This window comes from Lepeophtheirus salmonis, chromosome 11 (assembly GCF_016086655.4).
Source record: "Lepeophtheirus salmonis chromosome 11, UVic_Lsal_1.4, whole genome shotgun sequence".
Classification (NCBI taxonomy): Eukaryota; Metazoa; Arthropoda; class Copepoda; order Siphonostomatoida; family Caligidae; genus Lepeophtheirus; species Lepeophtheirus salmonis.
Genome location: NC_052141.2, coordinates 16,008,654 through 16,130,549, shown reverse-complemented (window position 1 = coordinate 16,130,549; position 121,896 = coordinate 16,008,654). Strand labels below are relative to the sequence as shown.

The 121,896-nt window shown below is 33.0% G+C and overlaps 9 protein-coding genes and 10 long non-coding RNA genes across 19 annotated transcripts; 15 read left to right on the top strand and 4 right to left on the bottom strand.

The window, feature by feature from the left end:
• Positions 1-12,932: 12,932 nt before the first annotated feature.
• LOC121126209 (glycoprotein endo-alpha-1,2-mannosidase) lies at positions 12,933-15,272 on the bottom strand. The gene is made up of 3 exons (XM_040721521.2): positions 14,784-15,272; positions 14,135-14,724; positions 12,933-14,065 (listed from the first exon to the last, which is right to left on the bottom strand). The coding sequence occupies exons 1-3, from the start codon at positions 15,135-15,137 to the stop codon at positions 13,522-13,524; spliced, it is 1,488 nt and encodes a 495-aa protein (XP_040577455.1). The 5' UTR covers positions 15,138-15,272; the 3' UTR covers positions 12,933-13,521.
• A 153-nt stretch (positions 15,273-15,425) lies between these two features.
• Positions 15,426-19,335, bottom strand: LOC121126210 (tyrosine-protein kinase JAK2). Its single transcript, XM_040721522.2, has 2 exons — positions 18,906-19,335; positions 15,426-18,823 (listed from the first exon to the last, which is right to left on the bottom strand). The coding sequence occupies exons 1-2, from the start codon at positions 19,187-19,189 to the stop codon at positions 15,556-15,558; spliced, it is 3,552 nt and encodes a 1,183-aa protein (XP_040577456.1). The 5' UTR covers positions 19,190-19,335; the 3' UTR covers positions 15,426-15,555.
• A 403-nt stretch (positions 19,336-19,738) lies between these two features.
• On the bottom strand, positions 19,739-20,803 carry Polr1C (RNA polymerase I and III subunit C). Its single transcript, XM_040721524.1, has one exon. It carries the CDS (start codon positions 20,801-20,803, stop codon positions 19,802-19,804), a length of 1,002 nt encoding a protein of 333 aa, XP_040577458.1. The 3' UTR covers positions 19,739-19,801.
• Positions 20,803-23,574, bottom strand: Tsr1 (Tsr1 ribosome assembly factor). The gene is made up of 2 exons (XM_040721523.2): positions 23,289-23,574; positions 20,803-23,231 (listed from the first exon to the last, which is right to left on the bottom strand). Exons 1-2 carry the CDS (start codon positions 23,440-23,442, stop codon positions 20,923-20,925), a joined length of 2,463 nt encoding a protein of 820 aa, XP_040577457.1. The 5' UTR covers positions 23,443-23,574; the 3' UTR covers positions 20,803-20,922.
• A 978-nt stretch (positions 23,575-24,552) lies between these two features.
• Positions 24,553-25,787, top strand: LOC121126064 (required for meiotic nuclear division protein 1 homolog). The gene has a single exon (XM_040721350.2). The coding sequence runs from the start codon at positions 24,699-24,701 to the stop codon at positions 25,707-25,709; it is 1,011 nt and encodes a 336-aa protein (XP_040577284.1). The 5' UTR covers positions 24,553-24,698; the 3' UTR covers positions 25,710-25,787.
• Positions 25,788-26,035: 248 nt separating this feature from the next.
• Taf12 (TATA-box binding protein associated factor 12) lies at positions 26,036-27,111 on the top strand. The gene is made up of 3 exons (XM_040721351.2): positions 26,036-26,279; positions 26,393-26,741; positions 26,815-27,111. The coding sequence occupies exons 1-3, from the start codon at positions 26,190-26,192 to the stop codon at positions 26,940-26,942; spliced, it is 567 nt and encodes a 188-aa protein (XP_040577285.1). The 5' UTR covers positions 26,036-26,189; the 3' UTR covers positions 26,943-27,111.
• Positions 27,112-28,203: 1,092 nt separating this feature from the next.
• On the top strand, positions 28,204-31,203 carry LOC121125845 (ectonucleoside triphosphate diphosphohydrolase 5). Its single transcript, XM_040721085.2, has 2 exons — positions 28,204-28,813; positions 29,045-31,203. Exons 1-2 carry the CDS (start codon positions 28,322-28,324, stop codon positions 29,927-29,929), a joined length of 1,377 nt encoding a protein of 458 aa, XP_040577019.1. The 5' UTR covers positions 28,204-28,321; the 3' UTR covers positions 29,930-31,203.
• Positions 30,158-31,203, top strand: LOC121125846 (nucleoside diphosphate-linked moiety X motif 17). The gene has a single exon (XM_040721086.2). The coding sequence runs from the start codon at positions 30,158-30,160 to the stop codon at positions 31,040-31,042; it is 885 nt and encodes a 294-aa protein (XP_040577020.1). The 3' UTR covers positions 31,043-31,203.
• Positions 31,204-46,742: 15,539 nt separating this feature from the next.
• Positions 46,743-62,891, top strand: LOC139906619 (uncharacterized). Its single transcript, XM_071891787.1, has 8 exons — positions 46,743-46,824; positions 46,880-47,142; positions 51,729-51,873; positions 54,313-54,767; positions 58,280-58,466; positions 59,015-59,231; positions 59,298-59,466; positions 62,423-62,891. The coding sequence occupies exons 1-8, from the start codon at positions 46,743-46,745 to the stop codon at positions 62,756-62,758; spliced, it is 1,854 nt and encodes a 617-aa protein (XP_071747888.1). The 3' UTR covers positions 62,759-62,891.
• A 7,902-nt stretch (positions 62,892-70,793) lies between these two features.
• Positions 70,794-71,606, top strand: LOC121126492 (uncharacterized). The gene is made up of 3 exons (XR_011782263.1): positions 70,794-70,915; positions 70,985-71,260; positions 71,490-71,606. It is a non-coding gene; the product is annotated as an uncharacterized lncRNA (long non-coding RNA).
• Positions 71,607-73,829: 2,223 nt separating this feature from the next.
• On the top strand, positions 73,830-76,121 carry LOC121126484 (uncharacterized). Its single transcript, XR_011782258.1, has 3 exons — positions 73,830-74,285; positions 74,336-74,800; positions 75,030-76,121. It is a non-coding gene; the product is annotated as an uncharacterized lncRNA (long non-coding RNA).
• Positions 76,122-77,690: 1,569 nt separating this feature from the next.
• On the top strand, positions 77,691-78,844 carry LOC121126493 (uncharacterized). Its single transcript, XR_005866946.2, has 3 exons — positions 77,691-77,829; positions 77,880-78,344; positions 78,574-78,844. It is a non-coding gene; the product is annotated as an uncharacterized lncRNA (long non-coding RNA).
• Positions 78,845-80,806: 1,962 nt separating this feature from the next.
• Positions 80,807-83,202, top strand: LOC121126486 (uncharacterized). Its single transcript, XR_011782256.1, has 3 exons — positions 80,807-81,368; positions 81,419-81,883; positions 82,112-83,202. It is a non-coding gene; the product is annotated as an uncharacterized lncRNA (long non-coding RNA).
• A 1,145-nt stretch (positions 83,203-84,347) lies between these two features.
• On the top strand, positions 84,348-86,741 carry LOC121126485 (uncharacterized). Its single transcript, XR_011782255.1, has 3 exons — positions 84,348-84,909; positions 84,960-85,424; positions 85,653-86,741. It is a non-coding gene; the product is annotated as an uncharacterized lncRNA (long non-coding RNA).
• A 1,258-nt stretch (positions 86,742-87,999) lies between these two features.
• Positions 88,000-89,588, top strand: LOC121126504 (uncharacterized). The gene is made up of 3 exons (XR_005866954.2): positions 88,000-88,454; positions 88,505-88,969; positions 89,199-89,588. It is a non-coding gene; the product is annotated as an uncharacterized lncRNA (long non-coding RNA).
• Positions 89,589-98,936: 9,348 nt separating this feature from the next.
• Positions 98,937-100,089, top strand: LOC139906584 (uncharacterized). Its single transcript, XR_011782218.1, has 3 exons — positions 98,937-99,075; positions 99,126-99,590; positions 99,819-100,089. It is a non-coding gene; the product is annotated as an uncharacterized lncRNA (long non-coding RNA).
• A 1,968-nt stretch (positions 100,090-102,057) lies between these two features.
• LOC139906615 (uncharacterized) lies at positions 102,058-104,455 on the top strand. The gene is made up of 3 exons (XR_011782251.1): positions 102,058-102,619; positions 102,670-103,134; positions 103,364-104,455. It is a non-coding gene; the product is annotated as an uncharacterized lncRNA (long non-coding RNA).
• Positions 104,456-105,376: 921 nt separating this feature from the next.
• LOC121126482 (uncharacterized) lies at positions 105,377-107,182 on the top strand. Its single transcript, XR_011782206.1, has 3 exons — positions 105,377-106,167; positions 106,218-106,682; positions 106,912-107,182. It is a non-coding gene; the product is annotated as an uncharacterized lncRNA (long non-coding RNA).
• An 8,873-nt stretch (positions 107,183-116,055) lies between these two features.
• On the top strand, positions 116,056-118,737 carry LOC121126372 (uncharacterized). The gene is made up of 3 exons (XR_011782253.1): positions 116,056-116,792; positions 116,843-117,307; positions 117,537-118,737. It is a non-coding gene; the product is annotated as an uncharacterized lncRNA (long non-coding RNA).
• The last annotated feature ends 3,159 nt before the right edge of the window (positions 118,738-121,896 follow it).

Below are 121,896 nucleotides of genomic sequence, written 5' to 3'. Positions count from 1 at the left end.
TTGCAATATCAAGTCAAAGGCATGCTTCCACAAACCCAAAATAATGGATTTGGTACAATGTGTAACCATTTCAATGGTCAAGTAAAGGATCGATACATTGCATGTCTTGGTTACTTAGAGCGATGGATGACGCCCATGAGAAGTTCTCCACTTTCATGTAGATGGATCTGAGTGAGATACATGACTGGTAGGATGTTGATAACTCTTAGGCACCTATCTAAAAAGGGAGTGGCAATTGATGATGCAAAGTGCCTCGATCAGGTCACCAATCTTAAGAGATTCATTGAGATAAGTAACAGAGATGAAGAATTCAGGGAACTTCAAGCACACCAGAGGTGGAGCAAATTCTTGGAAAATCCAAAAGATTAGATTTTTATTCAGAGCTGCTCAAGATTGCACAGGTTTTTTTTTGTTTATGTATTTTGCAATGCCTGCTCAGAATACAAATGTCGAGCTAATTTTTTCACTGATACAAGCCCAATGGACCAAGAAGAGGAGTCGGTTGTTTGTTGAATCAATGAAGGGGATTCTGTGGACGCAGCACAATTTGAAAAACATGACTAGCAAGGACTTTCATACGCAAATATTGCCAATTCTACATTAAAATAATTCAGTCTTCAGAGAAATATGGGCAACCACATGAGGAAGACTGAAAAGAATTTACATGATCCTGGTACGGGATGCAATATAATAAACCCCCTCACACCTGCCCCCCCCACGACGAAGTGTCCTCTTTATTATACAACTCAAATCATCTAGTCACCCTAAGTTAGCCAAATAAGTCAATCACATCAACTTTTATTTGTCGTCTCTGAAGAACTCCCAGACTTTCAATGTCATACTATTTCTCAGCGCTTTACAATAAAATTAAAATCTTACATAGTACTTTCTTCGATACTGTATTACACTATTACTAGGTAATATTTTATTTAATGAATAGCTATACATTTGTATTTCTAAAAATGTATTCATAGAATTAATAAGATGACCAGTTTATCTAAGTGATAGTGCGATTTCAAAGAAATCCTGATACCAATTCTTTAATATTTGAAATAATAGTAGTTTTAAAAAAAAAAAAAAAAAAAACCGTTAGGGGCCTCCCCAGGATTATATTTTAGGGGGGCTTGGTATTAAAAATTCAAATCGGAATTGCAAATTAAACATTATTTTCCATAAGCCGATCTTGATTCCGATTCCAGGAAAAACATCTGATTCTCCGATTCCGATCAATGGTCTCATCAATATATTAGGATGTACCTGAATTATATCTTTTCATGCTCATACAAAGGATTTGAAACTTGTTAATCTTTGGGCAAACACCTTCTATAGTAGTATATTATAGTTATAGTTGATAATATTGTAGAGAAAAACGCGTGCGAGGAGGAGGGGGGAAAAAAGACATATGGTATCATTGTTTAAAATACTGATGTGATTATCACCTGCTTTATTATGATTTTTGAGGGTATAACGAATGTATTTATTAGCAAAATGTTTAATGAAGATATACTACGTATAATTGACTTCGACGTTTTTTATCCGTTACAGTAGATTTGAAAACGTCACACTCCATGAAATTGTAATTCATTATGAACCTTATTCTCAGAATAATAGCTAATGAAACGACAAAGTAGAGTATTTGAAATATATTTGAAGCTCAAAGTTTAAAAAAAAAAAAAAGGCTTTAATTAAATATAATCTAGATACTAAAAATAAACCATTAAACATTTAAGTTAAATATACAAAATTAAACAATTAAAATCATATAACTATTAATAATAATAAATTATAAATACAGAAGATTGAAATAATAGATTGATCCAGATAATTTTTTCTTGTTCTAACATCGGAATTCAGTTTAATATGTCATAACTTTAGGTTGCAAAACATAAGCCAGACGTGGAGTTTAATCAAAAAGATAATCACCCTTTTTCCTCATGTGCAAGTTGCATATAAAATTGTGCACAGGATAGATATATCTCTACCGATGAGATCTAAATAATTATTAATAATGAAGTAAATGTCAAAATCATAAAATAATCTTAGATTTAAATACATATCTTCTTCCAATCTTAGTACGAACAGCTATTAGAATCCCACTTTCATTTATTTCATGTGTATCTAAAAAAAGAAAAGTTGATCCATTCAGTCAAATTTTAAACCTTAATTACTTATCTTAGATACAAAAATAAGACTCCTTTATAACTGATAAGACAATTCAGGCAACCATTCTTGACTTAATGTAGTTTTCTAACATGACATTGTAAAGATATAGAGCAAAAGCTAGTTATGTAGTAATGTCCGGCCATATTACTCCTTATTAAGAGCATCAAAAAAAGATTTCCCCCGGTTATTTATGCTTGTATAACAACATACTATTATCATGAAGGATACATACACACAATTGCTAATTATAATGGTACACCCAATGCAACTACCCCCGTTGTTGTGACCATTTAAGCCGGGTTTTTTTTTTGCCTTTTAGGAGTTTTCTGAACACCATTTCTTAGAGCTTTTGAACCTAGCTAACCCTTAAGTGACAAAAAAGGAATATTTATTTACTATGTAATATTGGAAAACCTAATGATCCTACCCAAGCCTTTAAGTTAAGAAAATTAGTGTCAGACAAACTAGTTGCGAACCATTCAAGGCTACTACTCCCGTTGTTGGGACCATTTAAGCAGTTTTGTTTTTTTGCCTTTTATGAGTTGTGTATCACAATTCTTTATATTTTTAGCTAAAATAAAATCATATTTTATGATTAGATTTAAAAAAAATGAATACTTACTGTTAGATAGTACAAAATTCAGAGTTCTATTTCGAAATCAGTAAATATTTTATACTTTTTACTTAACTTTGATCGTAATTTGGTGTGGATGACTCTAAACATGCTGAAAATTCGCTCAACTTCCCAATTTACAATGGGGTTATTTCTATAAATTGAATCTTCAACACAGGCTAGGTCTCGTAATTCATTGTAAGCTGGATTTTCTGATAGGAAACTGGTCAATTTAGATCGGAAGGGCTCTAGCTTAATATCATTTCATAGCAGTTCAACGATGTTAATGCTGACAAGTATGGGTAATCATCCTTGTAAAGCTGTAATGGCCCCAGAAATTTGATTGAGATTATTATGAATACAGGGTGTCCACGATAAATTGGAACTATCTTAAAATTCAACCTGCTTGATAAAAATGGAATTTGGAGTGTATTTGTTAATATGAAAAAGTTAGACACGATATTAAACAATAACTTTATTCAACATGTCCTCCCTCAGCACCCACCATCTTCTCCATCCTATCCCTAAAGGATTTGTATGCCCTGATGACTTCCGTGGAATCGACAGCATTCCACTCCCTCGTAATGGAGCTTTTCAGAACCGCGATGCTCTTGTGGCTGACCTTGCACATCTCCCTCTCCAACTTCCCCTACCATTAGTAATCACACAGATTGAGGTCGGATGAGTTGGAGGGCCAGGTGTTGCGATCCTAGAAAGTGATGTTGTGGGAGTTGAAGAGGTTAGTGGTCCTCATGGCGATGTGTGCGGGCGCTGAGTCTGGTTGGGATATGAACTCCCTCCCAGCGTCCGTATCCTCCATCCAGGGGATGACGAGCTCCTCCATGACTTCGCAGTACCTTATCATGTTAACTCTTTCCTTGGGAATGAAGAAGAAAGGAGGCATCACCTCACCGGTGCTGCAGATGACACCCAGGGTGATCACAGAGGCCGGGAACTTTGTAGTGAAGACCACAGGGACCTCTTCTCTCTCCTTGGCAAGCCACCTGTCATCCTGGACGCTGTAGCTCTGTCGACAGTCCAGTTCTTCTCGTAGGAGAAGAAGATGATTCTTCCTCCATGGCTCTTCAGGTCATTGAGGAGACGCTTACCGTTGGTGACCCTGGTGGCCTTCATGGATGCCGTGAGGATGTGTTGTTTGGCCATCCGGTATGACCTGTAACCGAGGTCCTCATTCACAGCCTTGAAGAACAGCTGCTTGCTCACTCCACGGTTCTTTGCCAACCTGGACAAGCAAGTCCCCGGTGAAGCCTTGATGGACTTCCGGAGGCCTTCAAGGAAGCGGGGAGTGCGGATTCGGTCACTTCTCATATTGTGGGCCTTGCGGCAGACCTTCCCCTCAACCTCCCAGGCATTGAAGATCCGGTACACCGTGGTCTTGGGGTAGTTAAGAAGCTTGTAGAAAGCAGAGGGCTTGTATCCCGCGCGAGGCAATTCGAGGATGGCGTCTCTCCTTGCTTGTTCCATGATGACTATTGTTTGTTGTCAAAACAATTGTGGTGGAAGTTATAGTGTATTGCTCACGCAACCTTTTATATTTGTATGATTTAACCCCGAATATCCACATTATGGATCTGGATTAAGTTTAAAGTAGTTCCAATTTATCGTGGACACCCTGTAGTGGTCAACTTTTCAAATATATATTCGTCAGTAATAATCTCCTTTGCTTTAATTATACAAGGCATTTTTTCATGGACGCTACTTAAATATTCCCTGAAATCTATGAAGTGCTTGAAATATTAAGCTGTTGCTTTTAACCAAGTTCCCTAACATGTAATGACTGGAACTGGGGGTAAGGGAATTTGGTAAGAAGCCACGAATCTATGTTTTCTTAGTCCATTTTTTTTATTTGGGATATTAATTCATTTGTTCTAGGGAACTCTTTACGAGCAAGTTCAGCAACGTTATAGAGCCCATGAGCCACGCAGATAATATGTTTCAACTGAGGGTAGTATCTTTTTAGGTCTTCTACAGCTTTTTTGCAATAAGAAGCTCCATCCGTAATAAACACCTTCAGGCGAGTAGCATTAAAGTCGGTTCCAAGAGTAAATTGAATACTCTCGACAACAAAATTTATTATGTTCTTGGCATTGGCACGTTTAATGTCTATCACGTTGATGAGATATGGACGACCCAAGAAATAGCCGTCCAAAGGACCAATCAATAAAGCAGTGATTGATCGCTCCTGATTATTTTTTGTCTCATCGACAGCAACAAAAATATCCTTCTCTTCGACTTTTTCTTTGATTTTGGAGATGACATCGTTACCAACATCCTCCATTAATTTAATGATGGTTCCTCGGGAAGGGACAGGTTTACCCGTATATTTCTCCATAAATATTTTGAACGTCGGATGATTAGCAATGGATAAGGGTATATTACATGCAATAAACATCTTTGTGAGATCAAAGTTAAAGTCTGACTTGATGTATTCATCATTAACTTGATTTTTTAGATGAATATCCATGCTCTTGATATGAGATGATGATAATGAGTGGCGTGTAATTCTAGATAGGAGACCAAAGGCACATTTATTTCGACAAATCCGACAAACCATCTGTTTCTCATCCGGTAAATATTTTCCAAATTCCTGGGCCTCAATTTCCAGAAATCCAGACAGAAGGCGACGTTATTTTAGGCATTTTATTCAGTTCTCTATCGACTATCAGCATCTAATATTATATTAATATTGAATAATAAAGGCGGGAATGATAACGTTGTTGATAGAAGAAGACGTATACTATTTAAACAATGATGATATTTATTCCTTCCTCCTCGCAGGCTTTTCTATTCTTACCAAAATTATCACCCTTACTTATAAGATATCTCAATTATGATTTTTTAAAGATTACAACTTATCTGAGAATTTACTGCATATAGAAGCTTTCCTTTACCAAAATATAGCTTTACTTAGTACTATTTAACCAAAATAATATTATCAAGCAAATGTCTTAATTTCAGTTATAATTTATTGAATGATACAAAATAGTATTAAATATTAATTGTCATAATATAAAACTATGGTTACGAATATCAATATACAAGGTGGATATAACAAATTGTAAATAGCATGTGTGTAAATTAAATGCAAACTATAATAATTTTTGGATGACGTTGTAGATGTTTATTCCTTACATGGGGACGTAAAACCATTTAGATAAAGAAAAATCTGTCACGACAATCTAAGTATAAAGGATAAATAATCTTAAATTGGGTCGGAATACGCATACTTAGCGAAGAAGAAGTTGAGTATCATACTATGCAATGACACAATGGTAATGTGTGAGCCCCTAGAATAGATATTATCCTAAGGGACGTCTTGTACCTATATTATTAACATATAATTTCCGTATAAATAACTATATATAAATCCATATTATATTCTGTAAAATTATGTAAGACAAAATATATTGTACGAAAAATATATTATCCACCCAAAAGCGTTCATTGAAACTCTTCGTGTTCAATCCCCCTAAAGTCAACTCCTACTTTAAGTAAACCCTTTCCTTGTTAAGAGTCCTTTAGCGCCCTTAATGTCTATAACGCACGGATTACTACTATGAATAGTTACTATCTTAAATATCAATTACATTCATAAGATTGAATTCGTGCTGTACTGCAAATATGGACAATGATACATCTTGAATACTTCAAGCCTCACTCCCAAATTCCTTATTACTCATATGACCAAATATAATTAGGGAACATCAAACCCGTCATTACATCGTGCATTTGGTAGGGCTTAAAAAGTATATTTAATCATCTTTAGACCTGATATACAAGTATATAACTTCTAATTGAAAGAACATTCGAGAATGACGTCTAACAAATTGACCAGAGTCCGTAAGTATAGACAAGGACAATTAAGATGTTTTGATGGTGAAAATAAAATATGTGGAGGATATATTAATGGAGAATAGTAGAAACGGCAAAGAACAAGGATAAGTACAATACTGAGGAAAAATTGTTTAGAAGATGCAAGGGTACCAACGTGTTTCAAATTCCTTCTTTTTCAACAATTCCAACAACCCTACATATAGAATAAACAAAGACCCATATTGGACACGCGTGAGCGATGTGTCTTGTCCTGCTTACAGGAGTCCTTGGAAATATATATTATATATGACGAGGGATCAACAGGAAATTGTATTCCTGTCCTTTTCGAAACGGAGCATATGTATATAATAAATTATTATTTCGTTTATTTATCAAAAAGAATAAATTATGAAATAGCCATGATGTATATAGTGGAACGAGGGAATCGACAGCTGACAACAGAATAAATTGTATACTTTTGTGTAGATATGTAACGCCATCAGAAATTCATTACTTAATAGTTTTATTTATTTACTTGGCATTTAGTTAATAAGATCACTAGAAGGGGGAGATTTAATTATATTTATAAGTTTTCCCATGTTTATCATTTGACAATCAATAAAAACCTCTCAAGGATTAATTAATTAATCTTAAATTGCAATGCACGATTTATTGAGTTATTAATTAGAACACTTGTAAATAAATGGAGTCACGGGTCAAGGTTTTTTGTTTGATTTATTGAAACCAAAGAGTATTCAAAAATATTCATATTTTTTTTTTTAATTTTATCCTTTTCCTTTAGTCTTTTGAGGTTATGAGAGGATAAAAAATCTAGTCATGCAATTGATCTGGCGTATAGACATAAAATACATAGTGAGGATATGACACGGCGATACTTCTTCTCCTTTGGTACGTCATGGCTATTTCATGATTTATTCTTTTGGATTTTTTGAATACACAAAGTAATAAATCATTCTATAATTATGCTCCATTTCAAAAAGAACAGGAATACAATTTCTTGTTGATCCCTCGTCATTTATATAATATATATATCGGCCATTTGATTAAATTTTGGCTATTTCTTTATAGAAATAATATAATAACTAATCATAGCTACTCTTTTAAAAAAATATTGATATGCAATTATATGATATACAGGATGTCCACGATAAATTGGAACTACTTTAAACTTCATCCAGATCCATAATGTGGATATTCGGGGTTAAATCATACTAATATAAAAGGTTGCGTGAACAATACACTATAATTTCCACCACAATTGTTTTGACAACAAACAATAGTCATCATGGAATAAGCAAGGAGAGACGCCATCCACGAATTGGCTCTCGCGGGACACAAGCCCTCTGCTATCTACAAGCTTCTTAACTACTCCAAGAACACGGTGTACCGGGTCTTCAATGCCTGGGAGGTTGAGGGGAAGGACTGCTGCAAGGCCCATACCATGAGAAGTGACCGAATCCGCACTCCCCGCTTCCTTGAAGGCCTCCGGAAGCTCATCAAGGGGTTGCCGGGGACTTCCTTGTCCAAGAACCGTGGAGTGAGCAAGCAGCTGGTCTCCAAGGCTGTGAATGAGGCCCTCAGGTACAGTTCATACCAAATGGCCAAACAACACATCCTCACTGCATCCATGAAAGCAATCAGGCTCACCAACGGTAAGCGTCTTCTCAATGACCTGAAGAGCCATGGAGGAAGAATCATCTTCTTCTCCGATAGAAGAACTGGACTGTCAACAGAAGCTACAACGTCCAGAATGACAGGTGGCTTGCCAAGGAGAGAGAAGAGGTCCCTGCGGTCTTCACCACAAAGTTCACAGGCTCCATTACGAGGGAGTGGAATGCTATCGATTCCGCGGAAGTCATCAGGGCATGCAAATCCTTTAGGAGCAGGATGGAGAAGATGGTGGCTGCTGAGGGAGGACATGTCGAATAAATTTATTGTTTAATATCATGTCTAACTTTTTTCATATTAACAAATACACTTCAAATTCCATTATCAAGCAGGTTGAATTTTTTGATAGTTCCAATTTATCGTGGACACCCTGTAGTATCGAATAATACTTACTAAAATGGGAAACGATCTATTTTTTTTTTCATCTCATGTCAGCTGATCTCATAAGCTGAACGCCTTCCAATTTAGGAACATAGATATCATTCACTCCATATTTCCGAGCTCCAGTAATCCATTGGCTGACTTCATTCACGGTGGAAGTCAGGTATGATGTCTGGACCTAGCAAAATTTTCAGAGATTTTTCAAGGGTTTTGTAAATTATAGTTTGAGATTGTTTTTGTTTTTTGTAAGAGCGCGAGGAGTAGGTGGAAGCGATAGATATGATACACCTGAATTAATACCTTTGTGAATATCCCCTGCTTGTGAGATGATTTTGGATGAAAAAAATGCATTATCGCTATAAAGAGGAGAACCTCTACATTGAAAATAGCATTAGTTCTTGGAAAATATTATAATTCTATTTAAATTAATTTATATTTATTTGATTATTCATCTGTAAATCAATTTACACTAAATCAGTGATGAATATTCTGTGTACCGCCGGTATGTTAAAAAAAAAAAAGAAAGACGAAAATTAAAGAGGTAACCCTCACAATTTGAAGAATGCTTGAGAGAAGAGCAGGTTAGCTGTCATGAAGATTTATTGGATTAGCTGCGAGCAGTTCTGAGAGAGACGGAAAGAAAGAAAGAAAACACAAATCATACTCCGGATATACATAGGAAGAAGTAAGGACATAAACAAGGAAGGCGATATAACTGGAATCGTCATTATTTTCCCTTTTTTCCTCTACTCTTCCTGTGTAGTATGAGTAAAGGAAATATTTCTTCTACTCTTCAACAGTTGACTATAACGCGAATTTTATTTAAATTTAAGCGGCAACCATTTGTATTCTTTGAAAGATACATTAGTTAATCATTAAGGTGATTAATTAACCATGCCAAACGCCTGTGTTGTACCTTGTGGTGTTGTGGGTTAACCGAGGAAGAAAATCCCGCCTCACGTTTCAACCCACCGCCTCCCGGCCATCCCATTCGAAGACAGAAAATTAGATTCCTACCATCAAAAAATTTGGAAACAATTAATATTATCAATAAGATTTACAAAAAGTTTTAGTTGTATACTTGCTTCATTTTCAGCCCGATGATTTCACTTATGAGTCAAAGGATAGGAATCCTAGTAGAAAGAAAAAGAAAATCCCTGATGGGAAAGTGAAGAAGTTCCGCCCAAAAGAAGAAGCTGTTTCTTGCATTTAGCCCAACTTACTCAGTTATCTATCCACTCCTTCAACATCAAGAAGATCATCTGCGGCCACTTCAGCTTCTCGCTTTGAGAAAGAAAGGATATATTCAGCGTCTAAAGCTTTTTTCGAAGGTGAAAAATCCCTCCATTTGAAACTGTGAGCTCCTTATTGAGAGGTAATTCATGAATCTGGTTACCATCTATGTTTTTTGTTATTGCACATACTTCGGAGGAAGATGGTATCTAATAAGTAAGGGTGATAATTTTGGTAAGAATAGAAAAGCGTGCGAGGAGAAGAGAAGAAATACTTACGGCATCATTGATTAAATAATATACATCTTCTTGTATAAATCAAGAACGTTATCATTCCCGCCTTTATTATTCAATATTAATATAATATTAGATGCTGATAGTCGATACAGAACTGAATAAAATGCCTAAAATAACGTCGCCTTCTATCTGGATTTCTGAAAATGGAGGCCCAGGAATTTGGAAAATACTTACCGGATGAGAAACATATGGCTTGTCGGATTTGTCGATATAAATGTGCCTTTAGTCCCTGTCTAGAATTACACGCCACTCATTATCCTCATCTCATATCAAGAGCATGGATATTCATCTAAAAAATCAAGTTAATGATGAATACATCAAGTCAGACCTTAACTTTGATCTCACAAAGCTGCTTATTGCATGTAATATACCCTTATCCATTGCTAATTATCTACGTTCGTAAAATTGATGGAGAAATACACGGGTAAACCTACCCCTTCCCGAGGAATTATTATTAAAGGATGTCATTTATAGAAATACATATAAAAAGGTTTTGAGTCATCCACACCCAATGAAGATCAAGTTATCAGTAAAAAGTATAAAATATTTACTAATTTCAAAATGGAACTCTGAATTTTGTACTATGTAACAGTAAATATTAATTTTTTTTTAAATCTAACCCTAAAATTCGATTCTATTTTAGCTAAATATATCAAGAATTATGATACACAACACATTCAATGGCAAAAACAACTGCTTAAATGGTCACAACAACGGGGGTAGTAGCTTTCGATTGTGTATATCCTTCATGATAATAGTATGTTGTTATATAAGCATAAATAAAGGGGAAAATATATTTTTTGATGCTCTTAATACGGAGTAATATCGCCGGACATTACTACATAATTAGCTTTGCTCTAAATCTTTAAGATGGATTTATTTATAACATTTTTTTATTAGTATATTTATTGTCTAATTTTATGATTTTGATATTTACTTTATTATTAATAATTAGTTAGATCTCATCGGTAGAGATATATCTATCCTGTGCACAATTGTATATAGCAACTTCCACATGAAGAAGAGGGGTCTTTTTGATTAAACTCCACGTCTCGCTTGTGTATTGCAACCTAAAGTTATGACATATTTAACTGGATTCCGGTGTCAGAACAAGAAAATATTATTTGGATCAATCTATTATTTCAATATTCTGTATGTATATATAATTTATTGTTATTAGTTATATGATTCCAATTGTTTAATTTTGTATATTTAACATAAATGTATGATGGTATATTTTTTATTATGTAGATTATATTTAATTAAAGCCTTCTTTTTTAAACTTGGAACTTCAAATATATAGCGAAATACTCTACTTTGTCGTTTCATTTGTTATTATTCTGAGAATATAGTTCTAATCTATGTCTAATCTAGCAGTCAGTACGGGAAATCAAATTGAAAATTGTAACAACCCCGATTACATGATGGTCTAACATTGTCTTTTTATTAACCTTGAATGCATATAAAAATTAATAAATATTCTCTTATTAATAATTAACAGTTGGCAACATGAAAAATGCCTATTTAAAGTATACGTTTTTTAAAGTTTTTTCTTTTGACGAGTAACAATTTGGGAAAAAATAAAATAGTATTTCCTAGGTTGCGGGAGTAAAATAAGAATTTTTTCCGTTTTTATTCTTATGAAAATATTTTATCCTTGATTTTTTAAAACAAAAATATGTAAAATATATTTTTGAAGCAAAAAAAACATTCATTGAATATACTAATCAAGGTATTCAATGAAGTGTCTCATCATAGCACCCCCCCTCCAAATTATCTTTATTATTGGATCTTGTAACATAGTTCTATTATTATGATTTTTTTTAAATATTGTGTGTTATTAACATCAAATAACATACCAACAAAAATACCAAAAAAAATTTATCTAGATGAGAATTCAATTTTTTATTTATGTCAAAAAATTTCCAAATCGAAATTCGCAAAGAAAATTGCAAAAAACTTTTTGTACTAATCTTGCAAAAAAAAGTTGTAAATAGCATTTATTGGAATTTGTAAAGAGAAACACAAACCTACCAAAAAAAAAATCTTACTAACAAAACAAAAAAGTTATGAGGGATATTGTTGTCGAAAAAATAACCCTCTATAACTTTTGCAAATATTGCAAAAATTATGAAAATAATTAAATTTCTTAGATTATAATGGTAGAGTCTAACAATTCATGTCCAAATTGTATCGTTTAGTGGCATTTCTTTTTAAAAAATGGAATATTGTCCTTTGATGAAAAAAAAAAAGAGAAAAAATGAAAAAATGATTCAGAAAATCATATATATTTTAGCTCATTTTCATCAATTTTTATGTGTTGGATTTATATGCAACCGAATTTATAGAGAAATACCTCAAAACTTTATTTTACTTATTAATCTAATAGTCCATTGTCAGCTCATTTTTGTTAACCTGAAAAATACGAAATTGCAAAATCCAAAGATTTATTTTTTTGCCCATAACTTTTTGATTTTTGATAAATTTGGAAAAGGTCCTTATTCGTAAAGTTGTTTTTTGAAACGCCCATCACTTTTCGAATTATAACACAACCCCCTATCTATTCTCCTTGAGCTTCTAAAAAAAATGTAAATAAAAAACTGTAAATAGTAGACATTAACGTAGTGTACTGTATTAATCTCATATTTTATTAAAAGCGAAGCTATACACATTTTTAATTCTGTCCAGCCCTAGCTATTTTAGAATTAATATTAAAACACGTATCAACTTTTAAAATATATTTTATCATAACACCAACAAATTAATTTAAATATTTCCATGATTTTAACTATAATGTATTACAAGAACTCAAGACGAAAAAAAGCGTCATATATTAAATCTTTGGTCCAATCCTAAAAAGGATAATCATATAAGATACATATTTGGTACATAATTATAATATAATAATTAATAATACACTCAGGGGAGGGATCAACATCAAATCACAAATAGTCAATTTTTCTTTAAGTATATTAATATTATGTACTTATTTGTATGCTTATTGGCTTATTTCTGACAAATGACAAATACTGAGAAATCTGAAGACAAAAAAAATAATATATATATATATATAATATAACAACGTCAACAACTGTGGACTCTCACTAAAAAGATTGTTTCTAATAATGTATTTAAAAGATAAACAACAAGAAAACAAAAAAACTTTATACGAACGAATTTATAGCGTTATTTAGGGAGAAATTAGTATTTCGCCGGGAGACGGCGCCACTATAATGCGTTTTGTTTACAAACTAATATTATTAAACAACGCTCATGCCCCACTAAGGACTTTATAATTACTCCACCTCTAGGCTATTTCTCCTCCTCGATATATTTTGAAAGGCAGGAAGACTCTCTTCCACTTTCTTTACATACCTTTTTCACCCAAATAGATGTGAGGTCTAAATAATAATCTGGCTCATTAGGTTCATAATTATCATATGAGTAATTCCCCAGAGTCTTTGGTACTGCAGGCTCAATTTGAGTCCCCTCATGCCACTCATTGAAACTAGTTATTGAAAACATTTTTGCTCCTGAATTAAGAGCAAACTTCCAGGCGGCTCCATAATATCGTCCCTTTCTTCTATATCGTGTATTGACTGCATTCCATGGCCGAATCCGTGTATCTTTATAGCCTGGACCAATGGAGGGAGAAAATATGAGGGAGTTTTTGTTAGCAAATGTTGAAAGAGTCTTCCAATTCTTCCAAGATGAGCCATGTGTGAATCCATTGGAGGCAAAATACGTATAAAATCCATCAAACTTACTTCTTTTGATTTCAGTTCTATGTTTAAACTCTACGAGTAAACCCAGGAAAATACCATCCAGCTCAGTGTCTCGAATACTTTTATCCCCTCTATAAAATAAACGGAAAATGCTGGATAAAGAACAAAGTTACTCACTCGCCACTACTTCATTTATTTACCGTGTCGAAAAGAGACTTTGCCATTCCACAGAAGGAAGATTATAGGAATCATATATGTAGTATACAGGGAGCTCTTTGATAGAAAATGGACTCTTTTTCCTCTTGTAAAAGGCAGAATGATTACCAAAACGACGAACAACATACTCTAGAGCCAAACGAAATGTACTTGCATTCCTCCCTATAAAGGGCTCAACATGGAGTGCGACCTTAATATTCACTTCCTCTGCAATATCCAAAAGTGACGGAAGCAATTCGTCCGATGAGGAGAAAGACTGATCATCATTAGAGCTAGGAGGATACCACGAATACACGAGAACACCACATCCTGATCTACGAATCATTTCAACATGATAGCGGATTACTTCATGATTCCTTGAGGAATATGGCCCCAATTGTGGGTAAAAATTAGCACCAATATCATCAGGGGGACTATGTTTATTCCGATTTTGATTATATTTTTTAATATCTTTTTTGTTCCACGGAGGGAGAACACGATGATTCCAGTGGATCCATTTCCCGTCATCATAACTTGGATTACCGTACCATCCATAGTAAAAAATGTGAACATCCGTAGAGATGGATATATTTTGCTGCAAGGATATTTTTCATTATGAGTTCAGAAAAAAAAATTAGGACATAATGTACTCACGGAGTCCGTTTGATCGTCTCGGATAACTTTCGTCTCCTTTAAAAGTGTTGGTTTTGAGTCCCCTTGAATATACCTTATATTTTCTCTCTCTGTGACCGTTTCAAAATTAGCCTCATTGGCTATTTGAATTTTTTGAAGGATGTTGTCCGGATAGTACTGGGCACGTGATCCTTTTCTATTAAGTCTTGTGGGTTGTTGAAAGATCATACGGAAGTAGTAATGGTTAAAAAATAGAAAAAAACCAATAACCACTATAAACACGACTGTGGTAAATGAAAGGAATAACAAGGATCTTTTGAAACGAATCCAACATCTTCGTCGGCGTGTTCGAAGTGATGGAAACCCTCCAAACATACTTTTTTTGCCTTCACTTAATCATTGTTTCCATAACATTTCGTCTATGTTTTTATTTTTATATATTTTTCTCTCTAAAGAAACACAGAAGCATACACAACTTTCTCTCCTTAAGCCCAACGTAAGGGCTCTACTGTTGATTCTGTCAGAGAGTATTTTATCAAAGAACCTGTATAATAATGTATATATCATATATAACTTATACGTATATTATATACCTCTCAATGGGTGGTTGTTATAGACTTCAAACCTTTTTTCTTTTTTTTAGATTTTGAGAATAAGTATGAATTCAGAAGAATTTAAAAATATATTTATAATTATATGTATGCATATATTATTATTCATTATATATTTAGACGGACTAGAACATTATTATAATTAATTTGACAAGAAATGGTAACTCTTAGTATATAGTCATTTAAGCAACTCTCAGCTCAATATTTGAGATCAATCTTTTCAACGCTGTAAAATTAGGTCTATTTTTAGAATCTTTTTCCCAACAGGGCAAAATCAGTTCATTATAAACAATATGGGAACAATCTTCTGTTCTTGGAAATCGTCTTCCTTCTAGGAGTGCCTCCACAAATTTTTGCATCTCAGCAGAATGTTGCTCCTGTGTTCCGCTTTCATTGAAGAAATCCTCACAACCAATCAAATTAGGAATTTTTCCATAGGAAAACATTTCCCAAAGAGTAACACCAAATGCCCATATATCTGAAGCAGTTGAATAGACCTTGTTGGTTAGACACTCTGGTGCTAACCATTTAACAGGTATGCTTGAGCTTGATGACATTACATAGTAATCCGATGATACTCTTGCTAATCCAAAATCAGCAATTTTAACCGTGGTCTCATCCGCAACAAGAATGTTACGAGCTGCTAGATCACGATGAATTATATTTTTTGAAGCTAAATATTCCATTCCATCCGCTATACCCAGGGCATATTTAAATAACCGTTTTCCGCGATCCTCCTTCAAATTGCATTCATGTACGATTAAGTATTTATCCAGAGAACCTTCTCTCAAATATTCCATAATAATAATTATACGATCCGACTCTTCCAAAGTCCCTTTAATTTTGACTACATTCTCATGTCTCAACTCTTTCATCAAATCAAATTCAGTCTTCATGCTAGCGTTAGCATCTAAATTAAAATCCGATTCTTTCAACATTTTGACTGCTACTTCATCCCAATCCCCATCACTTCGGGATATTGTACCTCGGTAAACAATTCCAAAATGGCCTTCTCCAATAGGACAGTCCTTGTTCAATTCAAGTTGATGCTCTCCCAGTGAATAAATACTTGTGCATTGGGAATAAGTAAAATAGGCAGTGTAGACGGAGGTTGATTGAGAATTAAGATAGCTTCCATAGTCGCTAGACATTCTACGAACATCCGCTTCCTTTCGTATTAATGGGTCTTGAGAAAGAGAGTTTGATGATGCAGAAGGAGGAAACATTGGCAATATAGATGAAGAATTTAATTTATTTGAAGCAAATTGACAAGGAGTTGAATGTATTTCACTCAAAGTAGTTGTAACGCTATCCTCCACTTCATTTAAAGAATCTTCTCTTGGTTCTTTGATCGTGACATAGCTATGAGTCATCCGCGAATTATACACTCGATAAAATAGTTGATTCACATCCTTAAGGATTTGTTGTGGCGAGTTTCTCAGTGTTGGATCAAGGCACCAACATTTATTCATCAGTTTATACATGGGCAATAATTTCGACTCTTTAAGGATGCTAATAGGTTTAGGAAGTCTTTCTCCACCAATGATTAGGTTTGCAATTTTATTTCCCGTAAATTCTGGAAATTGGGTGTGTGGTGATTGGCCGTATGCAAAAATTTCCCAAAGTGTTGTTGAATAAGCCCATGTATCAATTTCTGGATACTCTGGTAAGATAGTTAATGATGTATTAATAAAAGATGAAAAAACCTCTGGTGGAAGCCAAAATGCATCTTTTTCTAAGGAATGGTCAGATATTCCAGGATCCCCGAGTTTAACTTTGAAGGAATCTTCTTCTCTCATTCGGACAAACACAGACTTACAACGTATATTTCCATGAACAATTCTTTGCTCCGTTAAGTACCACAAAGCTCGAGCTAAGCCAGCAGCTGCTTCAATCAATTCAATTTCTTTAATTGATTCGGAATTATTTCTAAGGAATTCATCCAATGGACCAAGGTTAAAGTATTCTAAAATAATGGCAGAGGGTTGATTACAGTATGAAGGACAAAAACCGAGTACAGTGGCAATAGTACTATCAGAGCATGACATAATCTTATTGGACATATTAGAAAATGCTTGCAAATGCAATTTTTCACACTCTGGTTTTAGTTGCTTGATTGCTACAACTTCTTTCTTACTTCTAGATTTAAGCCACTGTCCCTTCCATACATTGGTAAAGCGGCCCTCTTTTTTAACATTTTCATAGCGACCTAATGCTCGAAAAGGAATAAAGACCGCTCCTGTGTTGAAAAAAGGACCACTAGCTGAAGATTGCGAAACATCAGTTTGAAGACGCCTGATGGATCTACATAGCAAAAGTCCAGAATCTTTGTCAAACTCTGAGGGATGAAGGCAGCGACCTAGTTCTAATCTTGAATTTAAATTTGAAATAAGGTCTTGTAGGTTTAAAAAAAATCCTATTCCTGGTATAGATGGTGATACTCCATAACCTAAGTTATCAGATTTTTTTATTTTATAAGTTGATTTTCTTTTCCCCTTAATGTCGGAAATATGAAGAAAAATAGTATCATAGGACTCTGTATCTTGATGCAAGATATAAAAACAGTTGTTTGAGAGACTTCCAAAGTTTCCACTTCTCTCAGCAAATTTTTTATCAACAAAATCAGTGTGGACTGGTCCGTGTATGTTATGTTTAAGTAGAAAATTTAATGAAGGATAAACAACGTTGTTGGACAAAGAAAAAATCCACTTTTCACACAGACGATAATATCCACAAAGCAAGGTTAAAAGATTACTCTTTTCATGAGACGATTTGAATCGGAAATATTCTGGCATTCCATTTTTACGCAAAATTTGAATTTCTTCAGATGATCCAGCACTTATGTTACATATATCTTCAACAGTACATACCAGGAAATCATCTTTAGTTTTTTTATGCCCTTCCTCATGTAGTCGAAGTTCAGGATCCTTTTCGACCGTAGTATCTAGAGCACTTAAAAAAGGAGCTGTTACAAAAAGAGTCACTTGTGATAACTCAGAGCCTCTATCAATACGAGTCACATTGGAGAAAGTCTCTGTAAAATAACCAGGGTATTGTTCTTGTATCAGAGATAAAAATTCCTTTTTAAGTGAGAGAATGGATTTTTTATTTTTTTGCCAAGTAATAATTAGATTTTTTGCATTGTTTTTGAATCTTTCACGGCCAAAAAGCCGATCAACAGAGTCAAGCCAAAGACCCTTGGGCGTATATGAACTCAAATTCTTAAGAGTTTCTTTGAGGGTGAGAGACTTTGAGAGCATGTGTATGAGTATAGTGAGTGAGGTCAACTTGGTGGCTGAGGCATAGTGATCAGATAAATAATCCGAATTTTTACCGCTCTTGATTTCAATGACAGGAAACCAGAGAGAGGTTGATGAACTCTGTGGATCAGGGCCATTCCATGTACGCTCATTGATTACGAGTCCTTTTTTAAAGTCCTCCCGTACTTGTCTAAAAATAAAATATAAGAATGTACTCTATAATTACTAAATATACTTCAACTTGCATTAGATAATAATAATATAGTATTTACAGATAAAAATATTGAAATGCTCTTGGATCAATAGAAAGGAGTCGATCTGGTCCAGGAACTTTAAATCGGAGACGTAGTTCTAAGATTTGTCGTTCTTGAATGAGTTTATCAGGTGTGAGCCAGGTTCCAGATGAGATGTTTCGAAGATTGAATAAATATTTAGCTTGAGGATGCATGGAAAGAACATATTGGCAGATGTCGGAAATGACAAACTCTGCGGCCTTGGATGTTGTCGGCTGATAGAGGCCCATATCATCCTCCTCGTTGTAATAACGTACTTCCATTTTTCTAAGCCATACTACTTGCTAGTCTCGTTTAACTATGTTAAATCTGTTTCCAAGCGGGTGTCTTTCTATATACGATTGTTTACATAGTAGTTTTATCAGCAGTCTCTTTCAAGAAGTTATCCTTTCTTCCTTAACAATAACAAACAAAAATTACACATCATATCTGCGTCGATATAAAATAAGCTCTAAGCAGTAGACTTGTAGCAGTTAGTTTCTCCCTCGTTTTCTTTAAGTTAAAACAAAAATACCGTTTTGGCGGCTTATTGATATCTAATCCAATTATTACTTTGGTAATGAAATATAAACAAAATAAAGTTCGCAAAGAAATCGATAATATACCTCGTTTTTAGACAAATGCTTTTAAATACAATGCGCGTACATTGACGTTTAAAGATAACTGTATATAATAATCAGATATAAATAGATAATATAGCAAGAAACTACTCAACAATTTAGTCCTCTATTTTCAATCTAAAATTAAAACTAATTCCTTCGGAGCTTGATGTTAAAAGATTATATAAAAATAATGATAACATTTAATATTTATTTTTTTTCTCTTCTGCAGGGTTTTAACTTTTTATTTGAATAACAATCTTTTGAACAATATAATTAATTATTTTCGGAGTTCAATTCCATAAGAAAATATTTACACTTTTCTGCGAGGATGTCAACACTCTGTAAGAATATATCCTCTGGCTCAAGTGCACCTGTACTCTCAATACTAAAAATAAAATGGTCCTTAATTTTAGAAAGAGTCACTTTATCTTTGAGATCTTCATGTCTCATTATATTTCTAGAGCACATATCATATCGAGGGTTAGCTATATAGGCAACTCCGGTCTTCTTGTTGATTTCAATGACACCTGGAGAGAAGGATTCTTGGAGACGAATGGCTGCTTCATCCCTTATTTCCGATTTGAGTGATATTTCAGGATGCAATCGGTAAAATGCCGTACAAACTGGGGAAAACTTGGCATGGTCACGTCCTATGCCTTTCACAGCATACATTTTAAGGTCTAATTCTTGTCCAGGACGAAGCTTAGCGATAAGAATGTCGTTTTCTACAGCCTCAACATTGCTCATTTTTTTAGTTTGAAACCCATTCGGGATCCATTTGATATAACTCGAATATACATTATGATTTTCAAACATGGCATCTGGATCTGTTTCACTTGAGTTTGAATTATAATCCTTTTTCTTGGAGCAGCGTACTTTGAGCTCGAACTCTAATGTCGTAGTATCTCTACCTTGATCCCCATCTTCATCTTTTTTCCAATCAAACAACTTTGGATTTGCATTAATAGGAACAAGACCCAGACGATGAGCTAGGACCTCATCTTGAACAATAGAAGTATTGTTATAGATAAATACTTTTTCAATTGCCATACTCGGAACATCCGAGAGCATAATTCTCCGGTATGCATTAGCTAAAGATGGATCAATACCTATGATATCAAATTCTAGTTCCTTATCCTTCTTCTGAACTACTTCTATTTTGAACTTCTTTTTGAAGTCTCTTCGTATGTCCTGCTGATTTTTTTTGAGGTCTGGAGCAGTGGATGTATTGATTAATTCAAATTCTTTGAGGATGATTTTATTGTCTTCATTCATTTCTGAAGGAATAAAAAAAAGAGAAAATAATGTGACTGTGATTCAGAAATTAACTATATAATCATATGTAGAGTAACAAAAATAGTGTAATTATTGTATATCATTAATTTATCATAATATTATTCCACCATGTTAACATCAATGTCAATAGCACTTGGTGTCTTCTTTTTGGATAGCTGTAATGTTTCACTCCCCGTATAGAATTCATCTTTGTCAATACTCATCGACGACTCTTCAATATTTGATAAATCGGGATTATAAGTCCACTTCGGAAACACTCTTTTATATAAAGTCATTAGCACCGTGTCTTGTTGAGAAAGCTGAGCATCAAAGAAACATTTCATATGCCCGTGAGTTCCCAATGCCTCCTTAATATGTCCTCTTCTCCCAGTTTTTGTTTTAAGTTCGATGGGTTTAAACCATTCAATGTCAGAACGATTAAAGAACATGAATCGAACTACGCAGGAGCGCTTATTCACCTTGAAGGGATGTCCAGAGAGAACGGCTCGTTTAATAACTAATCGATTAGGATCCGCAGACAAAAGTGATCCAGTCCCTAAAAGCTCTTCCTGACCAGGCTTAAAAACAAGTACAGGGGAGGGAGGGAAAGTGATAGGAGCAAACATGGTCATAACCACAGCTCCATCCGTATTCCAAAATCTTTCATACTTGTGTTTTGATCCGTTTGTATGTTGACTGAAAATGGGATTGACGCAGAAACGACGGGTTCCAACATGAACAATAATAGGTTCCTTTGACTTGACGACCACGCCACGGGATGCAGGTGTCTTTTTGACAACTATGTTGATAATTGACATTTTATTCTCATGGGGTAAAAGACTAAAGACATAAAGAGGCCTTCCCTCTATCTTTGATTTCCATGTATCCTCGGAGACTCCTCTAATGTACATACTCACATACCAACCCATCTCAATGCCTTCAATTTCATCATCCCCAGAAGGAGAGAGTACTTTTTTCTTGGTTCGATCAAAGTTCTCAAATTGGAAAATGCGAGCATAGTCGTAAGGTAGATTTTCCTTTGGATCCCACGGAGATGTGCGAAATGACTTAAGTCCACGATAACGCTGGAACCGAACTTTAGCCAATTTGTCAACAGGTGTATCTATTTCGTCCGGAAACATGGCATCCATGCGAGCATCCTGGATCTTTTTAAATGTATCACGCTCTTCATTAACATCCACATTTTTTTCGTCATAGGCAACACCCTGTTGAGATTCTGGATTTATTTCTAATGTTTCATATTCCTCATCGTTCTCTTCGCAATCATCTTGATCTGCTTCTTCACCTTCATGCTCAAAGGGCACACTCAGATCATTATTATCCTTATCTGAGTCCATCATATCTTCCTCCTCATCATTCTCACTTTCTTCGACCTCTTCATCAATGATCCAGGAGGCCTGATAGTCTGAAGTACCTTTAGGGACAGTCTTTTTTATCATTTTCTTTTGATTTTTTTCTGCCTCTTCCAATTCTTCTTCTGTGGGCCATGTCTGTTCAGCATCCATGGGGTCAGGCTCATTTTCACTTAATAAAGACTGTTGAATTGAAGGATCCGCGGTAGCAAGTGTTACTATTTCGTGCTCTTCATCATCCATAACATCTCTCCGCTTTTCCTTAGCTAGAGGGTATGGATCAACTGCAGAATCTATCTTTTCTAGCTGAAAATCTCCAACACCTGGTATATGAACGAGTCTATTCACACTCCAACGACGATTCAAATCCGCACAGCGTACATATCCAGTTACTTTTACCATGCCTTCAGTATAATCAACTTCTTCACCAACCATGTGAGGTCGACGCTCACGCAAATGATTCTTTTTACGCTTAGACGAACCAAGATGACGAAGAAGAAGTGTAGCCTCGCTCTCATTTGTCGAGATGAATAAATTTTGTCGGAATTGAGTGAGAAATGGATAGGTCTTTTCTACCGTTTTTATCAGATTCTTCTTACATTCATTGAGGCTCTTCAAATCAGGTTTACCAAAGGGAAAATGGAGCAAAAACACGGGTTCATATGGAAGTCCTTGAGAAATAAGGGAGAGAAGTTTGTTTTCAAGGGATGCCAAGGGATCGTGAACTGTGGCGTCCAAAACGAACATGAATTGATCCACAACTTTCCCTGCATCAATGACAGAATAAAGAGAGTCTTCCACTTGAAAAAAGACAAATCGTTGCTTAAAGCGTGGAAAGGAAACATGTGTAAGACCCGCAGGACTCGGTTTGACGACTGAGTCGTCAATGTTCTTAATAAGAGTGATTAATTCTGAGAGGATTCCAGGAGATGTTGATAAAATACCCGTTAAAACAGGAGGAAATCCGTCACAACCCAGAGAACGTTTCTGAGAGAGTGCAGCTTCCCGCTTGGTTGCACGTACTTGTTGAAGTCGATGTTTACGATCCAGGCGACCTAAAATAACCCAAGATTAAATCAAAACGCTATAGAACAAAACAAAAAAGAACAAACCCTCAATTTTATCCGCCTTTTTACGATTTAAAGGGCATTTAAGACCGATCCGTCCACGATTTGCAGTATCAACAGCACCCTTGGAACGATGTTTTCCAGTTTTATGAGACTTGTTAGATTGTTTTAACAATCCGGCTCGATGAACCTCCTGCATTTTGAATCCGTTCACAACTCAAATTTCAATGCACGTGGTTCTCACTTCAATGTGTGTATTAAACTCCACTACATGTAAATATAATGGATTTTGTTTTTGTAAACAAACAAAATGACGTCAGTAATCTTTTATATTATGGACCACGAAACCTCCGTTAAAAAACTATGCTATAAAAAAAAGAATGAATGAAGTTTTTTACCCGTCCTAACAAATACTTAGCTAGCTACCCAAAATAATGAGCTTGGCCCACCCCAACCCCATTATTTTATTGCTACAATTTAATTAAATTGCGAATAATAAATAAATTACAGGTAGATTTATAATGATAAAATTAAAATAGACTGGTTCTGTCAATAGAAAGAGATATGATCAATTTTGTATAAATTTTTAAATTCTTTCTAGTAATTATAGAATTAAGTATTAATAATAAACATGTGGTTCTCAATTTGCAATCTCTGTACAAGTTCCAATTTGTTAGTCTTAAATTTTGTTATTTAATTACAACGCTAGTCATTCATATTACCCACTATTAATTGAATCTATCATTTCATTTTGATGTGTTAAAATTACATGGTTATTATGTATTTTATGAAAAATATAACTATGGATATTTGCACTTCATTGAATATATTTATATTGTAGTAATTTGTATTAAAAATAGTCAAAAATGACATCACGGAATATTCAAATATTGCATAATCCTCATACCAAGAAATTTGAAATTATTCACCTCATTTTTTTAGTTTCACCAGGTACAAAATCGTAACTTGAGTAGTAAAACATACAACTCAATAACTTAATTTCATATCGAAAGCCTCATAATTAATCCAAAATTATGGTTTTACATTTAAACCTTGAGGAAATTTCTTTCAGTCTCTTTTTTTATGCTATTTAAATCCAAACTATAAAACATGATTGATGATAATATTCCAGTAAAATCATCCGAACAAATTATTATAATATAATATACATTATAATTAACTATAATATATTATTTACTATGCATAAGATGATAGGTAAATGATCTATAATAATATGTTCATTCAAAATAAAAAGCTCAAGCCGCTTGACGATCTATCCCTAGGACCTCTTTATTTATTCAATGTGTTGATTAGTACAAAAGTCAAGTGAGGTTCGTCACATGGACTGTAGTTCTTGGAATAATTATTCCATCCTTCTCTATGAATTAATGATAATTAAATCATATATTAATATAGAATTATAATAATAATATAATTTTTTGTGTGGGAAACGAGATGAATTCAATCTGGAGGAATTTATTGCGACTGTCCCAGCATTCTCAATGCATCATGCCTTTTCGCTCAAATACTCATTCTTCCAGCTCACTTCGGTTACCTCCTTTGGCTAGAAGACCTCACAAGACTCGTCCTGCCACTTCATCCTTGAAAGTGGACACTCCTTCTGTGATTGCCTACTCCACTGCAGGATCGTACAATCTGTATGATTTATGTAATGCAATTCGGGTTCAAGGTTTATATGAAGTTGTTGATCTTTCAGATGATTTAATGGACTCTGTTCTTTCTGTCAAGTCCACGTATCTCAACACGCAAAAAGACATATTTTTCTTTGCAGAAAAAGGCTCTGTTGTCTTTTGGAATGTCCCTGAATTTGAACGAGAAAACGTGTTGCAATTCCTCAAACTTGTAGAGTATGACAAATACGAAGAGGACGTCATTCGGAGTGAAGCGGAAATGCTTAAAGTCATTCCTGAGGAACCCAATACTAAAATAAAGGGAGGTGTTGTCTCCCTATCAAAAGAAACCGATTCACTAAATGCTCACCTCGAAAAGTATAGTTTTTCCGATGCCATATCGGCCAGTGTTAAGCTAGGGGTCTTGGAGTCCTCACTCCATAAACTTATTGGTTCCATTGAGCACATTAGTGATGACTTGAAGGCGGGTCGATCTCTTAATTTGTCGAGGTCTGAAGTCCTCAAAAAGACGGGCGAAGTCTTTGCTTTGAGACATATGATAAATTTATCTTGTGACTTGTTGGATACACCGGATTTTTATTGGGATCGTGAGAAGCTGGAGGGCCTTTACCTAAATACTTGCTCACATCTTGCAGTAAATAAAAGGACAAAGATATATAACGAAAAGTTGAATCATTGTGCTGAATTGCTAGAACTCATTACTGCTCATTTAAATGATGTTCATCATGTTCGACTCGAGTGGTTTATCATTATTCTGATCATGATTGAAGTTGGTTTTGAATGCCTCCATTTCATCCATCAATTTATCATGTAACCCTCAATTTCGTAATTTAATAATCATGGACTTCATATTCTTCCTGTATTTAGGCTTAATAAAATTTTATTACATGAATATTTCTTATAATTACTTGATTGACATTAGTTTTAATATTTATATTATTAAATAGAGTGTACAGATTAGTATGTTCACGTTCTCATTAATTAACAAAATTAATAATGCCCTCCAGATTTCATTACAAAATTATATAAGTAATAACTAAATAGGCTATAAATAAGTTAAAGAATTTATTGGCTCTTTCGCAACTGGTAACCCTACCTCTTCTTTACTTATGATTTGACATAAGAATGAAGTTGAACTAAGAGTATATGTGGTGGACTCTGTTGAGAACTTTTAACTTAGAAATTCGTTAGTAAACATAGATGGTGCCCTCACTTGTTTTTCTTTTGAGTTTCTGACGCTTGAATAATTATAATAATACCAAGAATAATCAGAACATTCGTATAAACAGAAAAAATGGATAATATCGGGACTCCCACGAATGCAGCGGAGGATATTTTACAAGAATCTGTCTCGCATTCCCTGCAACTCAATCGCCCAGAAATCGTAATGCTCTAAGTCATGTCTAGACTTCACATGACATTTAATATTTATTAATTCCTATTTTATTGTTTTCTCAAATTTCTTATTAATTAATATAAGTACGTTCCGCATTGCAGCCCATGAACGTCATGTCTGTCGCTTCCTCTACCTCCTCGCTCCTTAACTCCAATCCTTCACTACCAGCATCACCCGGAGATCCTACAACTCCAGTGGCTGCTCAAAATTCAGTAGAACCCCTCCCTACAGAATTTTCGAAGCCCTCAGAGACGCAAGTCCTTGACCGTAAACGGCTTCAACAACTCGTCAAAGAAGTAGATCCAAATGAACAACTCGATGAAGACGTAGAGGAACTTTTGCTTCATATTGCGGATGATTTCATAGAACAAACTGTCTCAGCAACTTGTGCACTTGCCAAACATCGAAAGGCTCCCACGATCGAAGTGAGGGACGTGCAATTTATATTAGGTACATATATAGATACGAAGTTATACCTTTGTATAATTATATGTAATATTTTTTATAATAATTTATTTTATAGAACGCAATTGGAATATGTGGGTACCTGGATATGGTACGGAGGAAGTTAGGCCATACAAAAAGTCTGCCATGACTGAAGCACATCGCTCAAGGATGGCACTTATTAAGAAAACCCTAAAGAAATACTAGTAATTAAAGACTTTACTTTACTCGTCATTATTTTGTAATTATACTTATATCAAGAGAATATTTTTATACGGAAATATTTAAATAAATGTAAAAAAAACAAATGAATAAATTATGAACTAGAATGGGCTCTCGGTACAGTACAAACCTTGGCCTATGTTTTCCGAAATTAGATGAACATGATTATTATTTTTACTGTATGAAGCATCTTTATCAAATCTACTCCACCTCAATATGTTCCAAAGTTTGGTCAATTATGCATTATCAACGTTTTGAATTCTCAAAATTGAATGGTATCTCACTAAGACCATATAATATATGGTCGCAGTAGTATTATACTATACTCTTTGTACCAAGTTACAGATCAAAATTGATCTGTAACTTTTGTTTTAATTCCGGTAACCAAAAGACAAACAAAACCTCCGTTCAACTTCGTTGACGGAAGTAATTATCTATGTTGTTTTAAAAAATATTATTTTTGTACAATTGAAAAAATGATCAAATTCCTGATTAATAGAAGAGCCTCATTTTCCAATTGCTATTTTGTCTTGCAATATATGAAAAAAACCAATTTATCGGACTCGTATAGTATACAAAAAATGTGTGTGGGGGGAGGGGGGAGAAGTAGGAGTAGATATGGTAATAATATGATGAGAGAACTTTCTCCACAAAATTAAACATACTAGTGAGTTTCTTATTCATCAAAATGAAGTTAAGAGAAGGAGTTGTTGAAGGCTTTGAAACATCATGGCAAAATATGCGATTAGACTTCATGGCATAGGTGAGTTAAAATCTATGTAGGAAGGGAATTCTTGTTACTTTATTTCCCAATATTTTTAGTCTATTTATTTTATTAAACATAAAGCAACTGCTTCTAACGCCCAACACCTACAATATTAACCGATAGCCAGGACATTAGAGCTAAAAAAACATATGTATATATTGTTTTATATGAGGAATACGTTGCTATTTGTTCTACCTTCTATTCTATTCTACTCTACTCAGATAACTTTCTTCATGAACCCTCTTAATGTCGTCAAGTGATCCTAACGAGTCATCACATTCCAAAGACAATTCATTCAGGGAACAGATTGAATCTACGAAAATATTGGAAATGTAGATGTCGTTAGATTCGGTTGGTGTTTTGCCAACACTGAATTGATTATGTGAACGCAATAGCTGTAAAGTGTAACTAGCTACTAGTGGAAAGCCGAAAGGGAATAACAACAAAAGAGGGTTGTCATTGAATACCGCCGTTACTCTGAAGCAGCTCGGTAATTAATCTCCACTAATGTTATAAATATTAGGCAGTAGTTTTGGCACAGACTCAGAAATACTTTGAAATCCATCCAAAGACAGACTCAGACATTACCAAGAAGAATATGAATAATAATATGGAACTGCGTCAAAGGAGGCCTCACGTATCCAACTCCTGCTCTGGGTTCGTGGATGGGGACGAAAGAGTCACTAATGCTCAGAGAATTGATCGTCGATTCACGATTCTCATTTTATCCTTCGTCCTATTTGTATTTCTTGGATGGGGCTCCTTTCAATTTGCTCCGGAGCTTCTGCCCCATCAGGTCCATGAGTCTGTTGATCAAGTCTTCAACTACATGGGAGTAGATCAAAGGGTATACGCCATTGTTATTGACGCAGGCTCTACTGGGACGCGGATCCTTGTCTTTTCCTTCCATCATAACCTTATTTCAGGGAATTACATCTTAGAAGATCAACTATTTGTTCAAAAAGTCCCGGGGATTAGTGCTTTTGCTCATGAGCCTGAAACGGCTGCTCAATCTGTCAACGATTTGCTTCAACATGCCTATGATAGAATTCCTCTTTATAAAAGGCAACACACTCCAATTGCACTCAAGGTCATATTCTTCGCGAGTACACTTGTATTCCATTATTTTTCTTAGAAATGGAAATGTAATTATATTAAAGCCACTAAAAGGAATTCCTCAAATTTATTTGATTGCGTGAAATTACATTATATATTTTTTTTTTTCAAAAAATGCAATTAGCTTTTTAAAAAAATATTTCTTACCATGACTGAATTATGTAAAATCTAAATACATACAAGTTTAGAATATGACTTTGAATAGGCTACTGCGGGGCTGCGACTACTATCAAGTAATCATGCTCAAGTTTTAATTTCCTCGGTGAGCAATGTACTTGAGTCATCTGATTTTAGAAGTATCGGTGCTGAAATAATGAATCCTATGGAAGAGGGCCTCTATGGATGGTTCACTTTAAATTATCTAATGCAATCTTTGGATAGCACCCACAGTGATTTCGTATGTATGGATCTTGGAGGAGGATCCACTCAAATAACATTTTCTCCCTCAAGTCCTCTGGAATCCTTAATTGAGCCTTGGATGAAGAAATCTCAATTCATTCATCGAGTGAGTGTTGTGCAGGAGGAATTGGATCTGTATTCACATTCCTATCTCGGACTTGGGATCATGTCATTACGAAAAGCTGTTTTTGTAAATGCTTCTCAGAGTGAGATAGTTTCAAATCCTTGCATTGGACGTAATGTTAAGGCCTTTCATCATACGTTTCAAGACTTTAATTATACCCTTATTGGGGATCAAAGTGTTGCAAATCCCTACGAGACTTGTCTGGGAATCATACAAAATATTGTCTCCAATTTTAAAGTACATCGCCCTCAAGAAATCAAGGAGAGGAAAATAGCAGCGTTTTCTTATTTTTTTGATCGAGCTTTGGATAGAAATCTTATACCTGAAGGCTCTACAGAAGGAATTGTTCGAGTAAAGGATTTTGTTCGAACGGCAAAGATTGCTTGCAATGAAGAGCGAGACATTCACAAGTTTCATTGCTTAGACTTTACCTACATTTCGAGCTTGTTTAAAGATGGCTATGGTTTTTTGGAAACAAAAGAAATTCATCTATTTAAGAAAGTTGATGGATATGATGTCTCTTGGGCTTTGGGAGTAGCGTATTCTCTTTTAGAGAAAAATATGTAACGCAACAAAATAAAGCACTCCACAAGAAAAATTAAATGAATTAGTCTAAGTTAAATCAAGCAAATAACCACAAAAAATTCTTTCGTTAATACTTTCGAGTCAATTCTTTCTGTCTCCTTGTTTTTCCTTTTTTTTTGTAATACAATTAATACTTATTCAAAATAACAAACTTACAAAACCCTTCTATATTGTTTCAGTTTTGATAACAGTAACAACACCTAAGAAAATATGGCTTCGTCCACTCCTTCAAATATGATGAAAAGCCGAGTATCCGTTTTTCGTAAAGGATCTGAGTCTCCGATAGATTTTCATAGCTGCCTCATCAAAGTCCTTGAGTCGGAATCGGATTCAGTTAATGTGAGTGTTCAATTGAAAGACCAACGACTTTACATAGAACCTCAAAAGGAGGGACTCATTCTGAAGCATCCATCCTTTTGCCCCATGTTACACACAGACAAATCTGCCACTAACCTAGATCGTAATATCGACGTTGGGGTTTGTGGTCTGTTAGAGTCCAAGGATGAATATATTTTGATTACTCGAAGATCAAAGTCTTTGAGAACGTTTCCTGGCAGTTGGGTACCCCCAGGAGGAGTCATTGATCTTGAAGATGATTCGCTTCTCACTACTTGTCTGCGAGAATTGGCTGAAGAGACTGGACTCACTGATCTAAAATTAGAGTCTGCCTCTTCATTATGTTGTTGGGAATCTGTGTATCCTTATTCCTACAGCATGGGTCCTCCAAGGAGACATCATCTTGTCATTTACTATACTTTAAAGTCAAGTCACTCAAAAGAAAAGTTGGAAAATCAACTGAATCTACAGGAGGAAGAAGTTGATGCCGTGGCTTGGCTCAGTCCATCTTTTGTTCGAGATCTTACATGCTCCAAGACTTCGTCAGAATCGGAAGGACTTATTGATATTATCTCTCTTGTAAAGGAGAATGACTTATCCAAGACTCTGAAAATAACTAAAATATCATCTTCCGTGTTTTTTAACAATGTGCCTTCAAAGTCTTGTGTCTTAGACTGTGAAAGGATAACGACTGGGACTCTGTTTGCCATGTCACAATGGGTTCTTACCAAGTTTCCTTCTGCTGTTACCATGTATTAAATGATGAAAGTCATTCAAAGATGTAGTTATCATTATTAATTAAATAGTTACTGATATTACTTATATAATACTCTTGTTAATTAAACATTATTCAGATATATTTATATTAGATCATTTTACACTTAATGCTGTACTTATTTTATTATTTTATTGGTTACAGATGAATAATGATTCTTCCTCATTGCCTTCGATAGAGACACTCATGATGACTTATGTTGATCTCCCACTAAATAATAAAAGTAATGGAAATCTAATGAAGCCCTCATCGTTCAAGGGACCTCCATTAAAGGATTTAAAAATGCCTCCAAAAAGCTCTATTGAGCCCCTTCGTCAGCAAAATCATTCCAAACTACCTGCTTCCTCTCTAAAATCTATTGATTGGAAAGCCTTTGATGGATCATCTCTTCTGAACACATTTGTGATTGACAAAAAATTAAGCAATGATAATGCTAGCAATATATCTGGTGCCAATCAAGAAGAAGAGGAGTGGGGAGAGTTTACCTCGAGCAAACCCCGTGTTGAGTCTGTGAGCGTTTCTGATACCAAAGATAATAAAGACGTGGAGGATGATGACGATTTCTCTGATTTCATTTCACTTAGAGCCTCAAATTTAACACAAAAGCCTAATTTCACCTCGCTTAAGCCTTCATCATCATCCCATTCCCTCACTATCACAAATAAAAATCTCATCGAAATCCCAAAGAATAACAATAGCATTACCGAATCTCAATTTCCTGTATTCAAGCATAATGATACATCTAAGGAAACTTCTCTACAAGGAGATGATAAATATTCTGCTCTAAGAGAAATTCCACCTCAAAATGATAGTTTGAGGGATGCTGAATTTGAAAAGTCACAATATGATTACATCAATAATTCAGAGCTCCAACAATCCTTACACCACTATCACCAAGCAAAGCGTTCTTCAGCAACGGATTTTTTCGGTCTAAGCCCTGAGCCATTAAGTCAGTCTATATGCCAAAGCCCCATACCCTTATCCACTGACAATTCAGATTCTACTTTCAATATTCTTCATCTCCAATCGGGATCTTCTCCTCCTCCCGAAATTGCTCCTACTTCAGATATATTAGGTCCAAGTCCTTTACCAGATACAATGGATAATATTTCATTTTCTAAACGCCTAGATTCCATTTACTCGGATGATGTATCTTCTTCCTCCTCTTCGCAAGCACATCCTCCAATGAAGCAATCTACGGATGATGGTATCTCACTGTCATCCAATGGATCCTCATCTTGTCAGAATCAAACAACATTACAAAATGCATTTATTCTTAATCCATCCTCAGAAGATCGCTATCAAGCCTTTCGAGAAGTAATACCCTCTCTCAAGGAAGAAAATCCCCTTGCAAAGTGGCTCAAACTCTTATGCACTTGCAATAAAGTCCTAACGACGGCGGGTAATACATTCAATTCCATCGATGATGATGGAATTCTTAATGAAGTTATATCTTCTAAAAAAACATCAGATTACATTGTTAATTTAGTCGAGGTATATCGAGTCTCAAATAGAATTCAAAAGTCTTTTCGACACGTCGAAGAAATTGATGCAAGTGTGGAAATGTACGGAAAGATCAAAGAGGAGTTTGATGGAATTGACAAGGCCTGGTGTAGTCTTTTGATGAAAGTCAAAACCAAGGAAACTGAGGATTACTTTTATTCTTCTTTGGAACAAGGAAGGATTTCATGTAGACGTAAAGATTACTCTCATTGTGGTATTTGTTGCTCATATGTTACTGATTATTCTGGAGAGACAGCAAAGTGGAATAATGCCTTTTGCAAATATGGAAGTCGTCAATATCACTCATCTTGTGCTAATCTATGGATTAATTGTGTTGAGATAACGCTTCCAGATCTTTGAAATTCAAACACAATTAATATATTATTATATTAATTTATAGTATGTAAACTCTATTGTACCATACACAATAATTAATGTGTTGATCAATCAAATGATGTCAGATAACTCGAGTATTGTATTTTAATGTATGAGTCTCCCTTCTTCTTTCACACACGTATGTTTAGGTTCTATCAAATGGAATGACCATGAAGGATATATAATGTCTTGTCTATCTTAATTAATTATAGTATTATGTTTTATCTGTTGCTCTTTCCAGATATAATATAAATATGTGTGTTCTCTCTTTTTTAAATTTATTTCATCTTATTATTTTAAATGCTGACAAGCTTTCGCTTGAGAACTTTATAGTTAATATATATATATTTTTTTTGTATTACCATATTTCCAAATGAATTGTTAATTATGTATTTATTTATTTATTTTGCCCATTCCAAATGTATTGGTATTAATTTATGTCAAGCCTGAGTTTAAAAAATATATATATACTAAAATGACCCATTGCAAAAATACCTTTTTCTATAGAATATTAATGTCATTATTTAGAGCGAATGAGTAGTTTCTTTGTGTTTTTCTAAGTATGCTTTAATACATTCATGAAATAAGTATACGTTTAATGGAGTAGTCTTCTTTTGTATCCGTCCGAATCAGGAGTTATAATTATAAATTATTATAATATTAATCCTACATAGTATTAAAATAATTTATGCGTGTATCAGATGTCCGGTCGTCTCACTTGGAAAAACAATGATACATCTTTGTAACAAATTCTCAAGGTCATGAGGACACGAATTTCCTATCAGGTTTGGAATATGATTGAATGTAGTAAAAAGGGAAGTTAACTACTCAGGAATTAAACAATTAAGACAATATATGAGGAAAATGAAATTCCAAAAAACCGGGTGATACGGGGATATTTTTTTAATTACCATTTTCCCATTCAATTGTTAATTATGTACTTATTTTGCCACATTCCAAAGGTATTGCTACTAATTTATGTAAAGGCTGAGTTAATTACATATTAAAATGACCCATTGCAAAAATACCTTTTTCAGTAGTAAAATATGTCTTAGGTATTAAGCTAAGGAATACTAGCGACGTCCGCAGGATTATATATTTTTTTGGGCCCACCTTGTTCAAAAGTTACATTTTTTGGATAAAAAAAAATAATTTGAAATTAACGCCCCTGTCAACTGGAAAGGAATGAAAAAACTAGCCTTCATAAAAGATGCCCTAAACCTGGGACATATAAAATTATATGACGTACTATCCCAGGGAGATATACTATATACATGGAGTTATTTTCAGAAAATACATAGATTGATATAAAAAATCATCTTTAGTATGTCTACGTGGCAAGGAAAACTGTATAACGTGAAAAAAACAAATAAAAACTATAGGTAATAATCTAATTAATTATTGGACTTATCGACTTTTTATATGTGAATCTGTCTCATGGATTCATGAGCTAGTTCGTTTGCCAAGAGGAATCCATCTCCTTATCTCTGTTTGCTTCTTTATTCGTGAAGGACTCCTAAATGACGTTCGACTGGCTCTCATCCCCATTTAATGTTTTAGATGATGATCGTAAAGAAGCTCAACCCTCAGAGTATTCCTCTTTAGTAACCATGGACTAAGAAATAGAAGAGCTCATATCGTTTTGAATCGTGATCTTTAATCTATTCATGAATTAATTCATGATCTTAGTGTGCTTCAGATGGATGATGAACTAAAGGGATGTTCGATAAAGTCCAAACTGCATAATAATTGTTTCCTCCATTTAAGGATTTGTGCGAGGATTATGTACTTAATATTATTTAAAAAAATTGAATTTATAATTTTACAGACAAATTCAATTAGAGAATAATATTCATGGTACATACAACAAATTGAAGTCATTATGTATATTTTTATATACTGGCCCATTTTAAAACATACTTAAATAATTAGTCTGTTTTTTTTTACCATATGATGTTAATATTTTAGTTTCATATATAACTATAAGTATTAGGGACTCAATAAATATTCACTTTTAATTTGATTGTAGCTTTTTCTTTTTTTTTTTGCATATTTTTTTAAAGATTTTTTCTTTTCTTTGAAGAATGCCCTTTGCTGTTAATTTCTGATGTATGATTTTTCGCGAACAAGTTAAACCTTTTGTAGGATATAATATTCAAGAAATTGTTGAAATAGTGACCGTTTTCACATATTGATTCTACAATCAGAGCTCAATTATCTTGTTCTTTGATAATTCTATCCATTGTAGCAGAAAACACTTGTCTCGGGCACTGAAACTAAATAATTTTTTCATGATCACTCTTGATCGGAAAATTAATATGCATTACCTTCCACATTGTCCAAAGTTCTATCTTTGTTTAAAAAAACCTCTTAAAAGACTTTCCTTGTATAGAATTCAGTCTATCTATAAAAAAAAATATTACTTTATCAAGGAAATATGGACATTTAAAAATTCCAAACCAAAAAATTATTCAAATTTCCTCTTATGGAAAAATTAGAAATTTTTCTCAAGTTGTTAATATTTTAGCATTTTTGAAACACAACTAACTTAGACCAACAAAACTCCGTTAATATTCAAGAGTCTCTTTTAGATATATTAGATGAATATTCATTTAGAATTTATAAGAGAGCAAATATGACTTAGTTCGAATCATAGCGATACTCTACTCAAGTGTTGGGCACTGCTGCGTTGTGACAAAAACAAGTCCAGTTTTATATGTGGAAATAGTTTCTTCTGGATTAATGATTTTGTCCAGTACTAAACATTTGAAAAGAATCTCTAGTTCTTTTCAATTTGGTTCAAACATCGACAATTCCACTTATAATTATGTAATATCAAATCTGATTATAATATATCTGGAAGAGTATCTTTTAAGGTTAGACATCTTCTCCGAGATATACACTGGACTTTTTTCTTGAGAGAAAATACAATACATCCAGCAGGTAAGTATAGAAGTCTGCTATCACCAATAAATGTAATTGTCTCCAATTCGTAAGGCTTCCAGTCAGTCAGTTTGATTTCAGAATTGGAGATGTTTCCAGTCAGTCAGTATGATTTCAGAATTGGAGATGTCCTCGTCACCAATTCTTTAATTTCAGTGAAATCCATATTTAAAATGTCACTTTTGACAAGACCCGTATTTTTGTAGCATCATAATAAAATTTGATCAAAATGTGTACATAGGTAGAGTATATTTCTGAATATATTATATACTAAATATTATACTCGAGTTTTTCCACTGTATATGCTTCGTTTTTAGCATGTAGTAATTAAGTGGAATCGAATGCATCTCTAAAACTTATTGTATATGCTTATGATATATTAAAAATTAATATATAAACATTGAGTGAAATTAAAAATGTTACATATTTTTTGAAGTTAAAATAATTACCTCGTGAACTTATGGGTAAAAACTCATTTTGTTGGATTATACAAAAAAATACAACAAAAGAATAAAACAATTATCTATTAAATATTAATCGATATCTCCAAAAACATTTAAAGTAAAGCGATTTAAAAATAGGGTAGATGGTGTCGAGGGTGAAACTTTAGAAGCCTCTAAATCCTGAACCGGAGGAGAAAAAAAAGATGAAATTTTGGATTTTTGAGTTTTTAACTAATATTAAAATACGCTACTGTCAAAAATGTTCTTTTTTTTATTTATTGATTTCACTTGGAATGATCCTATATATAGTTTTAAAGTTGTACGCTGTTTCGATGAAGAGGAAAACTCTTTTTGCGTTGTCATGTGGATGATCAGTAATTTAGTTCTGGAGGTTTTGTCCAAATCGATATTTACTTGGCATTTAGCAACAATTTTAGGATTCTTCAGTGGAAATCGATAAAAACTCACATCAAGGTCCTTTTTACGGTTATTGTAGACTTGCTTGCCGCCAGGGCACAACACTTGAAACCCATAATTATTAATTAAATATATCTAATTCAATCCAAGTCTCTATGCACAATTTTGTACACCACATTTTCAAAATATACTTGGCCATCTTTTGCTGAAAAAAGCAAGCGGGGAACATGGGCAATAATAAGACATATGTTTATTTGTTTGTGTTAATGAGCGCTTGAGAGGCTGAAGTATTAATTAGCTATCCCATCATATTAAAAAAAAAAAAAAAAATTGAAGAGAATAATTTTATTTTGTTGTGTTGTGATATCAAAGGAATTGTACGGAGGCTAAAAGCTCAACGCTTCCCGAAATTCGGTTCTTTAAGAGAAAAATGTTACCATTGATTCACCCCATGAAGATGTAAATAAAAGATAAATCGAGAAATATGGAACAATTGTGAACCAAGGAAAAGCAAGTGTCTTCCATAATGGAAGGATAAAGGATCTAAGGAATGAAAACTTTGTTTTGAGTTTAGTCCCGACGTGTGAGATACTGGTTTTTCTTCCCATAAAGGGGTTCAAGACCCGAATCAGTTATCCCTGTCAGCTTATAACATGTGCAAAATCCTTTATGACAGTTCATTTTGCAAAAAAAAAACGATCCAAATAGGTGTGTGGACAAAACGTTGAATAGACTAAACATCGAATCGACAAAACGTCGACCGTTGAATATAAAATAGGGCCAATGGTGTTGCGATATATCCCACCTCAAACATACCCCTAACACCCTATATACACTATCTTTAAGGGCCCCTCCCAACCCCTTATACAACCAGAATGTTGGGGCTATTTTCGAGTACCACCGTGTCCCAAAACGGAATGAAATCTACCTCCACTATTTAAGCAACCACTAAGAGTCCCTCACAACCCTTATTTACCCCCAAATGTTGGGGTTGTTTTCGGGTACGGCATATTTCCAATTTTCTATGGATATGAAAACAATAGAATAAATGAAAATATTTAATATGTATTAACGTTATAACTATTAATTTTTGTAGAATAAATTGGGTATTGAGAGGTGTCCTTAAAAGTAATTTAATTAACAGCAGTGGGTTTCATCTCATTTTGGGGTGCGGCGGTGCCCAAAATAGCCCCAGGTATAGTTTGAGGTATAAATGGGGGTTTGTAAGGGTTCCTTACTGTTAGTTTATGTTGGGGTGATGGTGTAAATATCTCGGACGGGAAATGTCTGGAGTGAAATGTCGTAGAAACTGTTTTTCTTTTTTTGAAATGTAATATTTTCCGGTCGACGTTTTGTCTATTCGACATTTTGTCTGCCGATGTTTTGATCATCTACCATGTAAAATTGTCAGAATTTGTCAAAGAACTTGATAAAAAATATGTCAAGAGAAAGAAGGGAAAAATGTCGTTGAGGATAGAGTAACAGATCAAGATTATAACTTTGAATTTTCAAAACCAAAAGGAATTGAATCAAAAAATGTCTCAAATGATTGGGAAAATCAAAAAGGAAGTCACTCACCTGGGACGGACGGCAAAGCCGTCGAACAGGATTTTTTTTTTGTACAGATAAATAGACAAGTAATGATTGGTCTTCGAAAAATAGGTGAAAAATAGTGGCTTTGGATGAAGTTGATGCGTTGAACGCCTCTAACAGGGAATGAACCCAAAAATTCAGAACCATTGGAAGATATTTTGTTATATTGGAATGAAAATATGAAACCAACTAAGAAAATGAAAACTCTAGGTAATGTAGATCACACTATGACCTCACATGCAAAGTGAGGATCAGTCACAATAAGATATGTTGAAGATACTAGTCTTTCCCACTGAAAAAAAAAATCCCAGGAAAGTACAGAAATTTAATATTTTTAATCATAGTATCATTCAAAATACTTTCACTAAACTCAAGAGGTGGAAAAGACAGAAAGATCAGGTATACACAGTCAGCTGGATACAAAAATTTCCTTAAAATAACCCTTCAGGCTAATTTGAAAGCTCTGAAGCCATAAATGAAGCCTATTTTAACAGCTTCTTGACTGGGGTTCCCTCCATACTACCACCTAGGTATCTAACAATAGACAATCCTGAGTTTGGCAGCCCAATTGTAGCCATTATCTTCTCCCTAAACCTTGTTCAACCCCTCAAATAACTTGTTTCCTACACTCAGTGAACAATTTTGAATTGTTGAATTTTTTTACACCAGATTCCATTTTTGTGTATTTAGTATCTAAATTTTGAAAAATATTATATTGGAAATATATTTTTTGAATTTTTTTCTCAACAGATATGGGGGCTTTTGAAATTTTCTTTCAAAAAATTTATTATTTTTTTATTTTCTTTCCAAAACATTTCAAAACCATTTTTTAATGGTGAATTACTTCTTATACTTTATCCTTGTTTCGGTTCTTGCTATAGTATCTGTCATTCCTATTGCTCTGTAATAATTGTATAATGATTAGGTAGGTTTTTTTAGGAGAGGGATAATTATAAACTAAAAATTTTATTTATGTTATTTTTTTTTTACGCAATCCTTCTAATATTTGTTATCTCATTTGTACATACTTTATGAAACCCTCAATAAAAAAATTAATCAGACTCTTATTATTATTAAGAATGGACTTTATGGAGGGTCATTTTGTAGATTTTAATTTAAACTGTTTGTTTTTTAGCTTACAAATAGTCTGTCTAGACATTTTATGACAATAAAAATGACAATGCCCTCAAAACCAATGTGAGCATGACCATTTTATGCGATCTTGTACCTTTTTTTTACTCGTTATTTAGTTTTATCTATATATCAGCTTTTATAATGGACGCTATCCAAAAAAAAAAAAAAAATCTGCCGTACTTTTAGACGTAAAATGCTTTAAAACACATTTGAAATGCTTAAATTTAACTTTAGTACATAAAATTGGGTAAAATCCCCATTTTAAAACTCATTTTGTTCTACAACATTTCGATTTTGTAGAACTTACTGGTATTTTAGCAATTAGAATAGGAATTAGCCTATTAAATTCAAAATTGTAATTATAGATAAAAGGATAAAAACCGATTAGATATTTACGTGGAGGGGCGTCGTTAGCCCCTTTATAAGGGGCTTACCCCCCCCCCCCAAAAAAGTTTCTGAATCCCACACCCAATACACAAGCTTTTTTCAACGTCGTGGATTTCAGTGACATTTTTCTTTAAAAAAGAGACTTAAAAAAAGTCTCTTTTAGTCTCCTTAGACTATGTGGGACTAGTAATGTAAATCCTGTGAATCTTATAGCTAGCTCGTTTTTTTTTTTGGAATTGGAAATCTGAAGTAGGAATTTTCTTTCCCTCCTCTGTTGTCATTATTATTTGATTCCTGAGTAGTGAACTTATTTTTCTACAAATTGAATTATATTCGAAACCTGATTGAACAATGTTATGTGCTGATAAAAGACGGAGAGTAAACTTGAAGATTTGTTGCCGAATGATAGTTGTAAGTCCTTGTTGGACTCAGAGTGGAATTGAGGATCAACATCGGAGTAATTCTTGGTAATATCCTTGTTTATTTCCTTCTCACTTTCCTCTCCTGTCACAGGTGAATGTAGCTGATCTAATGAAACGTCATGATCATTATTCTTTCTCTCCTCCAAAAAAAATATTCAAATTGTCAGGGTTACCATATAGATTTTTGTTTTTTTTGAACATGTCTATTATATACACACGATTTTCATCATTGATGAGAACTATCTTTAAATTATTTTGTCTTTTAAGAATGTTGAATATTCTTCATTCGATGAAGATAACAGAGTGATAAAGGAGCGTTCTAAAAGATATGTTCCAACTCCCTTGAAGCCTTTTCCTCGAAAGGACAATATACATTTAGTCAAAATGGCATAACATTTGACAGCAAAAATGATCGGATAATGCTTAAACCTTTTTTTTTAAATCCTACTCCACAAGTATCTATCGATATAAGCCTTTTATATCCTATTCTACTGAATAAGTTTTGTAAATTCATCTACCGACAGAATCTTGCGGGGTTGATACTAATTTCGATATGACCTTAGTCTCTCCTCCTAGATTTATTCTATTTGATTTTGAACACAGCTTTGGTGAGTGATAATGTTTAATAATGACGTCATTCATCTTGTATTGTTTAGTATATGAAAATGTCACTGAAACGAAGGAAGCTGAAAATAAGCTTTCTCAAATGAATATTTTTTAGATGATACTTGCCGAAATGAACGGACACAGTCTGAACCATCTGTAAGAGATTCATTTAAAACCGATTCTGCTTTGAATATTTGAAAGAGCGCACAATTTTGAAGACGTACCAAATTTTTCTGGAAAAAAAAGCATAATTCGAAAAAAAATAAAAAATCATTCATTCAGGGCAGTAAAATATATATTATGGGGCGAGGGATTATTAGAGTGTCTGAAAAGTTCGTAGACTGACACATAGGTGGTGACACTTGAATTAAATTTCATAGTTTATCATTAGTTAATCAACTAGTTAGTACCAACCTTCAAACGATACCTGTTAATCATCTAATTAGTACCATCCATCAAATGATATGTATACAAATTTGTCAGCTGTCGGTCAATTAGTCCATGAGATAAAGCATTGTCAGTTAAGCAACTTTTGTTATTGTTATTAAATATGGATAGTAAAGAATTTCGTTTGTTCATCAATCACTGTTATTTGGTGAAAGAAAAGTTCTGTTGAAGCTAAGACTAGCTTGATAAATATTATTTTGACTCTGGACCAGCGAAATCGACCGTTAAAAAATGCTTTGCTAAATTTAAACGAGGATAAATGAGTTTCGAAAACAATACACAATGTGGATGTCTGAAAGAAGCAGTTACCGACGAAACTATCAAAAAAGGCCACAAAATAATTTTGAATAGCCGTAAAGTGAAGTTGATTGGCATGGCTGAGACTCTACGGGGGCGGTCAGGCTGAACAAAAAAAAATAAAAAACAATGTTCTAGGTGACATATGTAATGTCAGGGGGCCTTGTACCTTATGGGGTGAAATCTTCCGTGGCAGGCTCTTGGACTATAAGTAACGTGTTGGACATATCCTGCATGAATATTTAGACATGCAAAGCTCTGTAGATAGGGGGTGCCGCAAGAGCTCACAATCCATCAAAAGCAACCACTTGTCCATGATTTGGAGGATTTTATAGTGAAATTCATCCTTAATAAATACGAGTTTTTAATACGATATGTGACTATGGATAAAATGTGGCTTCATCACTACAATCCAGATTATGATCAACAGTCAGCCGAATGGACTGCACACGATGAACTGAATACAATCTGTGGAAAGACACACCATTCTGTACACATGGCCACCCAGTGAAAGTCTGTTTGTCATTGTTTAGACCTTCCCTGATTATCTAAAGGGTGTAAGTAGTCATGACAGTCAGTTGACAGACCTGCTGGTAATTTCCAATTTGATATTTACCAAAATAGAGGCAAGTTACTCACCTGCGTTTCTTTTCACGTAATAATGAACTTTATCTCTGCCATACCATTACGTTTTTACAAGGCTGTAAAATAAATGGCTCCTTTAATTTATTAATAAAGCAATTAAAATATTACAATATAAAGTTACAGGTTAATTGCAACATTTTTAGATGACTATCTCAAAATAACATTATCAAATAAATATATACTAATTATTAAATGTAAGTGATATTTGTGTTAGTCCCTAGTAATTTATGGTTTTGTTATAAAACTACATTTATAAGGCTTCTCAATATTTAATATTAAAAAAAACAAAAAAAAACGTTGCGTATAAGTTTTTTTTTCAAATGACATGGTCATTTGTATAGTATTTTTCATCCGTTTGTCCTAAACAAAAGAAAAAATGGATCGAAATAATATGGCAGCCATTTTAACAGACATTATCTGCAGAGTGGAACCCAAAACTTGCATTAACATTTAATTAGGAGGTTTTATTATGGAAAAAAACAACAACTAAATTACAGCGCTGAAGCAAAAATAAACCCGTTTAGCTTTTATTCCGGGTCTCTATATGTAAAAATGTAGGAGCAACAATAAAAATAGGCAACGTGTTTCTAATTTACTCCGCGTGGGTGTCAGTGTCGAGAAGGCTGCAAAGACTTTTGGCATCTCTATCCGGACTGCCTTCAATATTAAGAAGTCCATACAACCAAGAAGAAGTACCAAAACTTTTGCAGCAGTAATATGATTGACTTGTGGCCTGCCGCCAGGTGGCATTCCAACATCCTTCCAAACTTTCTTACAAAGTGCCTTCTTTTCCGCCATCATGACAGTGTACAAGGGTGTCTGCAGGATAAATCTATACATTTTTTTGGAGGAGGGGAGGAGTGCTCCAGTTTGTCCCAGAAGGACATCGGGAGCAGATTGGGGTCTCCAACAATACGATCTACAACGTCTCCCATCCATGAAAGACATTGTAAATCGTCTTCCTCTGTACTTTTGGGAAACTCCCGTGCAGAGGAGGGCTGCTATCTCAATCCTCTTATCGTTCTGTGTGCTCATGGTGGCGAAAAAGACAACATTTTTCTTAGCAATCGATAGCTAATTATGTGTTCTAGAGCATTGCACTTTGGAAAATTTTCAAAAATGACACTTAACCTCCCAAAATTTGCATAATAGAGTGGAATAAATAATAACAGTTGGCCCCGTACAAAAATAATATAGAGCACACGCATCTTTGCTAATGGTTAAATTAAGTATTTTTTCTTTCTTTACACAGATCCCTTCTTTATCTATTCTACAAGCTGAGTAATATGTTAGAATAGAGGGTTTGGATTGACGTCACATTCATTTTTTAACGGAAAAGTTCCACTTTTCATGCACTGAGTGGCAAAACATTGAGCAAATTGATTTCTATTTTTATGAAAAACTTAGATTACCAACACAAATGAAGGACAATTTATGTCAATTAACATTTGGCCACCGATATATTTCTACTTGATTTTAACTGCGAGTTTAAATTACGCTATTAATGTATTGACCATACAAATAATGTTCACGTTTTGCATATATTTACAAAATTTATCCATGCCACCTCTTTGGGATGCTCTTTTGGGGACACGAAGGAATTAAGGAAACTGATTTTTTTTTTGTAGGATAGCTTGTTCTGATTTGCTATAGTTCGAATTGTTTTTTAATCAATTGACGAATTCGTTGTCCCAAATATTTGGAAAAGGCACGGAGCTCTCCTTGGAACCCCGTTCTAGGAGCGGCAGCATAACTATTGTTCGATCTCTGGGATTCAGTGAAACGTTCGTTTTCAAGGATAGAATGGAATTTAAGACCTCTAAAGATGATTTTGATGCAACAGCAAAAATCTCAAATGGTTCTAAGACAATTTTGACTGACTTATCCTGCTGGTCTTTTAGCCTGTAAACTCGCCGGATCCAATTGATTTTTTTTTTTTGTGTGGGGCGCAATCGAAACGACAAACCAAATGAACCCCTCCAACACCAAATGATCAGTGGGATCAAGAAATAATTCCAGGATTTGCTAAGGGGCCAAGTAGGAAAGGCCTGTTTGTACTTTCGGCCTCGTATATAGACTGTAATTGAGGTTAGAAGTTTTCAGAATGGAGTTATATTTTTTTAAATTTGATAACAGGTTGGAGAGAAAACTGCGGTTGAAAAAAAAAATATTTTCGCGGCACAGATAGCTGGTGCACCCCATGCAAATACAATAAAGAGTATTCTTTATATTGGTTATGTGTATTATGGAGGTTTTTTTATTTATTTATCTATGTAGCTATATATCAGTTCATTTCCCAGATTGAATACAAATAAATTATGGTTAAGGATGGCATTTTTGTAATGAACAAACAACTTATAAAAATTAGAAAAGGAAAAAGGGCGTTGCGTTTGCTCTTTCTACTTTTTTGTTCATCACTAAATAGTAGTGTTGAGATTCGGTCCAGCATGGATTTTTTTTTCAGTTTGGTCTAAAGTGATTTTTTCTAGACCGATTTTTCGGTTTAGGCCGTGGACCAATTTTTTTAGAATCACTTTGTAGACCAATTCGGTCTCGCTTTATGGACCAATTGTTTTGGTCTCATATATTATGAGAGACCAATTTTTTTCTTCTAGACCAACTGTCATTCATTTTTTTCTTTTTTAAATCTCAAAAGTACACGATAAATTCTAAAACAAATACTGTATACATTTAAGAGACAACGGGATCAAAATTAATGCGTGCTATCATTGTTTAAACTTTGTATAACGTCATTGTACTTGAAAAACCATATGATGTCATGTTATAAACAATTCATCTGCAAAATTGTTCTAGACTGATTTTTTTTGAGACCGAACTAGACCGAATTATTATATGAGACCGGTTCAGACCGAGCTTTTTTGTTGGACCGAACTAATTTGGTCCAACAAAAAATGTAATGGTCTCAGATCGGTGTAGGATTTCCAGGCCGAACCCCAAGACTACTAAATAGGTAGTTGTGAAGTTAACTTCTCTTTCTGAAGAAAGTATTATTACCTGTATTTGGTGTAAATTGTTTTAAAAATGCATTTAATCTCCTCCTAGTGTTATAGATATATCCCAAACTTTCAAGTTTTCAAACTTAAAAAGAGCAAAATAATTTGATTTTTATTCATTAAATATTACTCGGATTTCATCAATAATAAACTAACCCGAAAGCTCATATAAAAAAGGGAAGTGTATAATATAAAACAAAAAATAATCAATGATACTTTAGATAAGGTTTAGTAACAAAAGTGTCTACACTAATCGCCTCATTTAAAAAAATATATATAAAAGGGGAGTATATTTATATTTGGTTGTAAATCCTAAGCATTTTTTAGCGTGCGAGTTTTTTTTTTTTTTTTTTTTTTTGGCAGGTTATACAATGTTTTCTATTTTCTCAAGCTTTTAACATTATTGATTCGTTTTTGAGGAGAGAACTTCTAAGTACTGCGTAATTATGGGTGAATGTGCTCATAAATAACGCAGAGGAAATCATTGGATTTTTTGCGGAATTTGCTTCCATATTATTAAAGCCAAGGTTGTCTGTTCATACTGGAGCTAATAACTAAGTAGGTTTACACATCTAGAATCTTTAAAATTTCATAATAGGAAGTCAAACATTTTCCTCCATGAGGAACAATTCCTTTTCCCATTTTCTATGTTTTCTTAAATGCAAAATATATCTCTAAATGTAGCTTCTACTTTGTTTTTTTACGACTCAAGGGGAATAATATCTTCAGAGGATATGTCTGTGACATCACTCGTAAACTTTTGGTAGTTGTAAGCTGAATAGTATTTTTTTAAATTTCTAAATCTATTTTATTCTTGAAGAGATTAAATAACAGTAATTCCACATGTGGGACACTGAAAATTTGTTACTGATCTATAAATGTAGGTCATTTTTGGACTCGGAGTAGAATTGACGATCGAGATGATAGTAATTTATGCCTATATCCTTGCGGAGTGGGATTCCTGTTTTTGTTTTTTAAGATTGATTATAATTTTGTGCTACATTTTTGGGAAATGGGTAATAAATAAAACTAGTATGGAAGGATGTAGCTCAATGTGCGTAGGTTTGCGCCCTGGTCGTATCTGGAAAATGATATATACTTTTTGTATATGGAGTTCAAAGAAGATTCCTTGGTTAGATGCAGTAAATGTAGAACTATAATATTTACTTATACTTAATCAGTACAACTACATCTGACCAATAATAAAAAACAAAAAAAACAACTTGCATAATACTTCCCTGGTATGTATTTTGTAAAACATGGTAAACAATTCATTGTGTAAAAGAGTGTACAATTATTTAAGGCTGATTTCTAATTTAATTGTTGTTTTCTATAAATATTAATTCCCTAGTTACCCATAGGGAAAGCTTTATGTTTTGTACGCTCTATCAACCCTCGCAAAAAAATTAAACTCAACAACGTTCAATTACAATTGAATAATTATTTTGTCTTGTATGAATGGGGTCAATAGTCAATTGGTATTTCAAAGAAAGAGGAACAATGCAACTTAAAAACACATTAAATCCAAAAACAGCAAGTGGTAAGATCCTTCGATATTTAATATTTACTTCATTTTAAATTTTTATTTCAATCAGTAAAACAACGATTGTACAAGGCTTTTAAGAGCTATTCAGAGGTGACTACAGGTCATGGGATTTATTACGTCTTTGAACAAACGGGAAATATTGTGACGCAAATAACATGGATCCTGATTATCTTTCTGTTCATCATTCTTGGATTCTTGTTTTGTAAAGAGGCGTATGAAGATTGGCAAAATAATCCAGTTTTAACAACATTGGAAACAACTGGATTAAAAGTTGAAGAAATTGATTTCCCTGCAATTACTTTGTGTAATCAAGTAAGTTATACCATTCTAATTTGAAAGTCGCTCATTAGCTTAAGAATAGCTAATACAATGAATAGATATCTACTTTATACTTTAAATGAGTTGTTGGCTCATTTTCATCTAGATTAATATCATTATTTAAACTAGAATGGACCACTCGGTAGAGTGCAAAACTTCTGCCTAAATCAAAGTGAGGGATGTATCTCAATTTGTTTCAAAGTTATGTATTTGTTATACACGTTTTGCATTACCTTGACCTCTCAAAATTTAATGACATATATAATCTACATACCAAGTCTGATCAAAATCGATCTGTAACTTTTGGCTTAATCCTGGTAATTAACAAAACAACAGATGCAAAAACATTCCTTGATTTTTTTAAAGATCTAAATCATATTTAGAATATGATGAATCCTGAATGGATAGAAGTGTATCAAATATCGGGACGGGGATTTCATTCCCAATTAATTCATTCCCTGTAAAATTCATCCAAGGACATATCATTCCCAGTTTCAAGGGGGATATACTAGTTGAAAGAGTCTCAGCTGGATTATCTAAATGATGATGATTGTTGTAGGATTCAATCCAGAGCTGAGATTGAGGCAGGGGAGAGTTGGTGATACTCGAGAAGGGAGTGAGGTGCCAGAGCAACTTGCTTATTGTTGACGTAGATTTGAATTCTGAAAAGAGGAAGGGAAGAGAAAAGGGGATGATGAAATGGATTGTTGATTATTGAGAAGGAATAGGAGCACGTAGTGAGAGACGATGAAGAAGAGGAGAAATAATGACGGGATCCCATTCCTACTACCGTTAAATATTTATCATGAGGTTATTTATACTCCATAAGCCCCATAACTCATTAATATCCGTCTCCCATCATTCACTAGTCATCTCTCATCTCAAGTGCCGACTGCTCACTACCTACCCCTCCCTCTACAGCCCTACACAAAAACTACCAACTACTATTTATAAACATAAACCGTATGCCATCACTAAATATCCCTCTTCAAAGTTGGAATGAAATGTCTGGAGTTGAGTTTTACAGGAAATTAATTTACAGGGAAGGAAAAGACCGGGAATGAAATCATCTAGCACCATAAAATATGTACTTGAAAGTGCAGATTCTTATAAACAATATATACTCAGTTTAAAAGAGTTTGATCCCCTGATTCCAAATATGACCTTATTTTTTCTCTTATAGCCGCTCGGCCTTCAGAAAAAGTTGATACATTTTGTATATTTTTGGTTATTTTTAAGATTCTAAGCTTTTGTAAGCCATTGGTGTTGAAGATTTAGATACATTTTTTAAATATATTTTAAAGCCCAATGTTCAAAAATTATAAAACTTTTTTTTAATTGTCGGTTTGAGGCTTATAACTCAAGTTATCATTGTTTAAAGTTGAAAATAAGGGTTTTTTATTCAGAAGCTCATAGCTTCAAGACGAATATATACAAAAAGTTTAAAAGTATATCATTGGATAGCTGAAAATATGAACTTTAATTTCTAAAAAAAAAGAACTTCCCCAAAAACGCTCTATATCGTTGTCAATTTTAAATAAGACCACGATAATATTTGAAGGATAAAAGTAATTGCTGAATTGATATCATAAGAAAAGTACATATATTAAAGAAAGGAGAGATAAATAAAGAGAGAGAAAAAAAAGGTGGGAAGATTTAAAGTACTAAATGAAATCTCTCTGGAGATTAGGATGCTAAATTCAGGATCGGTGCTCATCAAAGAAGAAGTGTGCATATGCGGTATGGAATTCCTTGTGAACTGTCTCTTGTCGATAGGATTTTATTTTGTGAGGGTCTGCTCCAAAAACTCCATCGATAGTCCGTCTCTTGGAATCCTTCACTCACTACGGGTCGCTAAGCCTTTATCATTATTATTTTATTATTGAGAATGGAATTTTGTCTTACAAAGAATTTTGTAAATTTCTAATTATGAAAATGAATTGAAAATATCGTTTTTTGTGTATTAAAAACTGACGCAATTAACTGATTTTCATAAATCCTGCTGCTAATAAAAGTCAGGAGCTAAATTGTAATTAGCTTAACTTTAATAAATATTTTACAAACCATTTTTCAGTAATATTTCCTTTAATGGCAAAGGAACTTCCTCACTTTTACAAAGCATGCTAGCGACTGATTATATATCCAAGAAAACTTACGAATTTTGCCTCTAAACCACGCCCACCCCGCTACTACTTTTGCAGCCCGATTGTCACACATTAAATAAAAAAAAGGAAGTTAAGTTACTACAGCATGTATATGAGGATTTTTTCAAATTAGTGAAAAAAAAAAATTGTATTTAAAAATAGTCAATTTTGATTGATTTTTGGTCAATTTTGTTTTAATATTTATTAAGAATTTTTAATAAACTAACCTGGTTAGGTTGAGTTGAATATCGATGACGATAATATTCCGTGCAAAAAAAAAAAAAAAAAAGTCAAACTATTTATGAGTTTTAACTTTTTACTTCACCTACTAATTATTTAAAAAGTTCTGAGTGTTTTTTCACTTTATTTTGAAAATAAAGTTAAGATAGTTAGGATTATCCGATTATGCTGGTTCCAAATGGTTTTCTGGTTAATCTTCAATTCCTGAGCAATGGAACTGGTGCACACATGCCTGTCCAACTCAACGATTTTCATTATTTGATCGATATTTTCGATGATTGGCCTACCAGATTGTCTCTCATCTTCGACGTCATATTACCAGAACGGAATCGATGGAACCATTGCTTTGAGGGTGCATTATATACTGTATTGGGTCCATAAATAGCACAATTTTATTTGGCCCTTGCTCTGCCTATTCCCTTGTTCGTAGCGATACTGTGGAATGTATCGAATTTTCTTCTTTTTTTCCCTTCCATTTTGGAACGCTGTAACACATACCTGGGTTCACCAAACACACAACGGTAAATGAACTTTTTTTAAGTGTACGCTTTTTTTTTATGCAATGGTTGAATCGAAATCGTTTTGTTCTACATTTTTTTATCCAAAAGGGCTAACCTATTAAATTTTGGTAAATGGTTATTTAGAACTATAAAAATCCTAAAAATAAATTTAAAAGTAGAATAATTAAATGTCTTATGACCTCAATTTTGATTTTAAAAAAAAATTAAAAAAGTTCTGAAATGCACTTGCAAATAATTGATCAAGAATTTAAATAAAAAAGGCCAACTCTTATGAAAATCAAATTTTGGCAACATGTTCCACATATGTAGGGGTATCACTGTGCCAAAAATCAGCCTATTTTTTTATCATAGCTCTTAGGATTGGATCTTAAAGTAAGGTTACTTTTCTATCTTAAATTTTTTTAATCATCTAAATAGACTTACAAAAGAATACTGAAGTATAGTCATTCATAATATTGATTATAAGTTAAAAAGGTACTTGAACAAGTATCTATATGTTATGAACAACAATGAATTATGTGCTGAAATTTAGCACACTTGATATACTCATTAATTTGAGCTTCTGTGGCAAAAATTATCTTAATTTGAGGTGGTTGGATTAAATGCCCTGGTCGATTTGACATAGAATTAGTGGTATTATTTGATTTTTTTAAATGCAACCTCATCAAAAAAACTGTATTAATTTCATTACCCAAATTTGCATAATGGAAGAATATTCATATGAAATTTTATCAAACATTATTATTGGGGGTTTCTTTTACCCGGTTCACTAATTGCCTTATAAAAAGGATCTTCATCAACAGAGGGTAGAAATATTTATATCAATTGATGATATTTCGTATTAAACCATCTTTTTTTATAATTTAAAAACGTTTATACCAGACGGAAGGGTCTTAAATATAATTGCTATTTTAGAATTATCCACCCAAGTTGTATAATTTATTTTTAGGTAAGTAATTATGACAAGTTAAACAATGTTATAAAATAAGACTGGTTTCAAAAATTTGTAATTGAACCGGAAAGTGTCGACATATTTTCCTGATTTCTTTTTTCTTTTTTAAATATAAGTCACAAAATTATATAAATTTCAACAGTAACTAAATAGACTATACAAAAACGGCGGAATACATTTTCTTTCAACTTTCGAAATCAATAAATATAGACATTAGTTATGGGACGATTCCTAAAAAAAATCTCGATGCCAATCTTGATGCTGAATTAAAAATACAATTTTTTTATCAAGGGCGTCCAAAGAATTATATTTTAGGAGGAAAAGCTTGGTTTTTGGATTTTTTATAAAAAAAAAAAAATCTGAAAGATTCAAATATTAAATTTGATGTTAGAAAATTCAAATATACAATTCGATATTATATTTTTTTTTAAAAAAAAAAATTGAAAAACCATAGCAATTCTATAGCAATTTTTTTTATTTTTTGTAAAAAATGTCCTAAATCCACAGCTGTTGACCAGGGAATGAAATAAATTAAATTTTTTTGAAAAAAAATTAAAAAAAAATTTCAAATATTAAATTTAAAAAAAAAAAAATTGAAATATTAAATGTTCTAGTAAAAAAATTCCTTATTTATTTTCTTTTTTTGAGGGGGGATATTTTTTTCATAGCTTAAAAAAGTAATAAATAGTTAAATGTACGTAATAAATAAAAAAATTGGAATAGCAAATTAAGCATTATTTTCACAATGTGGATCTCGATTCCGAATCCAGAAATATACCTGATTCTCGGATTCCTTGCTGGGCAAGGCAGACAGATTATGACGTCGTAGATGATAACAATGGTACTCGTAAAGTAACTGTCAAAGAAGGTGATATATAGCTACTCTTGGTAACAGTTATACTTTTTGACGTCACTATTAAAAAGGGTGGTGGAAGTCAAAAATCATTCGGAAAAGCTTTACGGTATAAACTTGTATTTCATTCAACCTTGGTGGGAACGATATCGACAAAAATAAAGTATTTACAAGCGTAATCAGGGCTAACTCAAACCCCGAATTAAGGAATTTGTTGCAACCGAGTCTAAAAAAGACAAACATTCTTCAACTCATCTCTACACATCAGTGACGTCGGAACAATAAGGGCCAATGGGCCATTGTCCCTCCCCCCCCAACCCATTATTTATTCAAATTTTGTGTCTTCCTAAAAATTCTAACAATAAAAATATTTTTGTCTTTTCAAAACGTCATTATTTGTAACAAGTACAACGCCCCCCCCACTTGTAAATTAATTAACTTGTTGGTCCAACTACACGATTTCCATTATTTGATCAACATTTTCGATGATTGGCCTAATCTTTGACGTCCATGTTACCAGGACGGAGTCAATGGAACTAACGCTTTGTTGTTGTATTCAATACTGTATTGGGCCCATAAATAGCAAAAAAAAAATATGGGGCCCTCCTCTGCCTATTAACCTTGATTGTAGTAATAGTGAAGAATGTATCGAATTTTCTCTTTTTTTACTTACATTTTGGAAGGCTATAACACACAACAGGCTTCACAAAACTATAAATGAACTTTTTTTAGGTGTAAAATTAGTCTTTAAGCATACTTTAAGCATTTTTAATGCAATGTATTAATTATGAGGTATAGCTCACTAAAGACATCTAGTAAAAAACTCTCAGAACTTTTTACTTGACCTAATATTTCAAAAATCTTGACAGGGGAATTTAAAAGACGTTACAAAAAAAGTAATTCAATTACGTTTGGAGAAATATTTCTTACAAAAAAAGAATATTTCTCGAAGCAGTGTGATATCCAAAGGATTAGAATATTTGCAAGGTAAGTGATACGTAATTTTTTATTCTGTACAATCATAATAAAATAAAGAATAAATTTTGCAGAATATCTCAATGAAAATTTTAACACAAAAAACATTAACATAGAAGAAGCGTTAAAGATCATCAAATCCATAAATCCAGATGCAACATCTTCTACAAGCATTGCACAAAACAAAATTAATCCTTGTCTTATGAGTAAAACAAGGAACATTTATGAAGAAACGAAGGACGATTCTGGTATAATTGTTAATAATTTTTGTTGTTTTAGGTTGTGTCATAAATAATTTGTATGTACCATAAAATGCTAAGTAACATTACAATCATATTACATAGTTGCACTGGGATGGTATTACGCCGTGGCAGTGGTCCTGTAACTTTTTAAGTGGGCCATTCATTATTTAAGTTTTGATGCTAGTCAATTTAATGTCAATTTCAATTATATTCTTCATTTTGGAATTCTCTCTGTTGTATCCTGCGACGCCCACTTTGGAAACCAATGTCCTAGATTCTCTTTCAGGATCCCATTAACAATTTTTACGGTAAAAAAGTCTGCTGAAACTTGTTGAGCATTTAGCCAATAATTGCCAATATAGATAGATTCAATCAGTTCACGAACACGGGCGATATTGTTGAACCTACGCGTCATCCAGGACGTTCTGGAGGACCCTTCTTCCCCAGAGTAAAATTGTCATCCTCCATGGCTCTATAAGGGAGTGTTCTGGCTCGGTGTTAGAGAGTTCATTGTAAATCTCTGTGACTGATAGACATAGCTACGATTCTCCATCATACAGAGGTCAAATGACTAACTAATGCATTTGACGTACATGTACTTTGACACTTAATACCCAAATGAAAAAAAATATCATTTTTTCACTTGAGAGTGGAGAATAACGATGATAATATAAAATTTCATGTATCGTTTATGTTATGGCACTCGCAAATTACTCACGGGAACAATTGGGGGAAGGGATTTGTACAAATGAATTGTACGTTGCCCGGCTCTGGCTTATAGAATTTTAAAATTATACATTGAATATTTTTTTCATAGTATAAGCTATAATATAACTTATTCATAATATATATTGATGAGGAATAAGGTTCTAAATAAGTGTGTCGTTATTCATCATTTTTCTGCCTAAAAATGGAAATATATCGAGTGCAGAACAAGATACAGAATCAATAAAACATTTTTACAAGAGTTTTATTAATCCTTCTTATAATTTGGGGATTGATTTAATGGTAAAAAATGACTCTGAAGGATTATAGTTCCGAATTACTAAAACCCCAGGTATTTCCGAATTCAAATGACTGAGAACAAAACTAAGATCAATTTTGGGTTCTGCACTCAAAGATAAATTCCTTTTTTGGCTTGAATTCATTTGTACAAAATGAGTGTTCCCCTCTGTTATTTATGACTCAACCTAATATAAAATGAAGAAAACTTAAAATATTTTTTTGTATAATTTAGAGAGTGAAAATACGGGTTGTCCTGATGAATTCATTTGTTTATCCTCAAATGATACTTGCTTTTATGTAGATCAGGCATTTAAAATTGATAAAACGGATCTGGGTTTATATTGTGATTCATATGATGGTGTTGTCTTCGATATAACTTCAATGAAAGATATACAAACTATCATGGACATTCAAAAGATTTGGAATGAATTAAATGAGTTTTATGTTGATTTAAAAATAGACGAACAGGAATTGGAGAGTTATACTAGTCCATATGGAATTTCTCTTCGAATGAATGACACCCTTGGGAATTGCATAGCCGTGAATATTAAGAGAACTATTTCTTTTATAAGGAAGAAATGTTCGGAGACTCTCAGTTTGGCATGTATTTCGCGTAAATCATGTATAGCAGCAGTAGGTATGGCTCAATCCTTGAGCTGGGGCTATCCTTGTCAAATCACAGAGCTTGTAAAGCAAGCATCTTTGAATATATAAATTAACTCTAAACTATGGGCTAATTTTAGCTTTTTGTGATTATTCTCTCTTTTTAAAATAGTATTAATCAATTTTTGCACTAAATACGTCGTTACTTTTATTACTATATCACGCAACCTTTCCATCTAAAAGAAACAGAAAAAAGGCCTGAAATCATCTGGTAGTTAGCCAAATAAGCTAATCACACCAATTGCTATTTATTTCTTAAGTTCTCTCAGAATATCATCTTTAATGGTTCTAGTGCCACTGATCCAAGTACTAATCAAGATAAATAGAAATACTACGTTAAATATAGAGAATATCTCATATTTAAAAAAACTAAGATTAAGTATTTAGAAAGCTTTTTAAGATTAAAAAATCCCGCAGATCTGTAAAGCTACGAACACCTAAAGTCTGTTTGGATCCTAGATAACACCAATTAACCTATGTATATCGTACCCGAGTACTTCAGATCCGGATTCCAGATCCTTCCTATCTTTATTAGGCAATAATGTATACTGCTTATAAGAGTCGAAAAATCCATTGTATCTTTTTTAAGATTTCTAAAAGTTCGAGTATGTTTAAGTATAGGATAATTTCACATAATGAAAGTTTACTTATAGTATACCCGAATACTACAAATCCGGATCTAAGACCCGTCCTATCTCCAATCCGAATGAGTCCAAATTAATTTTGCATAATTCCTTATTTTAATTAGATATCCAAAAATTAGTCAAATACTTGGCTTAATGTTAAATCTGTGCAATTTGACATGGATTCACCCAGATTTTCAAGATTTTTTATTATTATAACAAATGGGTCATTCCTAACTCTCCCAACTATATCAAGGGTAGCATTTGAGTTATTGGAGAGGTGAGGGTGGACGAGGAATTACTCATTGACAAATATTAAAATTGTAAAAAAAAAATTGTTAATGAAATTTTAGTTCATTTGAGTCATTAGTACCTTGACAATGAACCTCGTATTTAGCTGAACCAGGGTGTACTAGAGAGATGGAGAACCCACTGTTTTATCCATGATTTTTTTATACACATGTAAGCATTTACATAATATACATAGGTACGACGTTCCAAGATCTTCAATGCCCCTAAATAAAATGATTTCAAATATTATTTCTATTTGAATAATATTTGAAGAATTTCTGTTGTAGTAACATACTAAAAGTTAAGATTTACGAAATGAATAGTTTTCGAATTCTAAATATGATTCAATTCATTCGAGAATCAATAAACCACCCGAATAAATAAAAATAAAAACACAAAATATCATTCTATGTAATTATATATATCCATATATTACATAGAATCTCTTATAAAATACAAAAATACAACAATCCACATACTTTTTCAATTTTATTTCCTGATTAATTATTTTTGGGCTGTTTTCCTTTCTTCGAACTCATACCTTTTATATATTTGTTTGAAAATAAATCGGACAATTTAACAGCAAATAAGTTAAAAGCTCATGGCCTCGGCACACATACTGTGGAAAATCAATATCACATGGTCTTGATACATCAATATTTCGTTTCTAGAAAAGTTACTAATACATTTCTATAAGATCTTTAAGACAATTTTGTATATTTCTGCACCATTTTGGAACGTTTTTTGCTTCTATATATTCTTTTGTGTAACATTTTTTTCTTTAAAAAAAGAATCGGCAAAAGGCTTGCTACATATTTCTGAATGTTGTCTGGATTTCCAGTCTTTTCTTGGAATAAGGTTCATCCATTTATTCGCAACATTAATATCCCTTGAAAAAGAATGAAAGAATACATTTTGAGCCTCAGGTTCATGCGCAAAAGATCCTCGCTTGACTTTGGTGCTTGAATGACAGCCAGGAGAACAGCAATACATTTTGCAAGATCTAAAAAGTAAAAAACAAAAGGATATTAATATATATCATGAATAATTCAAACTTAGAGTTGTGAAGTCGTAGATATACAAACATGACAAGACTCCACAGCCATGTCATAACTAGTGAAGTGTGACTCAATCATGAAAAATAGTTATAATTGTAAGCATTCGATGATACTTTGTAAGTGTAGTAATGAATAAATGGACATCATGACAGGGCCGGATGTATCATAATGACTGAAGGGGATGAAAACCTAAAGCCCCACGCTGCATTTACTACAAAAAGTGTTTCATAGGTCCAGCACCCCCCCCAACCTCCGCAGAGGATTAGCTCAAAACATTCAGGATTCTTCCCCTCCAAAACTATGGGTACCCCACACGCCATTGATCTGGCTGTTGAGCTTGGAGTTCACAAATTGTCTGATGCAAAAAGAACTTGACATAATAATTAAAATCTTATCCCTCTTCTTCAATTATAATCGAATCATTCGAAGTAAAAAACCACAGGATACTTTTAATAACTGAATAAAAAGGGAAAACAAGGTAGAAGGTAGTAAACAAAATCTCTATCTCTCTAGTACTCCCTGGTTGAACGCAAATAGGGAAGATTAATATTATCTATTTATTGCATTAATATCTCTATAGAATCGAAAAATATTTGTCCAAAGCCCTTCTGGAACAGTCGAGGTAAATGTACCTTTTTGTCTGAAAGCCAATATACAAAGCAAGAATATAAGGATCATTGTAGCGATCTTGGAGGGGATACATTCAAATTCCTATCAACAGAGGATATTAATGTTTTAAAAGGAGTTATTGAAAATTATAATGTGAACGATAAATATTACATCGATGTGGGAACATTTGATTTGAGTTTACTTTTAAAGCTATCTAAAATCCACGAGGATGTGTTTTTTGACGATGGAAATGGGGACTGCGTGGTTGTTTACTTAAATGAAACCAGTATTCTTTTTTCTAGAGAAGATTGTAGTAATGAAAACTACGTTATTTGCATTAAAAATATCCCTAAATGTCCTTATAAAAAAATAAATACTGTAAGTTGTCTATTTTGTATATGAAATCAGGGTCGTCCGCAGGGTTAAATAAATGTATATATATTTTTTTAAAGTCCAAAAAATTATAATTTTCTGCAAAGAATTTAAAAATCCAAAGCTATAGAGAAAAAATTTAATTTCAAATTAAAAAAATTCATAGGGACTCGCAGAAAATTAAAAATTTTGGAAAAAAAATATCTAAAATTAAATTTCAAATATAAAAATTTTGGAAAAAATTTTAAAAAAATCCATAGACACACAGAATATTAAATTAAAAAAAATTAAATTACAAATACAACATTTAAAAAAAAAAATTTACAAATTTATAGTTATTCATAAAAAATTAGAAATATTAAATTTTTTGGAATAAAAAAATAAAATTTAAAATTTTTGGAAAAAAAAATTGAATTATTAAATTTATTGCACTGCTCCATAATTTGCCCAAATGACGAAAAAATTTCTAGTAAAAAAGAAAAATTCCTTTATTAATTTTTTTCTGGGGGGGGGGAGCTACAACCCTTCTATCCCACGGACGTCCCTAAAAATGGCAATATTTTAATATCACCTATGATTCTAGAGCCCTACAAATCAATTGATATTGCCTCAGCGTATTTATCATATCCAAAAATACAATAGTTTGATAAGAGAAGAAATAGATAAATTCTTCAGAAATTTAGATCAAATGAAAGCCTTCGATGAGCTCTTTCAACTTTTATGGTTTGACAAAATGCCCTGCTTCGAAGTAATTGAACCCATAGAAAAAGGTAAGACACACGTTTTGGATGTTGAATTGGAATACAAGGGAGTCATCCCATAGTTTCTTTTCTCAAAAAATGTTGGTGGAAGAGGAAGGAAGTGCCTTGTTCCTCCTTGTTTGAATCTTTTCCAACTAGCAAAGGATTGTGCTGCGTATTTAATTTAGAAAAGGCTGAAAATTTGTTCCGCGAGAGCAAATACTCCAAAAAGCTCTCGGAACTTCAAAAAGTAGAAAAGAATTATTCAAGTCGACCATCGCATTGGGTTCTTAAAGGTATTTATTGATCATCCATCTATCAATGCCCTCTTTTAATTAACTTTTTGAAATTCTGAAGGAAAGGAGCCATTTCCAAAGGATGGGCAAGATGAAGGCTTAGTTGTGATGTTGGACGCCAATACAAATAAAATTGAAATGTCGACAATAACTTCAGACGAAATGGGATATTATGCCTATGTAGGGGGAAAAAGCAATTTCCACTCTTGTCCAAACACTCTATTGCAATAAGGCCAGGGGAACAAAACTATATTTCGATATCAGCAACGGATATTGTGTCAGAAGAGGAAGTAAAAGGTATTCAATTGTCCAAAAGGAATTGTTTCTTTCACGATGAAAAGGAATTAAAATACTTCAAAGATTATACACGAAACAATTGTCTCTTCGAATGTGATCTGGAAAAGGGCCGACGGAAAACAAATTGTACTCCTTGGTACTTTCCAGTTCTAGATAAGGATATTAATATTTGTGATCCCTGGAAAACAAAGGCCTTTATCAAGTTTGTACTCTGCCATGTTTTTGTATTTAAATATTACATTCAAGAATATATATTTGTATTTTAAAGAGCAATGGATCTCGACGAACTAATATGTGATTGTAAATCTGACTGCAAAGAAACAATATATTCCACATCTTTTACGTCTGTTCCGTTTAGAGACTGTAACTACTTAAATTTGGATATGTCATACCTTTGTGATTTTGAATCAACCGATCCTCCGCACATCTTTGCATGGGTAGAATATAAATAAAATAATATTACTGGCGTGCATTAATATTTTCAGGGAGTGTCATCCTAGCGAAATTCATTTCTATTAACCTTGATTTGAGCAAGGATTTACTTGGGCAAGTTTCTTTTGAGCGACATTTTCATATACCTTATATAAACTAAATGAATGACGTCATTATTTTACAAAATTAACAAACATTTCCATGGATCAAGGGTTCACGTTCATAACATTGACAACGAGAATGATCAAAGAAGATGTATCCTTTTTCCACGGAGACCATGGATCAAAGTGTTTGAACGCCTTCATACTCAAGAGTGTTTTTAAATTATTTCCTTCATAGAAACTGAGGGAGTTGAGACGAAATCTGACAAGAGCCCCAGCTAATCCTGCTAGACTTATCCCATTTGATTTTAAACACACCTTTGGTGAGTAAAAACGTCTAATAATAACGTCATTTATATTTATTTTCATTTATATATGAAAATATCGTTGAAAAGAAGCTCTCCAAAATAAATACTCGCTCGAATGAATGGACGCAAACATTATGACATCTTTAATATATTTATAAGTCTGTTTTTGGTGTTACCACACATGGAATCAAAAACAGTCGAACAAATCAATCTGAAATTTCGCAAGTAGACTTATAAAATAACCAAACGTATTCCTATGATATTATTTTGAGCCTCAGGGTTTTTAAGATGGTGTTTGTAAGCCAAGTAAAATCTCCTCTCCCTTTTCTCTTTGTATATTTATTTATGTATCTCCCCTATTCTATTCTGCCTCACATCGTTACCTTTGTTGTATCACGCAAACTTTCCTCCCCGTTCCAACTTATGTGTTAATCGCATTGGCACAAAAAACAATACGTGGGTTAGGATATCAACCGTTTCTATAGTGGATGGAGTCTCTGACGGTAATACATGAATTGACGGCGGGCTCAAACCCGTTTGTTAGTCTCGTTGGCACGCAAGACAACCCGTGGATCGGGATATCAACCGGGGTTACATTCGATGACGTCCCTGATTATAATACATGAACTGACGACGGGTGCTGATTCTAAATCAAGCCCTGTGGGCATGCTGCGCATCCCATGGGCCAAGCATCAATTTGTATCTTTGGAAAGGGTCTCGTAAACGGAATTTATGATTTCAATGATTTTGCACATTAACGGTCTTTTTCAGTTATTAGGGACATTAACGGTCTATTTCAGTTATTATGGAATTAACTAGTTATTTTATATATTAACGGATTTCTTACTTTAACTCCAACATATATATGTCGTGTACAAGTTGGAATGGTTGTACAAGTTGAAATTTGTATTTGTCAATTGTACATGTTGAAATTTGTCATTTGTACAAGTGACAATTACTTCGTCTTAAAATGTATTGTTTAATTACAACATGAGTTACTCTAATTATACCAAGTAACCATTGATACGATCATACATTTTGATCTATTAAAAGTACATGATTATTATCTATTTATGAGTAATAACTGTGGGCATTTGAACTTAATATGTCGATCATCCATGGAATATTTAATGGGTTCATTGCATAAGTCATACTTTCTCTTATTATCTCAAAAATGGAGAAAGCCACAGCGGATAATTGAAATTCAAATATCGCAACCTCTTAATTAGTGATGGGACGATTAATCGGAATCGGTTGTTTTTTCTAGAATAGAAATCGGCATCAGCATCGGAAAAATAATCAATTTGCAATTCTGATTCTTAATTATTATTATTTATTACTTTTCTCAAAATAGCCCCCCACCCCCAATCAATCCAGTGGACTCCACTGACTGCAAAATGGTATTTTTTAACTATTACTTAGAATTTTAAAGAATTGGATTTGGCATCGCCAATTACTAGAATACACCAGAATCGGCATCAGGATTTTTTTTTAAATCGTCCATCACTACTTATAATAGCTTTGCAAAGAGAAGAATATTTTTAATGGAATGAAGAAGAGAGGAATCTCGATTCAATTGATCACAATTGCTCGAATAAGTTTTTACTTAGGATCATTGTACTCTGTACTGTATATTTCTATTTATGTATGTTTATATAAGTTTCCTGGTTCAGGAATTCATGGATTTGATGAAATAGAAATTCCTCTCCATGATATCCATCATGTTGATCCTGTAATGGCTCATGGTGGATATAAGAAAAAGTTGTAGTGCTTTACTTAATGAGATGACATCTCCTCCGGCCACATCCCTCAGTCCAGATAAACTACAATGTCCCCCTCCCCACCCAAAGTACTTCTTAAAAGACAAACACAATACCTTCATCCTTAGTACTGCGAATCCCTCATTCATCTCATTTTTTTGTTGAAACTTGTATAATTTGCATATACAAATTAGAACTTGTATAAGCAAATACTATATGTATGCTGCTCATCTTAATATTTCTATGAAGAAATGTATATACAAATACGCTTTTGATTCAATATTATGAAACAATATTGAATCAAATACTATTTAGGATTTTAATATTATAAAATACATTTGATGTAATTCCTTTTAAAAATTGTGGAGCAATAATATTTTATAACAATTATAGTCTTGGAGTACCTAATAGACAAATATCAGGTGGTATGATTGATTTATTTGGCTAACTACGAGATGATTTCGGGTTTTTTTTTTTTTTAAATTTCTTTTATGATGAAGTTTGCGCCATACCATAAAGGTATCGATATGATTAGTTAAAAAATGAATATACTCCAGCTAACAAATGCGTTTGGTCCTTTGTTTTATAGCTTTGCCCTAAATATCGACGGTCATTTAAAACTATTGTTCAAATGCTTAAGACTGTTGAAAAATGTTAATCGATGAAACAAGGAATGGCCTTTGTTTTTATGATATTTAAAATATTTAGATATGGATATACTAATATGACTGTATCATTTCTTCAAATACACGAAATCCTTTCATTAAGGTTTTTTTTTATTAATTAAAATAGGACATTTTAAATGACGAATCCTACAATCTTATTGAAAAGAAATATACTTCACCCTTACGAGATATTGATTCGAGCATTCAACTAGATGACTTCATTAAAAGTTCCACGGAGTATAATGCTTACGACAAGGATATTGCTATATTAAACTTTTATTTTGATAAATCTGCAGTTTTGCAATATAAAAGGCAAAGAAAATTGACGACAATCAAGTTTTTGGGTCAAATTGGTGGAATCCTTGGACTCATGCTCGGATTTAGCATTATATCATTCATCGAACTTGCTTATTGGGTTTTATATAAATTTATCTTTGCAAATGTATTTTATTCTTGTGAATAACTTTGAAAAAAATGAGAGTATTCATTAAATAAAGAAAAGAAAATGGTTAATTTTTGTTTAAATTACACTTTATTAATATTGAAGAGGTTTTATTATGGTTGTCAAACGTTTAATAAAAAAATCTATTCGGGGATTGACCGTTTAATAACGAATAATGTATTTTTTCTTCTTCCTAAAGAGGTCTTTAATTATAACTAGCGGGAGTAACCACATTGCTCGGGTTATATAAGATTCTTATTTACTCCGTTTACAGAATTAATGAGTTCTACTAATATCTGGAGTGGAAATGGGATATAATGAAAAGGGATGAAGCACGGAGATTGAAAACACACAACCTTGTTTTTGCTGAGGGGAACCCTCAATAAAGAAATCTTTGATATTTTGCTAGATTTGGAGACAAGCCAAGGAACAAAGTGAAGTATCTTGAAATGCATGGAGATTATGTTTTTTGGACTCCAATAAAACAACATCTTTAATGTAGAAGACAATATACCAGCATTATATAAAATAATAATAATACATTCAAGACCCTAGTTAAAAAAAAAATATATGCATATCATTTTTTTAAATACCCTCACAGAAACAAAATTAGTGCGGTATAAATAATATTTAACTCTGAAAACAGAAATGCATACCTTTCCTATTTTCTTGCACATTAACAGAGGGACCATAGTTTTTAACTATGAAATGAGACGTTTCTAAGCTATTAATTCAATCAATTTAAAAATAATCATATAATTTTACTACGTATATAGCACTTATAAGCAAGGTCCATTGTATATATTTGTCTTCCTCTGTCCTTATTGATGGTGAAGAGAGCAAAATTTGCAAGTTCTAACTTATTGGTATACGAGGCATTAGAAGAAATCAATTTCTCAATTTTCTTAATCCTCTCTTTTGGTTCCACAGTATAGTTTTCCTATCCAAGAATAAGCTTTGACTTTATCAATTACATCAAGAATCTTAACTTTATTTGAATCACAATTACACAAACTAGATAAGGATAAAAAATAACCTCCTACTCTACAACAACCTTAATTGGATGTCTAACAAACTGTTGAGTTGATTGGTGGAGTGACACGCGTCTATTTGCTCATTTAATAATTCAAATTATTTATTGCATCTTCCATCAGAAGATGTCCAATTCGTATTTCCCTTTTTGCAAGATTAAAGAGTGTGTTTCGGGTATAAAGATTTTTGTAGTTTGCTTCTTTTTATTAAGCAATGTCATGTAGAACGGGAGGATTTGTTATCCGTTAGGTCGTCTTCAATGTCCTTATTCAAATATGTAATGAGTCCTCCAAAGATTTAGGAGTGTCGATTCCACTCCTGCAGCTTACGACACAGCATTAAACTGAGTAGAGAAAACGTCCTTATACAGTAAGGCCTCGTCGAAGTAGGAGTGCTACATATATTACCTTTCACATTTTTTCTACAAGTCAATTACAAAAAATTAAGCTTAAATCGAACCCTTTATCCGTTAAAGTTAGAAATTATCTCTATGACTAAAGATGTACAATATATATAACGTCAATCTTTAACATATCATTTATATTCGAACCTTATTGCCGAATGCCATTTTGCTGAACTGAGATATTGCTGAATGATCACTTTGCCGAAAAAAAGAATATATATATTTGATGATTATTAATACTGCAAATTTTGTGTATAAATACCAATATATACCAACAATGTTTCTGGGTATTCAATAACACTTGAGAATACTAACTTTAGAAATAGCATAATATTTCAATAGAAGTTTAAAATGATTTATTGTTTTTTCCCATTTTAGCAAGATAAATTCTCAAATTGAACAATTATTTAAAGAAGATTTGCCCGTCTCAATTAAAGAATTCGTAAAGAGAGAGGCCATGTTTAATCGGTATTGAAATAGCTTTTGATGTGAGTTTGTAAAGGGGTTATTTAAAATTCGTTTTGCATTATTAAGAACAGAGTCATCAAGAGCTAATCTCTGGGGTTGTTATGCCTAGTTTATACTTATGGAAATATTTTAAGTAAGATACCAATGAATTATATAATGATAAACTGTTAACCATGAATTTATTGACTTGTCATACAATGTATACTAAAGAATGAGGAATAATAAAAAATATGAGATATTTATATTTCAATCTCTTTTTGGCCGCTACGAACGTTTTCCGAACCATCTTAAATTTAGCATGTATACTTATTTTTATGCATAGCATTAAAGTATAAATAGCCATATTCGATTTTCTAACTTTTTGGTTTCTGGCCCACCCTAATTAGTAATCAACACTCATTCTCCTTTTGATGCATTAATATGATAAGTCCCGATCTCACTCTATAGGTGTTCCGTTTAAGTGTTGGATTTAATTTAATACTTGCCCTGAATACCAGTGAAATGTTTAAATTTAAAAATATAACTATATTCAGTTTATGTCGTGGGTGTAGGTTTAGGAGCATATCCGGAGTTGTGGTTATACCCTAAGTCAGGGTCTAATAGCAAAATTTTCCTTCAGCCCATTTTACGAATTCCCGACGCTTTTCGCAAAAATTCGCCACAACGATGTCACAGAGATGCCCAACGATTGAGAACGGCGCGTAAGAGACAAATTTGGGTCATCTTGAATTGCTGCGCTCGCGGCAGCAATATTTTTTACACTTCGTGCATTTCTTTGTCTCACTGGCACAGGAACATTATGTAGCATGTATGTGGACTTAAATTTTTTCACCAAACGTTGAATTGTTGATTTTGCAGGTCGATTACGTTGACCATAAATTGGCGTTAACGCTCTTAAAGTTTGGATCAAAGAATCACCACTTTTGTAATAAATTTTAATAATTTGTAAGCGTTGCTCGAGTGTGTACTGCTTCATGATGGAACTACAATTATTTCTGAGCAGAGCTGTCAAAGAAACAATCACAAATATGACGTCGTTTTCGAAACCTATCAACGTAAAATGTGAGCGTTCCTAGTGAAAAAGCCTATATATTTAAAAAATTCCGATTTATTCTTTCACTTCAATTCACAATAATTTTTGATAACATAATTATCTTTGCGATACAATGCTAGGATTTAATAATGCAGTGAGTGTTTGAGCCGCTAATCTTCAATTAAACAGTTATTTAGAAATCTTAATTGAAGGAGTTAATCCTCTATCATTTGACATTTGAGGTTCGTAGTAGATATTATAAAGTGAGAAGCTTTTTTAACTGTTGTATATGTGACGTCGCCCGGACCGATCTTTTGGTCGGTTATTGGAAAAGACGGGAACGTAAAAGAGAAGAAAATAAGAATAATAATTATATAATTTAGCATAAAAACACAGTCAAGTGTATAATATTAATTAATAAATGTTAAAATAAAAATTAAGATAAAAAGAATATATTTAAGTAGTGTTAAAGCAAAAGTTTATAATTTATTTCTCCTTCCTTTAACCCACAGTTACTTCAAATTACAGCTTGAAATACAAATAATAATAATACAAAAGTCTTGACTTTTTTTTCCCTCTTTTCCCAATGCCTGCCAATATCTCTAATGAATCCCTTCACTTCAACTTCTTCTCTAGCCTTTGACGAATTTAAATTATAATTATATTTTAAAATTGAAATGTTGCATCTTGACGAGGGAGAGACACAAGCTTATTTATTGTAGGAGAGATCCAAGATGACCGAGAGACATGACGAGAAGAAATGGCGTGGAGGAATAAGACTACACTGTTTATAAGATCATATATATTCTTTATAATACAAAACCATACTCTATTTTATTTACAAAATAAGAGACTATTTATAATACGTAAAACACAGTACTTTAATACACTAAAGAACATACAAGAAAATAAGAACAAGAAAGGAAGTATGAAATACATAACATCACCCCCCAAGCACCAAATCCATGGCGGTGCTTACACAGGTTCCTCTCCATGAACAGCAGCCTATAGATCCACTCCATCCATGTCCAGGCGCGGACATACCTTTTGTTCTTGCACATAAAATTTTTATCTCCATAGCACTCAGCACGCCCACCAGAGAAAGGAGGACAATACTCCTCATAAAGGTTTTAAGGACTCGAGCACCCTGCTCGTCCCTGGGAGAAATAACATTCACCCTTATTGAGGTTTTAAGGACCCGAGCACCCTGCTCGTCCCTGGGAGAAATAACCTTCACCCTTATAGAGATTTTAGAGACACGAGCACCCTGCTCGTCCCTGGGAGACATCTTGCTCGATGTACCCTCATCCAACTCAGGATGAGGCACAGTGCATATTGCTCCGCCTTCTGCAGACGAACGAGCGTTCTCCCCATCGACGAAAAAGGGCTACCCAACTCCAACAGGGCTCGCTTCGCCGACGATCCCACAGCAAGGAGGTCACGTGATCCTGATCCCATCCTCGTCGCCAATGTTGTGTCTTGACGAACGAGAGAGTCAAACTTATTTATAAGGTGGAGAGATCCAGGATGACCGAGAGACAAATGAGAAGAAGAAATGAAGTATGAAATACATAACATGAAAGGAATTTCAAAATATATGACTTAGGATCTATGGCAAAAATTGCTCATTGGAGAATGAAGAAGACAGTAATTCCTTCATTCTAAGCATGTTATACTAATAAGTGTTTATTGAAGCAGCTCAGAGGATGTTTCTACATTCATAATTTCTTTGATGCTATCAATGTTGAATCTTTCTACATATTAGATCTTTATTTTCGACGGAAAGTTTTTTTTTTCACTCTTGTATGATTGATATGAATTCAGAATTACCAAGGAATACTAAAAACAACTGGAAGTACGTCTTAAAATTGCACTCACTTTTTTTCTACACGAGGAGGCTGACACATTCTTCCTTTGTTTTATAAATTACAATAAAGGAAAACGTGGTTCACCAAGGTTAATTTTTTTTTGTTATTACTTAATTAATAATTGTGTACATGTGTTCTGATCCTGGATGCAAGCAGGGTTATGCCGACATTACTAAGGATCCGGATGTAAGCCTTCACAAATTCCCCATGAAGGACTCCAAAATTATAAACAAATGGTTAGGGCCATCAGTAACCAACGTTCTTTACTATTAACTCGATTAAATATATATATTAATTATGAGAATGTTGAAATTATTCGGAGATTTCGGTTTTGTATCTATAACTTTCAATCTCAATGTGTTCCAGTGGGGTTTTAATTTTTGAACCTATTTTGTATTGAAATAAAAAGCATCTTTATCGGAGATAACAGTAATTAAACTATTTATTAATGTTTTCACATATGAATTTTTTACACGAGTGTTTAAAATGTTTGCTTAAGCGAAATTTCACCATATATATTTCCTTTCTTTTTTATTTAAATATCGTTTATATAAGAAACACCCATTATAACTGTAACACTTCTATAATTCTTCATGATGATGAGGTAGGAAGAGAACTTGAGGAAGGAAGCTGATTAAATATAAGAGGCCTTGAGATAAGAAATATATTCAAAATAGGAGAGGGGATTGATGTAAAATACGGATTCAAAATAGGAGAGTGGCTTAAGGTAAGAAGCGGATTTAAGATTGATAGAGGCTGGAGGTAAGAAACGGGATTATGGTAGGAGGTGAGTTTGAGGTAGGAAACTAATTTAATGTATGATTAGAGTTAGGGTCCCACCCTTGAGGTATGGGGTGGGCTTAGAGGACTTAAGGAAGAATGGAAGGCTTGATGTAGAAAACGGATTTAAGAGAGGGGGAGAGTTTGAAGTAGGAAATTGACTTAAGGTAGGTTTAATGCTCGGGTTATGAAACGGATTGAAGGTTGAAAGAGAGTATTGTGGGGATGACTTGAGGTAGACGAGATTAATGTAGTAGGTAGAAGGCTTGAAGAGTATTCCATAAGTCCTTAGATATTTTTTCCCTCTTGTTCTCACACTTGATCAGAGGACCTATATTTATTTTTAGATATCAATTCCTTCCTTCTGTTAAAGTAAATAATTTTCAGGAATCAAAATTGGCAATTCCTTGGATTAAATTTGATTACTATTGTACCATTTATTCATTCTAACAATTCCAGGATACTCAGAGGAGAATATAAATACATGATATTATCTTATTTCATGGTATAAAAGTGATGCAGTACAATTAGAACCTTTCCTTCAAGTTTTCTGTAATAAGTATAAAGTTAGTAAGAATATATCAATATTTTTAAAAAGTACAATATATTACTTTACTTTTTCCACTTCCTCATGTATACGTATATACGTATACGTGAGATGTCCCTGCTCCTTCATCTTCAACAGAAAATAAATTGATTTTATATAAAGATACAAAATGAGTATTTTCTCTTTGAATAGATAAATATGGAATGGGCTTAGCCTCCGAAAACTTCATCGTTAACAAAATTGAACTTCATCCTTACCTCCATTTGAACACAATCCAAATGATTTTTTATGTAATGATCAATTTATAATGTTCAATCGTACAAAGGATTTTATTTATAATGCTCATTCATTAGGTCTTCAAGCAATATCTTGATACTTTCTTGTAGCACATATTGTAAGGGGTATTTGATGGATTCTCAAAAGATCTATTTGTACTCAAAGTAAGGTCATTTTCCAGATAATGAATATAAAAACGGCAAAAATACTTCCCATCAAAAAGAAAAAAAAGAAGATTTGTCACACATGCTTGAGATGCTTCCCTTCAATAAAAAGCTTCATCCTGTCTATAATCTATGGAAATTGTCCCAATTTTAAAGGAATGATCCCTACGAAATGTAACTTTTTGAGGAAAAAAACCACTTAGAACATGGACTTCTCTATTATTAGGATTCTTAAGACCTTCATTTACAATTGCATCCTATTTTGCTAAAATAAGTACAATCTCTTGTTCTTCCTTGTCCACACAACGAAGTGTCACGCCATGATAAAAGATTGAATATCCAAATAGGAGGAGGAAAACGTGTTGTCAAGCAAAATTATTAATTTATAACTATTATAAACTTGATAATAACGGCCTCTAATAGTATAATTAGATAGTCAAGTATATATTATATAATATTTAAATGATATAGAGATAATAATAAGTTATTAATAACATCGTTCCTCTTAGAAAAAATATAGATAGTATCAACTCGCTTTATTTTTAAGACACCTCCAATTTAAAAAATATTAGCAAATATCTGAAGGCTATGAAAATGACGAATTTTATTCAAATGATCGTAATTGATCCAATTTAAGTCACATTAATTAATGGATGCATCTAAATCAAGATAATATTCTTGAGTATCTCATTAGATTACTCAAATTTGAACATAAATCCTATAATAGAACAACTCTACCAACAAAACTTTTTGGCCGTAAATATTTATGAAGTAAATAAATAAAAGACAAATTTCTGACTTAACTGGATTTTTAATCAAGCGTCATCTCTATTTGACTCACCACATAATACGTAATTGTGACTATAAAACTTAACATCATATACTTAAACTTATAATTTTGATTTACTCTCAAGAGGATTTAGACAAATTCAGTTTATTTCTTGCAGAATAAATTGGCCAGGGATTGTTTTTGATAAATTTGTAAAGATGGAGGATGTGGAGAATGTTGAATGAAAGCGTGCGGGAGTCGGTCAACATATTTTTTCAAACAATTCTTGAGTTGATGGATTCCATTACATTGTCTAAGTTCAATCTTTCTATTTGTCTCTTGACAAGATGGGTTGTGGTGATTTCTATGTTCGTAAAAGCTTCCAGAGCAATAAAGAAGGGGGGTCGGAGGACAAAGGCTTTTTTCCTTGGACTTGACATTAAATAAAATCTTTTTGTCTCTGAGATGAAGCTCCCTTTGAGCTAGGAGTAGGGCAACAGAGTTCAAGCCTGCTGTCCTGAAAAATGCATCCTTACTGCTCAATCTGCTATTATAATTAAGTACTTACTTGGATTGAAGGAGTATTTAAAGATGTTTTTGGAGTTGGACTAAATGGAATCTCTATGGAAAAAGGTTTTTATTTAATTTTTGGAATCTGTTGAGGTAAGGTGAGTGTTCTTATCAATGTTAATATTTGTATTTAATACATACTTTCTAGATAAAGAAGTGGAACCCACTTAATTAATTGGTTTATTTATCTGGGTTTTCTGGAAGTTAATGTATGTAGAGTTCTGAATTTTTTAATAAAATTTGATCGTTTATCATCAGCGTGCAAGAGGTATTTCAAGGTCTTATTTCCAGGTTCCATGTTTTTTATCGTTGTATTTGATGTTATTTCCTTCGACAGGCCATTGATAATGTTAATGAGAGTATATCTCCCATACTTGCTCCTCAGAGAATATGAAATTTCACGAATGAACACGGTATATCTATTCTTGATGAGGAGTTTTATCTTTAGCATCAAAGCTAGTAGTGAACACTTACTTATAAGATCTGGAACGAATCCTATTTTGAAAATATTATAGAAGACCTTTTCAGGAATGGGTCCTAGTGGAGTACCTAAAAACATTCGAAAGGTAGCCCGAAAAGCCCTGGAGATTTCAATTGACTATCATATTCTCAGGTAAAACTTAAAATATTTTCCATATTAGAACCACCCAAATATTTTCTTTCCTCCCTTGAAAATTCCATGTTGAGAAAGTCTTTTCGACTTTGCTCGAATCTTTGCTAAGATGGCAATAGTAACAAAATTCCCATAACCTTTTCACGAGCAATCCCACCAGCTGATTAGTTTACTATATAATCAAAAAAACTTTATGCAATATTTTTATCCTTATAATATTTTTTTACAGCTCTTTGAATATTTTGGAGGATTTGCATGCTATTTATCGAAATTCCTCTATGTGACATTCCTTATTGGCTTGAGCGTAAATAAAGGTAAGACTCATGAGTTTTTGAATTTATTGTAGGCTACTTTGATTATTATATTCGATTCAAATAATTTTACAAATATAGGTAATCTTATAGGTTTTGAAACTGCTAGAGGCATTTACTTATTGATGAATAACAATACATACATGTAAGAGCTTTTGAATACAAATTAATGGATGTTTTAAGAATTTTCTAAAGTAATGAAGTGTCTCAAAAGTTGAAAAAAAAATATTCTAAAAGGCTCTTGTATATTCAGATATTGAAACTCTGAAATAGTTCAAGTTGGAATAAAGAGCACCTGAGATGATACCCCCAAATGCATACAAAACCGAGTTAACAATTAGACCCTCGAGTCGGAGTTTCAATCAGTCAATGTTTCATTCTTCAGTAGTTAACACCACTAAAGCCATGCCTCCAGTTCCAAATAATAAAGTTGTTAAAAGCAAGAAATTTCATGTTGGTAGATATAAGAAAAGACAGCATAGACGTCGGGAATTCGCATCAAGTAAATACAACACCGATAACCGACTACAAAGAACCTCTTTATATTCATCCCCTTCAACATTGTCGACACTTGGATCGGATATTAATTGGCTAAAAAATGGAATGGATACAAATCCGCGAAAGAGCCATCCCAGTCCTTGTCTGAGCAAAAGGCGAAATCTGAAACAACAACTGAGAAGAAATCCAAGAGTTGGGCGGAATGGAAAGAAAAGGGAAATGTAGAAATCGAAATAAAGACATGCAGATCCCCTGCCATAAAATTTGATACTCCACTCTATGAACTACAATCTCCAAAAGATATTCCCTTTTTTGATCTCTCATCTAATGAAGAGAATTGGAGAGAATTTAAGACTCTGAAGGGGAAATGCAACAATGACATAATAACAAGAATTCCTTTAGTAAAGAATCTTGTTCCATCCTGTCATGACGCTACTGTAAATGACATATACAATTTGAACGGTAGTATCCAATGTGGTGTTTGTGGGATTCGTTTTTCACTTGAGGAAAGAAAAAGAATATGCTCAGCATTTAGACTTTCATTACGTCAATAAAATGAATAGCAAAAATGCTTGGAACACATGTAGATGGTATCCTACTCTTGAGTCAATAAAGAAAAATGACTCCAATATTCTAACCTCCGATTTGAATTCTCCAAATCCTAATAAGGCCTTGACCAATGAAAAACAATATTTGGGAAATTGGGAAGCTCCTTCAAGACATTGTGAGCTTTGTCTTGAACAATTTGAGCAAGAATATTTAGATGGAGACAATGAAGGTTGGCACTTTGTAAATGCTATTGTAACTAAGGATGGAAAGAGTACTGTTCATCCAGGATGTTTGTCATAATATTTATTGATCATTGTCTACCTCAAGAATAACTGTGATAATATTTTATTTCAAATAATTTTATATTTGTATTCTTTAATGATATTTCAATGAAATAAAATCTATTTTAAGAAATTAAAAAATGAGCTTTAATAGAAGTTTACTGCGTACAATAAGGAAGCAGAGATTCCCTTTTTTTAAAGTCTAGTTCGAGAACGATTAATGTAAATATTGTTATCAAATACTCTTTTCTCGTTTAAAATCAATGTTGATGTGATTGAAAATATCAGAAATTACAAATTAAAGCAAGTTATGGACTGAAATCATCATCATTCTTATAAAATGGTTTTATAAGGAAATGCAAGTAACTATTTTTTAATGCAAGCAAAATTACATTTGGAAATTGAAATTGCTCAATCTGACGATATTATAACATTAGACAACTGTCAACTTAAAGACTGTTGAGCGACCTCTTAAAGCTTTTACTAAATTGTTTACCAAAATAATAATTTTTAATAAGAATCTAAAAAAATGTAATTTTGAATTAAATTTCAAGTCAGCAGTAAAATGTAAAATTGTGTGTGTGACCGTGTCAAAAGATAACAAAAGAGAGAAAAAAAACAATAGAGCAATTTGACTTGGCTTTGCAGAGGAAGAGCAATGAACATTCAAGACCTCTTAAACAACTAAACACATACTTTTAGAGCCCCGAAATTCATATTTTACAGTATATATCATTTCATGAACCTTGGAGAAGACTTCTTGTATCTGGAGTATATGACAAGGAGTCGGATCTTGGTTAAAGTCTTTTTCATTTAAGACTCCACCATCCTCCCGACGGAAGTAAGTTTGAAGCATTCATGAAACCGATGAGAGGATATCTCAGTTTATTTCTTGCAGAATAAATTGGCCAGGGATTGTTTTGATAAATTTGTAAAGATGAATGATGTGGAGAATGTTGAATGAAAGCGCGCGGGAGTCGGTCAACATATTTTTTCAAACAATTCTTGAGTTGATGGATTCCATTACATTGTCTAAGTTCAATCTTTCTATTTGTCTCTTGACAAGATGGGTTGTGGTGATTTCTATGTTCGTAAAAGCTTCCAGAGCAATAAAGAAGGGGGTCGGAGGACAAAGGCTTTTTTCCTTGGACTTGACATTAAATAAAATCTTTTTGTCTCTGAGATGAAGCTCCCTTTGAGCTAGGAGTAGGGCAACAGAGTTCAAGCCTGCTGTCCTGAAAAATGCATCCTTACTGCTCAATCTGCTATTATAATTAAGTACTTACTTGGATTGAAGGAGTATTTAAAGATGTTTTTGGAGTTGGACTAAATGGAATCTCTATGGAAAAAGGTTTTTATTTAATTTTTGGAATCTGTTGAGGTAAGGTGAGTGTTCTTATCAATGTTAATATTTGTATTTAATACATACTTTCTAGATAAAGAAGTGGAACCCACTTAATTAATTGGTTTATTTATCTGGGTTTTCTGGAAGTTAATGTATGTAGAGTTCTGAATTTTTTAATAAAATTTGATCGTTTATCATCAGCGTGCAAGAGGTATTTCAAGGTCTTATTTCCAGGTTCCATGTTTTTTATCGTTGTATTTGATGTTATTTCCTTCGACAGGCCATTGATAATGTTAATGAGAGTATATCTCCCATACTTGCTCCTCAGAGAATATGAAATTTCACGAATGAACACGGTATATCTATTCTTGATGAGGAGTTTTATCTTTAGCATCAAAGCTAGTAGTGAACACTTACTTATAAGATCTGGAACGAATCCTATTTTGAAAATATTATAGAAGACCTTTTCAGGAATGGGTCCTAGTGGAGTACCTAAAAACATTCGAAAGGTAGCCCGAAAAGCCCTGGAGATTTCAATTGACTATCATATTCTCAGGTAAAACTTAAAATATTTTCCATATTAGAACCACCCAAATATTTTCTTTCCTCCCTTGAAAATTCCATGTTGAGAAAGTCTTTTCGACTTTGCTCGAATCTTTGCTAAGATGGCAATAGTAACAAAATTCCCATAACCTTTTCACGAGCAATCCCACCAGCTGATTAGTTTACTATATAATCAAAAAAACTTTATGCAATATTTTTATCCTTATAATATTTTTTTACAGCTCTTTGAATATTTTGGAGGATTTGCATGCTATTTATCGAAATTCCTCTATGTGACATTCCTTATTGGCTTGAGCGTAAATAAAGGTAAGACTCATGAGTTTTTGAATTTATTGTAGGCTACTTTGATTATTATATTCGATTCAAATAATTTTACAAATATAGGTAATCTTATAGGTTTTGAAACTGCTAGAGGCATTTACTTATTGATGAATAACAATACATACATGTAAGAGCTTTTGAATACAAATTAATGGATGTTTTAAGAATTTTCTAAAGTAATGAAGTGTCTCAAAAGTTGAAAAAAAAAATATTCTAAAAGGCTCTTGTATATTCAGATATTGAAACTCTGAAATAGTTCAAGTTGGAATAAAGAGCACCTGAGATGATACCCCCAAATGCATACAAAACCGAGTTAACAATTAGACCCTCGAGTCGGAGTTTCAATCAGTCAATGTTTCATTCTTCAGTAGTTAACACCACTAAAGCCATGCCTCCAGTTCCAAATAATAAAGTTGTTAAAAGCAAGAAATTTCATGTTGGTAGATATAAGAAAAGACAGCATAGACGTCGGGAATTCGCATCAAGTAAATACAACACCGATAACCGACTACAAAGAACCTCTTTATATTCATCCCCTTCAACATTGTCGACACTTGGATCGGATATTAATTGGCTAAAAAATGGAATGGATACAAATCCGCGAAAGAGCCATCCCAGTCCTTGTCTGAGCAAAAGGCGAAATCTGAAACAACAACTGAGAAGAAATCCAAGAGTTGGGCGGAATGGAAAGAAAAGGGAAATGTAGAAATCGAAATAAAGACATGCAGATCCCCTGCCATAAAATTTGATACTCCACTCTATGAACTACAATCTCCAAAAGATATTCCCTTTTTTGATCTCTCATCTAATGAAGAGAATTGGAGAGAATTTAAGACTCTGAAGGGGAAATGCAACAATGACATAATAACAAGAATTCCTTTAGTAAAGAATCTTGTTCCATCCTGTCATGACGCTACTGTAAATGACATATACAATTTGAACGGTAGTATCCAATGTGGTGTTTGTGGGATTCGTTTTTCACTTGAGGAAAGAAAAAAGAATATGCTCAGCATTTAGACTTTCATTACGTCAATAAAATGAATAGCAAAAATGCTTGGAACACATGTAGATGGTATCCTACTCTTGAGTCAATAAAGAAAAATGACTCCAATATTCTAACCTCCGATTTGAATTCTCCAAATCCTAATAAGGCCTTGACCAATGAAAAACAATATTTGGGAAATTGGGAAGCTCCTTCAAGACATTGTGAGCTTTGTCTTGAACAATTTGAGCAAGAATATTTAGATGGAGACAATGAAGGTTGGCACTTTGTAAATGCTATTGTAACTAAGGATGGAAAGAGTACTGTTCATCCAGGATGTTTGTCATAATATTTATTGATCATTGTCTACCTCAAGAATAACTGTGATAATATTTTATTTCAAATAATTTTATATTTGTATTCTTTAATGATATTTCAATGAAATAAAATCTATTTTAAGAAATTAAAAAATGAGCTTTAATAGAAGTTTACTGCGTACAATAAGGAAGCAGAGATTCCCTTTTTTTAAAGTCTAGTTCGAGAACGATTAATGTAAATATTGTTATCAAATACTCTTTTCTCGTTTAAAATCAATGTTGATGTGATTGAAAATATCAGAAATTACAAATTAAAGCAAGTTATGGACTGAAATCATCATCATTCTTATAAAATGGTTTTATAAGGAAATGCAAGTAACTATTTTTTAATGCAAGCAAAATTACATTTGGAAATTGAAATTGCTCAATCTGACGATATTATAACATTAGACAACTGTCAACTTAAAGACTGTTGAGCGACCTCTTAAAGCTTTTACTAAATTGTTTACCAAAATAATAATTTTTAATAAGAATCTAAAAAAAATGTAATTTTGAATTAAATTTCAAGTCAGCAGTAAAATGTAAAATTGTGTGTGTGACCGTGTCAAAAGATAACAAAAGAGAGAGAAAAAACAATAGAGCAATTTGACTTGGCTTTGCAGAGGAAGAGCAATGAACATTCAAGACCTCTTAAACAACTAAACACATACTTTTAGAGCCCCGAAATTCATATTTTACAGTATATATCATTTCATGAACCTTGGAGAAGACTTCTTGTATCTGGAGTATATGACAAGGAGTCGGATCTTGGTTAAAGTCTTTTTTCATTTAAGACTCCACCATCCTCCCGACGGAAGTAAGTTTGAAGCATTCATGAAACCGATGAGAGGATATCTCAGTTTATTTCTTGCAGAATAAATTGGCCAGGGATTGTTTTTGATAAATTTGTAAAGATGAATGATGTGGAGAATGTTGAATGAAAGCGCGCGGGAGTCGGTCAACATATTTTTTCAAACAATTCTTGAGTTGATGGATTCCATTACATTGTCTAAGTTCAATCTTTCTATTTGTCTCTTGACAAGATGGGTTGTGGTGATTTCTATGTTCGTAAAAGCTTCCAGAGCAATAAAGAAGGGGGTCGGAGGACAAAGGCTTTTTTCCTTGGACTTGACATTAAATAAAATCTTTTTGTCTCTGAGATGAAGCTCCCTTTGAGCTAGGAGTAGGGCAACAGAGTTCAAGCCTGCTGTCCTGAAAATGCATCCTTACTGCTCAATCTGCTATTATAATTAAGTACTTACTTGGATTGAAGGAGTATTTAAAGATGTTTTTGGAGTTGGACTAAATGGAATCTCTATGGAAAAAGGTTTTTATTTAATTTTTGGAATCTGTTGAGGTAAGGTGAGTGTTCTTATCAATGTTAATATTTGTATTTAATACATACTTTCTAGATAAAGAAGTGGAACCCACTTAATTAATTGGTTTATTTATCTGGGTTTTCTGGAAGTTAATGTATGTAGAGTTCTGAATTTTTTAATAAAATTTGATCGTTTATCATCAGCGTGCAAGAGGTATTTCAAGGTCTTATTTCCAGGTTCCATGTTTTTTATCGTTGTATTTGATGTTATTTCCTTCGACAGGCCATTGATAATGTTAATGAGAGTATATCTCCCATACTTGCTCCTCAGAGAATATGAAATTTCACGAATGAACACGGTATATCTATTCTTGATGAGGAGTTTTATCTTTAGCATCAAAGCTAGTAGTGAACACTTACTTATAAGATCTGGAACGAATCCTATTTTGAAAATATTATAGAAGACCTTTTCAGGAATGGGTCCTAGTGGAGTACCTAAAAACATTCGAAAGGTAGCCCGAAAAGCCCTGGAGATTTCAATTGACTATCATATTCTCAGGTAAAACTTAAAATATTTTCCATATTAGAACCACCCAAATATTTTCTTTCCTCCCTTGAAAATTCCATGTTGAGAAAGTCTTTTCGACTTTGCTCGAATCTTTGCTAAGATGGCAATAGTAACAAAATTCCCATAACCTTTTCACGAGCAATCCCACCAGCTGATTAGTTTACTATATAATCAAAAAAACTTTATGCAATATTTTTATCCTTATAATATTTTTTTACAGCTCTTTGAATATTTTGGAGGATTTGCATGCTATTTATCGAAATTCCTCTATGTGACATTCCTTATTGGCTTGAGCGTAAATAAAGGTAAGACTCATGAGTTTTTGAATTTATTGTAGGCTACTTTGATTATTATATTCGATTCAAATAATTTTACAAATATAGGTAATCTTATAGGTTTTGAAACTGCTAGAGGCATTTACTTATTGATGAATAACAATACATACATGTAAGAGCTTTTGAATACAAATTAATGGATGTTTTAAGAATTTTCTAAAGTAATGAAGTGTCTCAAAAGTTGAAAAAAATATTCTAAAAGGCTCTTGTATATTCAGATATTGAAACTCTGAAATAGTTCAAGTTGGAATAAAGAGCACCTGAGATGATACCCCCAAATGCATACAAAACCGAGTTAACAATTAGACCCTCGAGTCGGAGTTTCAATCAGTCAATGTTTCATTCTTCAGTAGTTAACACCACTAAAGCCATGCCTCCAGTTCCAAATAATAAAGTTGTTAAAAGCAAGAAATTTCATGTTGGTAGATATAAGAAAAGACAGCATAGACGTCGGGAATTCGCATCAAGTAAATACAACACCGATAACCGACTACAAAGAACCTCTTTATATTCATCCCCTTCAACATTGTCGACACTTGGATCGGATATTAATTGGCTAAAAAATGGAATGGATACAAATCCGCGAAAGAGCCATCCCAGTCCTTGTCTGAGCAAAAGGCGAAATCTGAAACAACAACTGAGAAGAAATCCAAGAGTTGGGCGGAATGGAAAGAAAAGGGAAATGTAGAAATCGAAATAAAGACATGCAGATCCCCTGCCATAAAATTTGATACTCCACTCTATGAACTACAATCTCCAAAAGATATTCCCTTTTTGATCTCTCATCTAATGAAGAGAATTGGAGAGAATTTAAGACTCTGAAGGGGAAATGCAACAATGACATAATAACAAGAATTCCTTTAGTAAAGAATCTTGTTCCATCCTGTCATGACGCTACTGTAAATGACATATACAATTTGAACGGTAGTATCCAATGTGGTGTTTGTGGGATTCGTTTTTCACTTGAGGAAAGAAAAAAAAATATGCTCAGCATTTAGACTTTCATTACGTCAATAAAATGAATAGCAAAAATGCTTGGAACACATGTAGATGGTATCCTACTCTTGAGTCAATAAAGAAAAATGACTCCAATATTCTAACCTCCGATTTGAATTCTCCAAATCCTAATAAGGCCTTGACCAATGAAAAACAATATTTGGGAAATTGGGAAGCTCCTTCAAGACATTGTGAGCTTTGTCTTGAACAATTTGAGCAAGAATATTTAGATGGAGACAATGAAGGTTGGCACTTTGTAAATGCTATTGTAACTAAGGATGGAAAGAGTACTGTTCATCCAGGATGTTTGTCATAATATTTATTGATCATTGTCTACCTCAAGAATAACTGTGATAATATTTTATTTCAAATAATTTTATATTTGTATTCTTTAATGATATTTCAATGAAATAAAATCTATTTTAAGAAATTAAAAAATGAGCTTTAATAGAAGTTTACTGCGTACAATAAGGAAGCAGAGATTCCCTTTTTTTAAAGTCTAGTTCGAGAACGATTAATGTAAATATTGTTATCAAATACTCTTTTCTCGTTTAAAATCAATGTTGATGTGATTGAAAATATCAGAAATTACAAATTAAAGCAAGTTATGGACTGAAATCATCATCATTCTTATAAAATGGTTTTATAAGGAAATGCAAGTAACTATTTTTTAATGCAAGCAAAATTACATTTGGAAATTGAAATTGCTCAATCTGACGATATTATAACATTAGACAACTGTCAACTTAAAGACTGTTGAGCGACCTCTTAAAGCTTTTACTAAATTGTTTACCAAAATAATAATTTTTAATAAGAATCTAAAAAAATGTAATTTTGAATTAAATTTCAAGTCAGCAGTAAAATGTAAAATTGTGTGTGTGACCGTGTCAAAAGATAACAAAAGAGAGAGAAAAAACAATAGAGCAATTTGACTTGGCTTTGCAGAGGAAGAGCAATGAACATTCAAGACCTCTTAAACAACTAAACACATACTTTTAGAGCCCCGAAATTCATATTTTACAGTATATATCATTTCATGAACCTTGGAGAAGACTTCTTGTATCTGGAGTATATGACAAGGAGTCGGATCTTGGTTAAAGTCTTTTTCATTTAAGACTCCACCATCCTCCCGACGGAAGTAAGTTTGAAGCATTCATGAAACCGATGAGAGGATATCTCAGTTTATTTCTTGCAGAATAAATTGGCCAGGGATTGTTTTTGATAAATTTGTAAAGATGAATGATGTGGAGAATGTTGAATGAAAGCGCGCGGGAGTCGGTCAACATATTTTTTCAAACAATTCTTGAGTTGATGGATTCCATTACATTGTCTAAGTTCAATCTTTCTATTTGTCTCTTGACAAGATGGGTTGTGGTGATTTCTATGTTCGTAAAAGCTTCCAGAGCAATAAAGAAGGGGGTCGGAGGACAAAGGCTTTTTTCCTTGGACTTGACATTAAATAAAATCTTTTTGTCTCTGAGATGAAGCTCCCTTTGAGCTAGGAGTAGGGCAACAGAGTTCAAGCCTGCTGTCCTGAAAAATGCATCCTTACTGCTCAATCTGCTATTATAATTAAGTACTTACTTGGATTGAAGGAGTATTTAAAGATGTTTTTGGAGTTGGACTAAATGGAATCTCTATGGAAAAAGGTTTTTATTTAATTTTTGGAATCTGTTGAGGTAAGGTGAGTGTTCTTATCAATGTTAATATTTGTATTTAATACATACTTTCTAGATAAAGAAGTGGAACCCACTTAATTAATTGGTTTATTTATCTGGGTTTTCTGGAAGTTAATGTATGTAGAGTTCTGAATTTTTTAATAAAATTTGATCGTTTATCATCAGCGTGCAAGAGGTATTTCAAGGTCTTATTTCCAGGTTCCATGTTTTTTATCGTTGTATTTGATGTTATTTCCTTCGACAGGCCATTGATAATGTTAATGAGAGTATATCTCCCATACTTGCTCCTCAGAGAATATGAAATTTCACGAATGAACACGGTATATCTATTCTTGATGAGGAGTTTTATCTTTAGCATCAAAGCTAGTAGTGAACACTTACTTATAAGATCTGGAACGAATCCTATTTTGAAAATATTATAGAAGACCTTTTCAGGAATGGGTCCTAGTGGAGTACCTAAAAACATTCGAAAGGTAGCCCGAAAAGCCCTGGAGATTTCAATTGACTATCATATTCTCAGGTAAAACTTAAAATATTTTCCATATTAGAACCACCCAAATATTTTCTTTCCTCCCTTGAAAATTCCATGTTGAGAAAGTCTTTTCGACTTTGCTCGAATCTTTGCTAAGATGGCAATAGTAACAAAATTCCCATAACCTTTTCACGAGCAATCCCACCAGCTGATTAGTTTACTATATAATCAAAAAACTTTATGCAATATTTTTATCCTTATAATATTTTTTTACAGCTCTTTGAATATTTTGGAGGATTTGCATGCTATTTATCGAAATTCCTCTATGTGACATTCCTTATTGGCTTGAGCGTAAATAAAGGTAAGACTCATGAGTTTTTGAATTTATTGTAGGCTACTTTGATTATTATATTCGATTCAAATAATTTTACAAATATAGGTAATCTTATAGGTTTTGAAACTGCTAGAGGCATTTACTTATTGATGAATAACAATACATACATGTAAGAGCTTTTGAATACAAATTAATGGATGTTTTAAGAATTTTCTAAAGTAATGAAGTGTCTCAAAAGTTGAAAAAAAAATATTCTAAAAGGCTCTTGTATATTCAGATATTGAAACTCTGAAATAGTTCAAGTTGGAATAAAGAGCACCTGAGATGATACCCCCAAATGCATACAAAACCGAGTTAACAATTAGACCCTCGAGTCGGAGTTTCAATCAGTCAATGTTTCATTCTTCAGTAGTTAACACCACTAAAGCCATGCCTCCAGTTCCAAATAATAAAGTTGTTAAAAGCAAGAAATTTCATGTTGGTAGATATAAGAAAAGACAGCATAGACGTCGGGAATTCGCATCAAGTAAATACAACACCGATAACCGACTACAAAGAACCTCTTTATATTCATCCCCTTCAACATTGTCGACACTTGGATCGGATATTAATTGGCTAAAAAATGGAATGGATACAAATCCGCGAAAGAGCCATCCCAGTCCTTGTCTGAGCAAAAGGCGAAATCTGAAACAACAACTGAGAAGAAATCCAAGAGTTGGGCGGAATGGAAAGAAAAGGGAAATGTAGAAATCGAAATAAAGACATGCAGATCCCCTGCCATAAAATTTGATACTCCACTCTATGAACTACAATCTCCAAAAGATATTCCCTTTTTTGATCTCTCATCTAATGAAGAGAATTGGAGAGAATTTAAGACTCTGAAGGGGAAATGCAACAATGACATAATAACAAGAATTCCTTTAGTAAAGAATCTTGTTCCATCCTGTCATGACGCTACTGTAAATGACATATACAATTTGAACGGTAGTATCCAATGTGGTGTTTGTGGGATTCGTTTTTCACTTGAGGAAAGAAAAAAGAATATGCTCAGCATTTAGACTTTCATTACGTCAATAAAATGAATAGCAAAAATGCTTGGAACACATGTAGATGGTATCCTACTCTTGAGTCAATAAAGAAAAATGACTCCAATATTCTAACCTCCGATTTGAATTCTCCAAATCCTAATAAGGCCTTGACCAATGAAAAACAATATTTGGGAAATTGGGAAGCTCCTTCAAGACATTGTGAGCTTTGTCTTGAACAATTTGAGCAAGAATATTTAGATGGAGACAATGAAGGTTGGCACTTTGTAAATGCTATTGTAACTAAGGATGGAAAGAGTACTGTTCATCCAGGATGTTTGTCATAATATTTATTGATCATTGTCTACCTCAAGAATAACTGTGATAATATTTTATTTCAAATAATTTTATATTTGTATTCTTTAATGATATTTCAATGAAATAAAATCTATTTTAAGAAATTAAAAAATGAGCTTTAATAGAAGTTTACTGCGTACAATAAGGAAGCAGAGATTCCCTTTTTTTAAAGTCTAGTTCGAGAACGATTAATGTAAATATTGTTATCAAATACTCTTTTCTCGTTTAAAATCAATGTTGATGTGATTGAAAATATCAGAAATTACAAATTAAAGCAAGTTATGGACTGAAATCATCATCATTCTTATAAAATGGTTTTATAAGGAAATGCAAGTAACTATTTTTTAATGCAAGCAAAATTACATTTGGAAATTGAAATTGCTCAATCTGACGATATTATAACATTAGACAACTGTCAACTTAAAGACTGTTGAGCGACCTCTTAAAGCTTTTACTAAATTGTTTACCAAAATAATAATTTTTAATAAGAATCTAAAAAAATGTAATTTTGAATTAAATTTCAAGTCAGCAGTAAAATGTAAAATTGTGTGTGTGACCGTGTCAAAAGATAACAAAAGAGAGAGAAAAAACAATAGAGCAATTTGACTTGGCTTTGCAGAGGAAGAGCAATGAACATTCAAGACCTCTTAAACAACTAAACACATACTTTTAGAGCCCCGAAATTCATATTTTACAGTATATATCATTTCATGAACCTTGGAGAAGACTTCTTGTATCTGGAGTATATGACAAGGAGTCGGATCTTGGTTAAAGTCTTTTTCATTTAAGACTCCACCATCCTCCCGACGGAAGTAAGTTTGAAGCATTCATGAAACCGATGAGAGGATATCTCAGTTTATTTCTTGCAGAATAAATTGGCCAGGGATTGTTTTTGATAAATTTGTAAAGATGAATGATGTGGAGAATGTTGAATGAAAGCGCGCGGGAGTCGGTCAACATATTTTTTCAAACAATTCTTGAGTTGATGGATTCCATTACATTGTCTAAGTTCAATCTTTCTATTTGTCTCTTGACAAGATGGGTTGTGGTGATTTCTATGTTCGTAAAAGCTTCCAGAGCAATAAAGAAGGGGGTCGGAGGACAAAGGCTTTTTTCCTTGGACTTGACATTAAATAAAATCTTTTTGTCTCTGAGATGAAGCTCCCTTTGAGCTAGGAGTAGGGCAACAGAGTTCAAGCCTGCTGTCCTGAAAAATGCATCCTTACTGCTCAATCTGCTATTATAATTAAGTACTTACTTGGATTGAAGGAGTATTTAAAGATGTTTTTGGAGTTGGACTAAATGGAATCTCTATGGAAAAAGGTTTTTATTTAATTTTTGGAATCTGTTGAGGTAAGGTGAGTGTTCTTATCAATGTTAATATTTGTATTTAATACATACTTTCTAGATAAAGAAGTGGAACCCACTTAATTAATTGGTTTATTTATCTGGGTTTTCTGGAAGTTAATGTATGTAGAGTTCTGAATTTTTTAATAAAATTTGATCGTTTATCATCAGCGTGCAAGAGGTATTTCAAGGTCTTATTTCCAGGTTCCATGTTTTTTATCGTTGTATTTGATGTTATTTCCTTCGACAGGCCATTGATAATGTTAATGAGAGTATATCTCCCATACTTGCTCCTCAGAGAATATGAAATTTCACGAATGAACACGGTATATCTATTCTTGATGAGGAGTTTTATCTTTAGCATCAAAGCTAGTAGTGAACACTTACTTATAAGATCTGGAACGAATCCTATTTTGAAAATATTATAGAAGACCTTTTCAGGAATGGGTCCTAGTGGAGTACCTAAAAACATTCGAAAGGTAGCCCGAAAAGCCCTGGAGATTTCAATTGACTATCATATTCTCAGGTAAAACTTAAAATATTTTCCATATTAGAACCACCCAAATATTTTCTTTCCTCCCTTGAAAATTCCATGTTGAGAAAGTCTTTTCGACTTTGCTCGAATCTTTGCTAAGATGGCAATAGTAACAAAATTCCCATAACCTTTTCACGAGCAATCCCACCAGCTGATTAGTTTACTATATAATCAAAAAAACTTTATGCAATATTTTTATCCTTATAATATTTTTTACAGCTCTTTGAATATTTTGGAGGATTTGCATGCTATTTATCGAAATTCCTCTATGTGACATTCCTTATTGGCTTGAGCGTAAATAAAGGTAAGACTCATGAGTTTTTGAATTTATTGTAGGCTACTTTGATTATTATATTCGATTCAAATAATTTTACAAATATAGGTAATCTTATAGGTTTTGAAACTGCTAGAGGCATTTACTTATTGATGAATAACAATACATACATGTAAGAGCTTTTGAATACAAATTAATGGATGTTTTAAGAATTTTCTAAAGTAATGAAGTGTCTCAAAAGTTGAAAAAAAAATATTCTAAAAGGCTCTTGTATATTCAGATATTGAAACTCTGAAATAGTTCAAGTTGGAATAAAGAGCACCTGAGATGATACCCCCAAATGCATACAAAACCGAGTTAACAATTAGACCCTCGAGTCGGAGTTTCAATCAGTCAATGTTTCATTCTTCAGTAGTTAACACCACTAAAGCCATGCCTCCAGTTCCAAATAATAAAGTTGTTAAAAGCAAGAAATTTCATGTTGGTAGATATAAGAAAAGACAGCATAGACGTCGGGAATTCGCATCAAGTAAATACAACACCGATAACCGACTACAAAGAACCTCTTTATATTCATCCCCTTCAACATTGTCGACACTTGGATCGGATATTAATTGGCTAAAAAATGGAATGGATACAAATCCGCGAAAGAGCCATCCCAGTCCTTGTCTGAGCAAAAGGCGAAATCTGAAACAACAACTGAGAAGAAATCCAAGAGTTGGGCGGAATGGAAAGAAAAGGGAAATGTAGAAATCGAAATAAAGACATGCAGATCCCCTGCCATAAAATTTGATACTCCACTCTATGAACTACAATCTCCAAAAGATATTCCCTTTTTTGATCTCTCATCTAATGAAGAGAATTGGAGAGAATTTAAGACTCTGAAGGGGAAATGCAACAATGACATAATAACAAGAATTCCTTTAGTAAAGAATCTTGTTCCATCCTGTCATGACGCTACTGTAAATGACATATACAATTTGAACGGTAGTATCCAATGTGGTGTTTGTGGGATTCGTTTTTCACTTGAGGAAAGAAAAAGAATATGCTCAGCATTTAGACTTTCATTACGTCAATAAAATGAATAGCAAAAATGCTTGGAACACATGTAGATGGTATCCTACTCTTGAGTCAATAAAGAAAAATGACTCCAATATTCTAACCTCCGATTTGAATTCTCCAAATCCTAATAAGGCCTTGACCAATGAAAAACAATATTTGGGAAATTGGGAAGCTCCTTCAAGACATTGTGAGCTTTGTCTTGAACAATTTGAGCAAGAATATTTAGATGGAGACAATGAAGGTTGGCACTTTGTAAATGCTATTGTAACTAAGGATGGAAAGAGTACTGTTCATCCAGGATGTTTGTCATAATATTTATTGATCATTGTCTACCTCAAGAATAACTGTGATAATATTTTATTTCAAATAATTTTATATTTGTATTCTTTAATGATATTTCAATGAAATAAAATCTATTTTAAGAAATTAAAAAATGAGCTTTAATAGAAGTTTACTGCGTACAATAAGGAAGCAGAGATTCCCTTTTTTTTAAAGTCTAGTTCGAGAACGATTAATGTAAATATTGTTATCAAATACTCTTTTCTCGTTTAAAATCAATGTTGATGTGATTGAAAATATCAGAAATTACAAATTAAAGCAAGTTATGGACTGAAATCATCATCATTCTTATAAAATGGTTTTATAAGGAAATGCAAGTAACTATTTTTTAATGCAAGCAAAATTACATTTGGAAATTGAAATTGCTCAATCTGACGATATTATAACATTAGACAACTGTCAACTTAAAGACTGTTGAGCGACCTCTTAAAGCTTTTACTAAATTGTTTACCAAAATAATAATTTTTAATAAGAATCTAAAAAAAATGTAATTTTGAATTAAATTTCAAGTCAGCAGTAAAATGTAAAATTGTGTGTGTGACCGTGTCAAAAGATAACAAAAGAGAGAGAAAAAAACAATAGAGCAATTTGACTTGGTTTTGCAGAGGAAGAGCAATGAACATTCAAGACCTCTTAAACAACTAAACACATACTTTTAGAGCCCCAAAATTCATATTTTACAGTATATATCATTTCATGAACCTTGGAGAAGACTTCTTGTATCTGGAGTATATGACAAGGAGTCGGATCTTGGTTAAAGTCTTTTTTTCATTTAAGACTCCACCATCCTCCCGACGGAAGTAAGTTTGAATCATTCATGAAACCGATGAGAGGATATCTCAGTTTATTTCTTGCAGAATAAATTGGCCAGGGATTGTTTTGGATAAATTTGTAAAGATGAATGATGTGGAGAATGTTGAATGAAAGCGCGCGGGAGTCGGTCAACATATTTTTTCAAACAATTCTTGAGTTGATGGATTCCATTACATTGTCTAAGTTCAATCTTTCTATTTGTCTCTTGACAAGATGGGTTGTGGTGATTTCTATGTTCGTAAAAGCTTCCAGAGCAATAAAGAAGGGGGTCGGAGGACAAAGGCTTTTTTCCTTGGACTTGACATTAAATAAAATCTTTTTGTCTCTGAGATGAAGCTCCCTTTGAGCTAGGAGTAGGGCAACAGAGTTCAAGCCTGCTGTCCTGAAAAATGCATCCTTACTGCTCAATCTGCTATTATAATTAAGTACTTACTTGGATTGAAGGAGTATTTAAAGATGTTTTTGGAGTTGGACTAAATGGAATCTCTATGGAAAAAGGTTTTTATTTAATTTTTGGAATCTGTTGAGGTAAGGTGAGTGTTCTTATCAATGTTAATATTTGTATTTAATACATACTTTCTAGATAAAGAAGTGGAACCCACTTAATTAATTGGTTTATTTATCTGGGTTTTCTGGAAGTTAATGTATGTAGAGTTCTGAATTTTTTAATAAAATTTGATCGTTTATCATCAGCGTGCAAGAGGTATTTCAAGGTCTTATTTCCAGGTTCCATGTTTTTTATCGTTGTATTTGATGTTATTTCCTTCGACAGGCCATTGATAATGTTAATGAGAGTATATCTCCCATACTTGCTCCTCAGAGAATATGAAATTTCACGAATGAACACGGTATATCTATTCTTGATGAGGAGTTTTATCTTTAGCATCAAAGCTAGTAGTGAACACTTACTTATAAGATCTGGAACGAATCCTATTTTGAAAATATTATAGAAGACCTTTTCAGGAATGGGTCCTAGTGGAGTACCTAAAAACATTCGAAAGGTAGCCCGAAAAGCCCTGGAGATTTCAATTGACTATCATATTCTCAGGTAAAACTTAAAATATTTTCCATATTAGAACCACCCAAATATTTTCTTTCCTCCCTTGAAAATTCCATGTTGAGAAAGTCTTTTCGACTTTGCTCGAATCTTTGCTAAGATGGCAATAGTAACAAAATTCCCATAACCTTTTCACGAGCAATCCCACCAGCTGATTAGTTTACTATATAATCAAAAAAACTTTATGCAATATTTTTATCCTTATAATATTTTTTTACAGCTCTTTGAATATTTTGGAGGATTTGCATGCTATTTATCGAAATTCCTCTATGTGACATTCCTTATTGGCTTGAGCGTAAATAAAGGTAAGACTCATGAGTTTTTGAATTTATTGTAGGCTACTTTGATTATTATATTCGATTCAAATAATTTTACAAATATAGGTAATCTTATAGGTTTTGAAACTGCTAGAGGCATTTACTTATTGATGAATAACAATACATACATGTAAGAGCTTTTGAATACAAATTAATGGATGTTTTAAGAATTTTCTAAAGTAATGAAGTGTCTCAAAAGTTGAAAAAAAAATATTCTAAAAGGCTCTTGTATATTCAGATATTGAAACTCTGAAATAGTTCAAGTTGGAATAAAGAGCACCTGAGATGATACCCCAAATGCATACAAAACCGAGTTAACAATTAGACCCTCGAGTCGGAGTTTCAATCAGTCAATGTTTCATTCTTCAGTAGTTAACACCACTAAAGCCATGCCTCCAGTTCCAAATAATAAAGTTGTTAAAAGCAAGAAATTTCATGTTGGTAGATATAAGAAAAGACAGCATAGACGTCGGGAATTCGCATCAAGTAAATACAACACCGATAACCGACTACAAAGAACCTCTTTATATTCATCCCCTTCAACATTGTCGACACTTGGATCGGATATTAATTGGCTAAAAAATGGAATGGATACAAATCCGCGAAAGAGCCATCCCAGTCCTTGTCTGAGCAAAAGGCGAAATCTGAAACAACAACTGAGAAGAAATCCAAGAGTTGGGCGGAATGGAAAGAAAAGGGAAATGTAGAAATCGAAATAAAGACATGCAGATCCCCTGCCATAAAATTTGATACTCCACTCTATGAACTACAATCTCCAAAAGATATTCCCTTTTTTGATCTCTCATCTAATGAAGAGAATTGGAGAGAATTTAAGACTCTGAAGGGGAAATGCAACAATGACATAATAACAAGAATTCCTTTAGTAAAGAATCTTGTTCCATCCTGTCATGACGCTACTGTAAATGACATATACAATTTGAACGGTAGTATCCAATGTGGTGTTTGTGGGATTCGTTTTTCACTTGAGGAAAGAAAAAGAATATGCTCAGCATTTAGACTTTCATTACGTCAATAAAATGAATAGCAAAAATGCTTGGAACACATGTAGATGGTATCCTACTCTTGAGTCAATAAAGAAAAATGACTCCAATATTCTAACCTCCGATTTGAATTCTCCAAATCCTAATAAGGCCTTGACCAATGAAAAACAATATTTGGGAAATTGGGAAGCTCCTTCAAGACATTGTGAGCTTTGTCTTGAACAATTTGAGCAAGAATATTTAGATGGAGACAATGAAGGTTGGCACTTTGTAAATGCTATTGTAACTAAGGATGGAAAGAGTACTGTTCATCCAGGATGTTTGTCATAATATTTATTGATCATTGTCTACCTCAAGAATAACTGTGATAATATTTTATTTCAAATAATTTTATATTTGTATTCTTTAATGATATTTCAATGAAATAAAATCTATTTTAAGAAATTAAAAAATGAGCTTTAATAGAAGTTTACTGCGTACAATAAGGAAGCAGAGATTCCCTTTTTTTAAAGTCTAGTTCGAGAACGATTAATGTAAATATTGTTATCAAATACTCTTTTCTCGTTTAAAATCAATGTTGATGTGATTGAAAATATCAGAAATTACAAATTAAAGCAAGTTATGGACTGAAATCATCATCATTCTTATAAAATGGTTTTATAAGGAAATGCAAGTAACTATTTTTTAATGCAAGCAAAATTACATTTGGAAATTGAAATTGCTCAATCTGACGATATTATAACATTAGACAACTGTCAACTTAAAGACTGTTGAGCGACCTCTTAAAGCTTTTACTAAATTGTTTACCAAAATAATAATTTTTAATAAGAATCTAAATGTAATTTTGAATTAAATTTCAAGTCAGCAGTAAAATGTAAAATTGTGTGTGTGACCGTGTCAAAAGATAACAAAAGAGAGAGAAAAAACAATAGAGCAATTTGACTTGGTTTTGCAGAGGAAGAGCAATGAACATTCAAGACCTCTTAAACAACTAAACACATACTTTTAGAGCCCCGAAATTCATATTTTACAGTATATATCATTTCATGAACCTTGGAGAAGACTTCTTGTATCTGGAGTATATGACAAGGAGTCGGATCTTGGTTAAAGTCTTTTTCATTTAAGACTCCACCATCCTCCCGACGGAAGTAAGTTTGAAGCATTCATGAAACCGATGAGAGGATATCTCAGTTTATTTCTTGCAGAATAAATTGGCCAGGGATTGTTTTTGATAAATTTGTAAAGATGAATGATGTGGAGAATGTTGAATGAAAGCGCGCGGGAGTCGGTCAACATATTTTTTCAAACAATTCTTGAGTTGATGGATTCCATTACATTGTCTAAGTTCAATCTTTCTATTTGTCTCTTGACAAGATGGGTTGTGGTGATTTCTATGTTCGTAAAAGCTTCCAGAGCAATAAAGAAGGGGTCGGAGGACAAAGGCTTTTTTCCTTGGACTTGACATTAAATAAAATCTTTTTGTCTCTGAGATGAAGCTCCCTTTGAGCTAGGAGTAGGGCAACAGAGTTCAAGCCTGCTGTCCTGAAAAATGCATCCTTACTGCTCAATCTGCTATTATAATTAAGTACTTACTTGGATTGAAGGAGTATTTAAAGATGTTTTTGGAGTTGGACTAAATGGAATCTCTATGGAAAAAGGTTTTTATTTAATTTTTGGAATCTGTTGAGGTAAGGTGAGTGTTCTTATCAATGTTAATATTTGTATTTAATACATACTTTCTAGATAAAGAAGTGGAACCCACTTAATTAATTGGTTTATTTATCTGGGTTTTCTGGAAGTTAATGTATGTAGAGTTCTGAATTTTTAATAAAATTTGATCGTTTATCATCAGCGTGCAAGAGGTATTTCAAGGTCTTATTTCCAGGTTCCATGTTTTTTATCGTTGTATTTGATGTTATTTCCTTCGACAGGCCATTGATAATGTTAATGAGAGTATATCTCCCATACTTGCTCCTCAGAGAATATGAAATTTCACGAATGAACACGGTATATCTATTCTTGATGAGGAGTTTTATCTTTAGCATCAAAGCTAGTAGTGAACACTTACTTATAAGATCTGGAACGAATCCTATTTTGAAAATATTATAGAAGACCTTTTCAGGAATGGGTCCTAGTGGAGTACCTAAAAACATTCGAAAGGTAGCCCGAAAAGCCCTGGAGATTTCAATTGACTATCATATTCTCAGGTAAAACTTAAAATATTTTCCATATTAGAACCACCCAAATATTTTCTTTCCTCCCTTGAAAATTCCATGTTGAGAAAGTCTTTTCGACTTTGCTCGAATCTTTGCTAAGATGGCAATAGTAACAAAATTCCCATAACCTTTTCACGAGCAATCCCACCAGCTGATTAGTTTACTATATAATCAAAAAAACTTTATGCAATATTTTTATCCTTATAATATTTTTTTACAGCTCTTTGAATATTTTGGAGGATTTGCATGCTATTTATCGAAATTCCTCTATGTGACATTCCTTATTGGCTTGAGCGTAAATAAAGGTAAGACTCATGAGTTTTTGAATTTATTGTAGGCTACTTTGATTATTATATTCGATTCAAATAATTTTACAAATATAGGTAATCTTATAGGTTTTGAAACTGCTAGAGGCATTTACTTATTGATGAATAACAATACATACATGTAAGAGCTTTTGAATACAAATTAATGGATGTTTTAAGAATTTTCTAAAGTAATGAAGTGTCTCAAAAGTTGAAAAAAAAATATTCTAAAAGGCTCTTGTATATTCAGATATTGAAACTCTGAAATAGTTCAAGTTGGAATAAAGAGCACCTGAGATGATACCCCCAAATGCATACAAAACCGAGTTAACAATTAGACCCTCGAGTCGGAGTTTCAATCAGTCAATGTTTCATTCTTCAGTAGTTAACACCACTAAAGCCATGCCTCCAGTTCCAAATAATAAAGTTGTTAAAAGCAAGAAATTTCATGTTGGTAGATATAAGAAAAGACAGCATAGACGTCGGGAATTCGCATCAAGTAAATACAACACCGATAACCGACTACAAAGAACCTCTTTATATTCATCCCCTTCAACATTGTCGACACTTGGATCGGATATTAATTGGCTAAAAAATGGAATGGATACAAATCCGCGAAAGAGCCATCCCAGTCCTTGTCTGAGCAAAAGGCGAAATCTGAAACAACAACTGAGAAGAAATCCAAGAGTTGGGCGGAATGGAAAGAAAAGGGAAATGTAGAAATCGAAATAAAGACATGCAGATCCCCTGCCATAAAATTTGATACTCCACTCTATGAACTACAATCTCCAAAAGATATTCCCTTTTTTGATCTCTCATCTAATGAAGAGAATTGGAGAGAATTTAAGACTCTGAAGGGGAAATGCAACAATGACATAATAACAAGAATTCCTTTAGTAAAGAATCTTGTTCCATCCTGTCATGACGCTACTGTAAATGACATATACAATTTGAACGGTAGTATCCAATGTGGTGTTTGTGGGATTCGTTTTTCACTTGAGGAAAGAAAAAAGAATATGCTCAGCATTTAGACTTTCATTACGTCAATAAAATGAATAGCAAAAATGCTTGGAACACATGTAGATGGTATCCTACTCTTGAGTCAATAAAGAAAAATGACTCCAATATTCTAACCTCCGATTTGAATTCTCCAAATCCTAATAAGGCCTTGACCAATGAAAAACAATATTTGGGAAATTGGGAAGCTCCTTCAAGACATTGTGAGCTTTGTCTTGAACAATTTGAGCAAGAATATTTAGATGGAGACAATGAAGGTTGGCACTTTGTAAATGCTATTGTAACTAAGGATGGAAAGAGTACTGTTCATCCAGGATGTTTGTCATAATATTTATTGATCATTGTCTACCTCAAGAATAACTGTGATAATATTTTATTTCAAATAATTTTATATTTGTATTCTTTAATGATATTTCAATGAAATAAAATCTATTTTAAGAAATTAAAAAATGAGCTTTAATAGAAGTTTACTGCGTACAATAAGGAAGCAGAGATTCCCTTTTTTTAAAGTCTAGTTCGAGAACGATTAATGTAAATATTGTTATCAAATACTCTTTTCTCGTTTAAAATCAATGTTGATGTGATTGAAAATATCAGAAATTACAAATTAAAGCAAGTTATGGACTGAAATCATCATCATTCTTATAAAATGGTTTTATAAGGAAATGCAAGTAACTATTTTTTAATGCAAGCAAAATTACATTTGGAAATTGAAATTGCTCAATCTGACGATATTATAACATTAGACAACTGTCAACTTAAAGACTGTTGAGCGACCTCTTAAAGCTTTTACTAAATTGTTTACCAAAATAATAATTTTTAATAAGAATCTAAAAAAAATGTAATTTTGAATTAAATTTCAAGTCAGCAGTAAAATGTAAAATTGTGTGTGTGACCGTGTCAAAAGATAACAAAAGAGAGAGAAAAAAACAATAGAGCAATTTGACTTGGCTTTGCAGAGGAAGAGCAATGAACATTCAAGACCTCTTAAACAACTAAACACATACTTTTAGAGCCCCGAAATTCATATTTTACAGTATATATCATTTCATGAACCTTGGAGAAGACTTCTTGTATCTGGAGTATATGACAAGGAGTCGGATCTTGGTTAAAGTCTTTTTTCATTTAAGACTCCACCATCCTCCCGACGGAAGTAAGTTTGAAGCATTCATGAAACCGATGAGAGGATATCTCAGTTTATTTCTTGCAGAATAAATTGGCCAGGGATTGTTTTTGATAAATTTGTAAAGATGAATGATGTGGAGAATGTTGAATGAAAGCGCGCGGGAGTCGGTCAACATATTTTTTCAAACAATTCTTGAGTTGATGGATTCCATTACATTGTCTAAGTTCAATCTTTCTATTTGTCTCTTGACAAGATGGGTTGTGGTGATTTCTATGTTCGTAAAAGCTTCCAGAGCAATAAAGAAGGGGGTCGGAGGACAAAGGCTTTTTTCCTTGGACTTGACATTAAATAAAATCTTTTTGTCTCTGAGATGAAGCTCCCTTTGAGCTAGGAGTAGGGCAACAGAGTTCAAGCCTGCTGTCCTGAAAAATGCATCCTTACTGCTCAATCTGCTATTATAATTAAGTACTTACTTGGATTGAAGGAGTATTTAAAGATGTTTTTGGAGTTGGACTAAATGGAATCTCTATGGAAAAAGGTTTTTATTTAATTTTTGGAATCTGTTGAGGTAAGGTGAGTGTTCTTATCAATGTTAATATTTGTATTTAATACATACTTTCTAGATAAAGAAGTGGAACCCACTTAATTAATTGGTTTATTTATCTGGGTTTTCTGGAAGTTAATGTATGTAGAGTTCTGAATTTTTAATAAAATTTGATCGTTTATCATCAGCGTGCAAGAGGTATTTCAAGGTCTTATTTCCAGGTTCCATGTTTTTTATCGTTGTATTTGATGTTATTTCCTTCGACAGGCCATTGATAATGTTAATGAGAGTATATCTCCCATACTTGCTCCTCAGAGAATATGAAATTTCACGAATGAACACGGTATATCTATTCTTGATGAGGAGTTTTATCTTTAGCATCAAAGCTAGTAGTGAACACTTACTTATAAGATCTGGAACGAATCCTATTTTGAAAATATTATAGAAGACCTTTTCAGGAATGGGTCCTAGTGGAGTACCTAAAAACATTCGAAAGGTAGCCCGAAAAGCCCTGGAGATTTCAATTGACTATCATATTCTCAGGTAAAACTTAAAATATTTTCCATATTAGAACCACCCAAATATTTTCTTTCCTCCCTTGAAAATTCCATGTTGAGAAAGTCTTTTCGACTTTGCTCGAATCTTTGCTAAGATGGCAATAGTAACAAAATTCCCATAACCTTTTCACGAGCAATCCCACCAGCTGATTAGTTTACTATATAATCAAAAAAACTTTATGCAATATTTTTATCCTTATAATATTTTTTTACAGCTCTTTGAATATTTTGGAGGATTTGCATGCTATTTATCGAAATTCCTCTATGTGACATTCCTTATTGGCTTGAGCGTAAATAAAGGTAAGACTCATGAGTTTTTGAATTTATTGTAGGCTACTTTGATTATTATATTCGATTCAAATAATTTTACAAATATAGGTAATCTTATAGGTTTTGAAACTGCTAGAGGCATTTACTTATTGATGAATAACAATACATACATGTAAGAGCTTTTGAATACAAATTAATGGATGTTTTAAGAATTTTCTAAAGTAATGAAGTGTCTCAAAAGTTGAAAAAAAAATATTCTAAAAGGCTCTTGTATATTCAGATATTGAAACTCTGAAATAGTTCAAGTTGGAATAAAGAGCACCTGAGATGATACCCCCAAATGCATACAAAACCGAGTTAACAATTAGACCCTCGAGTCGGAGTTTCAATCAGTCAATGTTTCATTCTTCAGTAGTTAACACCACTAAAGCCATGCCTCCAGTTCCAAATAATAAAGTTGTTAAAAGCAAGAAATTTCATGTTGGTAGATATAAGAAAAGACAGCATAGACGTCGGGAATTCGCATCAAGTAAATACAACACCGATAACCGACTACAAAGAACCTCTTTATATTCATCCCCTTCAACATTGTCGACACTTGGATCGGATATTAATTGGCTAAAAAAATGGAATGGATACAAATCCGCGAAAGAGCCATCCCAGTCCTTGTCTGAGCAAAAGGCGAAATCTGAAACAACAACTGAGAAGAAATCCAAGAGTTGGGCGGAATGGAAAGAAAAGGGAAATGTAGAAATCGAAATAAAGACATGCAGATCCCCTGCCATAAAATTTGATACTCCACTCTATGAACTACAATCTCCAAAAGATATTCCCTTTTTTGATCTCTCATCTAATGAAGAGAATTGGAGAGAATTTAAGACTCTGAAGGGGAAATGCAACAATGACATAATAACAAGAATTCCTTTAGTAAAGAATCTTGTTCCATCCTGTCATGACGCTACTGTAAATGACATATACAATTTGAACGGTAGTATCCAATGTGGTGTTTGTGGGATTCGTTTTTCACTTGAGGAAAGAAAAAAGAATATGCTCAGCATTTAGACTTTCATTACGTCAATAAAATGAATAGCAAAAATGCTTGGAACACATGTAGATGGTATCCTACTCTTGAGTCAATAAAGAAAAATGACTCCCATATTCTAACCTCCGATTTGAATTCTCCAAATCCTAATAAGGCCTTGACCAATGAAAAACAATATTTGGGAAATTGGGAAGCTCCTTCAAGACATTGTGAGCTTTGTCTTGAACAATTTGAGCAAGAATATTTAGATGGAGACAATGAAGGTTGGCACTTTGTAAATGCTATTGTAACTAAGGATGGAAAGAGTACTGTTCATCCAGGATGTTTGTCATAATATTTATTGATCATTGTCTACCTCAAGAATAACTGTGATAATATTTTATTTCAAATAATTTTATATTTGTATTCTTTAATGATATTTCAATGAAATAAAATCTATTTTAAGAAATTAAAAAATGAGCTTTAATAGAAGTTTACTGCGTACAATAAGGAAGCAGAGATTCCCTTTTTTTAAAGTCTAGTTCGAGAACGATTAATGTAAATATTGTTATCAAATACTCTTTTCTCGTTTAAAATCAATGTTGATGTGATTGAAAATATCAGAAATTACAAATTAAAGCAAGTTATGGACTGAAATCATCATCATTCTTATAAAATGGTTTTATAAGGAAATGCAAGTAACTATTTTTTAATGCAAGCAAAATTACATTTGGAAATTGAAATTGCTCAATCTGACGATATTATAACATTAGACAACTGTCAACTTAAAGACTGTTGAGCGACCTCTTAAAGCTTTTACTAAATTGTTTACCAAAATAATAATTTTTAATAAGAATCTAAAAAAAATGTAATTTTGAATTAAATTTCAAGTCAGCAGTAAAATGTAAAATTGTGTGTGTGACCGTGTCAAAAGATAACAAAAGAGAGAGAAAAAACAATAGAGCAATTTGACTTGGTTTGCAGAGGAAGAGCAATGAACATTCAAGACCTCTTAAACAACTAAACACATACTTTTAGAGCCCCGAAATTCATATTTTACAGTATATATCATTTCATGAACCTTGGAGAAGACTTCTTGTATCTGGAGTATATGACAAGGAGTCGGATCTTGGTTAAAGTCTTTTTTCATTTAAGACTCCACCATCCTCCCGACGGAAGTAAGTTTGAAGCATTCATGAAACCGATGAGAGGATATCTCAGTTTATTTCTTGCAGAATAAATTGGCCAGGGATTGTTTTTGATAAATTTGTAAAGATGAATGATGTGGAGAATGTTGAATGAAAGCGCGCGGGAGTCGGTCAACATATTTTTTCAAACAATTCTTGAGTTGATGGATTCCATTACATTGTCTAAGTTCAATCTTTCTATTTGTCTCTTGACAAGATGGGTTGTGGTGATTTCTATGTTCGTAAAAGCTTCCAGAGCAATAAAGAAGGGGGTCGGAGGACAAAGGCTTTTTTCCTTGGACTTGACATTAAATAAAATCTTTTTGTCTCTGAGATGAAGCTCCCTTTGAGCTAGGAGTAGGGCAACAGAGTTCAAGCCTGCTGTCCTGAAAATGCATCCTTACTGCTCAATCTGCTATTATAATTAAGTACTTACTTGGATTGAAGGAGTATTTAAAGATGTTTTTGGAGTTGGACTAAATGGAATCTCTATGGAAAAAGGTTTTTATTTAATTTTTGGAATCTGTTGAGGTAAGGTGAGTGTTCTTATCAATGTTAATATTTGTATTTAATACATACTTTCTAGATAAAGAAGTGGAACCCACTTAATTAATTGGTTTATTTATCTGGGTTTTCTGGAAGTTAATGTATGTAGAGTTCTGAATTTTTTAATAAAATTTGATCGTTTATCATCAGCGTGCAAGAGGTATTTCAAGGTCTTATTTCCAGGTTCCATGTTTTTTATCGTTGTATTTGATGTTATTTCCTTCGACAGGCCATTGATAATGTTAATGAGAGTATATCTCCCATACTTGCTCCTCAGAGAATATGAAATTTCACGAATGAACACGGTATATCTATTCTTGATGAGGAGTTTTATCTTTAGCATCAAAGCTAGTAGTGAACACTTACTTATAAGATCTGGAACGAATCCTATTTTGAAAATATTATAGAAGACCTTTTCAGGAATGGGTCCTAGTGGAGTACCTAAAAACATTCGAAAGGTAGCCCGAAAAGCCCTGGAGATTTCAATTGACTATCATATTCTCAGGTAAAACTTAAAATATTTTCCATATTAGAACCACCCAAATATTTTCTTTCCTCCCTTGAAAATTCCATGTTGAGAAAGTCTTTTCGACTTTGCTCGAATCTTTGCTAAGATGGCAATAGTAACAAAATTCCCATAACCTTTTCACGAGCAATCCCACCAGCTGATTAGTTTACTATATAATCAAAAAACTTTATGCAATATTTTTATCCTTATAATATTTTTTTACAGCTCTTTGAATATTTTGGAGGATTTGCATGCTATTTATCGAAATTCCTCTATGTGACATTCCTTATTGGCTTGAGCGTAAATAAAGGTAAGACTCATGAGTTTTTGAATTTATTGTAGGCTACTTTGATTATTATATTCGATTCAAATAATTTTACAAATATAGGTAATCTTATAGGTTTTGAAACTGCTAGAGGCATTTACTTATTGATGAATAACAATACATACATGTAAGAGCTTTTGAATACAAATTAATGGATGTTTTAAGAATTTTCTAAAGTAATGAAGTGTCTCAAAAGTTGAAAAAAAAATATATTCTAAAAGGCTCTTGTATATTCAGATATTGAAACTCTGAAATAGTTCAAGTTGGAATAAAGAGCACCTGAGATGATACCCCCAAATGCATACAAAACCGAGTTAACAATTAGACCCTCGAGTCGGAGTTTCAATCAGTCAATGTTTCATTCTTCAGTAGTTAACACCACTAAAGCCATGCCTCCAGTTCCAAATAATAAAGTTGTTAAAAGCAAGAAATTTCATGTTGGTAGATATAAGAAAAGACAGCATAGACGTCGGGAATTCGCATCAAGTAAATACAACACCGATAACCGACTACAAAGAACCTCTTTATATTCATCCCCTTCAACATTGTCGACACTTGGATCGGATATTAATTGGCTAAAAAATGGAATGGATACAAATCCGCGAAAGAGCCATCCCAGTCCTTGTCTGAGCAAAAGGCGAAATCTGAAACAACAACTGAGAAGAAATCCAAGAGTTGGGCGGAATGGAAAGAAAAGGGAAATGTAGAAATCGAAATAAAGACATGCAGATCCCCTGCCATAAAATTTGATACTCCACTCTATGAACTACAATCTCCAAAAGATATTCCCTTTTTTGATCTCTCATCTAATGAAGAGAATTGGAGAGAATTTAAGACTCTGAAGGGGAAATGCAACAATGACATAATAACAAGAATTCCTTTAGTAAAGAATCTTGTTCCATCCTGTCATGACGCTACTGTAAATGACATATACAATTTGAACGGTAGTATCCAATGTGGTGTTTGTGGGATTCGTTTTTCACTTGAGGAAAGAAAAAAAGAATATGCTCAGCATTTAGACTTTCATTACGTCAATAAAATGAATAGCAAAAATGCTTGGAACACATGTAGATGGTATCCTACTCTTGAGTCAATAAAGAAAAATGACTCCCATATTCTAACCTCCGATTTGAATTCTCCAAATCCTAATAAGGCCTTGACCAATGAAAAACAATATTTGGGAAATTGGGAAGCTCCTTCAAGACATTGTGAGCTTTGTCTTGAACAATTTGAGCAAGAATATTTAGATGGAGACAATGAAGGTTGGCACTTTGTAAATGCTATTGTAACTAAGGATGGAAAGAGTACTGTTCATCCAGGATGTTTGTCATAATATTTATTGATCATTGTCTACCTCAAGAATAACTGTGATAATATTTTATTTCAAATAATTTTATATTTGTATTCTTTAATGATATTTCAATGAAATAAAATCTATTTTAAGAAATTAAAAAATGAGCTTTAATAGAAGTTTACTGCGTACAATAAGGAAGCAGAGATTCCCTTTTTTTAAAGTCTAGTTCGAGAACGATTAATGTAAATATTGTTATCAAATACTCTTTTCTCGTTTAAAATCAATGTTGATGTGATTGAAAATATCAGAAATTACAAATTAAAGCAAGTTATGGACTGAAATCATCATCATTCTTATAAAATGGTTTTATAAGGAAATGCAAGTAACTATTTTTTAATGCAAGCAAAATTACATTTGGAAATTGAAATTGCTCAATCTGACGATATTATAACATTAGACAACTGTCAACTTAAAGACTGTTGAGCGACCTCTTAAAGCTTTTACTAAATTGTTTACCAAAATAATAATTTTTAATAAGAATCTAAAAAAATGTAATTTTGAATTAAATTTCAAGTCAGCAGTAAAATGTAAAATTGTGTGTGTGACCGTGTCAAAAGATAACAAAAGAGAGAGAAAAAAACAATAGAGCAATTTGACTTGGTTTGCAGAGGAAGAGCAATGAACATTCAAGACCTCTTAAACAACTAAACACATACTTTTAGAGCCCCGAAATTCATATTTTACAGTATATATCATTTCATGAACCTTGGAGAAGACTTCTTGTATCTGGAGTATATGACAAGGAGTCGGATCTTGGTTAAAGTCTTTTTCATTTAAGACTCCACCATCCTCCCGACGGAAGTAAGTTTGAAGCATTCATGAAACCGATGAGAGGATATCTCAGTTTATTTCTTGCAGAATAAATTGGCCAGGGATTGTTTTTGATAAATTTGTAAAGATGAATGATGTGGAGAATGTTGAATGAAAGCGCGCGGGAGTCGGTCAACATATTTTTTCAAACAATTCTTGAGTTGATGGATTCCATTACATTGTCTAAGTTCAATCTTTCTATTTGTCTCTTGACAAGATGGGTTGTGGTGATTTCTATGTTCGTAAAAGCTTCCAGAGCAATAAAGAAGGGGGTCGGAGGACAAAGGCTTTTTTCCTTGGACTTGACATTAAATAAAATCTTTTTGTCTCTGAGATGAAGCTCCCTTTGAGCTAGGAGTAGGGCAACAGAGTTCAAGCCTGCTGTCCTGAAAAATGCATCCTTACTGCTCAATCTGCTATTATAATTAAGTACTTACTTGGATTGAAGGAGTATTTAAAGATGTTTTTGGAGTTGGACTAAATGGAATCTCTATGGAAAAAGGTTTTTATTTAATTTTTGGAATCTGTTGAGGTAAGGTGAGTGTTCTTATCAATGTTAATATTTGTATTTAATACATACTTTCTAGATAAAGAAGTGGAACCCACTTAATTAATTGGTTTATTTATCTGGGTTTTCTGGAAGTTAATGTATGTAGAGTTCTGAATTTTTTAATAAAATTTGATCGTTTATCATCAGCGTGCAAGAGGTATTTCAAGGTCTTATTTCCAGGTTCCATGTTTTTTATCGTTGTATTTGATGTTATTTCCTTCGACAGGCCATTGATAATGTTAATGAGAGTATATCTCCCATACTTGCTCCTCAGAGAATATGAAATTTCACGAATGAACACGGTATATCTATTCTTGATGAGGAGTTTTATCTTTAGCATCAAAGCTAGTAGTGAACACTTACTTATAAGATCTGGAACGAATCCTATTTTGAAAATATTATAGAAGACCTTTTCAGGAATGGGTCCTAGTGGAGTACCTAAAAACATTCGAAAGGTAGCCCGAAAAGCCCTGGAGATTTCAATTGACTATCATATTCTCAGGTAAAACTTAAAATATTTTCCATATTAGAACCACCCAAATATTTTCTTTCCTCCCTTGAAAATTCCATGTTGAGAAAGTCTTTTCGACTTTGCTCGAATCTTTGCTAAGATGGCAATAGTAACAAAATTCCCATAACCTTTTCACGAGCAATCCCACCAGCTGATTAGTTTACTATATAATCAAAAAAACTTTATGCAATATTTTTATCCTTATAATATTTTTTTACAGCTCTTTGAATATTTTGGAGGATTTGCATGCTATTTATCGAAATTCCTCTATGTGACATTCCTTATTGGCTTGAGCGTAAATAAAGGTAAGACTCATGAGTTTTTGAATTTATTGTAGGCTACTTTGATTATTATATTCGATTCAAATAATTTTACAAATATAGGTAATCTTATAGGTTTTGAAACTGCTAGAGGCATTTACTTATTGATGAATAACAATACATACATGTAAGAGCTTTTGAATACAAATTAATGGATGTTTTAAGAATTTTCTAAAGTAATGAAGTGTCTCAAAAGTTGAAAAAAAAAATATTCTAAAAGGCTCTTGTATATTCAGATATTGAAACTCTGAAATAGTTCAAGTTGGAATAAAGAGCACCTGAGATGATACCCCCAAATGCATACAAAACCGAGTTAACAATTAGACCCTCGAGTCGGAGTTTCAATCAGTCAATGTTTCATTCTTCAGTAGTTAACACCACTAAAGCCATGCCTCCAGTTCCAAATAATAAAGTTGTTAAAAGCAAGAAATTTCATGTTGGTAGATATAAGAAAAGACAGCATAGACGTCGGGAATTCGCATCAAGTAAATACAACACCGATAACCGACTACAAAGAACCTCTTTATATTCATCCCCTTCAACATTGTCGACACTTGGATCGGATATTAATTGGCTAAAAAAATGGAATGGATACAAATCCGCGAAAGAGCCATCCCAGTCCTTGTCTGAGCAAAAGGCGAAATCTGAAACAACAACTGAGAAGAAATCCAAGAGTTGGGCGGAATGGAAAGAAAAGGGAAATGTAGAAATCGAAATAAAGACATGCAGATCCCCTGCCATAAAATTTGATACTCCACTCTATGAACTACAATCTCCAAAAGATATTCCCTTTTTTGATCTCTCATCTAATGAAGAGAATTGGAGAGAATTTAAGACTCTGAAGGGGAAATGCAACAATGACATAATAACAAGAATTCCTTTAGTAAAGAATCTTGTTCCATCCTGTCATGACGCTACTGTAAATGACATATACAATTTGAACGGTAGTATCCAATGTGGTGTTTGTGGGATTCGTTTTTCACTTGAGGAAAGAAAAAGAATATGCTCAGCATTTAGACTTTCATTACGTCAATAAAATGAATAGCAAAAATGCTTGGAACACATGTAGATGGTATCCTACTCTTGAGTCAATAAAGAAAAATGACTCCCATATTCTAACCTCCGATTTGAATTCTCCAAATCCTAATAAGGCGTTGACCAATGAAAAACAATATTTGGGAAATTGGGAAGCTCCTTCAAGACATTGTGAGCTTTGTCTTGAACAATTTGAGCAAGAATATTTAGATGGAGACAATGAAGGTTGGCACTTTGTAAATGCTATTGTAACTAAGGATGGAAAGAGTACTGTTCATCCAGGATGTTTGTCATAATATTTATTGATCATTGTCTACCTCAAGAATAACTGTGATAATATTTTATTTCAAATAATTTTATATTTGTATTCTTTAATGATATTTCAATGAAATAAAATCTATTTTAAGAAATTAAAAAATGAGCTTTAATAGAAGTTTACTGCGTACAATAAGGAAGCAGAGATTCCCTTTTTTTTAAAGTCTAGTTCGAGAACGATTAATGTAAATATTGTTATCAAATACTCTTTTCTCGTTTAAAATCAATGTTGATGTGATTGAAAATATCAGAAATTACAAATTAAAGCAAGTTATGGACTGAAATCATCATCATTCTTATAAAATGGTTTTATAAGGAAATGCAAGTAACTATTTTTTAATGCAAGCAAAATTACATTTGGAAATTGAAATTGCTCAATCTGACGATATTATAACATTAGACAACTGTCAACTTAAAGACTGTTGAGCGACCTCTTAAAGCTTTTACTAAATTGTTTACCAAAATAATAATTTTTAATAAGAATCTAAAAAAAAATGTAATTTTGAATTAAATTTCAAGTCAGCAGTAAAATGTAAAATTGTGTGTGTGACCGTGTCAAAAGATAACAAAAGAGAGAGAAAAAAACAATAGAGCAATTTGACTTGGCTTTGCAGAGGAAGAGCAATGAACATTCAAGACCTCTTAAACAACTAAACACATACTTTTAGAGCCCCGAAATTCATATTTTACAGTATATATCATTTCATGAACCTTGGAGAAGACTTCTTGTATCTGGAGTATATGACAAGGAGTCGGATCTTGGTTAAAGTCTTTTTTCATTTAAGACTCCACCATCCTCCCGACGGAAGTAAGTTTGAAGCATTCATGAAACCGATGAGAGGATATCTCAGTTTATTTCTTGCAGAATAAATTGGCCAGGGATTGTTTTTGATAAATTTGTAAAGATGAATGATGTGGAGAATGTTGAATGAAAGCGCGCGGGAGTCGGTCAACATATTTTTTCAAACAATTCTTGAGTTGATGGATTCCATTACATTGTCTAAGTTCAATCTTTCTATTTGTCTCTTGACAAGATGGGTTGTGGTGATTTCTATGTTCGTAAAAGCTTCCAGAGCAATAAAGAAGGGGGTCGGAGGACAAAGGCTTTTTTCCTTGGACTTGACATTAAATAAAATCTTTTTGTCTCTGAGATGAAGCTCCCTTTGAGCTAGGAGTAGGGCAACAGAGTTCAAGCCTGCTGTCCTGAAAAATGCATCCTTACTGCTCAATCTGCTATTATAATTAAGTACTTACTTGGATTGAAGGAGTATTTAAAGATGTTTTTGGAGTTGGACTAAATGGAATCTCTATGGAAAAAGGTTTTTATTTAATTTTTGGAATCTGTTGAGGTAAGGTGAGTGTTCTTATCAATGTTAATATTTGTATTTAATACATACTTTCTAGATAAAGAAGTGGAACCCACTTAATTAATTGGTTTATTTATCTGGGTTTTCTGGAAGTTAATGTATGTAGAGTTCTGAATTTTTTAATAAAATTTGATCGTTTATCATCAGCGTGCAAGAGGTATTTCAAGGTCTTATTTCCAGGTTCCATGTTTTTTATCGTTGTATTTGATGTTATTTCCTTCGACAGGCCATTGATAATGTTAATGAGAGTATATCTCCCATACTTGCTCCTCAGAGAATATGAAATTTCACGAATGAACACGGTATATCTATTCTTGATGAGGAGTTTTATCTTTAGCATCAAAGCTAGTAGTGAACACTTACTTATAAGATCTGGAACGAATCCTATTTTGAAAATATTATAGAAGACCTTTTCAGGAATGGGTCCTAGTGGAGTACCTAAAAACATTCGAAAGGTAGCCCGAAAAGCCCTGGAGATTTCAATTGACTATCATATTCTCAGGTAAAACTTAAAATATTTTCCATATTAGAACCACCCAAATATTTTCTTTCCTCCCTTGAAAATTCCATGTTGAGAAAGTCTTTTCGACTTTGCTCGAATCTTTGCTAAGATGGCAATAGTAACAAAATTCCCATAACCTTTTCACGAGCAATCCCACCAGCTGATTAGTTTACTATATAATCAAAAAAACTTTATGCAATATTTTTATCCTTATAATATTTTTTTACAGCTCTTTGAATATTTTGGAGGATTTGCATGCTATTTATCGAAATTCCTCTATGTGACATTCCTTATTGGCTTGAGCGTAAATAAAGGTAAGACTCATGAGTTTTTGAATTTATTGTAGGCTACTTTGATTATTATATTCGATTCAAATAATTTTACAAATATAGGTAATCTTATAGGTTTTGAAACTGCTAGAGGCATTTACTTATTGATGAATAACAATACATACATGTAAGAGCTTTTGAATACAAATTAATGGATGTTTTAAGAATTTTCTAAAGTAATGAAGTGTCTCAAAAGTTGAAAAAAATATTCTAAAAGGCTCTTGTATATTCAGATATTGAAACTCTGAAATAGTTCAAGTTGGAATAAAGAGCACCTGAGATGATACCCCCAAATGCATACAAAACCGAGTTAACAATTAGACCCTCGAGTCGGAGTTTCAATCAGTCAATGTTTCATTCTTCAGTAGTTAACACCACTAAAGCCATGCCTCCAGTTCCAAATAATAAAGTTGTTAAAAGCAAGAAATTTCATGTTGGTAGATATAAGAAAAGACAGCATAGACGTCGGGAATTCGCATCAAGTAAATACAACACCGATAACCGACTACAAAGAACCTCTTTATATTCATCCCCTTCAACATTGTCGACACTTGGATCGGATATTAATTGGCTAAAAAATGGAATGGATACAAATCCGCGAAAGAGCCATCCCAGTCCTTGTCTGAGCAAAAGGCGAAATCTGAAACAACAACTGAGAAGAAATCCAAGAGTTGGGCGGAATGGAAAGAAAAGGGAAATGTAGAAATCGAAATAAAGACATGCAGATCCCCTGCCATAAAATTTGATACTCCACTCTATGAACTACAATCTCCAAAAGATATTCCCTTTTTTGATCTCTCATCTAATGAAGAGAATTGGAGAGAATTTAAGACTCTGAAGGGGAAATGCAACAATGACATAATAACAAGAATTCCTTTAGTAAAGAATCTTGTTCCATCCTGTCATGACGCTACTGTAAATGACATATACAATTTGAACGGTAGTATCCAATGTGGTGTTTGTGGGATTCGTTTTCACTTGAGGAAAGAAAAAAGAATATGCTCAGCATTTAGACTTTCATTACGTCAATAAAATGAATAGCAAAAATGCTTGGAACACATGTAGATGGTATCCTACTCTTGAGTCAATAAAGAAAAATGACTCCAATATTCTAACCTCCGATTTGAATTCTCCAAATCCTAATAAGGCCTTGACCAATGAAAAACAATATTTGGGAAATTGGGAAGCTCCTTCAAGACATTGTGAGCTTTGTCTTGAACAATTTGAGCAAGAATATTTAGATGGAGACAATGAAGGTTGGCACTTTGTAAATGCTATTGTAACTAAGGATGGAAAGAGTACTGTTCATCCAGGATGTTTGTCATAATATTTATTGATCATTGTCTACCTCAAGAATAACTGTGATAATATTTTATTTCAAATAATTTTATATTTGTATTCTTTAATGATATTTCAATGAAATAAAATCTATTTTAAGAAATTAAAAAATGAGCTTTAATAGAAGTTTACTGCGTACAATAAGGAAGCAGAGATTCCCTTTTTTTAAAGTCTAGTTCGAGAACGATTAATGTAAATATTGTTATCAAATACTCTTTTCTCGTTTAAAATCAATGTTGATGTGATTGAAAATATCAGAAATTACAAATTAAAGCAAGTTATGGACTGAAATCATCATCATTCTTATAAAATGGTTTTATAAGGAAATGCAAGTAACTATTTTTTAATGCAAGCAAAATTACATTTGGAAATTGAAATTGCTCAATCTGACGATATTATAACATTAGACAACTGTCAACTTAAAGACTGTTGAGCGACCTCTTAAAGCTTTTACTAAATTGTTTACCAAAATAATAATTTTTAATAAGAATCTAAAAAAATGTAATTTTGAATTAAATTTCAAGTCAGCAGTAAAATGTAAAATTGTGTGTGTGACCGTGTCAAAAGATAACAAAAGAGAGAGAAAAAAAACAATAGAGCAATTTGACTTGGCTTTGCAGAGGAAGAGCAATGAACATTCAAGACCTCTTAAACAACTAAACACATACTTTTAGAGCCCCGAAATTCATATTTTACAGTATATATCATTTCATGAACCTTGGAGAAGACTTCTTGTATCTGGAGTATATGACAAGGAGTCGGATCTTGGTTAAAGTCTTTTTCATTTAAGACTCCACCATCCTCCCGACGGAAGTAAGTTTGAAGCATTCATGAAACCGATGAGAGGATATCTCAGTTTATTTCTTGCAGAATAAATTGGCCAGGGATTGTTTTTGATAAATTTGTAAAGATGAATGATGTGGAGAATGTTGAATGAAAGCGCGCGGGAGTCGGTCAACATATTTTTTCAAACAATTCTTGAGTTGATGGATTCCATTACATTGTCTAAGTTCAATCTTTCTATTTGTCTCTTGACAAGATGGGTTGTGGTGATTTCTATGTTCGTAAAAGCTTCCAGAGCAATAAAGAAGGGGGTCGGAGGACAAAGGCTTTTTTCCTTGGACTTGACATTAAATAAAATCTTTTTGTCTCTGAGATGAAGCTCCCTTTGAGCTAGGAGTAGGGCAACAGAGTTCAAGCCTGCTGTCCTGAAAAATGCATCCTTACTGCTCAATCTGCTATTATAATTAAGTACTTACTTGGATTGAAGGAGTATTTAAAGATGTTTTTGGAGTTGGACTAAATGGAATCTCTATGGAAAAAGGTTTTTATTTAATTTTTGGAATCTGTTGAGGTAAGGTGAGTGTTCTTATCAATGTTAATATTTGTATTTAATACATACTTTCTAGATAAAGAAGTGGAACCCACTTAATTAATTGGTTTATTTATCTGGGTTTTCTGGAAGTTAATGTATGTAGAGTTCTGAATTTTTAATAAAATTTGATCGTTTATCATCAGCGTGCAAGAGGTATTTCAAGGTCTTATTTCCAGGTTCCATGTTTTTTATCGTTGTATTTGATGTTATTTCCTTCGACAGGCCATTGATAATGTTAATGAGAGTATATCTCCCATACTTGCTCCTCAGAGAATATGAAATTTCACGAATGAACACGGTATATCTATTCTTGATGAGGAGTTTTATCTTTAGCATCAAAGCTAGTAGTGAACACTTACTTATAAGATCTGGAACGAATCCTATTTTGAAAATATTATAGAAGACCTTTTCAGGAATGGGTCCTAGTGGAGTACCTAAAAACATTCGAAAGGTAGCCCGAAAAGCCCTGGAGATTTCAATTGACTATCATATTCTCAGGTAAAACTTAAAATATTTTCCATATTAGAACCACCCAAATATTTTCTTTCCTCCCTTGAAAATTCCATGTTGAGAAAGTCTTTTCGACTTTGCTCGAATCTTTGCTAAGATGGCAATAGTAACAAAATTCCCATAACCTTTTCACGAGCAATCCCACCAGCTGATTAGTTTACTATATAATCAAAAAAACTTTATGCAATATTTTTATCCTTATAATATTTTTTTACAGCTCTTTGAATATTTTGGAGGATTTGCATGCTATTTATCGAAATTCCTCTATGTGACATTCCTTATTGGCTTGAGCGTAAATAAAGGTAAGACTCATGAGTTTTTGAATTTATTGTAGGCTACTTTGATTATTATATTCGATTCAAATAATTTTACAAATATAGGTAATCTTATAGGTTTTGAAACTGCTAGAGGCATTTACTTATTGATGAATAACAATACATACATGTAAGAGCTTTTGAATACAAATTAATGGATGTTTTAAGAATTTTCTAAAGTAATGAAGTGTCTCAAAAGTTGAAAAAAAAAAATATTCTAAAAGGCTCTTGTATATTCAGATATTGAAACTCTGAAATAGTTCAAGTTGGAATAAAGAGCACCTGAGATGATACCCCCAAATGCATACAAAACCGAGTTAACAATTAGACCCTCGAGTCGGAGTTTCAATCAGTCAATGTTTCATTCTTCAGTAGTTAACACCACTAAAGCCATGCCTCCAGTTCCAAATAATAAAGTTGTTAAAAGCAAGAAATTTCATGTTGGTAGATATAAGAAAAGACAGCATAGACGTCGGGAATTCGCATCAAGTAAATACAACACCGATAACCGACTACAAAGAACCTCTTTATATTCATCCCCTTCAACATTGTCGACACTTGGATCGGATATTAATTGGCTAAAAAATGGAATGGATACAAATCCGCGAAAGAGCCATCCCAGTCCTTGTCTGAGCAAAAGGCGAAATCTGAAACAACAACTGAGAAGAAATCCAAGAGTTGGGCGGAATGGAAAGAAAAGGGAAATGTAGAAATCGAAATAAAGACATGCAGATCCCCTGCCATAAAATTTGATACTCCACTCTATGAACTACAATCTCCAAAAGATATTCCCTTTTTTGATCTCTCATCTAATGAAGAGAATTGGAGAGAATTTAAGACTCTGAAGGGGAAATGCAACAATGACATAATAACAAGAATTCCTTTAGTAAAGAATCTTGTTCCATCCTGTCATGACGCTACTGTAAATGACATATACAATTTGAACGGTAGTATCCAATGTGGTGTTTGTGGGATTCGTTTTTCACTTGAGGAAAGAAAAAAAAATATGCTCAGCATTTAGACTTTCATTACGTCAATAAAATGAATAGCAAAAATGCTTGGAACACATGTAGATGGTATCCTACTCTTGAGTCAATAAAGAAAAATGACTCCAATATTCTAACCTCCGATTTGAATTCTCCAAATCCTAATAAGGCCTTGACCAATGAAAAACAATATTTGGGAAATTGGGAAGCTCCTTCAAGACATTGTGAGCTTTGTCTTGAACAATTTGAGCAAGAATATTTAGATGGAGACAATGAAGGTTGGCACTTTGTAAATGCTATTGTAACTAAGGATGGAAAGAGTACTGTTCATCCAGGATGTTTGTCATAATATTTATTGATCATTGTCTACCTCAAGAATAACTGTGATAATATTTTATTTCAAATAATTTTATATTTGTATTCTTTAATGATATTTCAATGAAATAAAATCTATTTTAAGAAATTAAAAAATGAGCTTTAATAGAAGTTTACTGCGTACAATAAGGAAGCAGAGATTCCCTTTTTTTAAAGTCTAGTTCGAGAACGATTAATGTAAATATTGTTATCAAATACTCTTTTCTCGTTTAAAATCAATGTTGATGTGATTGAAAATATCAGAAATTACAAATTAAAGCAAGTTATGGACTGAAATCATCATCATTCTTATAAAATGGTTTTATAAGGAAATGCAAGTAACTATTTTTTAATGCAAGCAAAATTACATTTGGAAATTGAAATTGCTCAATCTGACGATATTATAACATTAGACAACTGTCAACTTAAAGACTGTTGAGCGACCTCTTAAAGCTTTTACTAAATTGTTTACCAAAATAATAATTTTTAATAAGAATCTAAAAAAATGTAATTTTGAATTAAATTTCAAGTCAGCAGTAAAATGTAAAATTGTGTGTGTGACCGTGTCAAAAGATAACAAAAGAGAGAGAAAAAACAATAGAGCAATTTGACTTGGCTTTGCAGAGGAAGAGCAATGAACATTCAAGACCTCTTAAACAACTAAACACATACTTTTAGAGCCCCGAAATTCATATTTTACAGTATATATCATTTCATGAACCTTGGAGAAGACTTCTTGTATCTGGAGTATATGACAAGGAGTCGGATCTTGGTTAAAGTCTTTTTCATTTAAGACTCCACCATCCTCCCGACGGAAGTAAGTTTGAAGCATTCATGAAACCGATGAGAGGATATCTCAGTTTATTTCTTGCAGAATAAATTGGCCAGGGATTGTTTTTGATAAATTTGTAAAGATGAATGATGTGGAGAATGTTGAATGAAAGCGCGCGGGAGTCGGTCAACATATTTTTTCAAACAATTCTTGAGTTGATGGATTCCATTACATTGTCTAAGTTCAATCTTTCTATTTGTCTCTTGACAAGATGGGTTGTGGTGATTTCTATGTTCGTAAAAGCTTCCAGAGCAATAAAGAAGGGGTCGGAGGACAAAGGCTTTTTTCCTTGGACTTGACATTAAATAAAATCTTTTTGTCTCTGAGATGAAGCTCCCTTTGAGCTAGGAGTAGGGCAACAGAGTTCAAGCCTGCTGTCCTGAAAAATGCATCCTTACTGCTCAATCTGCTATTATAATTAAGTACTTACTTGGATTGAAGGAGTATTTAAAGATGTTTTTGGAGTTGGACTAAATGGAATCTCTATGGAAAAAGGTTTTTATTTAATTTTTGGAATCTGTTGAGGTAAGGTGAGTGTTCTTATCAATGTTAATATTTGTATTTAATACATACTTTCTAGATAAAGAAGTGGAACCCACTTAATTAATTGGTTTATTTATCTGGGTTTTCTGGAAGTTAATGTATGTAGAGTTCTGAATTTTTTAATAAAATTTGATCGTTTATCATCAGCGTGCAAGAGGTATTTCAAGGTCTTATTTCCAGGTTCCATGTTTTTTATCGTTGTATTTGATGTTATTTCCTTCGACAGGCCATTGATAATGTTAATGAGAGTATATCTCCCATACTTGCTCCTCAGAGAATATGAAATTTCACGAATGAACACGGTATATCTATTCTTGATGAGGAGTTTTATCTTTAGCATCAAAGCTAGTAGTGAACACTTACTTATAAGATCTGGAACGAATCCTATTTTGAAAATATTATAGAAGACCTTTTCAGGAATGGGTCCTAGTGGAGTACCTAAAAACATTCGAAAGGTAGCCCGAAAAGCCCTGGAGATTTCAATTGACTATCATATTCTCAGGTAAAACTTAAAATATTTTCCATATTAGAACCACCCAAATATTTTCTTTCCTCCCTTGAAAATTCCATGTTGAGAAAGTCTTTTCGACTTTGCTCGAATCTTTGCTAAGATGGCAATAGTAACAAAATTCCCATAACCTTTTCACGAGCAATCCCACCAGCTGATTAGTTTACTATATAATCAAAAAAACTTTATGCAATATTTTTATCCTTATAATATTTTTTTACAGCTCTTTGAATATTTTGGAGGATTTGCATGCTATTTATCGAAATTCCTCTATGTGACATTCCTTATTGGCTTGAGCGTAAATAAAGGTAAGACTCATGAGTTTTTGAATTTATTGTAGGCTACTTTGATTATTATATTCGATTCAAATAATTTTACAAATATAGGTAATCTTATAGGTTTTGAAACTGCTAGAGGCCTTTACTTATTGATGAATAACAATACATACATGTAAGAGCTTTTGAATACAAATTAATGGATGTTTTAAGAATTTTCTAAAGTAATGAAGTGTCTCAAAAGTTGAAAAAAATATTCTAAAAGGCTCTTGTATATTCAGATATTGAAACTCTGAAATAGTTCAAGTTGGAATAAAGAGCACCTGAGATGATACCCCCAAATGCATACAAAACCGAGTTAACAATTAGACCCTCGAGTCGGAGTTTCAATCAGTCAATGTTTCATTCTTCAGTAGTTAACACCACTAAAGCCATGCCTCCAGTTCCAAATAATAAAGTTGTTAAAAGCAAGAAATTTCATGTTGGTAGATATAAGAAAAGACAGCATAGACGTCGGGAATTCGCATCAAGTAAATACAACACCGATAACCGACCACAAAGAACCTCTTTATATTCATCCCCTTCAACATTGTCGACACTTGGATCGGATATTAATTGGCTAAAAAATGGAATGGATACAAATCCGCGAAAGAGCCATCCCAGTCCTTGTCTGAGCAAAAGGCGAAATCTGAAACAACAACTGAGAAGAAATCCAAGAGTTGGGCGGAATGGAAAGAAAAGGGAAATGTAGAAATCGAAATAAAGACATGCAGATCCCCTGCCATAAAATTTGATACTCCACTCTATGAACTACAATCTCCAAAAGATATTCCCTTTTTTGATCTCTCATCTAATGAAGAGAATTGGAGAGAATTTAAGACTCTGAAGGGGAAATGCAACAATGACATAATAACAAGAATTCCTTTAGTAAAGAATCTTGTTCCATCCTGTCATGACGCTACTGTAAATGACATATACAATTTGAACGGTAGTATCCAATGTGGTGTTTGTGGGATTCGTTTTTCACTTGAGGAAAGAAAAAAAAATATGCTCAGCATTTAGACTTTCATTACGTCAATAAAATGAATAGCAAAAATGCTTGGAACACATGTAGATGGTATCCTACTCTTGAGTCAATAAAGAAAAATGACTCCCATATTCTAACCTCCGATTTGAATTCTCCAAATCCTAATAAGGCCTTGACCAATGAAAAACAATATTTGGGAAATTGGGAAGCTCCTTCAAGACATTGTGAGCTTTGTCTTGAACAATTTGAGCAAGAATATTTAGATGGAGACAATGAAGGTTGGCACTTTGTAAATGCTATTGTAACTAAGGATGGAAAGAGTACTGTTCATCCAGGATGTTTGTCATAATATTTATTGATCATTGTCTACCTCAAGAATAACTGTGATAATATTTTATTTCAAATAATTTTATATTTGTATTCTTTAATGATATTTCAATGAAATAAAATCTATTTTAAGAAATTAAAAAATGAGCTTTAATAGAAGTTTACTGCGTACAATAAGGAAGCAGAGATTCCCTTTTTTTAAAGTCTAGTTCGAGAACGATTAATGTAAATATTGTTATCAAATACTCTTTTCTCGTTTAAAATCAATGTTGATGTGATTGAAAATATCAGAAATTACAAATTAAAGCAAGTTATGGACTGAAATCATCATCATTCTTATAAAATGGTTTTATAAGGAAATGCAAGTAACTATTTTTTAATGCAAGCAAAATTACATTTGGAAATTGAAATTGCTCAATCTGACGATATTATAACATTAGACAACTGTCAACTTAAAGACTGTTGAGCGACCTCTTAAAGCTTTTACTAAATTGTTTACCAAAATAATAATTTTTAATAAGAATCTAAAAAAAATGTAATTTTGAATTAAATTTCAAGTCAGCAGTAAAATGTAAAATTGTGTGTGTGACCGTGTCAAAAGATAACAAAAGAGAGAGAAAAAACAATAGAGCAATTTGACTTGGCTTTGCAGAGGAAGAGCAATGAACATTCAAGACCTCTTAAACAACTAAACACATACTTTTAGAGCCCCGAAATTCATATTTTACAGTATATATCATTTCATGAACCTTGGAGAAGACTTCTTGTATCTGGAGTATATGACAAGGAGTCGGATCTTGGTTAAAGTCTTTTTTCATTTAAGACTCCACCATCCTCCCGACGGAAGTAAGTTTGAAGCATTCATGAAACCGATGAGAGGATATCTCAGTTTATTTCTTGCAGAATAAATTGGCCAGGGATTGTTTTTGATAAATTTGTAAAGATGAATGATGTGGAGAATGTTGAATGAAAGCGCGCGGGAGTCGGTCAACATATTTTTTCAAACAATTCTTGAGTTGATGGATTCCATTACATTGTCTAAGTTCAATCTTTCTATTTGTCTCTTGACAAGATGGGTTGTGGTGATTTCTATGTTCGTAAAAGCTTCCAGAGCAATAAAGAAGGGGGTCGGAGGACAAAGGCTTTTTTCCTTGGACTTGACATTAAATAAAATCTTTTTGTCTCTGAGATGAAGCTCCCTTTGAGCTAGGAGTAGGGCAACAGAGTTCAAGCCTGCTGTCCTGAAAAATGCATCCTTACTGCTCAATCTGCTATTATAATTAAGTACTTACTTGGATTGAAGGAGTATTTAAAGATGTTTTTGGAGTTGGACTAAATGGAATCTCTATGGAAAAAGGTTTTTATTTAATTTTTGGAATCTGTTGAGGTAAGGTGAGTGTTCTTATCAATGTTAATATTTGTATTTAATACATACTTTCTAGATAAAGAAGTGGAACCCACTTAATTAATTGGTTTATTTATCTGGGTTTTCTGGAAGTTAATGTATGTAGAGTTCTGAATTTTTTAATAAAATTTGATCGTTTATCATCAGCGTGCAAGAGGTATTTCAAGGTCTTATTTCCAGGTTCCATGTTTTTTATCGTTGTATTTGATGTTATTTCCTTCGACAGGCCATTGATAATGTTAATGAGAGTATATCTCCCATACTTGCTCCTCAGAGAATATGAAATTTCACGAATGAACACGGTATATCTATTCTTGATGAGGAGTTTTATCTTTAGCATCAAAGCTAGTAGTGAACACTTACTTATAAGATCTGGAACGAATCCTATTTTGAAAATATTATAGAAGACCTTTTCAGGAATGGGTCCTAGTGGAGTACCTAAAAACATTCGAAAGGTAGCCCGAAAAGCCCTGGAGATTTCAATTGACTATCATATTCTCAGGTAAAACTTAAAATATTTTCCATATTAGAACCACCCAAATATTTTCTTTCCTCCCTTGAAAATTCCATGTTGAGAAAGTCTTTTCGACTTTGCTCGAATCTTTGCTAAGATGGCAATAGTAACAAAATTCCCATAACCTTTTCACGAGCAATCCCACCAGCTGATTAGTTTACTATATAATCAAAAAAACTTTATGCAATATTTTTATCCTTATAATATTTTTTTACAGCTCTTTGAATATTTTGGAGGATTTGCATGCTATTTATCGAAATTCCTCTATGTGACATTCCTTATTGGCTTGAGCGTAAATAAAGGTAAGACTCATGAGTTTTTGAATTTATTGTAGGCTACTTTGATTATTATATTCGATTCAAATAATTTTACAAATATAGGTAATCTTATAGGTTTTGAAACTGCTAGAGGCATTTACTTATTGATGAATAACAATACATACATGTAAGAGCTTTTGAATACAAATTAATGGATGTTTTAAGAATTTTCTAAAGTAATGAAGTGTCTCAAAAGTTGAAAAAAAAATATTCTAAAAGGCTCTTGTATATTCAGATATTGAAACTCTGAAATAGTTCAAGTTGGAATAAAGAGCACCTGAGATGATACCCCCAAATGCATACAAAACCGAGTTAACAATTAGACCCTCGAGTCGGAGTTTCAATCAGTCAATGTTTCATTCTTCAGTAGTTAACACCACTAAAGCCATGCCTCCAGTTCCAAATAATAAAGTTGTTAAAAGCAAGAAATTTCATGTTGGTAGATATAAGAAAAGACAGCATAGACGTCGGGAATTCGCATCAAGTAAATACAACACCGATAACCGACTACAAAGAACCTCTTTATATTCATCCCCTTCAACATTGTCGACACTTGGATCGGATATTAATTGGCTAAAAAAATGGAATGGATACAAATCCGCGAAAGAGCCATCCCAGTCCTTGTCTGAGCAAAAGGCGAAATCTGAAACAACAACTGAGAAGAAATCCAAGAGTTGGGCGGAATGGAAAGAAAAGGGAAATGTAGAAATCGAAATAAAGACATGCAGATCCCCTGCCATAAAATTTGATACTCCACTCTATGAACTACAATCTCCAAAAGATATTCCCTTTTTTGATCTCTCATCTAATGAAGAGAATTGGAGAGAATTTAAGACTCTGAAGGGGAAATGCAACAATGACATAATAACAAGAATTCCTTTAGTAAAGAATCTTGTTCCATCCTGTCATGACGCTACTGTAAATGACATATACAATTTGAACGGTAGTATCCAATGTGGTGTTTGTGGGATTCGTTTTTCACTTGAGGAAAGAAAAAAAGAATATGCTCAGCATTTAGACTTTCATTACGTCAATAAAATGAATAGCAAAAATGCTTGGAACACATGTAGATGGTATCCTACTCTTGAGTCAATAAAGAAAAATGACTCCAATATTCTAACCTCCGATTTGAATTCTCCAAATCCTAATAAGGCGTTGACCAATGAAAAACAATATTTGGGAAATTGGGAAGCTCCTTCAAGACATTGTGAGCTTTGTCTTGAACAATTTGAGCAAGAATATTTAGATGGAGACAATGAAGGTTGGCACTTTGTCAATGCTATTGTAACTAAGGATGGGAAGAGTACTGTTCATCCAGGATGTTTGTCATAATATTTATTGATCATTGTCTACCTCAAGAATAACTGTGATAATATTTTATTTCAAATAATTTTATATTTGTATTCTTTAATGATATTTCAATGAAATAAAATCTATTTTAAGAAATTAAAAAATGAGCTTTAATAGAAGTTTACTGCGTACAATAAGGAAGCAGAGATTCCCTTTTTGTGTTAAGTCTAGTTCGAGAACGATTAATGTAAATATTGTTATCAAATACTCTTTTCTCGTTTAAAATCAATGTTGATGTGATTGAAAATATCAGAAATTACAAATTAAAGCAAGTTATGGACTGAAATCATCATCATTCTTATAAAATGGTTTTATAAGGAAATGCAAGTAACTATTTTTTAATGCAAGCAAAATTACATTTGGAAATTGAAATTGCTCAATCTGACGATATTATAACATTAGACAACTGTCAACTTAAAGACTGTTGAGCGACCTCTTAAAGCTTTTACTAAATTGTTTACCAAAATAATAATTTTTAATAAGAATCTAAAAAAATGTAATTTTGAATTAAATTTCAAGTCAGCAGTAAAATGTAAAATTGTGTGTGTGACCGTGTCAAAAGATAACAAAAGAGAGAGAAAAAAACAATAGAGCAATTTGACTTGGTTTGCAGAGGAAGAGCAATGAACATTCAAGACCTCTTAAACAACTAAACACATACTTTTAGAGCCCCGAAATTCATATTTTACAGTATATATCATTTCATGAACCTTGGAGAAGACTTCTTGTATCTGGAGTATATGACAAGGAGTCGGATCTTGGTTAAAGTCTTTTTCATTTAAGACTCCACCATCCTCCCGACGGAAGTAAGTTTGAATCATTCATGAAACCGATGAGAGGATATCTCAGTTTATTTCTTGCAGAATAAATTGGCCAGGGATTGTTTTTGATAAATTTGTAAAGATGAATGATGTGGAGAATGTTGAATGAAAGCGCGCGGGAGTCGGTCAACATATTTTTCAAACAATTCTTGAGTTGATGGATTCCATTACATTGTCTAAGTTCAATCTTTCTATTTGTCTCTTGACAAGATGGGTTGTGGTGATTTCTATGTTCGTAAAAGCTTCCAGAGCAATAAAGAAGGGGGTCGGAGGACAAAGGCTTTTTTCCTTGGACTTGACATTAAATAAAATCTTTTGTCTCTGAGATGAAGCTCCCTTTGAGCTAGGAGTAGGGCAACAGAGTTCAAGCCTGCTGTCCTGAAAAATGCATCCTTACTGCTCAATCTGCTATTATAATTAAGTACTTACTTGGATTGAAGGAGTATTTAAAGATGTTTTTGGAGTTGGACTAAATGGAATCTCTATGGAAAAAGGTTTTTATTTAATTTTGGAATCTGTTGAGGTAAGGTGAGTGTTCTTATCAATGTTAATATTTGTATTTAATACATACTTTCTAGATAAAGAAGTGGAACCCACTTAATTAATTGGTTTATTTATCTGGGTTTTCTGGAAGTTAATGTATGTAGAGTTCTGAATTTTTAATAAAATTTGATCGTTTATCATCAGCGTGCAAGAGGTATTTCAAGGTCTTATTTCCAGGTTCCATGTTTTTTATCGTTGTATTTGATGTTATTTCCTTCGACAGGCCATTGATAATGTTAATGAGAGTATATCTCCCATACTTGCTCCTCAGAGAATATGAAATTTCACGAATGAACACGGTATATCTATTCTTGATGAGGAGTTTTATCTTTAGCATCAAAGCTAGTAGTGAACACTTACTTATAAGATCTGGAACGAATCCTATTTTGAAAATATTATAGAAGACCTTTTCAGGAATGGGTCCTAGTGGAGTACCTAAAAACATTCGAAAGGTAGCCCGAAAAGCCCTGGAGATTTCAATTGACTATCATATTCTCAGGTAAAACTTAAAATATTTTCCATATTAGAACCACCCAAATATTTTCTTTCCTCCCTTGAAAATTCCATGTTGAGAAAGTCTTTTCGACTTTGCTCGAATCTTTGCTAAGATGGCAATAGTAACAAAATTCCCATAACCTTTTCACGAGCAATCCCACCAGCTGATTAGTTTACTATATAATCAAAAAAACTTTATGCAATATTTTTATCCTTATAATATTTTTTTACAGCTCTTTGAATATTTTGGAGGATTTGCATGCTATTTATCGAAATTCCTCTATGTGACATTCCTTATTGGCTTGAGCGTAAATAAAGGTAAGACTCATGAGTTTTTGAATTTATTGTAGGCTACTTTGATTATTATATTCGATTCAAATAATTTTACAAATATAGGTAATCTTATAGGTTTTGAAACTGCTAGAGGCCTTTACTTATTGATGAATAACAATACATACATGTAAGAGCTTTTGAATACAAATTAATGGATGTTTTAAGAATTTTCTAAAGTAATGAAGTGTCTCAAAAGTTGAAAAAAATATTCTAAAAGGCTCTTGTATATTCAGATATTGAAACTCTGAAATAGTTCAAGTTGGAATAAAGAGCACCTGAGATGATACCCCCAAATGCATACAAAACCGAGTTAACAATTAGACCCTCGAGTCGGAGTTTCAATCAGTCAATGTTTCATTCTTCAGTAGTTAACACCACTAAAGCCATGCCTCCAGTTCCAAATAATAAAGTTGTTAAAAAGGCGAAATCTGCAAGAAATTTCATGTTGGTAATGTTGGCTAAGAAAAAATTGGAGCATAGACGTCGGGAATTCGCATCAAGTAAATACAAATAATTTTATATTTGTATTCTTTAATGATATTTCAAAAAATGAAATAAAATCTATTTTAAAAAGGCGAAATTAAAAAAACTGAGAAGAAATTTGGGCGGAATAGAAGTTTACTGTAGAAATCAAAAGGAAGACAGAGAGTCCCCTTTTTGAAAGTCTAGAACTACAATCGAAAAGAATTCGATTAATGAAGATGAATATTTAAGACTT

Excerpts from the sequence above, each read along its gene's own strand:
- LOC121126209 (XM_040721521.2), bottom strand. The coding sequence starts at position 15,137 with ATGTTTGGAGGGTTTCCATCACTTCGAACACGCCGACGAAGATGTTGG. Across the intron at positions 14,725-14,783 it reads GAGACGATCAAACGGACTCC|CAAAATATATCCATCTCTAC; the intron begins GTGAGTACATTA and ends ATATCCTTGCAG. Across the intron at positions 14,066-14,134 it reads CAAAGTCTCTTTTCGACACG|AGGGGATAAAAGTATTCGAG; the intron begins GTAAATAAATGA and ends TTTATTTTATAG.
- LOC121126210 (XM_040721522.2), bottom strand. The coding sequence starts at position 19,189 with ATGGAAGTACGTTATTACAACGAGGAGGATGATATGGGCCTCTATCAG. Across the intron at positions 18,824-18,905 it reads GCATTTCAATATTTTTATCT|ACAAGTACGGGAGGACTTTA; the intron begins GTAAATACTATA and ends TTTTATTTTTAG.
- Polr1C (XM_040721524.1), bottom strand. The coding sequence starts at position 20,803 with ATGAATGAAGACAATAAAATCATCCTCAAAGAATTTGAATTAATCAAT.
- Tsr1 (XM_040721523.2), bottom strand. The coding sequence starts at position 23,442 with ATGCAGGAGGTTCATCGAGCCGGATTGTTAAAACAATCTAACAAGTCT. Across the intron at positions 23,232-23,288 it reads AAAGGCGGATAAAATTGAGG|GTCGCCTGGATCGTAAACAT; the intron begins GTTTGTTCTTTT and ends GGGTTATTTTAG.
- LOC121126064 (XM_040721350.2), top strand. The coding sequence starts at position 24,699 with ATGAATTCAATCTGGAGGAATTTATTGCGACTGTCCCAGCATTCTCAA.
- Taf12 (XM_040721351.2), top strand. The coding sequence starts at position 26,190 with ATGGATAATATCGGGACTCCCACGAATGCAGCGGAGGATATTTTACAA. Across the intron at positions 26,280-26,392 it reads AACTCAATCGCCCAGAAATC|CCCATGAACGTCATGTCTGT; the intron begins GTAATGCTCTAA and ends TCCGCATTGCAG. Across the intron at positions 26,742-26,814 it reads GGACGTGCAATTTATATTAG|AACGCAATTGGAATATGTGG; the intron begins GTACATATATAG and ends TTTATTTTATAG.
- LOC121125845 (XM_040721085.2), top strand. The coding sequence starts at position 28,322 with ATGAATAATAATATGGAACTGCGTCAAAGGAGGCCTCACGTATCCAAC. Across the intron at positions 28,814-29,044 it reads ACACTCCAATTGCACTCAAG|GCTACTGCGGGGCTGCGACT; the intron begins GTCATATTCTTC and ends GACTTTGAATAG.
- LOC121125846 (XM_040721086.2), top strand. The coding sequence starts at position 30,158 with ATGGCTTCGTCCACTCCTTCAAATATGATGAAAAGCCGAGTATCCGTT.
- LOC139906619 (XM_071891787.1), top strand. The coding sequence starts at position 46,743 with ATGGGGTCAATAGTCAATTGGTATTTCAAAGAAAGAGGAACAATGCAA. Across the intron at positions 46,825-46,879 it reads AAATCCAAAAACAGCAAGTG|TAAAACAACGATTGTACAAG; the intron begins GTAAGATCCTTC and ends TATTTCAATCAG. Across the intron at positions 47,143-51,728 it reads CAATTACTTTGTGTAATCAA|CAAATTAAGCATTATTTTCA; the intron begins GTAAGTTATACC and ends AAATTGGAATAG.